General features: G+C 45.5%; 3 protein-coding genes across 3 annotated transcripts; all 3 read right to left on the reverse strand.

The window, feature by feature from the left end:
• Positions 1-23,301: 23,301 nt before the first annotated feature.
• On the reverse strand, positions 23,302-31,558 carry zdhhc18a (zinc finger DHHC-type palmitoyltransferase 18a). Its single transcript, XM_023807571.2, has 9 exons — positions 31,026-31,558; positions 30,574-30,921; positions 30,146-30,306; positions 27,913-28,062; positions 25,938-26,075; positions 24,823-24,874; positions 24,552-24,654; positions 23,627-23,736; positions 23,302-23,522 (listed from the first exon to the last, which is right to left on the reverse strand). The coding sequence occupies exons 2-9, from the start codon at positions 30,783-30,785 to the stop codon at positions 23,441-23,443; spliced, it is 1,008 nt and encodes a 335-aa protein (XP_023663339.1). The 5' UTR covers positions 30,786-30,921; positions 31,026-31,558; the 3' UTR covers positions 23,302-23,440.
• A 9,121-nt stretch (positions 31,559-40,679) lies between these two features.
• pigv (phosphatidylinositol glycan anchor biosynthesis, class V) lies at positions 40,680-43,983 on the reverse strand. Its single transcript, XM_023807570.2, has 3 exons — positions 43,540-43,983; positions 42,048-43,211; positions 40,680-41,579 (listed from the first exon to the last, which is right to left on the reverse strand). The coding sequence occupies exons 1-3, from the start codon at positions 43,600-43,602 to the stop codon at positions 41,274-41,276; spliced, it is 1,533 nt and encodes a 510-aa protein (XP_023663338.2). The 5' UTR covers positions 43,603-43,983; the 3' UTR covers positions 40,680-41,273.
• A 1,877-nt stretch (positions 43,984-45,860) lies between these two features.
• On the reverse strand, positions 45,861-103,827 carry LOC111841680 (AT-rich interactive domain-containing protein 1A). Its single transcript, XM_023807609.2, has 20 exons — positions 102,556-103,827; positions 74,663-74,908; positions 72,157-72,651; positions 70,516-70,635; positions 60,650-60,890; positions 60,403-60,492; positions 60,149-60,316; positions 59,679-60,057; positions 59,101-59,243; positions 58,635-58,738; positions 58,225-58,434; positions 55,186-55,390; positions 53,993-54,125; positions 53,731-53,906; positions 52,999-53,143; positions 52,665-52,787; positions 50,847-50,943; positions 49,743-50,580; positions 49,139-49,269; positions 45,861-48,622 (listed from the first exon to the last, which is right to left on the reverse strand). Exons 1-20 carry the CDS (start codon positions 103,447-103,449, stop codon positions 46,853-46,855), a joined length of 6,708 nt encoding a protein of 2,235 aa, XP_023663377.2. The 5' UTR covers positions 103,450-103,827; the 3' UTR covers positions 45,861-46,852.
• Between the last annotated feature and the right edge of the window lie 19,867 nt (positions 103,828-123,694).

Here is a 123,694-nt window from a genome sequence, read left to right on the forward strand (position 1 = left end):
CTTGAGGCTCAGTTCTAATTATTACAGGGCTGGTACTGTAATCTCACATGCTGGTGGGTTTGATGCACACGCTTGGCTTTGTGTATGTCAAGTTTACACAGTGTCCCGTGTAGCATCGTAGCACTCCAGATAGCGCTCTACTGGATAGTCAAGAAGATACAGAAGACGGATGCATGGATTATTATTACAGTTGAACATCATTGTCTCTTATTAAAGAAAATAATGCCTAAGTAACCAGTGCTGGGTGGATTGAGTGAAGCTTCAAGGGGAAGCGAAGGTGGTCCTGTCATGCTATTGGCCAGCTGGATATCTTAGTGACAAAGCGGTGTCCTTCTGAGAAGTTTCACAAGTGGGGTCCCCTCTGAGGAAGAGTGTAAGGCTACAGTATGACAGTCACTGCTGATGCGAAGGACGTAACCACTGAAGGACATGGCGAGCACATGTAGGTCGGCCTCTCTGTGCAAATCGTCCTGTAGGTGGTTTACTGATTCCAGATGCCAGGCAGCTGGCCAAATTCTACTCCTACACCAATAAAAAGTTTTTTCAAATAAAATCGTGGATTTATTTAAAAAATATAAGAATTAGCACACTGACCAAATGGTGGATAGGGAATACTCAAGTCCTCTCTAGTTTCACACACATTTGTAAATAACTAATCAGGAATTGCAACTTGGTATGGGAAATTGGCATACTTAGTATTGAGCAATTGAACGACTGCTACGACTGGCAATATTGCAGAACCAGGGGTGATATCCAAACATTGAACCGTTTGGGCAGTCTTATGTAAATAAATTAATAAATTAACTCATCTGAGGTAACACACTTTTACTTGGTAAGGGTAACTGGCACCAGATATGTCACTCCAGGCAGAAAGCTACACAGGGGTGTGACTACTTGACTTCAGAAGATGTTCCTGCTGAAAAGAGAGTCTTTTTGGCAGTACCACTGGGTCGACTGTCTGAGTCGACTCCTGACGTTCAAACAAATGACGGCAGGCCGATGGCAACAAAGAGCTGAGTTCGATTCACTGGGGGGAATGGTGGGTAACGGAGCCAACATATATGCCAGCTACTGTAACTGAGCAAGCTATCAGGGAAGATTATTTTAGGAATGGAGATGGGAATAAGAGTGACAGTTTTTCAGATGCTCATGACATGTAACTGTATCACAGAAAACATAATTACAACATGTCTCTGATCACAACTTCATTCAGTTCACATCATCACTCCCTACACCCCTCTCTATCTTGCCCTTCCCTCTCCTGAGAGGTTCTGTTTACTTGATAAAAAATGAAGCCGCATATAGATGCCTCTCTGTCCTGAACTCATACCTCAACACCCTCTGCCCCCTCTCTTCCAGACCAGCATGCCAGTTACTCTCTTACATCTTACATTAGTTCTGTAGAATATGGACAAAGTTCAGGATAACTAGGAGGATATGGCATTAAACTAGGCACCCTAGGAATTGGACTGATTATCAGTCACTTGTATCATTTACCATCTCTGATGCAGAAACTAGTAAGAACATAAGAACATAAGAACTATACAAACGAGAGGAGGCCATTCGGCCCATCGAGCTCGCTTGGGGAGAACTTAACTAATAGCTCAGAGTTGTTAAAATCTTATCTAGCTCTGATTTAAAGGAACCCAAGGATTCAGCTTGCACTACGTTATCAGGAAGACTATTCCATACTCTGACTACACGCTGTGTAAAGAAGTGCTTCCTTAAATCCAGTTTGAAATGTTCTCCCGCTAATTTCCACCTATGGCCACGAGTTCTTGTATTTGAACTAATGCTGAAGTAACTATTCGGTTGAACAGCATCCAAACCTGTTAGAATCTTATAGACCTGGATCATGTCCCCCCTCAGTCTCCTTTGCTTGAGGCTGAACAGATTTAGCTCAACTAACCTTTCCTCGTATGACATTCCTCTAAGACCAGGAATCATTCTTGTGGCCCTACGCTGCACCTTTTCTAAGGCTGCAATGTCCTTTTTAAGATATGGTGACCAAACCTGCACACAATATTCTAGGTGAGGTCTCACCAAGGAATTGTATAAACATTAAATGGATGGCGCACAAGTTACTGTCATGATTAGATATAGTAAAATTATCCTTCACATCCAACACCTACATGGTGGTTAGCACTGTAGCCTCGTACCTCTGGGACCAGGGTTTGAGTTTCGTGGCTCCATGTGTGTGGAGTTTGCATGTTCTCCCCATGTTGTTGAGGAGTTTCTGCTGGGTGCCCAGGTTTCCCCCCACAGTCCAAAAACATATGGAGGTTAATTGGAGCTATCAGACTGCCTGTGTGCCCAGCAGTGGGGTGGCACCTCATTCTGTGGGCCATTAGCACGGCCATTAACCCCCAGCTCCCTGGGCATTGCAAGTTGATGGACCCTTCACTGTGACCCCCCAAGCTTGCTCTCGCAGACATATATGTGTGCATCTCATGGAGACCAATGTGGAGTAAAGCAAAAAGAGAATTTCCCCAAAGGGATTAACAAAGTATCTCTATTATATTCTGCTATCTCCAGCCCCTGGTCCAAGCAATTATTATTTCACAACTAAACTACTGCAGCTCTTTCCTGACAAGGCTGTCAAATTGTGCTGTTAAACCACTGTTTATGATATTCAATCCACCAAAATGATCTCATGTTACACCCCTTGTCAGGTTAATTGGCCCGCAATAGGTGAAGCAGTTGGTGTTGACTTTCAGAGCTATTACTGGAGCAGTACCTATCTCCACTGAGTCCATCATTAACACCTACATCCCACATCACCCTCTTCAGTCAACAAGTCAACATCACCCATAATCCCTCCAACATGTGAAAACAAGCTCTAGACCAGGGGTCACCAACATGGTACCAAGGACCACATGAAAATAGCATAACTCACCAGAGAGCAGTGTCTAAAATTTAATTTTATCCTCTTGGTATTCTTCTTTAATCACATTTGCATTTTTATAGATTTGAAAATGGACAATATCTTTAACAAAAAGCATTTAAAACATGTGTATTATACATGAAGTTTAGATTAGTTTAGGTGGGCATTTCAAACTGGTAGCCCATCGTATGGCTCAGTACCCGTGAAGTAGCTCTCAGTTTCAAAAAGCTTGGTGACCCCTGCTCTAGATGTTAAGGTGACACCTCAATAGTGGAACAAGCTGTCCATCCACGTCCGGTCATCATAGTCCCTCTCAACTTTCAAAAAATGCCTCTATCTTCGAAAACACTTCAGTTAACTCATCCATCCACAGCGCTGCTCTGTCTTTATCCATTGATTTTGGTCTCTTGATGATTTAAATAAGGGGTAGCCAATCTTATCCGCAAAGGGCCGGTGTGTATGCAGGTTTTTGGGATAACCTGTAGGTCAGCTGTACAAACCCAGGTGTGAGGACTCTTCAGCCAATCAGTCCTCTAATTAGTAATCTAATTAGGGAGTTGCAGCGAAAACCCGCATACACACCGGCCCTTTGCGGATAGGATTGGCTACCCCTTATTTAGATGATCTTGTATCTTGCAGTTCGCTTACAGTCCTTGAGGTGTGTTTGATTGCGATTGTCGTTGTCTCACATATTAATTAGGGGTCCAAGTGCTGCCATCCTATTGTATTTGCTAGCATTTTTCTTTTTCTTATTATTCTTCTTCTTCTGGACTAAAATGATATGGGGAGCAGAGGTGGTAAGGTGTAGAAACACCGAATTTGCTGGCGTGATGCAAAATTCCCCCCAAGCAAAACCATACCCATCAGTCTGATGGTGGTGCTATAGTGCGATGTTCTATATTTTGGCCTATATCTCCAGTACCATGAGTCATAGAAATGAAACTCTTTTCCCCCAGAAATTACCTGGCTCATGTGAAGGAAAAATTGCAAATGGCACCATGAAACTCCGCCTACTTAGATTTTTTTGTTAATTTGCATAATAATTTGCAAAAACTTCTCCTAGATGGTTCATCTGATTCACGCAAAATTTGAACTGCAGCATCTTGAGACCATGCAGACAAAAAGTCCTCCATAGGATTTTGATCAGGCAAATTTCTCCGATGCTCGAGACCAATGGATTTCTTAGGCACGGCCTTTTTACACTCAATGACCAATCTCTCATCAACAGAACATCTGATGCTCACCAAACTTGCTATGTGTAGTTGGTATGACATTCTGAAGCCACTCCTCAAATTTTGTAAAAAAAAATCACCTAATAGGAGTGCTACAACAAAAAATAGTTTACAACTCAGAAACCACTGGACACAGAAAGATGACATTGTGTATACTTGTCCTAACTATTTAATAAAAGTTAATCTATTAATCAAACATGGCTGACAACAGGCCATCAAATTTCAGTAGGCTGTGTTTACCCTTGTATATGACCAAGAATCATGAAATTTGGCATCGTGGTGCAACATTCTCTCTACTGTTCAGGACTGTAAAGAGACACTGGTCACCCTAATGGTGGCGCTATAGTGCCATCTTTTACATTTTGGCCCATATTTTTTGAAGAGCGGGTCATAGAAAGTAAATTCTCTTTTCTCCACAATCCTTGACTTCAGACAGGCACATTTTCTAATAATTTGCTAATGTAATAATCAATCTATGTTCCCTCATATCTTTAGCTAGTTAGCAAAATGTGCAAAACTCATCCTAGACTGTTCATCCAATTCACACAAAATTTGAACTGCAACATCTTGAGACTATTTAGACAAAAGATTATCCATAGGATTTTGAACAGAGTAATTATTCCAATGCCTATTTCTCATCAACAGAACATCCAATTCTTACCAAACTTGCTATATCCAGTTGGTATGACATTCCAAGGCAACACTGCAAATTTAATAAAAATTGTCTAATGGAGGCGCTAGAACTCAAAATAGCTTGGAATAACTTGGAAATCATTGCAAATAAAATGTGGGCAGACTACTCACATAATGAACATTTATGTACTCGTCAAACATGGCTGACAGCAGCTAAGCAAATGTCAGCAGGCTATAATTGCCCTTGTATATGACTGAGAATCATGAAATTTGGTGTCATTGTGCAATATTCCTTCTGCTATTCAGGCCAGGTAAAAGACACAGGTTGGGCTTATGGTGGTGCTACAGTGTCCATAGGCCCTTGTAGTAGTAAGGTAGATATTACAAAGCCATACATACACAAAGTGCTTCCATACTCAATACACATTCATCTACAGACATTCTTACGGGACGTTTGATGTTAAATGTGGCCAAAGCTTCTATTCAGGCCATAGTGTTTGGACCCCGTAAATGGCCGCCGGCAGCTATATTTATTTATTTACTTTCTTGCCAATAGTGTGGCACTTTTCTCCTGCTACAGTTTTTCACCTAGAAGCTCTGTTTCACCTTTCAAATGTTCCACCCATTAAGGAGAAGTGTGTTTGTATTTTTCTTTTTGATATTCCATCCGCATCCTTTTTTTTCTTCCCTCTTTCCGTCAGTTTTTTCCCCTAGACTTGTATCAGGAAATTTTTCAAACTGCTCCAGTTCAATCAATCTTCAACATAAAACTTCAAAGCTTACTGAAGACATCCAGTCTGCAGCTCAAAAGTATTCAACCAACTTTCATCTATTTAACCCTACTTCATCCCTTCTTTTTCATCCCTCTGTTTTCCTCCTGTTGACTTTAATTAATTTTCCTTCTAGTTTTTCAGCTAGAAACTCTGTTCCACCTTTCAAATGTTCCACCCATGAAGAAGTGTCCTTGTATTTTTCTTTTTGACATTCTACCCGCATCCCTCTTTTTCTTCCTACTTTCTGTAAAATTTTTCCCAATTAAAAAAAAATCAGAAAATAGAGGGACGAAGGGGAATTAACCGGATGAAAGTTGAATTCTTTTAAGCTTTTACGTGCACAGCAATCACACATTTTCTTCAGGAAATGCCCTTCCTAGTTTGAATTGCTCTTCCTTTTGGCTCTTACAGTGATTTGTAATGTATTATACAGCTTCTAGTTGCTCCACTACTAATTTGCTCTTCATTCATTGGAAACTCAGCCCAGCTGCAGCTATATCCATCTGGCTCCTTGACAGCTTTATGTCTATGGGGTATTATCATCCACGGTTATGCATCGCTCTGAAGAACAGCGTCTGTTAAACAAATGAATGTAAATGTAAATGTGTACAAAGGGCAGGCATAAACCATGCTGATGAACATTCCGCCAGAGCGTGGAAAAGATCAGTAAGTATCATTAAAAGAGTTTGTCACTTTGGGGTCTTTGGGGATCCATTCTTAAAATTATGTTTAATAGGTATTATTATGTATTATATAAGTGTGTTTTATCACTGATGATTTTAGTTACAGTTAGAGCCAATTTCGTCTCACAAAGGGAAAAATGTAATAAGACATTTTAATTACAACTTTAATTACAACTTAAGAGTTACATGCAACATGTATAACTTTTCCACATGCATGTGCTACATTTTCCAGTTTCTAAAAAATGATTTAATTATATGTTTTTACTGCAAAGTCACTTGCTCCTAGCATTCCTGCAGTTCTTACAGTTTAATCAGCAGTATGTTCTCCTTTTCCTCTTGTTGTGTGGTACTTTGCTCATTACTATGCTAATTTCTGCTTCCTGCTTGTGAGGGGAAGTGGAAACAACCTAAAAGGAACAAAACAAGGTATTCAAAGTGTTAACTCTGGCAGGTACTGTAGGAGTGAGCGTTCAGGGAACTGAACGTCTATCTATTCCTAGTCAAATACTATTTGCTTGGAACCCTTTGAAAAGAAAACCACATTTTAGCGGTTGCAGAAATGCAGTACAGACGATCAAAAGGCTTTCGGTAGGTACCATGCTGCTTTAGCACAGACTCCGTAAAATCACTGGCCATGCAGCCAATACTGCACAGAGAACGAGCAGGGTGTGGCCATGGCAACGGCAGCAAGACCACGGCAAAGTCAGGAAAGCACATGGGCTGCAGGTGGCCTGGTAGCTAAGGCCCACAACTGGCGGTATTGTGTTCTCAGTTCCTGCATTTATGCTGAAAAATAAAATTCGATTATGTTTCCCTGCTATATTTTTTAACTAGAATATAAATCTTTGCAGATTTGCCAGAACTTCTCTTATTCGTTGGCCCTGAATCTTGAATTGTTCTGCAAATACATAAATTGGTGAAAATTATCTGAGCAAACAGGCTTTCAAAGCCATAGCGTGTGGGATCATTGCTTGCCATCATTCACCAACTGCTCTTCTGCATGTTCTAACCTAAAGGCCTAATATTCTGGAGCCCCTAGAGTTGGTTGTGGAGAGAAGGATGTTGCATAAGCTGCTCAACATTATGCACAACACTACACACCCCCTACACAACCTACTGGCTGGACAATTGAGTGTTTTTAGTCAGAGATTCTTTCTGTTCCACTGCAATAAGGATCATTACAGGAGGCCATTCCTGCCCATAGCAGCAATCACCTATATCCTCTCTCTGCTGGAAGAGGTGTCTCCTCCGCTGAGGCAATACACAAGGCATGTTTATATTTAATTAGCACAATAAAGGTATACCTCAGTTGCACATATTCCCCTAACCCTAACTGAACGTACTACACGAACCCTAACTGCACATACTACCCTAACCCTAATTGCATGAACTATCCTAAACCTAACTGTACGTACTACACTAACCCTAACTGCTCATACTACTCTAACCCTTAACTGTATGTACTACCCCTACCCCTAACTGCACAATCTACCCTAACCCTAACTGTATGTACTAACCTACACCTATCCATAACTGCACGTGCTACCCAAACCCTAACTGAACGTACTACACTAACCCTAACTGCACAATCTACCCTAACTCTAACTGTATGTACTAACCTACACCTATCCCTAACTGCACGTACTACCCTAACCCTAACTGCATGTGCTACCCAAACCCTAACTGAACGTACTATAGTAACCCTAACTGCACGTACTACCCTAACCCTAACTGCATGTGCTACCCAAACCCTAACTGAACGTACTACAGTAACCCTAACTGCACATACTACCCTATCCCTAATTGCATGTACTGCCCTGAATCTTCTTGCAAGCCAACCTGAAAATTGCGTGTTTCACTGTACTCAGACAAAGTGGCAGGCCACCCAAAGTGAGTAATGCTGACGTGTGATTTTTTTTTTTTTTTGTATGATGAGAGCTTTATTGGAAGCAGAGATTCTCTCTGCAAGACCAGGATAGGGATAGGGAGATCTTATCACAGCATATTACACGAGGTGGGGGGGGGGGGGGGGGGGGGCGTAAAAGGGGCCTCGCGACACATCTGTAGTTCTCGGAAGAGCACAGCTGGACCTTCCCAACCATAGACGGCATTTCTGTTCCAGTCTGTCCTGCCCAGAGCCTTCTTGGAAGTCAGAACCCATTTCCAGCGTATGATATGGGGCCAAAGCTGCTGGGAAAAGGAAAACAGCGGAAGATGAAGCAAGCAACGGCATTGGGTGGAGGATTCTAGGCACCGGTATGCGACTGCTGTGTACCACCGGTGACCGAAAGAGCAAGACAGGTGTGCAGAGTCTCCCAGGAGGTGTGGCCGTTCACCTGGTATGATGGCAGGGATGAAGGACACACCTGGCTTTGCAGATGTTGCTGAGGCTGGAGGCAGAGCTGGGCATCTGTTGCATTGTTAGAACTGAGCTGGGTAAAAGGGCCTTTGTTTTTTCTGCACCCTTTACATGGAATTTGCTGCAGAACAACTTAAAACTTAGTAAATTGATTCCTTTGAGTGTTTTTAAGTCAAAAATGAGATGTTTTGAGTTGGATTCCCTCACATGTCAATGTTTTAACTGAGATTTTCATTGTAAAGAGTTTCATTGTTTCTTTCTTTATTTATTTGTTTTTATTTTGTTTTTGTATGTATATACTGGCATATTGTTGTGATGTAACTTAGCTGCCTATCTTGGCCAGGTCTCCCTTGCAAAAGAGATTTTTAATCTCAATGGGCTTCTCCTGGTTAAATAAAGGATATAAATAAATAAATAAATTTAACCATAAAATGATGCAAAATGTCTAGCACTTGTGCACAGTGTAGCTCTGCAGGGACATACCTAGAAATTCCAGCCCCCTGACACAATTACCAATTACCTTGGAGTCCCTGTCCATTTTTACATCTCATTTTACATATTCAAGAGCCCCTGTCAAATGCTGGCCCCCCTAATCCTGCCAGGGTACCTGTGCCCCTCCAATGCCCCCGCAGGTCGGGCGCATAAGGTCTGTCCATGTGCCCTTGCTTCAATGCACTTACACGTCCCAACTGCCCCTTGCCAATCCAAGCATCCTCTGCACATACATCCAGCCTCCGCACATGCCTTTAATGCACAGTGTCAGTGCCTGACCACTATGTCTCTGTATGCGGCTACCCTGCCACACTGCGAATGCGAATATGAGGACCATTTGTCACTGACAAACTTGTCAGTGTCTATTTACTCTCTGCTTATTTTGTCATTAAATAAGCAGACAGTGCACCTGCATCAAACCCCATGTGTAAAAGTGCTCTGAGGAAGGAGGCCAACTTAGAGCTCATTGGGCTAATGCATCCATCACAATACTGTACTGTACTGTACTGCAACCATAATTCACCTAAAAAAAAATCTGTTTAAATGTTTAATTGAAAAAAAAAAATCAGGTTCTCTTCACAGCTCAGTGCTGAAGAAGGGGTTGGAATAGGTTGTGTCCCTCATGCGCTTCAAGAGGATAGAAATGAGTCACCAGGATAGTGAGGAGCACCAGCCTCCCACCAGTACAGGCATAACGAGACACAGGGTCACTGGGATAGCGGCCTCTAGTGTGAGGAAGACCAGTTTCCTGCCAGCACAGGCATAATGAGATATAGGGTCACAGGGATGGCGCCCTCTAGTGTGAGGAGGACCAGTCTCCTGCCAGCACAGGCATAATGAGATATAGGGTCACAGGGATGGCACCCTCTAGTGTGAGGAGGACCAGTCTCCTGCCAGCACAGGCATAATGAGATACAGGGTCACTGGGATGGCGCCCTCTAGTGTGAGGAGGACCAGTCTCCTGCCAGCACAGGCATAATGAGATACAGGGTCACTGGGATGGCACCCTCTAGGCTGAAGAGCAGCAGTCTCCCACCAGCACGGGCATAAAGAGACACATGGTCACTGTGCCAAACCTGTGCCTCATGGCTCACTATTACAGAAAATTCTACACATTTTGGCAATTTATTTAATGGCATCACATACTTTTGCAGGGTATAGCCTAATTCATTTTCACAACATCAGTTAAAAGCACTGAAACACTGAAATTTTCACAGAAATTCAGATGTTAGTCATTAACTACAGACTTCCCAAGTCCTTAACCAAATCTTTCCATTTGAGTGTCGCTCAAATACTGAATCATAGACCTTTTACACATGATGGCTTAAATGATTTTTTTTTTATTTTATTTTAGCTGAAACTGGAAACTATGTGTCAGGCCATAGGATTGCATTGCACTGATTTCTTCCATCCATCCATCCATTTTCTGAAACCGCTTGTCATATTCAGAGTTGTGGGGGGTCCAGAATCTACAGGCGCAAGGCAGGCATTGAATTCTTATTTTTGCAAATTGTCTAAAGGTTGTTTAGTCTAGGGCTTGGAGATGCTTTCTGGGTCGATGTTTGACCACCATCATCTTTCGATGTGTTATTGCAGCAATAAAATCTACTCTAATTATTTAAAATAAATTACTTCTCTTATTCTCTATATAGACCAGTAAACAAATTGAGAAAATAGATACATTTACTAAATACTATTTTGTACAAATTTCAGTCGTACAAATAAGTAAATTAATAACAGTGTTTAAATATATAGCATGTTATTTTGCAGTGCCAGTGACTGGTAACGATACGTAGATATATCTACATGAGCATCCTGCCGATTAATACCTTTGATTTTGAGTTTGTCGGTACACTGCTCCCCCTTGTGGTTTGAATCGTTCTAGCAATTTCGAAACGCGCATTTTCTATGCCTCGTCGCTGAAAGTGAACAAGAATATGCTTATTTCGCCATCCTGCTCACGGCGCCTTGGATCATTTCTCTTTTAACATTTGAAAGCGTTGGTCAATACTGAGCATATTATCATATCATATTAATGCAAAACTCTGCTGCTAAATTTTATTGAAGATCAAATAATATGACAAAATGTGTGACCTTTTTATCGCTAATTCAGACACAAGAACAGAAAATTTACATGCTGATTTATTGTTGGGTTTTTGAATTTAGCTATCAGCATTACATTTTAAATGACAACAACCACCTGCAGTGTGAAAGGTGCTTTCCGCAGTAACACCTGTTTGACATGTTTTAACAGCGATCACGGCGTTTGCGTGTGGCAGTGATAGGGGTGACCTGCATCAGCAAACCCCGGGCTGGGCTGCATGGCACCATCTGCTTTTCCTGACATTTTCATTACTTTTTCATACATTTACATACATGTGATGGCAAAACTTGGGGAAAACTGGAGGGCATGACTCCCCCCCCCCCCCCCCCCCCCAAAAAAAAAAAGTAATATAAAGAACAGTATCTGCCAAGGGGACCGAAGCTCCTGCATACTATCAGAAATTTTTAAAAGTCAGTTTTTAAAATAGCGTTTGAAAGTGTTCTGCCAATAAAGAAAATAACTGAACACGATTATACTGCAATAGTTTCTTTCACCTGAAAATATCTGCCCGCTCGTCCTCCATCCGCTCACGCATGTCAGAGCTGTCAGATCCTTCAAAAGCCCTTGAAGGTAACCCAGCCAGACTTGCTGAGTTGAGTGCTGACAAAAGCATGCAGCACTACCTCAGTTCTAACACCTTCTAACACAGCATTTCCCAATCCGGTCCTCAGGGACCACTAGACAGTCCAAAGTTTTACTCCCTCTCTGCTCCTAGTCAAGCAATATACATTTTTCTCCCGATAGGGAGCTGGGAGGGAGCAAAAACGTGGACTGGCTGGGAGTCCCAAGTACTGGGTTGGGAAACAATGCTGTAACACTTCTTAATTAAAGTCAGTTCTCCCTTACAGCTTATAAGTGGTTGTAAAGACCAGCTGCCATTAGAACTTTGCTGTCCAGAGACCACTTCAGAAAGGTTTTGGTGTATGGAGTCACTGAGCAGTCTGAGGATGACGTTGGTCTAAGGTGTGGCAGTGGGTGGACAGGAACACACTAAAAATAACACACTGCGCAAAGCTGAACAGAGGTCACTTCCACCCATAATAGTCTTTGCTAAAGAGCATGCTTCCTTAGGGAGAAGGTACTGGTTCCGGAGCTGTTGGCCAGCACAGGCCCACCCAAGCTGTGGGGTTTGCTGGTTTTCATTATTTTGCAAGTTTGAAAGTCACCCCTCAGCGCTTTCCCATCAGTCAGATGTAACAATGAAGCCTATTCTGTGAAACCTTTAAGACTAATTCTTTGAAAACAGCAGACCTCTCTGTTCAACGAATATGCAGTCACTGGCCACTTTATTAGGTACACCTGTTCAGCTGCTTGTTGAAGGAAATAACTAATCAGCCAATCATTTATCAGGAGCACAGTATATAAAATCATACAAATACAGGTCATGAGCTTCAGTTAATGTTCACATCAGATACCAGAATGGGGAAAAAAGGCAGTTTAAGTGACTTTGAATGTGGCATGGTTGTTGGTGCATGACAGGCTAGTATTTCAGAAACTGTCAGTTTACTGGGATTTTCACACACCACCATTTCTAGGGTTTAGAAAGAATGAATAGAAAAAGAACAGGCTGGGATTGCTGGGATTGCTGCGAGAGAGTGGTGTTGAGCTGCAGCGATTGTTTGGGATTGTTTTTTGGAGTGTTTTGAGTGTTTGTGTGCTTTACCTGTTTACGTGGGTGGCTGTTTATTTCTATTTATTGTTCTTATTTCGGTCAGCGTGAGTGCTTGTCTGTCCTGTCTGTTAATTAACAGCGCGATTTTTCTGAGCGGCGTTTTTCTGTCCGCGTTTAAACTCCGTAGCAAACACCCGCGGGGCGATAATAACTAATAATATCTAACGTCGGTATCGCTACCCAGCGTCGGAAAAGGACAGTTGCTCCTGAGCTTTGCTCGGTCACCAGTCAGGGCCGGGAGGACATTTTCCACTTTTTTCCCGCTCCGGCAGTAGCCTGCTGTGAGGGGGTTTTTGTGGTTTTTCGACCTCCCAAGAGCAACTTCGATTTCGCCTTGTTTTTAGTTCATACTTGGTTCAGGCAGAAGTTCTTCTGGTAAGTAGTAGTAAATTTATCAGGTTTAAAATTTTAAATAAAATAATTAAGTTCCGTTTTAACACAAGTAATAACTTATTTTAGTGTACTCCGCACGTTACTGCATTTATTGTTACGCAAATTAATCTTTATAGTTAAATACACTATATAAATTTACTGGGCTGGGAGTACGGGGTCATAGTGAGTTAGTTAATTATGGGGCCGGCTCAGTGTTGCGTTTGCAAGATGTTTGCCCTTCTGGACGTTAGTGTCCAGTCGGACTTCATCTGCGAGCGATGTAAGCTAGTGGACTCACTCATGGTCAAGGTTCGCGACCTTGAGGAGCAACTGGCTCGCATCCAATGCAACAGTGAGTTAGATGAGCTAGTTGATACGCCGTTTAGGGAGATGGTGTGTACGCCACTAGCGGGGGGGAGGGAGAATGAAGAGCAGAGAGGTCGAGAGAGCTGGGTGACCGTAGGTCGTAGACGCAGGAAAAGGTGTACACATGTTACAGAGGCGGCATCACCTGAGGTGTCTGTGTCTAACAGGTTTCAGGTGCTTCCAGCTTTAGAGCCGGAAGGGACTGGGGAAGCAGGTGGGCCCTTGGGCACTGAGGAGCCCCCTCCCCCCAGAAAAAGGGAGGTTGTGGTAGTGGGGGATTCAATTATTAGGGGAGTAGACAGTTGTGTGCACGCGTGATAGAGGGTCCCGTACGGTGTCTTGCCTGCCTGGTGCCCAGGTAGGAAACCTTCCAGATCGTGTGGACAAGCTTTTGGCCCCAGCTGGGGTGGATCCAGTTGTCGTGGTGCATGTTGGCACCAATGACATAGGCAAGGGTAGAAGGGCTGTTCTGCAGGATAAATTTATAGAAGTCGCCAATAAGCTTAGAAGCAGAACGTCCATGGTGGTATTTTCTGAAATACTCCCCGTGCCACGCGCAAGTCAGGCTAAGTTAACTGAAATAAGGAGATTAAATGCGTGGCTAAAAGGATGGTGTAGGAAAGAGGGGTTTACGTTTATGGGGCACTGGAGGACCTTCTGGAACAGGTGGGACCTGTTCAAGCCGGATGGGTTGCATCTGAACCGGAGGGGAACCAGTGTACTGGGAAGGTGTATTTGTAGAGTAGTTGAGGAATGTTTAAACTAGGGACTGGGGGGGCAGGGAGGTTAGTTAAGTATGTAACTGGGGGGAAACGGAAAGCCCCAAAAAATCATATTATAAGTAGGCACTGTAATAGGCCTACCCTTTGTTGTCTGTATTTAAACGCCAGGAGTATTAGGAATAAAATTCATGATTTAGAGGCTCTTATCTCATCAGACTCTTATGATATTATAGCAATAACTGAAACGTGGTTGAGTGATAAGGATGGACAAGAATATAATATGGATGGTTACACATTGTTCCGTAAAGACCGTATAGGTAAGAAGGGAGGTGGTGTTGCAGTATATGTAAAGGAAAACTTGCAGGCAAGGGAGCTTACTGATATAAGTAAAAGTACGGAAGCTATATGGGTAAAATTAGATGCTACAAACTCAAATAGCCTAATTGTCGGTGTTTGTTACAGAGCACCCAATGTAGCTGCTGAGGAAAGCAGATTGTTATACAGTGATATTAGGATTATGAGCAATAAAAATGATGTGGTAGTTATGGGTGATTTTAATCTACCGGGGATGCAGTGGGACATTGTTGCTGGATCTTCTGAAAATGAACTTGACATGGTGGAATTGGTACAGGATTGTTTTTTTACTCAGTTTAACACCCCTACCAGGGGAGATGCCATTCTTGATCTTGTTTTGTCTAATAACCAGGACAGGATTGGTAAATTAGATGTTTTAGAACCACTTGACAGTAGCGATCATAACATGGTTAAATTTGAGGTTAAGTTTAGTGCCCGAAGAGCAAAGTCCAAATCAAAAATATATAATGTTAGGAAGGCTAACTTCAATTGTATGAGATTAAAACTAGAAACTGTGAACTGGATGGAGTTAATTAACAAAACTGTTGAAGAGGCATGGGGATTTTTTAAAAGCACATTATTGCAAGTACAAGAGGACTTCATACCTGTTTCTAGCAAGAATAAATCAAGGAAATTGCAACCTAGGTGGTTTAATAGGGACATAAAGTATAAAGTAAGGAGGAAAAGGGCTTTGTTCCAGAGATGGAAAATAACTGATGATGACATAATAAAGCAAGAGTATCTAAATCTACAGGCTGAATTAAAAAATGACATTAGACAAGCTAAAAGGAATGTCGAAAGGAAGATCGCATTGGAGGCTAAGGATGACGTTAAAAGTTTCTTCCAGTATTTTAACTCTAAAAGAGCTCTAAAAGCTGAAATCACTAATCTGCAGGATAGTAAGGGTCTTATAATTGAAAACGACATTGACATAGTAAATGAGTTCAATGATAGTTTTGCATGGGTATTCACTGTTGAGGACACTAGTAACTTACCAGTTCTTATTACTAATCCAACATCGTCTATAACTAATATATATATAACTGAAGCTGATGTTTTGCAAAGCCTAGCTAAGCTCAAAATAAATAAATCACAGGGCCCTGATGGCATCTTACCTATAGTGTTAAAAGAGATGAGGGATATTATTTGCCAACCCTTAACATTACTGTTTCAAAAATCCTTATCTGAAGGTGTGGTACCTTCTGATTGGAAGCATGCCAACATAACGCCCATTTTCAAAAAAGGGGATAGAAGTAATTTGTCAAACTATAGGCCAATCAGTCTAACTTGTATAACTGGTAAAGTTATGGAGGCTATAATCAAAGAGAAAATGGTAGATTACCTGGACTCAAATAACATTTTGAGGGATAGCCAGCATGGATTTAGGAGAGGTAGATCCTGTTTAACAAATCTGTTGGAGTTTTTTGAGGAAGCTACTCAGGAAGTTGATGATAAGAAGGCCTATGATGTCATCTATTTAGATTTCCAAAAGGCTTTTGATGTTGTTCCCCACAAGAGGCTCTCACTTAAACTCAAAGCGACAGGTATTTTAGGAACTGTAGCGACTTGGATTGATAACTGGTTAACGGATAGGAAGCAGCGAGTAGTTATAAGAGGCTCGATGTCACAGTGGGCCTGCGTTCATAGTGGGGTACCGCAGGGTTCAATTTTAGGACCACTTTTGTTCCTTATTTACATAAATGATATAGACACCAATATATACAGTAAACTGGTGAAATTTGCAGATGACACCAAGGTGGGTGGTGTAGCAGATACTGAACTAGCGGCTCAGCAGCTACAGCGGGATCTTAATTTAATTAGTGACTGGGCTGACACCTGGCAGATGAAATTTAACATAGACAAATGTAAGGTACTCCATGTAGGGAGCAGAAATATAAAGTACAGGTATTTTATGGGACCTACTGAAATAAAGGTAGCTGATTATGAGAAAGACCTTGGTGTGTATGTTGATGCTTCCATGTCTCATTCTCGCCAGTGCGGGGAAGCAATAAAAAAGGCCAATAGGATGTTGGGGTATATCTCCAGGTGTGTGGAGTTTAAGTCAAGGGAGGTAATGCTAAGATTATACAATTCCTTGGTGAGACCTCACCTAGAATATTGTGTACAGGTTTGGTCACCATATCTTAAAAAGGACATAGCGGCCTTAGAAAAGGTGCAGCGTAGGGCCACAAGAATGATTCCTGGTCTTAGAGGAATGTCATACGAGGAAAGGTTATTTGAGCTAAATCTGTTCAGCCTCAAGCAAAGGAGACTGAGGGGGGACATGATCCAGGTCTATAAGATTCTAACAGGTTTGGATGCTGTTCAACCGAATAGTTACTTCAGCATTAGTTCAAATACAAGAACTCGTGGCCATAGGTGGGAATTAGCGGGAGAACATTTCAAACTGGATTTAAGGAAGCACTTCTTTACACAGCGTGTAGTCAGAGTATGGAATAGTCTTCCTGATAACGTAGTGCAAGCTGAATCCTTGGGTTCCTTTAAATCAGAGCTAGATAAGATTTTAACAACTCTGAGCTATTAGTTAAGTTCTCCCCAAGCGAGCTCGATGGGCCGAATGGCCTCCTCTCGTTTGTATATTTCTTATGTTCTTATGTTCTTAAGAAAAAACATCCAGTGAGCAGCGGTTCTCTGGCTGAAAATGCCTTTTTAATGGCAGAGGTCAGAGAAGAATGGCCAGACTAGTTCAACTGATGGAAAGGCAACATTAACTCAAATAATCGCTCATTGCAGGACAGCATCTCTGAACACACAACACATCAACCTGGAAGCAGATGGGCTACAGCAGCAGAAGTTCACGCTGAGTGCCACTCCAGTAGCTAAGAACAAGAAACTGAGGCTACAGTGGACATGGGCTCATTAAAAGTAGACAATGGAAGATTGGAAAAACGTTGCCTGGTCAAATTCTCAGTCTCAAATTCTGCTGCGACATTTAGATGGTAGTCAGAATTTGGCGCAAACAAGAAGCATGGATCCATCGTGCCTCGTATCAATAATCCAGGCTGGCCATGGTGGTGTGATGGTGTGGGGGATGTTTTCTTGGCACAGTTTGAACATTGTTTAAATGCCGCAGCCCACCTGAATATAGTTGCTTGCTGACCATGTCCATCCCTGTATGACCACAGTGTACCCAGATTCTAATGGCTACTTCCAGCAGAAAAACACGCCATGTCACAAAGCTCAAAGCTTGAGCATGAGATCACTGTACTCAAATGGCTTCCACAGCCACCAGTCAATCCAGAAGAGCACCTATGGAATATGGTGGAACGGGAGATTTGCATCATGAAGGTGCAGACAACAAATCTACAGAAACTGCGTGATGCTGTCATGTGAACATGGACCAAAGTCTCTGAGGAATGTTTAAAGCACCTCGTTTGATCTATGCCATGAAGAATTAAGGCAGGTCTGAAGGCAAAAGGGGGTCCAAACCGGTACTAGCAAAGTGTACCTAATAAAGTGGCCAGTGAGTGTAGTTTCAAGGAGATACTCTCCCTACAGTGCCTTGTATACAGTAGCATGTTCTGCTATTTTTTTCTCATTTCAGATACCTACATAAAAGTTACATAGCCTCCCATTCCCTTACTTATTCCATGACCCAGTGACAAAGAACAATATTAGAACAAAGTACAAAACGGCTTCACAAATTCCACAAAAAAAATATGCATTCTTAAAAGTAGAATAGCAGCTACTCCACTCTGTCTTTCAAAGATACTGTAAAGAAGCCTGAGAAATTTACGATTGGTACTAAAATTGTAAATTTAGGTCTTAAGCTGTCACAGAAGTAAATCAGGAGTGCCACAGGTCTGCAATATATTCAGCAATTTGTAGTCCATTTAAGCCTTTCATTAAGTCTTAACTCAGTAAAAAATTAGACATGTGAGCAATTTTCATCTGCTCGTGGCTCCAAGGGCATTCTGATGACAGCAAGTCAGTGTGCTCCCTTCTGAAACTAAAAAAAAACCATGATTCCATTACATACAAGAGGCAAAAAATATACTGCTTCTCTTCGGCTTGCGCAGAGTCGTCTTTGCTGAGCTGCAGGCTGACAGCCCAGAGCTGCCTACATGCTGGATGGATGTAGATACATTGTGACACTCCAACTCCAACTCTACAGGCACACAGCATTCAGATGCAGTGGAGGCTTAAATTCTGCCTTCTTGTTGTGCATGTGTTTATCCTCCTGAGACCCCACCCATTCATTTATGTCCATTGCAGTGGACATTTTGTTTTTGCATCTATCTTTTCACTGATGTAAGGAAACATATTTATTCCTGTTGTACACTAAAGAGGACATGCTGTGAAATTAAAAATAAAAATAAATTTGAAAAAATCTAAATTGTAAGATGTCTTATTTCCTCCAAAGACAAATAACCTAAAATTGAAGGATACTTTTTTCCTTGGGTCTCAGGAGGATATAGTTACACTTAGTTCACCAGTGAATTTATAAAGCACTCCAGCTGCCCCCTACTGACCCTTTACAGAGGAGAACATTGAGGAACTTGAGATACCACCCTTCATTCCCTTGCTTTCAATTCAAAGACAAAAGTCTTGCAGCCCAATTGCTTTGACATTTTAGCATAGAATCAAGACTGCAACCCAGCTCAGACCAATGGGGATACTGCTTCAGTGTGTCCTGGGTTTAATGATTTAATGGCCCTGGGTGGAACTGGGACTGCAGAGTTATATAAAGCCATAGCAGTTATAGTTAAGGAAGAAATATGACCAAATAACACCACCCAGGATGACCAACACTGCTTGGAGTTCACTGGAATGAAGAGTGGTTACAGTGTGGTCAATGTAGGGGGACGAAGCCCACATTTGGGAGACTATGGACTTTTAAAGTGTCTGCAATTCAGTTATTACAGTCACAATTTATTTGTTAGATGTCCAAAATACAAAATGGTTAAAGATATCTGCAATGTAGTTATCAATATAATTTTCTGCAGATATCAACAATTCATTTGTAGAAATTACTAGTAAAAATACAATTGCGGATATATATCGACAATTGAATTCTTACTAGTACAACTGGGCATTTGCTATGTCTAAAATTCAGTTCGTACAAGTACTAATGTAGCTTTAGATATCTATAATTACATTATAGATATCCAAAATGCAAAATGGTTGAAGATATCTAAAATAGACATTCTGAGTAGTAATAATTGAATTGTAGATACTTACACCCCAAAAGAAACTCCTGGTTATTGCATTAGAAAACACTGTTGGGAAGAACCAGACACAGCAGTGATACAGTGCTGGGCTAAGATTCCATGAAGAAAAAGCTAAATCCTGGAAATCAGTTTCTAAAATCCATCCCTGTAACACCGACATAAGAACCCAAAGAGAACAGAAGCAACAGAATAACCTCACAGTGGTTGTCAAGACTTCATTCCCATCCCCACATCACTAAAATTAGATATCCCGTACTCTTGTTCTACTCTTAAAGTATGCACTATGACCTACAGGCAAGGGAGGACATGCAGTGGTTAACAAAGGCTAGGGTAACAAAGGAGAAAAACAAGAAAGGCTTTCATCAACAAGACAGGATGTCATGCTGTACAAAGGGGATACATACTCATCACACTATACACCACAACCTCCCCAAAAGGCTGTAGGGACAGGCAGAGATCCAGGGCGACATTGGAAAATATACAGGTCCTGTGTTGTGTTATCAGTCATTGCACTATAAACCTAGGAGACAAAAATGATGTTTCATTAAGTGCAAGACAGTGTGTGGGGATGCTGGGAAGCTACCGGTGATCTTAATGCCACTGGTATACACTCACCTAAAGGATTATTAGGAACACCTGTTCAATTTCTCATTAATGCAATTATCTAATCAACCAATCACATGGCAGTTGCTTCAATGCATTTAGGGGTGTGGTCCTGGTCAAGACAATCTCCTGAACTCCAAACTGAATGTCAGAATGGGAAAGAAAGGTGATTTAAGCAATTTTGAGCGTGGCATGGTTGTTGGTGCCAGACGGGCCGGTCTGAGTATTTCACAATCTGCTCAGTTACTGGGATTTTCACGCACAATCATTTCTAGGGTTTACAAAGAATGGTGTGCAAAGGGAAAAACATCCAGTATGCGGCAGTCCTGTGGGCGAAAATGCCTTGTTGATGCTAGAGGTCAGAGGAGAATGGGCCGACTGATTCAAGCTGATAGAAGAGCAACTTTGACTGAAATAACCACTCGTTACAACCGAGGTATGCAGCAAAGCATTTGTGAAGCCACAACACGCACAACCTTGAGGCGGATGGGCTACAACAGCAGAAGACCCCACCGGGTACCACTCATCTCCACTACAAATAGGAAAAAGAGGCTACAATTTGCACGAGCTCACCAAAATTGGACAGTTGAAGACTAGAAAAATGTTGCCTGGTCTGATGAGTCTCGATTTCTGTTGAGATATTCAAATGGTAGAGTCAGAATTTGGCGTAAACAGAATGAGAACATGGATCCATCATGCCTTGTTACCACTGTGTAGGCAGCTGGTGGTGGTGTAATGGTGTGGGGGATGTTTTCTTGGCACACTTTAGGCCCCTTAGTGCCAATTGGTCATCGTTTAAATGCCATGGCCTACCTGAGCATTGTTTCTGACCATGTCCATCCCTTTATGACCACCATGTACCCATCTTCTGATGGTTACTTCCAGCAGGATAATGCACCATGTCACAAAGCTCGAATCATTTCAAATTGGTTTCTTGAACATGACAATGAGTTCACTGTACTAAAATGGCCCCCACAGTCATCAGATCTCAACCCAATAGAGCATCTTTGGGATGTGGTGGAACGGGAGCTTCGTGCCCTGGATGTGCAACCCACAAATCTCCATCAACTGCAAGATGCTATCCTATCAATATGGGCCAACATTTCTAAAGAATGCTTTGAGCACCTTGTTGAATCAATGCCACGTAGAATTAAGGCAGTTCTGAAGGCGAAAGGGGATCAAACACCGTATTAGTATGGTGTTCCTGATAATCCTTTAGGTGAGTGTAGATTCAGAGTGATGTCACCATTGGGCCCTTGAACAAGGCCCTCTACCCAGCTGCTCCAGGGACTGGCTGATCCTGTCAAACACCGCTTTGGACAAAAAACATCCACTGGTACCACTTTACAATAAGGCTCCCTTTTGTCACTTGTAAATGGTAGTAACTCATTAATAAAAACTGTTATAACTTGTTTAATATGATCTATTAATGATTTACAAATTGTTACAACCTAATTAATAACCAGATTATAAACCATTCATAAACCCTTTATATGGGTAGACTTATTGTAAAGTGGCACCCATTCACTAAATAAAAGAGCTGGAAGTATGACAGTGAGACATGACGAAGCCAAAAGCAAACTTTATTTGGATGAAAACACACAAAAAGGTTTAATAACATTTATTTTAAAAACATCCATTAATTAAAAAAAAATCCAAAGAAATGCATCACACAATGCAATAAAAATGTAATTAAATATTTTATACTCTTTTAGTAAGACATTCATGCACATACTCTGCAGTGAGCTAACCGGTACCAGGCTAAATAAAGGGACACCATTACAAGTCACTGTGCAGTACAGCTGGATTAGAGGCTTGCGACCTGTACATTCATGGGATGGTGGCTTGTACACTGAAAAGTTACAGCATGTTCTTATCAGCTAGTTTTTACATCCCTACTGCATAAAGTGCCAGAGGAATTAAGAGCTTTCAAGTACGATATATATTATCTGAATTAGGGCGAGTATATGACTGACAAAAAAAAGCTGTGCAATAGGGAATTTGTGGAATCTCTATTTGAATGGAAAACCTCACTGCAAAATGTCTTTAATGGGGACCAGAGGATGCCTGCAAGGACATACCGATTTCAGTAAGAAGGCCATCCTTGCCACTAACACCTGCCCTGAGAATTACAGAAATATTTTTTTTTCTAAGACAAAGACAAAATCCTTCATTCCAATGTAGCAGCCAGTTTGACTGGACAAGCAGAGTCTTGCCCCAATAAACAGAGGTAATTACCGCAATTATGAGCCCAGACATTAAAGGACGACTCCATCTCCCAAAGCTACACTGCCCAGACTTGAGAAGATCCTTCTAGGTTGCAAAGTCATGCCTCATCCAGCATCTTCACACCCAGGAAAACAGGACGGCTTCAAATCCGCAATACAGAAATTTAGCGAGAGAATGGCGAGTTCAGAAGGCCTCTTTGAGAGCCTCAGATACGATTACCGTCCTGAAGGGGCTGGCAGCCACATCCTGCTGACGGATATAAAAAGCAATTATAAATGACGGGTGTTCAGGCCAAAGACGTCATCGTACACGAAAGCCGTCGCTTCTGCTCCCCGAGGCATTCAGCCAATGAGAGAACAGTTTGGGTTCATACTTGACACATAGGACTGGTTTTAATCCTCCTTTTGAAGGAGACAGACAACCATCTGGTCGCAATACATTACGGAAGCTGCTTCTGCACTCGTTGGGTCTCACTTCGGCTTCCATTCCCATATTTCATCAATCACAAAAAGACAAGGGCAAATCGGTTCAGTAGGAAGCTACAAATCATTGTTATTTATAACATAACTAATATCCCAACATACCCGACTGACACCAGTTCCCTGGTGGGATCACCATTAGTCAGCCTAAATCAGCACCAGGCCAAAGCAGGTCTACCAGGACACTTTATGGGTAGACCACACCTACTAGGCCATGATGATGTGGCTGTGGAATCAAGGCATAAGGTGGCGGCTTCACGGCACAAAGTCGAGCCTTCTTCCCTGTTGAGGTCACTTTGAGCGTGAAGGCAGCGGGGAGTGGGGTGGGGGGGGGGCACCCTTCTGTGGAATGAAGCCCCTGCGGTCAATGAGGCTGAAGAGGTGAAAAGCTGTTCAGTTACGGTACATCCACAAAAGCCCCTTAATGACAGATCCCCCATCAGCCAGAAATGCCACCTGGAGACCAGGAGGCCCTACCTGGGGGGCAGGGGTCCACACAGCACCGAGCAGAAGTTGGTGCACATGTTGTTATAGCTGTAGGGATTTGCAGAGTCTGCCAACCTCTTCCCAGACCACAGGCCCTTAGCCTGTGCATGCAGACAGGATGGGAAACAAAAACAGCCACGGCATTACATCAGCTAGGAGAGTAACGTCCATCATCGATACCAAGTTACTACTACTATACTTATGCCCCAGCAGTACAGACAGGAGTACGTTTTCAGTTTTTGAGAATGTACATATAGTTTAAGTTAATAAAAACCAAAGGATGGATCTTTTAAAATAGCAATAACTCCCTTTAAATAAACTAAAGGTCAGATGCTCAAATTAGTGGTTTATCGGGAAAAGAGCCAAAGCACAGGGTTCTAGGACAGAGAAAATCTCCGCAGACTTTCAGCAGAACAAGGAATGGGAAGTCATGAATATATAAGTCTCCATCCATCCATCCAGCTTATGGTCACGGATGCAGTTTATGTGTGAAGTGGTTTCACATATTTCAGACGGTTAAAATAAGCCTGCCATTTAATAAACATTCCTTAATGCTACTACCTAACTCCTTACCACACTATTTATAGAGACATTTAAGTGTTAGCCAAGTGAAACAGTCATTCTTAAAGCTACACTCACTGCAAACTCACCTTAAAAGGCAGTTATTCATATGCGACTGACTAATATTTTCATTTAATACATTTGCACTTATACAAATATTTATAAGGAATTTTGTATATCTATGGCCCTTTCAAATTAAAATGAATTAAACTCAATGAAGCAAATACATTTAATATGGATAACCCTCAAGGCATGCAAAAATGGTTTTCATTGAAACCACACCTATCAGACCGAAAAAAGCAATGCAGAAACAATAATAAAATTTGAAATAAAAATTAAATAGAGCTGTACTCACATCCTCATTGGTGGTGAGGTTAGATGCCACCAGGTAGGTATGGAAGCCTGTGAGGCCCAGAATAGACCAAATAGAGAAGCAGCACACGACCAACTCCAGGACAGTGCAAATGTCAAAGAATTAAACACATGCCAAAACTAGCTAGATTAGGGCAGACAGCACGACAGTCAAGTCTGCTTTCACATACAATCACGACCTCAGGCAAAGGACGACCTCAGGCACCCAGGCCACAGCCAGGGACTGAGGGCATCTTCATGGAAACAAAGGATATCTGGCTGGGCTTTTCTTCAGGGCGAGGAGGAGACCCCTGTCTTCCTGAGAACCTAAGGGAGAAAGGCAAGCCTGAGACCAGCACAGCATAAACCAGCCGAATCACACAGGGTTATGGGGGGAGCTCATGCACAGGCACACACACACACACACACACACACACAAACACACTTTCCATTCAAAATACAGTTAAAGATCATCCCTACACTCCAATATGAGTGACGCCATGTGCCAGATTCTGTGGCTAAGGACAGCAAGAGAAACAGGCATCAAAACAAAGTAGAAAACTATGAAAAATGCTCTTTTAAAACAGTCCCTTAGTCACCTGACAACTGTTATGGTTCCTTTTAAAAGCCTAAGCTTCTACATCTGATGTTTTCTCCCCAGTATTGCTGCATGCTGAATAGATCTTTGTTATATTATGCCAGAGGGCTGCGTGATATTTCGTTGCCTTGTGCAATAGTCACTTATTGTCACCACTGCTTTGGGTCTGCTGACAACTCACAGTAACGTCAATTTATCTGACAGTATTGGTAGATAAACTATAGCCAAATAGTTTATTTCAGGTCATTTCATTTTTTGTTTTATAAATATCGCCGTTTATGTGATAATGCCATGTGATCGTGTGCAGATCCATTATGCAATTAATAATTTTACTAAGTATATATTACATTACCATTCTGCATTTATCCAATCTGCTCTCCAAACCACAGACTGAAATAGCCAAATAGAGCTTACATTTCACATTTCATGCAAATCAGCTTACCCTTAAACAACCTGCAAACTATACCACAGCGTCAACTACCAGCTATGCCGCTCGCTGCCGTTCAGCCAAATCTCTTGCCCACAGATCCCCCCCCCAGCTGCTCCTGCAAGCGTCTGTCTCCCGTGGGGCTACGCCTTTTGGGTTTGGGTGCAGCGTCACGGCCCAGCAGGCTGTGAGGGCGCGGGGTACGGGGACAGGAACACGACAGGAAGCAGCAACCCAAAGCTTCTTCCGGACGAGCACATCGAAGCACAAGCTAGTTTAGCAGAAATGCCAGAAACACGAATATAGCAAAACAAAAAGGATCAGCTATCAACAGCTTAAACACCTTGGGGGGGGGTTATACTTACGCAGTGTAAGGTGAGTGATTACACCACCGAGGATGAAGGCAGTCAAGAAGGACAGAGACACGATAAAGGTGTAGAAGAAGCGGTAGTTTCTCTTGCCCACACAGTTGCCAAGCCAGGGACAGTGATGATCAAACCTTTCTGCAGGAAGACAGGGGAGAGGGAACAAAATCACCAGAGAGGCCTCCCCTCTACGGACTAGTACGCTTTACCATAAGAGAACTGTCTGAAATGAAATGGAGAAAAGTATGGTGCATGCAGGGACTGAATGGGCCACTTTCATACCAACAGACGTGGAGCGTAGAAGCAAGTCTGAGCAAGTCACAAGCTTCACAGAAGTGCTGTCCCACCCCGTTTTGGAGTGCATCTGTCAAGCGAAGACGCAAGCTCTCTGCTGACAGACTTCAGCTTTATAGATTTCTGCCCCAAAAATCTGCCTCAACACAAACTATGGTATGCTGCAGGCTATACAAATCAGCTATTACAGAGCACTTGAAATTTTGTTAGCAGTGCTTATTACCACATACAGTGCACTGTTTCAGCAAACACCAAAATGTAATTCCATTTCCTGTCAATTAAAATAATGACCAACAGCTGCTAACAATTTATATGGAGGAAGAATTTCCTGAGAATAGGAATTTCAGTACTGCAGTACTTACTTATACTGTGCCTGTGTGGGAGGGAATTCTTGTAATTATTTTTAAACATTTCTAAATTCCATTAAATTGTAATCAAGAAAAAGGCCGTAGACTTTCCAAAATTGGGGACTGCAATTATTTCAATTTTATTCGTTTTTTAAACAAAGGAAAAACAGAAACCAGAATCACAGAACGCAAAAGCTGTAATTGCAGCAATTCATGTGACGAGATTCACATGGTCCTGGACAATACTACCGCAAACCAACAATCTGACTATGTTTTTGTAGCACAAGTGGTTTCAATGCAAATATCAGTGACTTATCTGAAGCAATTGCCAAGAGTGTGGAGGCAACGGTAAGTGTCATGTGGCAAATACAGAATTAAATATAGCTGTAAAAATATTTCATTTTAATATTCTGCAGGTTCAGAAGGGAGGGAAAAAAAATCTTGCATCATTCTTTTGAATTTGGAAATTCGCCAATAGCCAGTTAGGAACCCCCCTGTAACTCCGCAGTCTCATAAGCATGATCATTCTTTGAAAACAGATCACAGGCTGGGATTGGTGGCATTTCCAGGATCCTTTTATAACATCACAACTGGCTCTTCTAACAGACCAATGACATTTTAGTTGTTAACTGGAGATTGTCTCCTATGACAATGAATATTCATATGATATTGTCAGAGAAGTTCAGATGAAAGCAGGGCATGAAAAGTCAGCCAGCGATATGTATGCAGTCACCTTGGCAAACTAGATCTATATCTCGAGCTATTTTTGTATTAAGGGGATTTTAAACCAGCCTGAGACCAAAAATAACCCCCCGTTCATTACTATGATTGTATTTACCAATTTTAAAAAATAAAAATTGTACTGAATGCTAGTATGTTTGGGTTTTCTGTTGTGCAGCAGTGAATGCAGCCGGATCTGCAATGGTTAATGACAACCTTACACTGTCAGCTAAAAGTCCAGTTGTCCTCTTCAGCAAGGGACTTAAACTTCTATTAATGGGTCAAAAAAAGTTAAAACATAAAACAAGGCATTATTGTCCTTCTTGATTACAAATTTGTTTTTCTATAAACTGGAAATTTAAAAGTCCAGTCAGTTGCCTCTCCCACACACACACACACACACACACGTTTCAGTTTTTCCAAGCAGAAATGTTCCTGTTCGTCAAACAGCAAAAAAAAAAAACAAAAAAAAAAACACAGCACTAGTGAGACTCCTGTTTTAAAATATTTAAGGTGGTAAGAGAGGACTGCTTCTGACAGCTAGGCCTATGGGGGGAGTCCAAATGGGTCGTGCTGCATAGCAGGGAGATGGGGGCTCTGATGCTCATCCTTACCCACACAGTTGTCACACAGGCCACAGTGGGAGGTGCGTGGCGGCCGGAATATCTTGCAGGTGAAGCAGTACTTGAGCATGACCACCTGATCGTTGATGACGACCTCCCGGGTGCGTGGGGGAGGGTGATACTCAGACGATCCAGACTCCGCTGGGCAGGGGGCAAACGGTCCAGGTTAGTCTGTGCAAACTGCATAGGGGCGGCCAAGGCTACAGTCATTCCATCCCAAATTCCATGAAAATACATACAAAAAAATTTAATACAGCATCAGCCCGTCCACCAATTATTCTAATCACAGATTTTTATATTTGTAATTTAACAAGGTGATACTATATATTTACTTATCAGGGGAGTAAGCAATATGAATCTGATTTTTCTTATCATTAACAGGAATGTCTAACCTAGTGTTTTTAAACACTAACAGTTATAGTTTCCCCATAAAATCAGAGCCACACAGGCTTTAAAATACATACAGAGAGAGACATTAACCCCAAGAAGCACCCGAGCATGTGGCTGGGTGCCATGAGAAGTATAAAGAGCACCTCCCGCCGGGCGCCCGGCCCGCACGCCTGAACACCGCCTCCTCCATTGCCGGGCGCCCGGCCCGCACGCCTGAACACCGCCTCCTCCATTGCCGGGCGCCCGGCCCGCACGCCTGAACACCGCCTCCTCCATTGCCGGGCGCCCGGCCCGCACGCCTGAACACCGCCTCCTCCATTGCCGGGCGCCCGGCCCGCACGCCTGAACACCGCCTCCTCCATTGCCGGGCGCCCGGCCCGCACGCCTGAACACCGCCTCCTCCATTGCCGGGGGCCCGGCCCGCACGCCTGAACACCGCCTCCTCGATTGCCGGGTGCCCAGCCCGCGCACCTGAACACCACCTCCTCTATTGCCGGGCCCGGCCCGTGCACCTGAACACCACCTCACAATCTAATCACAGATTTTTATATTTGTAATTTAACAAGGTGAGACTATATATTTACTTATCAGGGGAGTAAGCAATATGAATCTGATTTTTCTTATCATTAACAGGAATGTCTAACCTAGTGTTTTTAAACACTAACAGTTATAGTTTAGGTCACAGATAGGGCCAAAGGAGTTAAGAACAGATTAACCAAGATATCATACAGGATAGAAGCACTATTACACTTTAGAGCAAAGCACAAACCTCACAACTCCTCCAAATAACTTGAGTTACATAACTGAGCAGCTAAGCTGGAATGCAAACAAACTATGACAGCACATGGAAAGCAGGAATATCCCTTTTAGGCAAATCACTGCTTCTGCTCACACATGTTGGGATATTTCCACTTACATTACAGTTCTACTGGACACTACTGGATACCATGCCTGAGGATCTTTACTGAGTTCCCATAATGGAATGTTAACATTCCCCATAAAATCAGAGCCACACAGGCTTTAAAATACATACAGAGAGAGACATTAACCCCAAGAAGCACCCGAGCATGTGGCTGGGTGCCATGAGAAGTATAAAGAGCACCTCCTCCATTGCCGGGCGCCCGGCCTGCACGCCTGAACACCGCCTCCTCCATTGCTGGGTGCCCAGCCCGTGCACCTAAACACCGCCTCCACTATTGCTGGGTGCCCAGCCCATGCACCTGAACACCGCCTCCTCCATTGCTGGGTGCCAAACCCGTGCACCTGAACACCGCCTCCTCTATTGCCGGGCCCGGCCCGTGCACCTGAACACCACCTCCTCCATTGCTGGGCACCCGGCCTGTGCACCTGAACACCGCCTCCTCCATTACTGGGTGCCCAGCCCGTGCACCTGAACACCACATCTCTGCCTCCTCCTGCAGTCCCACACAACTGGGCTAACCCCCATCACTTTCAGATGACTTGTACTGCTCATTTCCTCACTGATTCAGAGCATCACTTTAGCATCCAAACCATTCAGAGAGGACAAGGACACACTGTTGCACACAGAGTTTTAGAGAAAAGGTATTAACTAAACACTGCTCTTCCTAAATACTGGGCAGAGGCAAATAAAGAGACATGTCAGGTTACTTTTGCATGTACAGACATATTAGGCCAGACGTGACCAACTCCTGTTCATGGCAGCCACAGGATAGCATTTCAGCGCCAAGAACTTTACCTGAAGCGGTTATCTGGAAAATGAGCCACCTGCTGTCAATCCAACGGAATCCTTTAAAAGCCTCTGGACTGTGGCCATCACAACCAGCCGCCTACGTCTGCAAACACATTCCCTTACCGATCTGCTTTTCGATGTCGGCTGCCTCATCTGGCGTCGCCCTGGGCAGAATGCCAGGGTCCGTGAGGCTGGTCTGCAGGAGGGAGACCACCACAAAGATGAAGAGCACTCCCCCAACCATCGGAATGAAGCTGGTCAGGTGCTCCACCAGGAAGGGACAGCTGGAATGAGGAAGGATGCAGATGTGTCATCAACAAGGGAGGGGACTGTAGCCCATTCTATGACTGCAATGGTGTTCAGAGCCTATTAATAAACAGGTGACCCGTTCAGATTTAAATACCAGTCTCTAGAGGAGACAAATCTACATAGTTAATTAAAATGGCCTCGCTGTAAGTGAATCTGTACTTTATATCGATGACGCGCCTTCGCCCGAGATCAATTAAAGTTATGATACAGAAAACCGCAAGTTGTGACGGATGCGCGTTTACTCGAATATAAAGAAGAGGCCGCTGGTGAAGATGATCAGGCCGAGGGTGAAGGGCAGGACGCCGCTTTGTCTTGCGACAATTATCCGTCCATCGCAGAAGAAGCGGTTCTTTCCCGGGAAAACTTCCCACTTCCTACGCGATCGGCGCTGGTTCCCGGCACATGGGCGCTGCTCGGACCGCGGGGGCGTGATCGCGGCCGTCCGGCTATCCATCTGCTTATTTCAACAGCTTTTAATTTTTTTCTTTGATAACTAAATTTGTCGCCCCAGACAATCGACTTTTCTTTTTAATAGTCCCACAATTACAAAAAATATATACAGCGTGTATTCCATCCAGGTCAGACATCCCCTGAAAGTGAACACAATGAATTAATATCGCTTGAGCGGCTGGGTTACCTTCGGCATACAGTCTGCTGTTTTTCTGAGCCCGTTAGACCCCCTTAAAGTACTTACCAGCGCAATCAATGACGAGTGACACAAATACAAACGAGCAGCGTTACCGACGCACTTCCTTCCAATAACAAACCGCACACGGAAATGATGCTACTCAAGCCCACCTTATCCTACGATGCATACCTATTAATACGCGATTTCTGAATGTCAGCGACGTACTGGAATATAATATGAAACCTGTGTTACAGTAGTACTAAGCGCCTTTCTCGCGGTCTAACTGGAAGATCAAGTTGCATGGAGTGCTAAATGTGACAACTCGGAACTCATTCAGTCACCCATCATAGAGAAAATTATTTAGTTGAGCGTTTCTCGTGATATTCTGATAGCGTGTCGCTGATCACGGTAATCAGGTTTGTCCATACATCGGCCGATCGTCAGATGTCCCGACACTCCTCCAAGTATCTTTGCATTAGTTTTTCTGTAGGAGCTGTGCTTAGTTGACTGAGTTTCGCATGGCAGTGAGGGTCGTTTCTGCAATCGATCACTGGGGTACAATGGTGGCGCCCACAACACTGCTAAATATGAATTCTACGTAAATAGATGTTTTTCCCGTTTCGTTATATGAGAATTGTCTTTCAGTACAACCCGCCGAAAGCAATGTCGGCACTGCGCCCCAACATACCCTGGACTTCTGTTTCTTACCGCGCTCACGCATGAAAGACCAGTAACGCAGGACCTAATGGAGTCTAGATAATCGTGATCTGCCAGGATTAGTTCATTCAGGCTAGTCAGAGTATAATCGAGTAATTAACTGAATATCTTAAATGCACATTTCCCTGAGCCTAAACATTCTCCTTATTTAACATATTTTACAAGACCGTGGTATTTGCCTCTTAAAAACAAACGTGCACATTCAAAATGCATTATTTTATTTTTCGAACGTGTATGTTATTAAACACAGGTGACTATATTCTTCAGTTCTATCCATAATGTATTTCTTTTCCATTCAGTTATCTGGAAGTTCTCAGTGCGAAACATGCTATAAAATACTGTTCCTCATTCGATCCTGCTTCCTCTGAAAAGTTGTAATTTTTGACAAGTGAAAAGATATTGTTGCGTGCTATGCTTCCTTGTGTCACTCAGGTTTAACAGAACCGGCGTATTCCACAAAGTGACATTTCTTCATTAGCTAGATAACTTACAGTTTTTCCCGATCTTTTTCACACTTGTCTCAATACCATGTCCACTTTTTCACAACACTTCACACAGTGGGCTGTACCAATAGTCCAATACACACCTGAGCACATCACTTAACCTATGGTGCAAAATGCCCTACAACCACCAAAACGTTTCACAATTCACCCAAAAGTGACTCATGCTGCCATAACCATGATAAATGCTGTCACCCAACAACACTACTGGGGCACTCAATGTTCAATGGGCTAAAAAACACTAACAACTTTCAGCATTGCAAATTACATATATAAAGTGTGGCTGTATCCTCCAGTTTGGCACGAATTACTGTCATATTGCATTGTAAAAATCAAATAAACAAGAGCTACTTTTATGTGTAAAAATTGTAATACCAACCAATTCTGAAATGCTGCAATATATTTCATTAGAAATCATGCAGGTGTTGCCGTTTCTTTTTTGCAGTATGTAAATATTTCATGCCTAGCAGATGGAGAAAGTTTGTTACAGTTGAGTACAGTAAATCTACAGTAAAACTATGCTGAGTGTTTTACTGTAATGTATAAATACATGATAAATAAATGAATCACAAATGCAACAGTGTAATTCAGTGGACTTCATTTTTTTTGTCCACACAGTGCAATATCTACTGTATTACCACCCCCCCAAAAAAATAAAAAATAAATAAAAATATGATCAATTACACCAACAAAAACTACAAGTCCTGTCTATCAATGGCTCAGAATGTAGAACTGCTGGACTGGTCTAGTCCATTCTGTCCTCAGCATTTGGCCATAGATTTTCGTCAACATCACATCAGATGTTGTCCTCTGCCATACACCTAGGAAAGAATCTCTTAGAGTGTCTTATCCAGCCCTGGATGCCCTCTGCAGTTATGTCCATACACCCAGCCACCATTGCCTCTAGTTATGACATATGGTCATGTGGGGGGTGGTCACACACTTTCCATCTCCATGCAGAAAAAAATTCCTAAATTGGGTTGAGGAAAGGTGAGTAGGGTGGCAGGAATAATGGCATCATCCTGGGGTGGTCTGTAAACCATGCAGTGACCTGTCGAGAGGTGAAAGGTCACATTATCCCATACAATCGCATATGTTGGTATATTTTGCCTTTCTTGATCTCTTGGGACAGTAAGTTTTTCCCACAGTTCATCAAGAAAAGTAACCAGGAGGGCTGAGTTGTACATTATGGGCCAGTTACAGCCCTGTGCAGGTGCGGTCCTTCTGCAGATACTGCTGCACACATAGTGATGTTAGCGCCCCTCTGGCCTGGAGCATCAATGGTGGCTCTCCTTCCTGTCACATTTCTTCCACGGCGGCGGGAGTTCAATCCCAGGAGGTGCCACCATTGTGCCCCTGAGCAAGGTGCTTGACCCCAACTTGCTCCAGGGGGACTGTCCCTGTAGTTACAGTACTTCACTGTGAGTCGCTTTGGATAAAAGTGCCTGCTAAATGAATAAATGTAAATGTTGTACTGTAATATATGTGTTGCCATACCCACTGTTTTTGCACAGATTACATTGTGTTGCCTTGCAAAAAGGAAAGGGACACTCCATGGCCTCATTCGTATAGATGATGTAGATGGTAACGAAGCAGCAAACAAAAACAAAAATATGAAATTTCTGCTAAAAGCATAATTATTTGTGTTAGTGCAAGTGCATAGTGTCCTTTATCAGTCAAAATGCAGAATATTTCAATTTATAGTGTTCTAAATTTCATTAGGTTTTGACCTGAAAGTTAACTGTTTTGAACAGATTATCTAAACGTCTGAAAAATCGGCTGTTGTTGTACAAAGTTTTGCTGGTGGCGAACACTGACTGAGAGAAGTATTCATGAAATTTGGGGGAAGTGGTGATTGAATGCATATTGTGTCAAAGCAATGCAAATGTATACATAGTTTAGCTCACATGGTCCAATGGTATGGTGCACGTGTTAAGTGTTGTGAAAAAGTGGACATGGTATTGAGACACGGTTTAAAATGATTGGGAAAAACTGTAAGCCAAATGTAAGGATTGTCCAATAGGAACAACAGGAATGTACCTTACCTGTCTTTCTATTGGTCCGTTTTCATTCCAAGGCCACTGAATGACTGGGGCCCTAAAAAATTATTGAATCGGTCTGGGTTGGGGTCCAATGATATGATATGTTGTCATGGGACCAAGAATCTCTGGCAGTACTCTATGGTGGTTATTATCTGGAGAGTGTTATGAAATACAAACAAAGCTAACCTGCAGTAAATAAATCAGTAGCACTTTACTTCAGGGGGTGATCTCCAGATGAGGATATAGCACAGGGTCAGACTGTGTCTCTGAAGCAATCAGAGCCTATTTGAACAGTAATATGATTACTCTGCCAGCCATGGGGTTCAAACTCACAACATTCTGGACACAGATCCCTAACTGACTGAAATACACTCCATAAAGGATAGATAAAAGTTTTTTAATCCTTCAGTTTTAGAAGTATTATAACCTACATGACTAACTTGCATTCTTGTCCTGGTACATAATTTAGCATTAAATAATGCCATGCTTGTTAATTTCATATGGAGAATGTAAGTAAATTGTTTGAAGTTATCTCATGAGACATAAGCGTTCCTTTTTATGTTAAACATATGAACAATGAGCAACCACATGTAATGTTGTTTAAGATAAATCTGCTACTTACTTAGTAAAGTCTTACCTAATGTTTCACTGGAAAATCGTTCTTCCTGAGCACACAGCTGTGATCAGCACAAAATAATGACCTTGTGTCAAGTTCAGAGACTTTGGTAAGGAGTTCAATGTTTGTTTGACTTTTTCGTCCTCAGGCCATGTATCTAGAATCCTCAGGAATTCTGTCCTGGAGCCCATACCCTATCTGGATCTTGTTCTCTGACAGCCCTAGACGGCACATCCTGCACAGCCTCATCTGGTGGATGACATTCTGGGAAGGGTAAGCAGTGATCCATCACCTTATCTGCAAACTTTTCTGCAGTAGTTTCCAAGAAGAGCCAGAAAGAATGAGAAAGTCCAGCACATTGAGGTTGCCAATGAAAAATTGCAACAGGGCTGAACTGAGCACATCTCGAAGTCTTCCTCCCTGATATGACATGTGTCTGAGAAAATGCACTCTCAAAAACCTGCTTCTTTGGAGGTGAAGATCATTTTGGGCCTGGGATTTCACACCTCCGCTTCAACATGGGGGGGAAACTTGTCATGATGCATCATAGTCGGTCCCTGATTTATGAGTGCCCTCCAGAACATCCAGATCTTCAGTGGCATTTTAACGATTTTAGTTATTTGATCCTCCAAACATCTGCACTGTTGACAAGAAAAGTTCCCCAGCTTAATAGCAACAGTTTTGTGCATGTTTCTCAAGACCATTTTAATATCACATTTGCCTGTATCTAATTTAGAGAATTCTGGAGTTTTCAAAAATACTGTTGTTACAAAATGTATGATTTTCCTTTCACATTCACCGAGAGAGGTAGCAATATCATCACCTGAAGCCACTCAAAATTTGGCTAAGGAAGACAGTAATTTCTGCAACTCATGTCCAAGTTCTTGTGAAGAAAAGTATTTTTCAGTCTCCCTATAATACCTCTGACTTGTTGCACTATTATCTTTTTTTTACATTCAGCGGGTACGTTTTGGTAACTCCTTTGTACTCAAGTCACAATGGTGACAATTTTCCATCTTTGCATTAGGTGTGTGGCTTAGGCCAGTGTGTTGTGTGTAGCAGACATTTTTTTCAGTTCCTCCAGGATAGCTTATAAAAACTTATATGCCAGAAAGCTCTCTGTCCCCATGGCTGCGGCCTCTCTGAGCCATGCTGTCAAGCTGTTCCTTGAACTCACTGAAAATGCCATGGACAATAACTATTTCTTGAGGAATGATTTTCACCCCAGGCATCATAGCAAGGTGAGGACTTGCTTCTGACATCTGAGGCATGTAATTCTTTTGGCCATTTGAAGTCAACTCTACAAGATTCTGAGACTGAATGGCAAGTTCCAGCTATGCTATTGTTCAGGATGGTCCATCCGTGGACAGAAATGCAGCCCTGTTCTCCTCTATCTCCATCCAAAACCCCTAAATGATCATAGAGATTATTTCAGTTTCAGAGAGGCTCACTTCTCCCAGCCACAATTCTTCTGTCAGATCAGAGAAGCAAGAGCGGTGAGTGAATGGTGCGTCCACCTCAAAGCTTAAATCTTGAACTGCTGTCTTATCCAGCCCTTTGGTCATAGTGTTCCTCTCCGCTGGATACACAGCAGAGTGTCTCACTCGAAGAGCAGGAATTTGAGGAAAGTGATTTAGTCTAGATGGTGCATTCACCTGGTCAGCAGTAGACCTTACTTCCTCCAGCATGTTTTCCAAGTGTTCATTTGATAATAGATTCGCTTTGGACAAGCTTATAAGCTGGGGCAATTCTAGGATTTGACCCCCCAGTCCCCCATAAAATTGCAGAGCAACACAAGCACACCAGTGCACAAGTATAAATGGCTGCAACGGCGTAGACCACTTGTGTAGGTCATGGTGTAGGTTCAACGCAGAAGTATAATTCATGCTTAAGGAACTGAGCAGTGTCTGTGCTCTTATCTTGTTGGTTGGGTCATTAAACTGCTGAGGGAGTTGCTAAGCTTTACTAGTTAGCTTGTACTACAATGAGATTGATTCCAAACTCAGTGAACTTCCACAAGTCCTGGATCTTGTGATGACCTTGGACATGGTTCTTACAGAAGGTCCTGGGCGGTTGCATAGCCAATGAATTAGCAGTTACATCTGTGATAGACTGCAGCCTCTTCCAAATGCCCCCTGGCATGGAGACGATCCATCATTTATCGATGATGATGATAATGGAGACTCTATCCACCCCAAGACTCAACCACAGGGCGTTCCCAGCCTGAGGCCACCGTATTGTCATTCGCTCATTCCATTATACCGCAGTATACGGTATTTAAACAGTATTTTAAAAAGCCACATAATTGCAGTATTTCCCGCTAAAATTTGCAGAGCAGGAGAGGGGTTCCTGTAATACTGGCCAAGCCCAGCCAGCACCGGCCACCCTCCGACTGTCCCTCATCTGCCTCCCTGAGATCAAAATGCCAGGGGCCTCATGTATAAATGGTGCGTACGCACAAAAATGTTGCGTACATCCATTTCCACGCTCACGTCGAGATGTATAAAAACGAAACTTGCCGTACCGCTACGCACATTCTCACTGCAGCTCCAGACATGGCGTATGCATGTTTCTGCTTGGTTTTATAAACGGACGGCACTTAGTGGCAAGTCATTGCTACCGTGGTTTCCCTTTTTAAACTCACAATCATGACGCTGACTTTAACCAATACATCAACATTAATTGTATGTTGTTTACAAATGTACGGCACATGATTTTTAATCAATTTGTAACAATAAAACGGTGCATAAAATGACCGAACTATTACAAGTACCATGGCAGCTCTTGCGTTATTGGAAGACATAGCTTATGGAAGAATTAGAAAAGAGCGAGTATTCAGGGATCATAGTGATTTTTTGGCCCATGATGATGACTGGCTTCTAAGTCGATTCAGATTTCCAAGAGCAATCCTTTTGGAGCTGTGTGCTGAACTGGGGCCAGCATTACAAAGGCAGATGATGAGGAATTGCACTATAGGCTACCTGTTCCTTTACAAGTTCTGTCCACTCTCGGGTTCTTAGCCACAGGTGCTTCTCAGCGAGAACTTGCAGACCGACTTGGTATTTCTCAGTCAACACCAAGCTGAATGGGACGGCATAATCCACTTGTCACCCAGATATATAAAGTTTCCTAGAAACTGTGGTTGAACAGGCAAAGATTAAAGCACAATTTGCAGCGATGTCCGATTTTCCACACACATTGCTATAAAGGAACCTTCAGAGAACGAATTTGCTTATGTACATAGAAAGCACTTTCACTCTATTAATATACAAATTATGTGCAATTTGAACATTAGTTTGGATCCCCCCACATTTAACATAAAACGTTAGTTTTATACCAGTGTGCCCCCCCACATTCAAAATGCTTCTGACACCCCTGCATTAATGTTGTGGCTAGATGGCCTGGCTCAACCCATGATTCGTTCATTCTCAGAAACAGTAGTGTTGGAAACAAACTTGAAAATGGGTTGGTACATGATGGCTGGCTGCTCAGTGAGAAGATTTTTCCCATTTTATAATTTGGCCCAATATTGTAAGCTTTGTTTGATTTAACCATTTGACAACTCCTTAGGGGACAGTGGGTACCCACTGAAGTCGTGGCTTCTCACGCCGCTTGAAAACCCACAGAATGAATAGGAGCGGCGTTATAATGATGCCCATTCTCGGGCTCGGCGGCAGTACAGCGCACTGTAGGGCAGCTTAAAGGCCGTTGGCGCTGCCTGGACAAGACCACTGGGGTGCTGCTATACAGTCCGCAGAAAGCGTGTTGCATTGTACACGCATGTAACGTGTTGCATAATCTGGCACAAAATCGTGGCTTCCCGGTATCTGAAGAGCTTATAGGCAAGATGAACCTGACCCCGAGCCACCAAATTTTCCGCCAAATAGAACAGCGTTACAACTTCAATATCACGCAGCGTATCATTCAGATGTTTTAATTCATTGGCAACATCTTACAGCATTCACGATTTCTTTTTGTGACTGCAGCACAGCTTCAGTCAGCACACGGCCGGATGGTTGCCCCCCGGTTTCTGAGGCACGGGAATGTGTGCAGCCAGCGCCCAAAGATGTGCTCGGCACAGCAGCACCATCACCGCCTGTGTCGTCCTCGGCACTGGGAGCACCTCTTGTATTATTGTCTGTAAGAATAAACAAACAGAATAAACAAACGTAACATTGCATCTGCGCCAGACTTGTTATTTATAAACATGCAAGTACAGTGATACCTCAGAATTCGAACTTAATCCGTTCAGAACTCCGGATCGAATCCTAAAAAGTTTGAGTTCTGATCGAATTTTCCACATAAGAAATAATGGAAAACCAATTAACTGGTTCCCGGCCCCAAAAAAATTACACCAAAATGTTTTTTTAGCATTTAAACACAAAATGAACCGGATAAAACAAGTAGAGCATATACTGTACTAAACACATCTAAGCACATTTATCAAAACAATCATTTTTAAAGTAAGAAAATAAATGTATACAAACAATGTGTCCTGCCCCGATTGTCCGCTCCTTCCCTGTGCCATGCCCCCTCGTTAACCCCGTGTGGAATCCCCGTGTGATCAGCTGTTTCTGGCTGTTGTCATTAGTCCTCTGTATTTAGTCCGCGTTTCAGTTTGTTTCCCCAGTCCGGTCATTGGTTTGTCCGTCTGTGTTTCCCTGCCTTACCTGTAATTAAACCCTGTATTCCCCGATACCCTGACGTCTGCGCCTTTGTCTTCTTTCCGTCCCCACTGGGTACGACAATATTACAGTGGTACCTCAGTTCAAGAACTCATTAGAACTCGAACCAACCAGTTCGAAAAAAAATTACCTAGAGCTCGATCTGAATCTCAAAAGTCAAACCGTGAACGCCGACCTAAGATAACTTGTACGTGCAGGGAAATGAGTAACGCGGCACGTCTCTCAGTGGAAACAAAGGGTAACGCTTCAGTCTCAGCCTCGCATTCGCTGTGATAGCATCGTGCATGTTTACACTAGCTGAATACAAATATTTAGACAGTAAAAATACATTTAGACAATGATAGACAGTAACAGTATTATTATATAATAAAATACATAAAAAAAATTAAGATTTCTTATTTTAATATTAATAATAAACCATTAATACATTCAATTATAATAACATTGTCGTGCTGAGCGGGGACGGAACGGAGACAAAGATTTAGTTTTATAAAGGGAATGTGCATAGATCTGTGCTTATGCAGTTTTGTGCATCTGGATTTTTTCTTGCGTACGCACATTCCTAGTTTTGTCCGTACGCCATGTTTTAGTGTGAATTCTATACACGTTGTTATACATGAGGCCCCGGGTCTCTGAATTAGGCACTAAATTTAAGAGCTCATATCTTATAAGTACCCAAGATCTTTCCATTCAATTTACAAGACCAATTTCTACCATAACTTTAAGGTTACTATGTTAAATACCTTAATTTATCCTTTAATTTGACTTAGATACATTAATTTGGATGCAAGATGATGCAGAACTGCAACTTCACTTAGTTAAACTCTTGCAAATCAGGGTGCACTGTAGCACTTTTGAAGAACATTGTATAGCTTAAAGAAACTGCAAAATGCCTGTACATATATAAAACATAATTTCAAAGACACTTGCTGCAGAGATGACAGCCAAAAATGCTCATTTGTAATCATCCGTTTTTTATAAGATCTTCCCAACTTAGGTTTGTTATTAAGCAGATCAATTGAGTACTACTTTTAGTTGTAACAATTAAAACAACCAACCACTAGATGTCAGTAGAACCCAACAATGTACTTCAGGGGTAATCAAAAATGCATTCATGCTCTATACTGCAAAAACGTATCTTATTCAATATAAAAAATAAATTCATTTAAAAAACGCATTTATTCCAGACGATGTATCATAAAAAACCTCATGAGAACAAAATACTTCTCTCAGCTGAGCTGGAAACATCGCACATAATCAGAATGAACAGACCAGTAACGGCAAATGGGAAGGTAGAGACTCTGCTATACTCATCTGTATTCAGTTCACATTGCATCTTACCCATTTACACCACTGGATGCTGACTGTAGCAGTTCCCTGAAAACTGTCATGCCTCCTTTCCCACTCTCCTACACCCAGGATGCTAAATGACACCATAAACAATTTTCCAAAAGGCAAGGCTGCAAAACTCCTGATTTGTAAGCTAGCAGTCAGAGTCAAGCGCTGAAAGAAAGTTCTTTACAGTTATTCTTTTCTAAAACAGAGATGCTGCCTTCAGTTATTCCCTAACTACAGGATTTTCACACCAACACTCCATATTGTTCTAATGGGCAGAAAGCTATTTCATTATTTCCATAATTCCATAGAGCTACCAATGTCTCTGTGACACTGTGCTGGGATGCATTTCTTGACCGCTCTGAAAAAATTGGACATTTCACATGCTTGCTGTTCAACAGTCACCTTCACATCCAGCATCATGTCCATGGTAAAAAGTTACAGTGCAACGCCAATCCTATCAGCCAATAGGAGATGAAGTAGCCAAGCACCCAGCGGGTTATAGGTGAGCAAGTCCTCCCATGAAACAGCAGCCAAGTCAAAGGATTGTGGGGCAGAACTCCAGAGTCTGCTCTCAGGAGGCGTGGGTGGCGGTCCATACGATCCTGCCTCCCACCATCAGGAGAGGGTCCATCTTCCTTCAACAAGGGCTCATAACAAAGCAGAAGATGTGCGCTGAACCAATAGATCACAGGAGATGAAGAGGCAAGAAATCGGGTCAGAACCTGGAGAAGAGGTAGAAATGGGACAACAACTTAAAGGCAGTTAACTATTCAAGCAAGCCATTGAATGTGTCCTAACTTTATTCATTTCTCCAATCCTTATCAGCTGGAATTAAGTAAACCAACCACACTAAGAACAGGACCAATACACAGAACAAGACTCAGATCCAAAACTCACGATCAAGAAACTCATGTGTACTTATGTTTGTATAATTACAAACACCATTATGGAGTAATATGTTTTATTTCATGTTATCCAATATTGCCAAACTGTCTTATTTTCGATACATCCCACACGTTGTGCATAAAACCATGGCAGCATATAAACCTAAATCAAATCTACTCCTACATTATGAGCTAAATCATAATGCAAGTTTTTTTTCCCCAGATTAAAGTGAGTGAAAAAGCCTGGGAAAGGACTAGATTATTACTAACTTTGAGAATGAAAAACATCTTTTTAAGGATCCTTACCTGTACATGCATGCAAAACACGCCAAAGCCCAAGAGGACAGTGAGGTGCACCATGTACACAAAAACCTTTGGGTTGTGGTACCCAGATGGGATGTCTGTCTGCGGTTTTAGCTGATCACCCCAGAGTCCCAGCCTCAAGCACAGGTCCCGGTTGGCTGAAATATAGCTCTTAATTGCAGCCACACCTAGTGTGGCCATAGGTAGCGCCAGTAGAAAGTTGGGTATTTGCTTCAGCTGAAAATAGCGCAGGAATCCCACATCCCAGTACACATCCTGAATGTAGGAGTAGAGCAACGGTGGGCGTGACGTACACCAGCTGGGAAAGAGTCCCTTTGCGTCTGGAATCCTGTAACCTTTAACCCGAGCCAAGTCAAGAAGGGCAGAAGATATGGTGTCTGGGAGGAGAGAGGGTGTGCAGAAGGTCTGGTATCCATAATACTGGAAGGCAGCAAAGGGAATCATGATGATGGCAGAGCCCAAGGTAGCAGTGAACAGGAAACGTAGGGAAATCAAGATATAGTGGTGACTCCGCTTCAGCCCCCCTGCCCCCTTGCTGACAGCAATGGCCTGGACAAGCCCCCACCGCAGTGGCAGATACAGCAGAAACCCAACATTGACCAGGCCGTTGGCCCGAGTAGCAGTAGCCAGGCCAAGGAGCACGCTGGCAGTGAAAGGACACCCACCCTCCAGCATCCATAGACCACTGAAGGTGAGCACAGCAAACAGACTTTCAGAGTAGCCAGCAGCCAGGAAGACATTGGCAGGGGAGAGACAGAAGAGAAGGCTGGAGAGCAAGGCCAGGCGTCGCTCTCCTAGCACCAGGCAGCCCAGTCTATATAGGGCCACAGCAGCAATGACAGAGAACACAAAGTTAGCCAGCACTACAGCCAGGAGGAGCCGTCCACGTGCCGTCAGTATGCCAGCCAGGGGCCAGAGGAGGATGCCGGCCAACGTCCTCAGGGTGACAGGAAACAGGGGGAAGAAGGCAAAATTGTGCTCATACAGGTAGCCACGTTCTGCGATGAAGAGGAAGTGCTCAGCGTCCCACCGGGACAAGCCCCCAAAGAGCATCTCCACCAGACTGTCCAGGAGCAATGGGTCTTCTAGTCGAGGAGGACTAAAGGCATCCGCAGTATGATCAGGGATCACAGCATTAAAAACTGCCTAAAAGAGAAAAAAGCATAAAGACTCCATCACACTTTAGTCTAAATGCAGACATAAATTTTGAGGGGAAAAAAAGCTAGGGCACAGGAAAAAAAAATCTTTTGAGGACCTTCTGAAATGTCTCGGTGTTATTTGTTGTCTTTCCGTTTAAGTTTAGCAGGTATGCAGGCAAAGTGTCGATACACACACACACACACACACACACACACACACACACAAATAAAAGCTCATGTGCTCTTTTACCCATTACAGGAAATTGTTATTCTAGTAAAGGACTAACATTATAGTAAAGGACCTAACATTCGCCGAAAGCAACAGCAGATTCTACCTGTAAAAGCAGAGTAAGGACTCTTGTGAAGGCTGCAAACCGAACCGCAATCTTAATTCCCATTTCGGTTTACTTATTTTGTCCAACGGATACACGAGTACAGAGCAGTATGCTCTCATCCCAACCACCGTAGCTCAACAAGCGGTAACAGAAGCTGCGTTGTCGTTCAAACACAATTCAATATCATGAGATCCTTTGTAAAGGAGGCAACTAATAAAAAATTGCATTGCTAATCCGTTTCCAAATAGTGCGAGACTTAAGGAATTAGTGTTTGTGGAAAACGCTTCGTATTTTAATAAAAGTGGCGTAAATATCCATCAACAGTAAGAAATTTACAAAATATAGTCACGTTAAAATTTTCAACGCAATATCGCTTCTTGTCAAGCTGGAAAAGCGTCTTTTCACTTCCTGAAAGATATGCGCATGCCTCTTACGCGCACGTGGTTGCCTATGAATGTACGTAATATACACGTGCTTGCGCGCAGCAGGAAGTGCGCTCGCGCTACATCAGCAGACCAATGAGTCTTCGGGAAGTAATCGCAGTATATCAGCATATTGTTATGACGGAGCTCCACCATCTGGCGGCGCTCTTAACTTAATACTGAATTTCTATGCTGCGGTTAGTCTTAATTTCATAAAGAACATATTCTATACGTTAGATTATGAACGTTTTAGAAAACGTTTTTTTTTTTTTTTTTTTTTTACTCATCCACAGCAGTGGAAACAGCTTAACAGCAGTGATCAAACGTTTTTCTTAAAAAATAACATTTTGTAATTACACACAACTTCGTGCGTTTAATTAGTATAAATATAGGAATCTTAATTGAATCACTTACTGCAGATGGGTGAGATCTGATAAAACAGATGATGCCGTAAGCCGTATATAAAATGTATGTTTGTAACTGTGCGCACTGTACAAGGGTATCCTAATGTGGTCCTGTACTTAATATTGAGAAGATTAAAATGAATACGTTTACTGGGATCGTCACCCGAGACATGATTCGTCTGTATCCGTGGCAAAATCTTTTGAGGAGGGGGGGCACAAACATATAGGCTATGTTTTAAATGTAATTTTCCTTTGTAAAAATGGAATTAACAAAATGTCAGAATTCTCCATGGCGTTACCCCGATACGTAACTATACTTATATTTATGCTGAAAATCCTTAGAGAATATAAAAATTGTATACAATTTTGGACATCGCGCCAACTGCCTAGTACCAATATATCACTGACTTATCAGACCCTATAAATGTCTTTAAAAAAAAAATAAAAAATACTGTCATTCCTATGAGAGAGGGGGAGACTGGCCTTGGACTTGATTTATCGGCTGCTTCAAAGACGCCTAAGGGCCTAGAGAAAGGGCCGATAAGCTCCCAGGGTCAGCTGCGTGTGAAGCAGGTGGCGGACACAGACACGCCGGCGGAGGCAATCATGGGCCCGCTTCACCATTCATCACCTGCCAGGAAAGCAGAGATGGAGACGTGCTGGAGTGTTACGCTGACTGAAGAAAAAAAAAATAAAAAAGATATGAAAATAAATATCCAAGGAGATGATACTGGAGAGCGAAGCTGACATCTCTTTCAGGAATTACAAAAACCTGCTTCCTCACCCGACGCAGGTCCGTAATATCGGCCCCATTCGTCCATTCATTTACCAATGCGAGCGGCGGTGTCTGCCCCGCAGGCTAATCGCACAGCTCAATGAAAATGCCACTTTTCGGCTTAGATTAATCAACTACAGCAAGTCCGTGTGAGATTCAGCTCTGGAGCAGCTTTAACAGGCTGACCTTTTCACACAGCATGACAATTCCCGGTCCCTACCGACGAGGATAGCACTGCCGGGCCACCACAACGAAAGAACAATAACAAACGTCTTACGAAGATTTAATGTACATTTATTCTTAACACGTGGAACATATAGTATAAAGATTTCATACTGAATAAATGATTCATTAAGCCAAAAAAGGAAAAGGAGGAATTTACATCGAGTTTTTAGCTACATTGTCTGAAATACAAATATGCAGGATCCATCTCACTGAAGGAAAAAAATCTAAAATTTGTTTCTCCATGAGGTTTTTGTTAGGTTGTACAAAGTGAAGCAACCTGGTATGTTTTTTTTTTTTTTTCTTTTTTCCCCTCTGATCTCCACATCTCAACTGGAAAAGTTATCTGCTGTGGTCACAGGAGAAGACAGCAGCTTTTTATTTTTATTTTCCGAGTATGGTTATGTTCAAGCTGTGCATATCCCTATGTAAAAGGGCGGTGTGAGAGCATTAAGGTTTAAATTAGCACACTGTGGGATTTGATGCAAGGAGTTCAACTTGTGTTTAATCTTTTATTCTTCTTAGATAAAAAGGATGAAGAGCATCAGAAGGTGAGAGAGGGAGAGAGAGGAGAAAGTGTAATTATTGTACAACGTCATATATACACAGCAGCCAAGGCTGCGTCTTAAGTTGAAAACGAGTCCTAAGAGGTGATTCTTTTTAAGGGTCAATCCATACAATCAAGGGTTAAAGAGAAGAGGTCAGGGTGTTGTAGGTTCACGAAACTTTGGGGGGAAAGCCTTTTTTCTCTTCAATGTTAACTAAAAACATTTCTTAAAAACTACAGTTCTGCGGCCAAGCCAGCGTTTCTCAGTGTGAAACAGTATTATTACAGTATGTTTACAGTTGTTTTTTAACGTGTACAGTACAGAAAAAAGTCCTACAATCTACTGCACAGACGTCTGTTCACAGCCGATAACCTGGTTCATGTAGGGCAGAATATAGAGTCCAAGTTACAGCAATTATACCACAAGAAAGTCCAAAAGTCTGTTTTAAGCCTCCAAATATGAACCATAAAATTGTACTGGTCGTGCTCCCCCCTGGGGAGAGCTAGGGCACAGTTATCCCCAAACTCACTGTAAACGATACAGCAACTTTGGTTACAGTCTTGTTTTTGTAAATTTTTTTCTCCATCTTTTTCTTTCTTTAAAAAAAAAAAAAAAAAAAAAAAGGGCAGCACACTCCTGGCCAGGGGTTCCCATCCATTTCTGCGGCATTAAATTTCACGGCGCCATTCGCTGAACAGCTGAAACAACGTCCATTCCAGGTTCGTGACGTCCTTCCTTTGATAAGTGTTGGGGGGGGGGGCGGAGACGGGGCAAAGGTGGACTTCAGACAGTGGAATCCGAGGTGTTTTTGCATAAATAAAAATAAAACAAAAACAGTTTCACTCGACGTTTGCTCCACTCACGCTCAGACACACAAGAGAGAAAAAAAATGGGTACAGGGACAGAGGCTGGGGGAGGCAGGGCCACCACACCCCACGACTGTCATGATTGGCCAATCAGATAGAGTACGTCACAGATCACATGAGACACCAGCGAGTTCATGAGTGGGGACACCGAGAGGTCCAGCAGCCGCGACTCGTACAGCGTGAACTCCGAGTGGTTCTCCTCGACCCGCGCCATGGCGTGCAGCGCTCGCGCCGCCCGCCGCATCATGTCCGCACTGCTGGGCTCGAAGGGGGCGCCCTGCATGTGCATCAGGGCACTCTGGCTCTGTTGGAACTGTGCCGCCGCCAGGCTGTCCTCCAGGAAGCCCAGCAGGTTTCCCACGCTGCCCTTCTGCACGGCGATGGCGCGCGCCGCCAAGCTGTCGCCCTGGGCTAGGTTGGCCAGCAGCACCACGGCCATCTCACGGCACACAGGCACCTTGCGCTCGCCCACCAGCCGCACCAGTGAGCCGTAGAGCTTCTCTAGCCGACTGAAGGGTGGCGTGGCCAGAATGAGGTCGACGTTGTTGTCCTGGATGCTGAGCTTGCTGAGGGTCTCGAGGACCAGTCTCTGGGGGGAGAGCGAGCCGTTCATGCCCAGAGAAGGGAAAGGGTCCTGGGCTTCAGCCGACGGGCACACGGCCCAGTGGAGCAGGCCGTCCAGCAGGGGTAAGCAGATGCTCTCCGGGTAGATGGAGAGATCCAACTGGCCAGAGATGTTGGCCAGTGTGACCAGGCAGTTCTCACGCAGCAGCTCCAGGCAGTCCCACCACCACTGGTCCAGCTTGCCTTGGGCCCTGTCCTCGCCGTCCTCGTCCTTCTCGTAGGTGAGTGGCGCCTGCCTGCGCTCGGGGTGCCGGTGGTGCAGTAGCAGCAGGCGGCCCAGCATAAGCAGCAGCCCTGGGTGCCGGGACATCTCCAGGTCGTTGCCGGGCACGAAGGACAGACTGCGCACGATATTGGAGACGCAGATGCAGCGGCGGGCCAGCGAGTCCTGCCAGTCTGCCAGCGTGCTGAGTGGCGTCTCGTCCTTGCTGTGTGGCTCGTCCTCCAAGACCCCAACCCCACGGCGGTCCGGCCGAGGTGGCTCAGCACCTTGGAGCAGCTTGCCATCTTCCTGGCGGCTTTCTGCCGCCCCCGGCGCGTCGTCCGCCTCCGGGCCTGGCTGGAGAGGCGGTACATCTCCAGCTTCCACCGCAGGAAGCCCCTGCGGCTCTGCAGCTGGCGAAGGGGCCCTCTCCTTCTCAGCAGCTTCCTGCGGGGCTGCCGCCCACTTCTGGGATGGAAGCCGGTTCGTTCTGCCCTCAAAGTGGGTCTGGATGTGCTCGGTGGTGTCGCCGCCTCCGATGCTCCAGTGCAGCAGGCCGCTGTCAAAGGCCTGTGGCCGGCGCAGCTTACCGGAGCAGCCGAGCACAAAGGGGTCTTTCCTGCGCACCACCTTGATGGGCAGCTTATCAAACTTGCTTGCCTGCTTTGGTTTGTCCGGCGGTGGCGTGGGCTCCTGGCAAGGCGGGAAGCTCTGGCCCTCCTGTGCCTCCAGCTCCATCTTGTCCCCCTCCGCCCGTTCGCCCTCCTCCTTCACCGGTGCCAAAGGCGCTGCTGCGGGCTGCTGCTCTTCTTCCTCCTCCTCTTCGTCATCCTCATCCTCTTCAGGGTCCTCCACCTCGGGCTCCTCCGCGTCTGAGCCATCCCGGTCGTGGTCCAGGGCGTTGGGGTCCAGCAGAGTCCTCTGACCCAGATCGCCTACCTCGTACTCCTTCAGGATGCCGAAGATCTCTATGAGGCAACGTCGGAAGTATTCCACCACCAGTTCCAAGAATCCAGGCAGCTGAAAGGGGTTTTAAAAGAGAATTAATTATCCACGCAGGCTGAGACGGTGATACACACAGAAGCAGGAAGGGGAACACTGAGCTCCTGTATTCGCTGTGTCAAACTGATTACACCTCTTATGGGAAAGAGATTCACTGTAAATTTGTACAGTCTCAGCAAGGCGTTAATATCATTCTTGGTTTCAATCAAGCTTCCATATAGCTACTTCAAAAAATCGCTAGATAAAGCCACTCTAATGTTATTAGTCATGATTATCATTTTACAGAAACACTTAAAAACAGCTTTAATTATTAAAATTAGTTGCTCAAAGTTCTAATTAAATCATCACTTTTGTTAATATGAAGTGGATACGTACTAAACTGGCAGGAATCAAGTTTTACAGGCAAACTTACTAACAGAAAGCATGTTAGCAGTCTTAGTTGTTCAAAGGGGAGGCTTCTTTTGGTCTAATGAAACTTGCAGACACTGTAGCCCTTTGCCAAGGTGCACCTGCCTGGAGGCGGGTGAGACTCACCTGGCAGAGGCTGAAGGTTGAGATGCTGCTGTCATCATAGAGCAGAATGTTAATGGTGTCCAAGGCCCAAGTGCTCTCCGCTAACAAGCCCGACTTCAGAGACATCATCACCCGCCAGGCCTCGGGAGTTCCTGTCGAGGAAAGACAGGGGAAGAGAGAAATAAGGATTAAAATTACTCGTTTTATGTCAGTTTTAACATCTTTATTCCTGTAAAATTAGGGTAAATCTCAATTACAGTATAAGTGCCCAATTAGTTAAACTGACATCCATCTATCCATCTTCCATAACCACTTATTCCCTACATGGTAGCAGTGAACCGGGGGCCTGTGCCAGGAAGCACAGGGCACACAGACATGGGACGAGATGCCAGCCTGCACACACACTGAAGCACGTACTGTGGCCACTTCACCCAGTTGCGTGTTTTAGGACATTCAGACAGACAAACATATGAAGTTTCACTTATTACACTGATGCTGTAAGAGAGACTTGTCTCTAAGTCCCTGGATAAAGAGCTGCTCTCTCTCTCAGCCCCTCCCGATCAAAGTGAAACAGTGACTCTGCTGCTAAAAGCTACGTATTCTCGGCCACCCGGAGATGCCATACCGATGTCCTTCATGGTTAGCCTCCGGCGGGGCTTCATCACGGGCACCGTGGCCTCCACAGAGCCTGGAGGGAAGCTGACGTCGCGCCGGATGAGCGGGGGCTGCATGGGGGGTTGGGGCACGTGCGAGGCTGGCACAGGGGGGCCGGCTTTCTGCATCTTGATGCCGGCGTGCATGTAGGGCGACTTGCTGGGCGAGGTGCGACTCTCTAGGGGGCGGGGCCCCGGCGCCGGGCTGGACGCTGCAGGGATGTGGTTCTGCATGGACTGTGCCGGCTGATAGTTGGGCTGCAGGGGCCGCGTCATGGGTGGGCCCACCCCTGAGGGCCCGTAGGGCGGGTGGCGTGCACCCACGTGGCCGGGCCACTGGCCCTCGTGATTCATGCGCTGCTCGGATGGCATCACGTCCTCAGAGCGGTTCATGCCATGATAGCCAGGGCCCTGGGCGGCTGCTCCGGGAGCCACACCTTGCCGGTTGGGGAAGGCGGGGTAGCCCATCTCCCCGCGGCCCTGCCACATGCCGCCTTGGGGGCCGTCTGGGCCAGAGGCCATGGGGCTGCCCATCATCTGAGGGGGCATGGGAGCCTGGGGGTTTGGCCCAGCCGGCGCTGGACCCCGATCCCGCCCAAAGGGGAAGGGGAACTGGCCCTGGGGCCCAGGCGGGCGCCGCTCCGCGCCAGGGTAGGTGCTGCCGTACTGGCTGTACATGTCCTGTTGGGGGGTGGGGCCAGATGAGGGTGGAGCCTGCTGCTGCTGGCCACTGAAGGGAACATTGTACATGTCACCCTCATGGCGCTTTGCTGGGGGGCCATAGGCGCCATCCACAGGCCTCTTGTAGTTCTGCAATGGTGGGGAATGCAGGTCAACATTACTAGCCATTATCTGCGGCCATGACAATGAGCAGACCACTCTCTTTAACTTAACCTAACCTGACAATTAGTGCTGCTGAAAGTCACATACAGAAACTAGCAGTAGGCTGTTGCCGGAGATGGAAATATCCCAAGAGGCATTTAACAAAATATTAATACTCCTCTGCTGGAACTGTAATTTAAGAGCATTGTCATATGGACATAGTGAGAAACCACAAGGGATTGTGGGGTACTTACTGCCTGCTGCTGTGGGTACATTCCAGGCTGCTGATTGGGATACGGACCAGCAGGGGGAGCACCTTGGCCAGGGTACTGATTACCATAGGAATCATGCCTGCAGAAATACACCAGCACATGTCAGCATGTGTGTGTGTGTGTGTCAGCGTGCGTGTATGCGTGCGCGTGTGTGTGTGTGTGTGTTCACTCGACCCGATCCCTTCTGGCATGTTGCAGCTTATTTCTCAGGACCTTCTCCTACACATCACACACATAGTCAATAGCTCCTTAATGACTGGCTTTCAAGTCAGCTGTTGTCACCCCATTCTAAAGATACCTTCTTTGGACTGCTCAGATGTTAACCACTACAGACCAGTGTCCCTGCTCATCTTTCTTTCAAAAGTACTGGATCGAGCAGTTTACAACCAACTTAATGCCTTTCTCTCTGAAAATGCACTTCACGACCCTCACCAGTCTGGATTCAAAGCTGCGCATTCCAGAGACTGCACTTCTTGCCGTCTCTGAAAAACTTCATGCAGCCAAATCCTCCAACCTATCCTCGGTTCTGATTCTCTTGAATCTGTTTGCAGCCTTTCACGGGATCAACCACAAGATCCTCCTGGATACTCTCTCCAGCCTTGGGATCTCAGGTACAGTCAGGCAATGGTTTGCATCTTACCTTGATAACCGGTCATTTCAAGTGGCATGGCAAGGCTCCCAATCAGCCCCAAGAAGGCTGGCCACTGGTGTTCCTCAGGGCTCAGTCCTAGGACCCCTTCTCTTCTCCTTATTCACGGGTTCTCTTGGGAAGGTCATATCTGCACATGGGCTCTCCTACCACTGTTATGCAGGTGACACCCAACTCTTTCTTTCCTTTCCACCCGATGACCATCAGGTCTCAACTCGACTCTGACTGCCTGACTGATATCTCCTTTTGGATGACATCCCACCACCTCAAGCTAAACCGCAGTAAGACTGAGCTGCTGTACATCAAAGCCAATTCATCACCGGTTCTTGACCTTACTGTTTCCTTTGGAAACTCTCTTATTGTCCCCTCAAAAACAATAAGAAGTCTCGGTGTCATTCTTGATGATGGATTGTCATTCTCGCCACACATTAACAACCTGTCCAGGTCCTGCAGATTCCTTCTTTGCAACATTAGAAGAATTTATCCCTTTCTCACGACAGACGCTATTCAGCTACTCGTCCAAGGCAACAAGGTCACTTTAGCTGATCCAGAATTCAGCTGCAAGACTCATCTTTAATGTTCCTAGATTCTCGCACATAATACCTCTTCTTCGGAACCTGCACTGGCTGCCTGTGGCTGCCTGCATCAGGTTCAAATCCCTAACACTTGCCGTTAAGGCCAAGACTGGAACAGCCCTTCCTTATTTGGCAACACTGATCAAGAATCGTGTCACTTCCCGTCCTCTCAAGGGCATCAAGCGCTGCTTGTCTCGAACCACCAACACTTAAGAGGACGACATGCATCAAGACTTTTTGCAATGTTGGCTCCTCAGTGGTGGAATTAACTTCCTCTTGCCATAAGAATGGCCGAGTCCCTTCCTGTCTTCAAGTGTCGTCTGAAGTCACACCTCTTCAAGGAGTACCCTGGAGACTAATACCACCCTTACTGTCCGCTCTCTCCATTAAAAAAAAAATTAAAATTCACTAACAATCTTTGCCTTTGCACTCTTTTTTTAACAAGGTTCTTTATACAATGTTCTTAGCGGTAATTTGATCTTGACAATTTTAGGTCTAGCTTATAGATCGAAGTCGCTCTGGAAAAGAGCGTCTGCTAAATGCTGTAAATATAAATGCAGTGGTGGGATTACTGACCGCTGCTGCTGTGGGGGGTACCGGTTGGGAGAGTACATCCCAGCATCGGCGTTGGGGGGCATCAAGCTGGGCTGCGGTGCCGTGGGCCCCATGGCACCATCGGGGCCCATGCCAGGCTCCTGTCTGTGGGACGAGGATATGACCACTGAGAAGCATTCTTCTCCAATCACATCCCGATACAGCACTGAATTTCCACCTGAGAATTTCAGTTTCCAGCATCCCAAAATATTAAGTAGCTTGACGTAGCAAAAGTACTCAATTCCACACTTGGTACAGGTCTTCACAAGGTCTTTCAAGGCTTGTCTCTTCTTCATTCAGGTCTGCCATTTCCTACCTCCTGTCATATCCGGGGCCGTAGGGGTACTGCTGCCTCTGCCCCATCGGCATGTTGCCCATGGACCCTGGGGGCGGTCCCCGGCTGTACTGCTCCCCCATGCCTCCCGTGGGGCCCTGTCCCGGGGGCATAAACTGCTCTCCCACTGTCGGGACAAACATGCCGACAACATGACATTAGAATGCGTGCAATACTGAACAGGTGACCGACATACAGAACAGACAGCTATCCAGCCCATGTGCATCTTCATTGTTCACAACTTACTAGACAGCTTAAGCCAGCGATTCTCAAACCCTGGGTCACAACCCAAATTCTGAAGTTCTGAAAGGGTCGCGATGCAGAGTTGGAAATAAGGATTTTAGAACCAGCAAGCTCCTATACTGATCCACGATCAGATTTCCCAGCCCCAATCCTACAATTAACCTATATAAATGGGTCTTGGGTCTAAATCCTTAGCGCAAAACTAGTGAACACTCAACCACTCCAGGAAGCCAAACCACAAGTGTTTAATTTAAAATCACTGCCACATCCAATCAGATTTCTGCAATAGGCATTGATCGGCATAAATTCCAGAGCACACTGCGTGCTTGATCATAGTGTTAATTTAGACCTGCCATGGTAAAAATTGGGTCATGGTGCAAAAAAGGGTAAGAAGTCAAGGTGGCTATTTGGAATGTCAGCCAGACGTTCTGATCCAACACACTTTGATCAGGGATTTCGGTTGGCTCTCACCTTTCCGCATGGCACCAAACGGGTCCTTGTTGGGCTCATATGGGCCCATGCGGCCCATCATGTCCGAAGTATTCATGCCAGGCTGGTACCCTGGGTTAGGCGTCATGGGTGCCCGCCTAGGGAAGGCAGGGTCATTGCCATCGGCGAAGGGATCCTGCAAGCTTACCACATTGCTCCTGCAGAGGGAAGAAAGTTGAGGGCATCAGAAGGATAGTGGGTATTGGAGGGCAAGGCCAGGAGGGGGGCTGGGGGTTGAACGTGCCTGACTCCGGGCATGGGGGGCATCTGGTTGAGCGGGGTGGAGGCTGGAGTTGGGGGCTTGAGGTCTCCTCCCTCTGCCATAGAGCTGCTGGTGGACTGGGGGGTCTGGGGGCCCTGCAGGGAGCCGGATCCCGCTGCAAGACACATGGCATCACACTCATTGGAGAGTCTCTGCAGGACATGCAGCCATCTGCCTGCCCTCAGCACGGCCACAACCGAGCCGTACAACGTGGAGATGTACGGAGTTCACTGAAAGCCCAGATATCAAGCAGAGCTAGCTTCATTTACCGTCCAACTGTACTCTGCTTCCACATGGAGAATGAGGTTATGATTCAGCTGCAGCACCCTGAGGGCTCTCTGCACTGCATGTGTGTGTGTGTGTATGTGTGTGAACGCGTCCGTGTGTGTGTACGTGCACGTGTCCCCACCTGCCCTCACCACCAAGCGTGACTTCACTATTAGCGGGCAATGTCTGATGACTCATGCCTCCTATTCATTAACTGGCAGGGTCGTTGGCAGGGCACATTTATTTACATACTAGCGCCGGGTGCACATCAATGCCCCCCCACCCCCGCTCTCCCCAGGCAGGGATCTCCCTCTGAGGAAGGGGGGGGCGGGGGGGGGGGGGGGGGGGGGGGTTGGGATGTTGAGAGGGAGTGACACACACACAAACACCCATTCATCATTCTCTGGCTCTACACAATTCTCTGGGGGGGCCCCTTAGGAAAGCCCCCCAACCCCCACCCCCCCATGCCTCGACATGGCTTCTGGCAGGGACTCCCTCTTACAAACGACACTTACATAACCAGAGGAATCCCGTTACAATCCCAACCACGCAGCCCCTCCCATCCCCACAGCACATGGCCAGCACCCCACCAGCACCCCCTCCCCATCAGGAACAGCAGTGCAGAACCTGCTGTGGCCAGGACTGACGGGGAAAAGCCAGAGGCATGCCATCACAAGGATTTAACGGCACATGGGAACAAATTCACACAGTGGGAGCCTGCGGGAATGCGCAGCCCCTGTCACCTATCCTGTGTGCTACTGCTGCACGTTTAATGCAGAATAACCTGGTCTAGCAAACAGAAATGCTTCCTTCAGGCCTCAATCAAGCTGCGACTGAAGACAGACACAGAGCACATATGGCAAATGAGTTTCCAACTCCCAGAGAGGCAAGGTGACCACAGCACCAACCTGGGGAAGGGGGCTGGATCTTAGCCTGGTTCTTCTTGGTGTCAGTGGTAAAGATGTCCGGGGGCGGGTCCTCGCCACGCTCCACCTTGCACTCGAAGGCATACAGACACTGGATGTACTGCTTCTTCAGCGAGCTGGCGGCGCTGCTGGACGTACCCACACTCAGGTTGGTGGCCAGCTCTCGCCACTTCTTGTTTTTATTGACCTGGGACCAGAGACAGGATGTGATTCAGGATACAGCTGGACGAGGCGACCTTGAAAACACAAAGCTGCACGTGCCTTTACAAAGCGAACGTTTTAAGGGATGAAACCACAATATTCCAGTATTTCATTTAGGCTCCCAAAATCAGCCTCGGTACTCAGCAAAAGCAAATTTGATGCTATCACAGACAAGAGGCAATACAGACCGAACTGAGCAATGCTGTAGCCACAGACCCTTTTGTACAATAATTATCAGCCCATCTTATATTTTTCATGCTTAAATGTAACATTGTCCCAAAACACTGAATTTCAGCAAGACTGTCAGAGATGCCATGAGAATCTCCATCAGTTCAGAAGCACTGATGGGCAGAAACACTTCTGGCAAACAAGCAACATTTCCTGCAGGATGACAGACAGCCGTGTTGAAACGACCTTTTATTGTAGGAGTTCAACCTTTTTGCACCCCCCCACCACCAAGGAAACATCAGAGCAAGCCCCCAGGCTGCTTTCATTCTGAAGTGGAGTTAGAGGGGCAACCCCACCAAAAGTGACATTAGCTGAAAGCCACACACACACACACACCATGGCAAAACGCTTCCTTAGTTCTCTACAATAATCCAGTTTCTATTCCTCTGCCAGAGACACACTTTATAAATGAGACCAGGGCAAAGCGGAGTCCTACAGCCAGCCAGCCAATAACCATAATACTCAGAGGCATCACACCCATTTGGAAGATTGATTTTTTTTTTCCCATTGTATTGATAATTAAATAGTATCACGCAATCAAGTCGCAAATACAGCACAGCTCATTTTCATGTCATTTCTTAAATGCTTGCCTAAATCAAATGTCTCGTATTTTCCCTCTCACTACCTATGTGCTGCAAGCATCTGTTGTTTAATTTCAGTTGCGTCGTCTTTGAAATGGCACCTGACCCATTGTTTTTATTCATTTGGTTGAATTTTTTTGAAGGATCTGTTAACTGTATATTCATTGTGTATGAAAGTGTTCCTGTATCGAAGTATACATAAAGGAAGGGCTTATAAACCACAAATTAGAAATGCAACATCAGCATGTGAAAGCAAATATACAACTAGTTCCCAGAAATTCCATGATGTCCCAAAACATGGAAATGAATGCAACATATTACTCATGGTATGCAACGTGAACTATCGGGACACCTTCGCGGAACTCAAGTTTAAAAGCATGCAATGCGTCGCAAAAAAACTGCCACTGAATAAACAAAAATCCAGCCGCAAGAACAGAGATGCAGGGATACAGTAGAAAGGTCCCATACAGGCTGATCGCACAAGTGCACACAGCTCTGTCCAATGACACAACTCAACTCTTACAATTACGTGTTCTTACCACCACATAACCTGCAAGATGTGAAGCCTGCTCTTTCAGAAACACACAGCATGCTCACTAACATATGGGGGAATCTTTAAGCAGCTCTGCCTTGAAGAAAAATCTGCTTAGTACTGCAAGTTGACTTTTCATTGTTAAAATTAAATAAATAAATACATTTGCATCCATTGCAGTCTCTGCCTGAAGGAAGGAAGAATGTGGAAACACACACAGAAAAGGTGCTGAAAGGTCTGGGTGTAGACCTTATATGAGCTGTAGAAGGCATGTCACAATAACTCCTTCTGTTGGACGATATACTGTGTCCCAGAAATAGTTGCAATAAACAATACTGTCATTTTGAGATAATTTCATGCCACTGATATGATAATGTAATAGCATAATTCAGCAAGTACACCCTTACAAAAAGCAATGAACTTTCCAATTCTGTCTGAATGTTCTTATGAATTAAATGTCAAAAATGCGTTTAAGAATCCTAAATAAAGAGAAAATGGACTCAGGCTCCATTAACAAAATGCATTATATATTAAACATTTGGCACAGAGGCATCATTTGTTTCTTTAAAGGCAATATATTGCCAAACCATTTTTCCGGAGGCTTCGCTCAGTGACCCAAACAAACCTCGATAAGACCTTTTCTACCCTCTACAATCAGAACAACAAAAACGTATTTGAAGAATGACTGACGGAGAAAGTCCGGAATATATATGATTACTCACTACAAGATTATAAAGACTCCAAGATGGCTACGAACTAAACCTCAATACGTTTGTACTGCAGCACCATATACCCGTGTATGTTTTTGCATCACTGTTGTTATCGTCGTTTTTTGAAAATGTTTGTGTTTATACTGTTTCAGGCCGAAAGATGAATCATTACTTTAGCTATAAAGTACTTGAAAACCGTGATGAGAATCTGACAAGTATTTGACATTTGGTTTTTATTTGGTTTTGGAACCAATATTTGTACTTGTCATTTAGTTGTTAAATTTTATTTCAGTTTATGGAAACATTTTTTGTTAACGATTATAACCCTGTCTTGCATATTATATATATATAATGCATGGATAGTTTTAGTAAAATTCTTACTTATTCTTATAGCACATACATACCACACTTAATAAACGTGACTGAGAGCAGCTGGAAGTATGAACATTCAGGACCGCGGACGGTCCGACACTGAGTCTCATGCGCCGCGGCGCAATCGCTTTCACATCAAGTATGAATCAGCCATGAGTCACGCTTGCAACAGAAAGCAGACAAGGGGGCAAGAAAGAGTATGATTGGCTAAACGGCACTCATATAAACACAATGTGACAATGCCGAGGTCAGGAAAGTTAATGGAGGTTATGTTCATATGTCGTGTGAGAAATCGATAATGTAATGATAGTGACAAGACATTCACATTAAAACTCAAGCAGGTATTAGGTCCTGTCAAGGTGCCACTGCGACCGCAGTGTTCACAGCCGGGACCTACCTGTGTAAGGCCACCGATCTCCTTGACTGACACGTAAAGACGGAAGAGGTCCAGCGGTTTGCGGCCCACGGCAGGCAGGTTGTTCATGCCCATGGCCTTCTCCTCGATGAAGGCCAGGTAACGGTCCACCCACACTTTCCGCTCGGGTTCCGGGCCCAACTCATACAGCTTGGTGATCTTTTCATTGGTGGTAGTGGAGGAGCTGGACTTCTGTGTAGGTGGAGAATGGAGCAGAACAGCAGTGAAGTGAAATTCAGGCACAACTGAGGGGCTGGATTTGCAGCCCCAAGAAGCACTGCTCACGACATTAAGCTCACGACCCGCTGGACTAAAGGCACTTGGGAAGAAACACTCTCCACACACAGTGTTAACTTAGCGACCCGCTGAGTTGAAGGTATTACAGTAACTACCTTGGATTTTGTTTCCGGCTTTGAAGTCCCGTCTGCTTTGTTGTTCATCTTCTGGGTCTGGTTTAATTTCACGTCAAGGCCAAACTCCGGGCTGGGAGCCATGCCTGTTGTGGGGTGAGGAAAATTGCTCAGAACCCATTAGATAGAAAGTCGCTCATGCCCCCCCTCCCCCCAATATATCACAATAAAACTTTTAATGATATTGCAGGCAGGGCCACCGACAGTCAAGCCTCAAACACTTCAGGCCACTTTCCAAAAAAATCTGCCTGTTCTTTAGAATTTGTATCAAATAGGCTTGTCTGAAGTTTCCGTAGATTAGCAAACTCCGATACCATGTGCAAAACGGCAGCGGTAACCAGCGCTCCGCTCCGGCCCGCGGGCTGTCCAGCAGGCGCTCGGCATAGCTACTGGCTGACGGACCAGCGGGTGAAGCAAAGGCGGCATCAGCTTCGCAGACAGGACTCACCCACAGAGTTGTTGGGCATACTGCTGCCCATGGGATAGGGGGCTCCCTGCGGGTTCATCATGCCTCCCATGCTGTTCATAGGGGGGGCGTAGGGGGAGCCTGTACCCATCATGCCCGGTGACATGTTGGGGTAGCCAGGAGGCCTGTGGGAAGGAGGTGCTGTGCATTAGATCGGCTCCAGGGACTTGTCATGAGGGCAAGGTGGGAAGGAGAGCAACTTATAGATGGATTCCTGCTTTTTCCACGATAAAGCAGCCATGCCCAGCAGCCCCCTGCCCCGACACAGCCAGACGCTTAAATGGGCCGATTCAGATGGAGGGTCCCAGGGCCCAGACCATAGAGATACTTCCCCAAACAGAATAGCCCATTTGACCCTTAGCGCACGGCAATTCCTGAAATCCTCCCATTGAGACTGGGGATTAGAGCACAAGGCTGGTCCCCAGTCAGCAATCGTGTCCTTCTGCTTGCAGGTACATGGGATGGCTCCCTAGCAGCCATCCCTGAGTTTCGTATTTTGATGTTCAAACGGCTGTAAACACACAGGTGTTGTGTGTCACACGTAGGAACAAAGGGCTCACCTGTTGTGGATGGAGTTGCTGGATGGATGCTGCATGGCCACAGCAGCTGACTCCGGGGGCTTCCTGTTGAGGCCGCCTGAGGGAGGGCACATCCCAGAGCCCACCTGAGGTGACATGGTGCCCATGCCAGGCCCCATGTTGGGGGCCATGTTAGGCCCCATGTTGGGCCCATAGGGACGTGCACCCATCTGTCCGGGCCCCATCTGCCCCGGCCCCATCTGCGTGGGCCCCATCTGTGTGGGCCCCATGCGTCCCGGGGGCATGCCTGTATAGGGCGCCCCCCCTCCCTGGCCAGACATGGGGTTCATGGAGCCACCCATGCCAGGGCCGGGGTAGCTGGCGTTGGGCATGCCACCATAGCCCGGCTGCCGGGGGTAACCTGTGAGGAGGAGGAGCCAAGTTAGCTGGCTGCCTGCAGATTGCCACTGATAAGGGGCTCGCTCTGGCCATCAGCCTGCATGGGACATCACCTTGAGGCCCATACTGGCCGCCCTGAGGACCATAGCTGCCCATGGAGTTCTGCTGGTACGACCCCATCGCAGGATGCATCTGGCCTCCTGAAGACTGGCGAGGAGATAAGGCTGAGCCAGACTGGGGCGACCCGTAAGGAGGTATTTGGGGGTTCCTCTGCATAAAACCTGCATGGAGGGGGGGAGCATTTAGCAGCATGTCACCCAAAGCTCCCCCAAACACAACCAAAGAGCCCAGCTGAGATGTTTCTCACCTCTGTCCTGGCCCATGGTCGATTGGCTCATGGAAGGGTGCAGAATTCCATCCGACTGGACGCTCGGCGGTCTCGGGGGCATCTGGTTCCCTAGGTGACAGAAGCACTCAGAGTTAGGGGGAGCTGCGGGCCCGTTCCCAGTCTCCAAGAGGTGCCGTTTCTGCTTGGTTTATTACTCCAGGTAGTGGGGGAGCTGTCCAGCAGCGGCGCTCCGAAGGCCATGTTCAGGACGATCTCGCAGACCCACCTGGGACAGCAGCAGGGGACAGAGGCCCCGAGCGAGGCTGCGACACGCTGGCAGGGGAGCCCACGGGAGACGGCGAGGGTCCGCGGATCCCGGGCAGGTGGGGGGACGTGTGGGGGGAGAAGGGTGACTGGGCTGGGTTGCTCTGCTCGCCTTGACTGCTCGACACGCCTGAGGTACTGACACCAGGGCTGAGCGCGCCCTCCGTGCCCGTGGGCAGGTCGTCGATGGAGCCCGAAAGGTCCTGAAAAGAGAGGGGGCAGTCAGGCCTGCTACCAGACAGGACAGAAAACACCAAAAAAATACCCCCCCCTTCCTGGTGACCAAAGCCTGCAGCCCCTCTAAATGTCCACCGCAGGACAGAGCAGCAAGTGAATCCAGTGAAGCTTCTCACTCAGAATTACAACAAATTTTAAAAATAATCATAATGAAGAAAATGTTCTCCTGTGTTCTCGGCTATCGTGTATGGCTGCATGTGTGTAGGGATGAACACCCCTTTAGCCTTGTTTGTTTGTCTGTTCAGCCTGTTCAGAAGCACCTTGCTCCTGTCGTACACACAACCGGATGATATCGTCTCGAATTAATAAGTTGGATGTGTCTCCAGCAACACATCAAAGTCTGGTATAACTGAGCCGACAGTCTTGATCTTATGAACTACTCTCTCCCCTGTGCTGTTGCACTTTATTGGGAAACCAAAATGTTCCCAAATTGCCGATTACGACTGACTGTAACCAGAATTTCCAATAATCATCTCACCGCCACAATTAGCATAATGTTCTCTGTGTTGAGCATCTACTTGTAAATTTAGGCTCTGCTTATATTCTATGTTCACAACGAATATGAGTGCCATTATGCTCCATAATAAAATTACAATATTACAGCCAAATCTACCATTACTCCAGAGACAAAACAGCAATAAAAGCAGTAATATGTATAATACATATGGAATTAAACATTTAAAGTTCAGATGGGTTTTTCAGAATGGGGTGTGAAGCTTAGCCGAGTAACGTGCGAGAAGTGCTACATCCTCAGGCCAGGCCGACGGCAGCTCACATGCCCTGCCAGCAGGGTTGGGCATGGGGGGGGGGGGGGGGGGGGGGCATAGTCTGAGACCATGTACGCCCCCGCCCCCCCCAGTGAGCAGCTCATGTGCCAGTCAGAGCAGAGCATGACTAGAGGAGTGTTGGAGGGAAAAAATACATTTAAAGGAGAAAAAAAACCTGGAAGGGGGCCAAGTGCTTCCCACAGAAAGCTGCGATGTGGCAGCTGGCCACGGCCCCAAAGCCGCGCTCCCCCCCACCCCCCCCCCCCTTTTTCCCACGCTCCAAACAGAGCCTGTTGCTATTTTTGGGCTGTGACCTGACGCGGGAACCCCGGGAGGAAGGGCCAGGAAGAAGGGCCGCCAATCAGGGCGGGAGCGCAGACAGGCCCCCTCCTGCTGCCAGCCTGACTCTGCCACCGCCACAGCACGCGCCCGCCCGCCAGGGCCCCAAGCGGGGGGGGGGGGAGGGGGAGGGGGGTCCTCGCCGACCTACAACAACGCCCAAGGGGCACTCAGGGGACAGGGGAGGGGTTTCCCCGGCACAGCAGGGAAACTCCAGCGTGGGGCTCCCTCTTTAAGGTGTGCTATGCGCGCCTTCCAATATCCCGCAGCCTGAAACAACATCTAGCTGCGTCCAGAGGGCGCCAAGAGCCGCAGGCCACCAGGCCATGAGCAGGCCTTCTATCCAGCAAGCAGTCCTCACATTCCCCAGCTGTAACACGGCCGCTTCCGTAGCCCCATCAGGCTAGAAATCAGCAGCTTCCAGGGAGGCAGAGCCTGCCGTACTCCCAGATCATTCACCCCCATTGCGGTTCCTTACTAAAATCACGCTGCCTTCGTCGCACTGCGGCGCACATGATGGTCTAATTTCAGCACAGATCACAGTACGGAGCAGCTACTCTTAAAACTGGTGCATATGGTCCCATTTCTTGAACACATCGGTGTGCCTCCTTGCCTTTCAGTCATAAGGAACCAGCTACAGTCTAACCAGGCAGCAGACAGCCACCCCAGGCCCAAGTCAAGACGTCCCAAGACCGTCATGCCATGGTGAAGGTGAACAGGGCTGGCGGAGTGGCGGAAACGGGCAGGGTGGGGCAGGGTGCATCATGAAGCGGCACATTTTTGTTTACATGGCTGACCCATTTAAACCTGCTGCCCATTATTAAGGACAGTATTTTGACAGAGGAGGGGACTCACAAATAACCAACAAACCAACCAGTGTCTTTTAAAGGCTTAACGCAGCAATCTCACTCATAAGCTTGACTTTGACAGCAGGCATTTTAGGGACCACAGACATACTGGAATAAAAGTGTGCCACAAGATTGATAAACAGAACTTCAGAGGGGCAAAGCAGTAATGGCTGTGCCTCCGGAATGAGCATGCTAGCTGCACAACGCGCCTCTACAGCCGATAATAGCCGGGGCTGACAAGAACAGGCATGAAGGGACTATGGTTCATAGCACTTACACACACATGCATGCAGGCGCAGGATTGGTAGCAGGGTGTGCAGAACAGCAGCAGCATCTCTACCTTAAAGCCGAAAAGACCACAGCAGCTTTTGACACTCATCAGGTGGCGTACGACTCGAGCCGGTGAGTCCCACCCATCCGCAGGCAAACTGAAACTGACACTGATAGTACGAGAGCAGACACTTTACCCCCCCCCCAGCTTTAGTGACAGTGTAGTGGTGGGGGTCGTACCATTTCAGTGCTGTCACCTCTGCCATCTGAGTTTTAGAGGCATTATTGAGCGAATACTCCCCATTAATGTTTGTCCTCATCAGACCCCACTGAGTGTATCAACAGACCCTCGTTTGTCGTCACCATCCCCCCCCCCCCCCACCCCACCCCTACTACTGGCCCCAAACGCAGGGAGGGCCTCCCAAAACAGATTCTGCAAATCCAATAGCTGCAGTTCCTCCTTTTCCAGGACAAGGGGCATGACAGAAAATTTAACCAGCTCCGCTCACTGGGTAGGAGCTGCTGAGAGGGTAGGAAGGCAGACGCATGTGGACAAAAACACGCAGACACAGCTGCAGTCAGGCCTTGAGCAGCTCGGCCAGTGCTAGGCGCTGATTTCCAAACAGCTCAGGGTTGCTCTGGCTTCTGCTGACTGGCCTTGCCAAGCGCATCCCAGAAATTTAATTACAGTTTCACCAGCTGGGCCACTGCACAGAAACTGGCCACTTTCCACCTCGCTTTCAATCAGGGAGCCAATCAGATGTGGTAGATGAGCCAATCAGGTGACACGAAGCCATGCCACGCCCCTTTCTATCTCCACAGTCAGAGTGGCCCTCTGTTCCTCCGAGGGGCTCCTACGTGCGTGCAGATCAGCGCAGGGTAAGCAGCTCACTCCCTCACTGCGCAGGCAGCAGCCTGACTCTCAGCCGCTCATTCTGGGAGCTCTCAGTTTGGCACAGGGACACAGCGCAGCCTAAAAATAAATTACTGCGAGATGCATTTAGCTAATAGAGGAATAGAGGGGAGGAGGGAGAAAAAAAAAAAAGTCAGCCCCCCATCCCCCACCACAGAATGCTGAATCACCACTTCACCGCATCAATGTCGTATGAGAGGACTTCAACCTTGGAAAAGCAGAAGGGAACCAGTGGTGAAAGGGGATAGCCTCGGGAGGGGCAGATCCGCGGCATCTCTGCATGGGGGTGACCCCACTCGTCTGCCCTCCGCCCCAACCCCCCCACCGCCACTGAACACCTTAACTGGCCTGGCTGGACACAGGCAGACTCACAGACATACACATAGATACTCAGAGGCCACCACGCTTGCTCTGTGCAAAGCAGGGGCAGCCTGATGAATGCATCCTCGGCTGCCATGGTGGGGGGGTGGGGCTGGGTGGGCCGTTAAGCAGACGCACATGCCAGCTGAACAGGGCCCCCCAGGGCCTCGACCTGCTTCACTCCATCTGAGGGCGTCACATAAAATATAAGGAATACCTGGGCCACACAGACATGCACATCCCTCCCCCCCCCCACCACAAAATGACAAACGTCCCGTGTCTCTGTAGAGACCCACTGTCGTGAAGGAAATTGGTCCAATTTTACAAACAGCATTCAGACGCTACATGAGGCATTATTTTGCGCAGAACAGCAGAAGCTTAAGAGTTTCCACAAAACATTTCAGTCTCCGAGTCCCATCTGGGGCTCCCCTGCCCCCAAAATGACAGGATGAGGCCTACAGAAGGGGAGAAGCCAGTGGTGCTTTTTAAAGGACTACATCATACACATACATTAACGCCACTCCCCAACACAGACCCATGTCAAGGCCCACCTGGCCTGCCACCCCTGCCACGGTGTGCTTTCAGTGCCTCTGAGGAACTTATATTGCTGGCCCAGTGCCCGTTTATACCCTGGATGGCATGGCCGCGCGTGGGGGGGGCGCAGAGCATCCTGGAGGCAGCTGTCTCTCAGAGTGCCGCATGGGAAGGTGGTCTCCCCGGAAACAGGCGTCTGCCAGAGCAGCTGCCCCCCCCACCCCCCAGCATGTCTCCGCAGGCATCCTGAGCTGGAGCGCCGGACTGTAGATACCAACATCGACCTGAGTCGTGTGCATGACTCGCACCCCTCAGGTCTGCTACAACTGCCAAGGCATCCGCTGGTCCTGCAGGGCCCATCCTGACCATCAGAGGGCGCTCCCGTTCCACCACAGGCTCCAGCAGAGGGGCAAGCCCATGTAGCAGAGCACTGGCACTGCAGCTAGTGGGGAGGAGCCCTTGCAGGCGCAGAGTGCAGTCGGTGCGTGTGCAAAGGGCCGCCTGGCAGGCCACACGGTCCTCTGCTGCACAGCGTCAACATCTACTCTGTGTGGCAGCTATATGGTCCTTGTCAATCACCACCAATCCTATCACAGAGAACCTCCAGGATGACTAGTGATTAGATGATGGGTGTGGAGGCAGGGATAAGACTGCCCCCAGTGGCTTTAGTGGGTCTGAGCCGAGCCTGAGCTCCATAACTACTCGCCGCTCCAGCTTAAATCAGCCAGACGACCACACAGACCGAGGCCCTGGGACAGGCTCGTTAGGGGTGGAAGAGGAAACCAATCACAGCACATGCAGCTGTGAGATTAGGCATACCATTAAAGGAATCTTAAAATCAGAGAGAAATGTAAAAAAAAAAAATTGTCAAAGAGCCAGGAGGGACCCCTCGTTAGGCCTAATTGGATGATTGATACGTCTACGGAGAGCGTGGAAATCGATGGAGGCCCAGCAGGCAACGGCCAGTATAGACGGGCGTGCCAGAGCGCCCCCTCAGATGGCAAGCGGGGGACAGACCAGGGGCTGCAGGGGGCCTATTGTCAGAGATAAGGGGTGGGGGGAGGGGCTGTCAGGCCTTTGTACGGCTTACAAAGGGCCGTCCGAGGGGGCGGGGGATCCCCAAGATTGGCACAGATGCCCCAGTGCCTCACACAGCCTCCCCAGGGGTAGGCGTGTGCGTGCGTATGTCCGCTTCCGAGCCCCGGACAAGCAGAAATTTATGAGGGAACCCGGAGAGCCTGGACATCTGCCATGGAGAGAGCCAGTAAAAAGGGTGGGGGGGGGGCAACTAACACGTAACGAAAATGTTAATGAAGAACACAGAAAGGAAGCTTTCGTGCAAATTAAAAAATCAATTGCAGACTTCACTTCAAATCTATCAAGGAATGATGAAGTGAGGCAGGCGAGGAAAGAGGGCAGTTTCCATGGCGAGAGGCTAGCCGGTGGGTGAAGAGGTCCATTTCCACAGCGAGAAACAGGCAGTCAGATGGACAGCCAAGAAGGGCCATTTCCACAGCTAGAGGTAGGTGGGAGAGTGAGGAAGGCCATTTCCACAGCAAGAGGCAGGACGAGGCAGGCGAGATAGAGCCTCCTCATGCTGCAGTCAGCTGCTGCCTTTGTGCAGCGCAACCAGCTCGGCAGAGCAAAAAGGGAGGGGGGGGGAGGGGGTGTGGAGAAATCTTTATGGAGCCCCAAATGGAAATGGGGCTTCAACTCAAAACATCCTCGCCCTCTAAAAAGCAGCCTCTGACGAAGCTCTCACTTTCCAAACAGGACTCGGTGCCATTTTTAGACTTAAAAAGCCCCATTCGGAGAGACGGGAGAGCAAGAGACACTGAAGGCTGGGATGGAAAGTGGCAGGCGGGCGGGCCCTGGAACCTGAATGAGACGTTCGCTCAGGAAGCAGTGGCTCATGAGCCTCGGGACCAGAATAGAAACAGGAAGCATGCCCCGGACACTGAATGCTGCAATAGCGCAGCTCCGCAAAACAAGGTCGAGTAGAGGAGCGCCGTTAGGAGAAGCTGATTTACAGGGTAAGGCGCTGGCTGGTGGGGGAATCGAGAGCGACGGCAGCAGCAGAAGACCCAAGCAGCCAAGGGAACATACAAACAAATAATGAGCTAACAAACACTCAGTGCTGGTCCCCCGCCCTTAACCTGGTTGCAAAGCTGGGTTTTCCCACTAACAAATCAGCACCCTCAATCACAAAAAAAGGATTTCCTGATCTGATTGAGTTTCTTAAAATCCAAACCAGACATGATACTAAAAATCACAGCATCAATTTTAGTACTTTTTACTGATACTTTTAATCATCCCCAAAGCCCAAGCTGACTGGTCTATGAAATAAGGTCACTGCTGGCTTTTTATAAAGCATTTTTGCTTGCAGGAGCTGCACAGCACAACAGAAAAAAACATATGCTACTTATAGGAACTGTGTTCAGCTTTCACTCAAGTCAAGTCCCAGTCATGGGGAAGTCACCCAATCAAAGGCAATTAAAGCATGAAGCCCTTTGAAGCCCCTGGGAAGCGAAGTCAGACAAATAATGACCAAGCGGTAACCTTATCTGGACTTTGAGACTGCTCTCTGCTCGAGTGTGTGTGTGGTCAAGACTGGGAAAAATCACAGCAGCAGAGCTAGAGGGGCATGGGGAGGGGGGGGGGGGGGATTATTCCAAAACAGGCCCATCCTACTCCTCCAGAAGAAGGAACAAGCCTGCTACAACACTCAGAAACAAGGGAACAATGCGTGTAGCAGCCAGGCACTAGCAGTTACACAATATGAGAACAAAAGTTTGAAAAAAGTACAAGGACACGGAAGGGGGGTGGGGGTCAGCAGGTATTGTCCTGCAGCTTGGTCTGGTTACTTAACCACTAGGATGCCAGTGGGCCACATAAACTGGAGTGGCCCGTGGACAACCCACCCCCCGCACCCAGCTGAATGTCGTAGCTGTTTGGTACATGATGGGACCCACACATGGTGCTCTCACTGATAATTCCTCACTTAATCCCCTGCCCACTTTCTCTCTGTTGGTAAAGGCTTAACCTGCCTCAAAATTCAGACACCCACCCCTTCACCACCCCCAGCCTTACAAATAACTTCCTGTGGCCAAAGTTCAGGCAGCGATAGAACGAGAGAGGGGGACGGAGTGGCCCTCAGTGTTCTTGAAAACCATTCCTGCAGGGAATGCTGTCCCCTGGCTATAACTGACTGACATACAAGCATCACCTAGATGAAAAGTAGTGGACCACAACGTACAGGGATTACTCCTCATCCAGACCGTCTGCATGCATTACAGGTATTCCAGAGCACATCTATTATGGACAAGGGGCAAGCAGTAGTTCTGCTTAGGATCATGAGACGCCAAGGCGTCCAGCGAGACATGTGGCTGGAGCCACAAAGCATTCTGGGAGGTGCCGCAGTGTCCAGTGAGACACGCGGCCAGGAGACGCACAGCATCCTGAGAGACTCCATGGTGTCCAGTGAGACAGGCGGCCAGGAGACGCACAGCATCCTGAGAGACTATGTGTCCAGTGAGACAGGCGGCCAGGAGACGCACAGCATCCTGAGAGACACCACAGTGTCCAGTGAGACAGGCGGCCAGGAGAGACACAGCTTCCTGAGAGACTATGTCCAGTGAGACAGGCGGCCAGGAGACACACAGCATCCTGAGAGACTATGTCCAGTGAGACAGGCGGCCAGGAGACGCACAGCATCCTGAGAGACTATGTGTCCAGTGAGACAGGCGGCCAGGAGACGCACAGCATCCTGAGAGACTGTGTGTCCAGTGAGACAGGCGGCCAGGAGACACACAGCTTCCTGAGAGAAACCACAGTGTCCAGTGAGACAGGCGGCCAGGAGACACACAGCATCCTGAGAGAAACCACAGTGTCCAGTGAGACAGGCAGCCAGGAGACACACAGCATCCTGAGAGACTATGTGTCCAGTGAGACAGGCGGCCAAGAGACACACAGCATCCTGAGAGACTATGTGTCCAGTGAGACAGGCGGCCAAGAGACACACAGCATCCTGAGAGACTATGTGTCCAGTGAGACAGGCGGCCAAGAGACACACAGCATCCTGAGAGACACCAGTGTCCAGCAACACACACAGCTGGACAACACAGCAAGCCAATGGCTCAGTATGGGGGCTGCCCATCATGCTGCTGCTGAATGCGAAGGAACCCTTTGGCTCTACAGCCAACCTCAGCCAAAAAAGGCAGTAATTTTAAGCCCCACCTTGGTACCATAGCCTCACTATCATAAAATGGGAAGCACTCTGAACCGTGCAAGGCCTTCTGGATAAAGGAACTCAGCCCAACAAAACAAATAGCCGCTACCCATCCGTGAGAGCAAAGCTGCTGAATGAGAGCCGCCAGGCAGGTTTCGCCATCAGAGAGGGGGCTGGCACAGGCTCCCGCAGGGGGGCCAGAGTGACCTCAGATCCCAGCCAACAGGCCGATTAATCCCCTCACAGCCAGCGCACACACCAGGAAGCTGGGGATTCCCCGTACGGAGGTGACTTCCTGAACAACGACCAATTAAAAGGGATTTATTTCTCCTTAAAATTTAAAGTCATTATCAAGAAGGATGGAGGCGCTGTGAGTAGGCCTGCAGAATAAAGGTCAAGTACGCAGCGTTTGACCAAAAAGTTTGGGGGGCAGGGATGACGATGGGTTGAGAAATGTCAGCACTCACTCCCCCACACCCCCCATGTGTCTCCATGCCAGCCTGCCCTCCAGGACTGGCACAGCATTACTTACAGTGCGGGGGGCAGGGGTCCTGGCACACGGGGTTTCAATAAGACACACATCTAGTCAACACCTCACACTTCTGGAACTTACTCGGCGACGGCTGGGCCCACTTTTGAGGGGCTGTAACAGACACTGTGCCATGCATGTGTGCCTATTGCACCGATCGCCAAACCAGGGCTGCGATTTCTATTCAGTCTTTGCGCTGTGGCCATAATTACACACGTGACTGAGGCTGAGCTTGAGAAGCAGCACCCGCCTCAAGCTCCGGCTTTTTAATCAGGCAGTTCACAAACCAGCTGTGTTGTGCTCCATCCTGCCACATTCAAACCCTGTCCATTTCAAGGCTCCCAAGCTACTAATGTCTCCTGCGATATATTAAGAAGAATCATTAGGGCAGACTTCAGCCCATTTGCAAACCATTAATAGTTCATCTTGTTACTCAAACTGCTCAGAAAAGACTGGAAATAAAAGCAAAATGCCAGTAAAGCTCACTTTTAATGGCGATATTATATTGAAAGTGTTTCCTTACAGAAGTACAGCGTACTTTCAGACTTAGAGAAATGTAAAAGAAAAGGTTCACCCTGATCTAGCAGAGTGGGATTGAGCAGAGCTTGAAATCGGGCGGAAGCAGCGGCGAGATCAACCAGCAATGGCGGCAGGAACCGGCCAGAAGGAGGGCTGAGTTTCACTTTGGGGCCCGCGGGCTGCACACTAATTAATCTGAACCGCTTTTCAGCACGGCGGCACTGAGCGCTGGAGCAGCCGAGTAGCGAGGTCATGGCCATGGGGTGGGGGGGGTGGGCACTCACCGGGAGGCTCGAGGGTCGGCCCTGCATGGAGATTTCCTCTGTGCCGCTCTTACTGGAAGCCATGGGTGGGTTGGAAGGAGGGGCGCTAGACTGGGAGCTGAAGGAGTCCTGGGACAGCTCCTGGGGGGCAAGATGGAGTACAGATGTGAGACAGTGCTTCAGAGGGCGTCACTGACCCTCGGGGCAAACACACAATCAGCATCAGCAGCAGGAATGGAAACAAACACTCCAGATAACGTCAGCCAAGTTCATGTAGCAGAGATGAAGCCCTATTCTCTGTTTACTCTGCCTTTAACTGTGTTGCCACAGCTGTGTGATGAAGCCAAGCTTCACATTCATCTCCCTCCCATAAAACAGCAGATATACCTCCGATGACATCATACAATGCACCCTGATTTGTGCAGTTAACTTTCAATTCGGCTGCATTGTTAGTGTCTCCCAACAATGGCTGCAGCATCTGAAATGAAGGTAAGCTCATTCACCTTCTACCTCAGCAGTCACGCTCACTTTCAGAGCCAAATGTGACCCACTGCTGCCCAGAAAAGGCCTTCTTCAGCTAGCATCAAGCCAGCTACACATTACTGGTATTTTTAAAGTAGCTCTGGGAGATAAACTGGCTACTGTAGCTCCATAAACTAGCCTGTTAACTGCATACAAAGCAGAAACAGTTATCTACAAAACTGAAACAGTTCATCGTATTTGCACGTTCAGTGTTTTTTTCACCAAGCAGGTCAATAGTAGAGACAGTGAATTTGTGCCATTAAAATGGCAGCAGAATGCTAATTGAGTGTGTATGGTCCGGTCAGCACATAAAATGAAACATTTCCTGGGGACAGATTCGTAAGAAAATCCGTGAAGATATAGAAGACAATTGGGGGAAAATGACATAGACACATTCAAGATACCGTGTGGTCCTGTCTTGTATGACGGCCACACTGATCAGAACTCTGTATAATCACACCCAGACCTCCTCCTTAGAGATCTACAGATATTTAGAGAAAACATCTGTCAGGGCCGAGCAGCTGCACCTCCAGGGGACCCTGGTCCGTGTTAGCGGCTGAATTCATGCTTGGTACTGGGAACTGAGCCCCTGTATGGATGGCAGGGCGTGGCCAATGGGAGGTGGCGGTGAAACGGAGGGCTGTGCTGAAAATTACAACTTCATATGTTGCCTCGACAGCCCAAACTCAGCAGCCAGAACACCCAGCAAAGGATGAGTGCTTCCAGCCGAAATGAGGGAGCGGGAAGGGGAGGCGGGTTCGCTCGCGGACACTGCAGACTGCGCACATAAAACTGTGCTGTGTTAAAGGTTGTGACATGCACAGCGGTGTCAGGTGCAGGCAGCGTTTTGACTGTCCAAGGGTCAAAGGTCAATCGCGCTCCAAGGCATGACGTCGTGCGCGCCAGTGCAGATTCACAGCACCTGTTGTCATCACCGAGCAGCCCAGCTGACCCACCCACCCACACATACCCCCCCAGGTGGCTGCCCTTGATTCTCCGTTTTTACTGCACTCGCCGACCACCCCCACCCTGATCACACCAACCGAGAAGCTGTTTCCAGTCTCCTCCTGGATGAACCCTTTCATTAGAATCACTCCAGATGAACAGCAGGAGGCAGTAGTGAGCGCAGCAGGGTTTTACCTGAGCAGGAGGGGGGAAGCGCTGGTAGGGTGACTGCTGCTGCTGCTGCTGCTGCTGCTGCTGAGGGGGGGTCTGTGAATACGGCATTGGCGGGGCCTGAGGCGACGGCCCGTGTCCTTGGGGCTGCTGGGACGGGGCCGCAGAGGTCGGAGGCGGTTGCTGCTGCTGCGTGGCTTGCGATTGCTGCTGCGGGGGCGTTTGCTGCTGCTGTGGGGGGGCTCCCTGGCTCTGGGGGTAGCCGGGCTGGCCCTGAGTGCCCTGTGGAGCCTGGCCACCAGGTTGCGTTGGCGGCTGAGCCGGGGCCACCTGCGGCTGGGGGTAGGGCGGCTGGCCGGGCGGCGGGTAGCTGGGCTGCTGGGAGTAGGCGGCCTGAGGGCCAGGCTGGCCCTGCGGTGGCGGCTGAGAGTACGAGGACTGTGGCTGGGCCTGCTGGCTGTAGTAGGCTCCCTGGCTGGGCTGGCCGTAGTTACCAGGGCCCTGCTGCCCGTAACCCATCTGAGAGAGACAGGGCAGCACAGCATTAGCGAGACATTGCCAAGTACACAGACACACACACACACAGACACACACACACACACAGAGACACACACACACAGAGACACACACACACAGAGACACACACACAGACAGACACACACACAGACAGACACACACACAGACAGACACACAGACAGACAGACACACAGACAGACAGACACACAGACAGACAGACACACACACACACACACACACACACACACACACTTCCTGTGAAAACTGTGGTCTTATGGTGCTTGAGAAATAAAAACCCAAAGAAAATTTTAAATCAAGAGAATAACAAAAGAAACTGATCAGAGGGTACAAGCAAAAACACAAAGAGACGCCTTTTCTTGCCTCTCTGGTGCCAGGGAGACTACAGGCAGGACTCAAGGACTCAGCCAAAACAGGGACACCAGACAGCACCCCCCCCCCCCTCCCCACACGGGTGCCAGCGTCACCGGGTGTACCCAGCACCACTCAGCAGGCTAAGCCACCGCGAGACTTAACAGCTGCTTCTGTCAGTCACATGCAGGCTCTTTAGACGGTGCTCACTGGACACTCTTCTGTGACACACAGCCTCCTAACTGATAGGCATGTGCCAAGTCATACGGAACCCTACAATTAATACCCAGCCAGCGACGGGAAGGAAACCACCCCAGTGGCCAGCGAAAGAACCACCAGGGCTGGAAGTGTGGTCATTTCTCCACTTAATTTAGCCAGTGACAAATAGCTTACATGCTTTGATTCAGCTACATAGTGAGAACACATTCAATATCAAACACACCACGAATGGACTCACACCCACAAACCAAGCAATTCTGTGGGAAGCAGTGATCAGTGACATTTCCAGAGAGCAGCTGTATCAGGGCTGACCCAGGGATCAGCGAGCACGATTCAGTAGAGAGTGTGCGGCACCAGGACAGCATCCTTCTCCAAATGTACAGGCATTTACAAGTGCATTTTATAAAAAACCTCACGGAAACATAATCCTCCGGACGACAACACGGATCTGTGGCTTTTCTGTGAGCAGCATGTGTGGTGGGTAAGTACTTTGTTAGACGTGCTCCCTAAGACGGGCTATGTAATGAATGTGAGCAGGCCACACAATATTCTAATCCACGGTATTACATGCTGCTGATGGCATAGATAACATTCACTACAGCAGCAAGCTTGAGCATTCTGTTCACACCCTTGGATGCAGGAGTCTGTCGCCTTCCTACCAGCACAGAGTGCCAGCTAACCAATATGGCCGGCGCTGGACTTATTTCAATGCAACTCCGCCATCCTCAGCTACACGTTGGGAAAACGGGTCGACGTCAAACCAGAGCCTGGAGCACTCAGAGCCAGTCCTGCTCACGGTTGCCGCACCAGCATCCGGAAATCACATGCAGCTATGGGACATTTTTTTTTTAATTAATAAAAAATAAAAAACAACTATTTCAGCACCTAAAATAAGCTATTAAAATCCCATCGATTCTCAGGCCAAGAACAGAACCCCACAGGAGGCTACATATTTAAATCCCGAATTCCTTCATGGCCCATGGTCTGTCTCTCTCGCTTACTTCCCTGTAGATCTTTGAACGGATTGTTTTTCTTGGTTTTAAAAATGACAACATTGCTGACACCACTTATATAAGGAGCAGCACAGCCAAACAGCTGCTGCGATTTCGTCAGAACAGATTCTCACCTGCGTATTTCTCATCCGTAAGGGAAATGTACATGTGCGGGTTAGTCCGTGCAGGCAGGGAGAGATTAAGCTAGACATCTGCACGCCGACTTTCATATTGTAATTGCATAGTGGATCTGGCACTAAAGCACTGCAGCCATGTGTCATTTTTGCATGATGTGAGAAATGTCAAGCAGCTACACAAGCACGTCCCGGCTCTCCGCATGACAACCTGAGACATTTGCACTCCAAAATGTGGAAGAACGATCAACTGACCCCCTAGATCTCCCCAAAGAGCAGCAGGAAGGCGGCGGGGCTCACCTGCTGGCCGTACTGCATGCCCCCCATGCTGCCCTGGGCACGGCCTTGCATACCCATGGGGTACCTCTGCGAAGGGGGAGGCCCATACCCTTGGTTCGGGTACGAGGCCCCCTGTTGGGCCCCAGGAGGAGGCCCCTGCTGCTGCTGCTGCTGTTGCTGCTGCTGCTGCTGCTGATGTGAGTAAGGGTTGGCGCCACCGTAAGGCTGGGGCCTCATCTTCCCCATCTGGTCCATCGGGCTAGAGGGCTGGAGGTCAGGGAGAGAGGGAAAGCATAGAGAACCTTCAGCACAGCCTCAGGTACACAGGCGGTAGCTACAAGAGCAACAATGAGCAGCAACCTCAAAGTGAGTGGAAGAGAAAATGCCCCCCACGAAAGGCTGAAACTGGCCAGAATTATGCCAGCGCATCCCTGATTTCATCCATCCAGCCATCCATCCATTTTCTGAAACCGCTTAATCCCAACTGCGGTCACAGCGATCCCTGATTTCATCACATTTAATATGTGGAAATCCAAGCGCTTGTGTCAGCGGCCGGGGGGGACGGCCCACACGCTGCAAGCCCGCCAACTTGTCATGTCATCCCCAGGTTTGCGGAAGCTGCTGTATTTGACTCTGCCTTCAGTAAACAAGCAGCAGTTCTGTGCTGCGAGGGGGAGCCAATTAGACACCTCTGATGTCAAAGCTGGAATAGACAGGCAGCGGGAAAGACGCCTTATTAATGGCGATCAGACAGGCGCTGTGACAAGGCAGCTGAAACCCTGGCAGGTCTCTCGGCAAAGCCGCGGGATCGCAAGACACCCTTGGGCCTGGTGCATCTACCCTGGAGCGCGCTCTGGTGACGATGATGATGCCCGGATGGCTTGACGGACAAGCGTCTGTCACACACTCGTGCGTCAGGGGAAATGCAGGCAGTCAAAGGGTGCTGAGTGACAGGAAGGGGACCCACGGCAGGAGTGGCCAGAGTGTGTTTGTGTGGGCAGGTGTATGACATTTAGGGTGCCCACTGCTCCCAGAATGTGATAAAAACCTGTTGGGTAAAAAAATAATAATTGTCTTTTTTTAAATCTGTAATTAAAAAAAAAAAAAAAAACTAAAAAGATTAAGTCTTGTATTTTGTTTGATTACTTATGGTTAAGGTTAGGGCTGGGTAGGGGTTAAGGTCGTCATTGTTGGGATTAGGGTTTTGCCCATAGCAATGAATGGTGAGTCCTCAAAGAGATGACTACAAACACGTGCGTGTGTTTGAGCTGCCTTCTCCACACTCAGGGCTCCACCCAGGTTAATTCCCACGGGGAGGGGGGGCAGAGATTCCCACGCTCGTTAAAATGAATTTCACCTCAGTCGGCCTTAGTTAAGGAAGTCGACAACAGAGCTATTTATAACTCATCTGGAATAGAGGGCAGTCTGCCGAAAATGTAACACGTCCCAGCTGTACTCCTGTTTGAACCGCGGCCAGGCCGGTCCTTTCTGGCACTGAATGAATGACACCGGTGGTTGGGGGGGGGGGAGCCGACCCGAGGGCAGCTTCCTGTCTCGCAGGCCGAGCCATCACACGCGCGTGCACTTCCGGAAGCCCCTTCGGGACTTGGCGCGCCCCCGAGGCTGACGGCGAGCCAAGGGCCGTAAAGGAAGCCGTGAGTGTGCCACAAACAGCGCCGCCAAAACCCCCCGCCCCCTCCACCACAGTGCCGTGATGGGGCTCAGCCGCTACAGACATACAGACAAGCATTTATTCAATATTAAACGCTCTGGATCAAGGACGTAAAGGGAAGGGCCTCAGGGTGTCACCGACTGCACTGGACATGTACAGTGACAGACACCGAGGTCGACCATAGCTCAGGACGTCGAGCCCTGGGGAGAGACAGCACAAGCCATCCACTAGATCTGATGTAATCCTTTATTTTAATAAACTTGAAAGACATTATACACGATCTATTTACTTCCCTTAAGTCATAAGCTTTGACACCAACACAAAAGGAGTGATTTCGATTACGTGACAATCACGGTACACCTGGCTATCACTGCGTTACTACAGAAGTCTGACTTATACTGACCACATGGACAAGAGAGGCAGAACTGGCATAATAACCCACCCAGCTGTCATTACCACAAAAGGGCAGAAATGTGCCCAGATACCCTGAACGGTGTCGCTGTCCACCTTTTATATAGAGCCCCAATTCCCACCCACCTACCCAATCAGACTATTCACTGGACGGCTCGACAAATCGATGGACCATAAACTACAACTCAAAGACCACGGTGGCCAACGCCTCCTTCCAAACACCAGGACGTTTATTGGGCTTGAGGGGGAAGGGCCTCGAGCATCTCATATTCCCACCAGAGGTCCTCAGATATTCAGTATCTGTCGTACATCACTAAATCCGAGCGCTGTAACTGGAGTCACACTAAGGCAAAGGAGATCTGGAGCAAGAATATATTCCAAAATTACTCAAGTATACTGGGTCCAATTCAAATAGAACACAAAACATAGCATCACTCTGAAGACACAGAAGTGACAGCTTTACCCCCCGCTGGGGTGACGTCACACAAGGCCGGCAATAAAATAAAGTTACGACGGTCTAAAAATAAGTATGATTCACTGATTATACAGTGAGCAAGACAGGAAGCGACCAGCTGTGAAATTCATTTAAATTCATCTGAAGCCATTTGTCACATTGCCGTTTTGGTTGCGATTTTCAAACTAAAAACCATGCAGCACTTACATATAGATCACAATAAATGATTGGTAAAATGTCAAAAAGCAGTACTACCAATATCCCTCGGACGCTGCCATGTGCTTCCAGGGAGAGACACCAGGCTCACTCTGACCCTGTACTGCATATGTGATCACGCAAGACGGATGGAACTTTAATATATCCTGAGTGCACAAGCCATCGGAAAGAGTACATGATGTTCACTTAAATACGGAATAAGGCCATACAAAGCACAGTGACTGTGTGCCAGCAAAGGCTACGATATGAATGGCGACACAGCCACCAGACCCCTAAATCACCCCAACAAAACACTTACTGCTCAATGAAGCCCTGAACCAAAAGGCCAAATGAAGCTGTTAAAATAAAAAAAAAAGAATAATTAAAAAACACACATCTTCCACGTGTAAGAGCACAGAGGATCCCGTCGTGTGTGTTTAAATGGGGCACGTGAGGCCACAGCAGGGAGCGGCATCATTACGCTGCTCGCAGCCGTCCAACGCCAACACTTCCCTGGAAAGATGAGGATCACAGCAGCGGGAAGGACACACTAACAGAACCTGTCCAGGGCCTCATGCAGCCAAACTGCAGCCACAAGGTCGGGACCTATATCATTCAGCTGCAAACCAGTGTCTCGGAGCACAGAAAGCACCCAAACTAATGATAATATCCCTCCACAGTTTTTCCTGTGTTACATTAAACATGTCTTGATGTATTCAGTTCTGCAGCCATAAATGCCAGTGGTTCACAGCTCCTATACAGTGAACACCAAGCCTCACGTCACAGCCACTACGGCAAGGCTGCATATCAGCACTTCAAAGAGGATCAGAAACCAACTGAGCTATATGTGGGAGAATAAAGGCTCCGAAAGAGAGCAGCGCCCTAAATTCACAGGCAACAAAAAAAAAAAAAAGCTCTGCTGGGTGATTATGAGGTTATTTGTTTCTCACACTGAATGTTACAGCTTATACCTTGACAGACATCCATCAAAGGTCTTCTCTGAACAGCCTGCATCTTAATGCATCTGTGTGCGATAAAGAGAGAGATAGAAGTGCAAGGAGAGAGAAAGAGAGCGAGAGGAGAGCAAGCAGAGAGAAAAAGAGCGAGAGGAGAGCAAGGAGAGAAAAAAAGAGCGAGAGGAGAGCAAGCAGAGAAAGAGAACGAGAGGAGAGCAAGCAGAGAAAGAGCGAGAGGAGAGCAAGCAGAGAAAGAGCGAGAGGAGAGCAAGCAGAGAAAAAGAGCGAGAGGAGAGCAAGCAGAGAAAGAGAGCGAGAGGAGAGCAAGGAGAGAAAGAGAGCGAGAGGAGAGCAAGCAGAGAAAGAGAGCGAGAGGAGAGCAAGGAGAGAGAGCGCGAGAGGAGAGCAAGCAGAGAAAAAGAGCGAGAGGAGAGCAAGCAGAGAAAAAGAGCGCGAGAGGAGAGCAAGCAGAGAAAAAGAGCGCGAGAGGAGAGCAAGCAGAGAAAAAGAGCGCGAGAGGAGAGCAAGGAGAGAGAGCGCGAGAGGAGAGCAAGGAGAGAGAGCGCGAGAGGAGAGCAAGGAGAGAGAGCGAGAGGAGAGCAAGGAGAGAGAGAGCAAGAGGAGAGCGAGAGGAGAGCAGGGAGAGCGGAGAGCGAGAGGAGGGAGAGCGGAGAGCGAGAGGAGAGCAAGGAGAGAGAGCGAGCGGAGAGCAAGGAGAGAGAGCGAGTGAGAGAGCAAGGAGAGAGAGCGAGTGAGAGAGCAAGGAGAGAGAGCGAGCGGAGAGCAAGGAGAGAGAGCGAGTGAGAGAGCAAGGAGAGAGAGTGAGTGAGAGAGAGGAGAGAACATGAGAGAGAGAGATGCACACTCCCTCACAGGCACAGAATCACTCCCCGGAGGAAAAGCTTTCCTGTCCTTTTTCCCCTCCTCCCTCACCAAATAAATAAATAAAAGTGGCACATGGCTAATCTGCATAAAAGAAAGCCAGAGCACTTGGCAGAGCGGCCAGGCCGGCTGGAATGTGCGACTGCGGCTGGTGGGGGGGGGGGGGGAGGCAGGCACAGATAGTGGGGTCAGAACAGACGGCCCCGGGACAGGCGATAAAAAGGCGGGCGCTTTTCATGCCTCGCCACAGTGTGTGTGTGTGTGTGTGTGTGTGTGTGTGTGTGTGTGTGTGGGGGGGGGGGGGGGGGGGGGGCACATCGCTGCCACAGATCTGCAGTCACGCATGAGCACATGGGGAACTTCAAACAGCTAATGCTGCTAATGCACTAACACTACACTATGCATTACTGGCACTGCTGCAGCCATAGCATTAAAGGAGGTAGGGCTTTGGGATCAAATACAGGAAAGACCTCAAGCAGACACTTCTGGCTGCTTTCGGGGGGGGGGGGGGGGGGGTCACAGGAGGCCGTATCATACGAACCTGCCCACCATTGCTGCATGTAAACGATCATGGGACACAAGTGTTAGAAGCAGTGAAGTGGAAAGGTGTGGAGCAGGTGTCAGCAGCAAGATTGGGGGGGGGGGGGGGGGGGGGGAATAACAATAAATAAATGTCATTTGGTAATGGCAGAGAATTTCACCTGGCAGAAGTTGTTCAGATACAAAAGCCAAACAAACATTTTCTGCAGGTACCAGAACATGAGAAACACAGGGCAGGTGGCGTACGTCTCAAGGTGAGGATGTTAATACACAAGTTCATATCTAACCTGGAAGTGGCAACCCACCCAGGAGCAATTATATCCTCCCGAGACCCCACCCATTCATTTATGTCCATTGCAGTGGACATTTTGTTTTTACATATATCTTTTCACTGATGTAAGGAAACATTTGTTCCTGTTGTACACTAATGAGGACATGCTGTGAAATTAAAAATTAAAATAAATTTGAAAAAAGATGTCTTATTTCCTCCAAAGATATAGAAAATCACAATTAACCTAAAACTGAAGGACACTTTTTTCCTTGGGTCTCAGGAGGATATTTCTCTCTATCAAAAGGCAATGCCTTGGCTACCTAAGGCAGAATACACGTGCATGCACACCACCATGTGAACTTACTGTACGATTAACAAATTCTCACCTATTGAGATTAACCACCCTAAATATGAACCACATGTGAGATTGAGATACCCGCCTGAAAAGTACAATCCCAGTCACTTGTAAGTCTCTCAGGGATTCATACCCCTGTGTGGAGCAGCCTGCCTACATTTTGGATACAGTACCACAAGCACTTAACAGTCAGAGAACAGCACACATTTATGCAACCTGACTGCAATATGGCACAACAATACATTAGTGCCCATTAGCCATTATGCAAATGCACTGAATGTAAACAGACAATAAAACCCATCAATAGGGCACACGCTCACGGTGTGGCCCATACACAGCATGAAAGTCATGGGCAAGGCCAAGCTGCAGGTTCAGCAGGGGGCTTACAGACTCGGCACACAATCCCCAAAGGCAAAGCTCAACCACATTAGTGACTGCAAAATGTATATCAATAAGGGGGGAGGAATCTCCTCAAGTCTATCTTTAAACTCAAAAGTACTGCACTTGTGTTGACAGGTTTCTCCGTGTCAATCTGGGAAGCCTGTCCCATTAAACACCTTTGCTCTGCTCCCCCCCTCTCTCTCACACACACGGTAACCAATGAAGCAACATTTTAATTTGACTGCAAAAAAAAAATAAAAAATGTTCACGAACCAAGCCCTGTCTGCTCCGCAAAACTGACAACAGAATCTCATAAAATACAACAGGCACATTCTGCTCTGCATCATAAAGGCAAAGAAAGCAACAATGCTGCATTACTATCAAAACAGGATCACACTCACGCAGAACCAGGTACAGCTATTCTGCAGAAAAAACATGCAAGTATAACAGCTGGAACTGAAACGTTTCTGAAGTGTGCCCATTCGTTAAGCCCTCCTAACTGCTGCATATTTACAAAATAATTGAAAAGAAAGGCTAATTATTTCTGTAAAATCCTGTTGATTCCTGAAGACCACCTAACCTGGAAATGGTCAAGTTGTCCCACCACTTAATTTACTTGTAAGAGTTTAAAACGCATCCTACTTATTCAAACCTTTTCTGAACAATTAGCATGTCCTGAATTAACTCTTTAAATCACAATGTTCACTCACAAAAAGGTGAGCTAATGTTCCAGCTCATTTCAGTGCAGAAATCCATGGCTTCATTTGGATTTTACAATCAACAGGATTATCAGAAAATGTGCAAGGCGGCATGGCCCTCAATCCTGTCGTACAAATGCACCCTCATCACTGGTTCAGGCGTGTCTTAGACCAGGGTCAAATTAGCAAAGATGACCACCTGCCATCACCCAGGCCGTCTTGCAACACAAACCTGGGCCAAAACAGAGCCCAATGTCTGTCCCAGCACCGCAGTTTCATATATCCATACATTAATTCTTTTACAAAAAAAAATTCAAGGGCATAAAACACTAACTTACGTACAGTACAGCTACATTTTGAATGACGGAGAAATAGTACAAAAAGTAACCAGCTAATTTATATGCAGTCAGCTCTGAAAAGGCCTAGACTTAACAGCAGAATCAGACAGGAGAGAGAGATAAAGTTACAGTATCTCACAAACTCATGCGAGTTACAAGAAAGCAAAAGGTATGGAGGAACAAAAAAAGATCACACACATGGGGGGGGGGGGGGGGGGGGGGGCATCTGCAGCACTGCCAAAGTTCCCAGATTCCTTTCAAGTTGGATCTGCACGCCTAAGGTGTGAATTCATTTTAAATTACATTATCTCACACGCTTAGTGTAACAATCGCAACTGAAGCGGCACACAGCCTGAAATTTTACAGTGTGATGCCATACCAAAGTGATTCGGATCAAGCAGCACAAAACAGAGACGGCTCCCCCCACACCAGCAGTGCACCCTCCATCCACAACTGCAACCTCTTCTCAGCCTCCCGTGCACGGTCAATGGGTCTCTTGAAGAGACCACAGAATTTTACAGGAGGGCGGCTATCAAAAAGAATATGAGGAAGACTGTCTACTTCTAGAGGCGCTACTGTTGAACATTAATGTCCGCAGTAGAAATACTCAAATATGAGCAGAGCCTACAATTACAGAAAAGGCTTCAAATGAGGGTTAAACACAGAGTAAACAGCACATTTTAAGGGCTGCAATAAACAGGTTCTCAGATTCATTCCCAGTATAATTCCCCACCACCACCACCAAGCACCAAAGCTGAAATCCTTCAGAATCCTATGCTGCTACATGCACCAGTAAGTCGCAGGGACATAATTCTGGTGCTGAAGAGTACGACATGGCCACGCGCAGACAGGACACGCACACGCAGCGTTTTGGCCAGCCTATCGCAAGCAGAGCGAGAATCCCTGCGTGCAGCCTTTGGATCGGCACTCTAGCACACACCCAGGGCCACTGCGAGTGGCGGGGGAAGCTGCCAATCAGGAGAAGCGCCCGCCGCAGCATGGTCAGACAAAGCCGTCTCCTCCTAGGGCTGGCTTCCCCTCGGCCGCCCATGGACAGGCTTCGCTGTCATTTCATTATTTTTCTGCGCTAAATCCAAGACATCCTCTCTGCGGCGCAGGACTGGCGATGGCTGTCAGGAAAGGCAGTGCGCCACCTCCGGCCCCAACTCCCACACCCTTTAATGAAGGCTCGAGGGATATCTGGCTCAACCACGAGACGTGCGGCTATTTTGCAGACACAGACTTCCGGGGAGGTTCAGAACAACTTAGCTGGTGATACAGAACGGGAAAGGCTGACTGCTTAGGAGCCATTAAAATGTGGGCGTGAATCTGCCCTACACATGCGCTTCTGGAGAGGTTTGGGTGTTTTGTAACAAAGGGAGCATACGCACACGCCGCCTCAGTGTAAATAAAGGATTCAGGTCCATTTCCGAAAGAAGCATGATGAGAGGCCCGCCCACTCGTTCCGGGCACGACTCGACTGCTAGCAGCCACAGGTGGCCTGGGCTGAGCCTTCCATCAAGCTGCTCATCCTGCGATGAGGGCAAAGGTAGAGGATTAAAAATAAATAAATAACCTGGCACACAAGCTTCAGGACAATGAAGAACAGCGAAGCCGACTACAGGAGCCAAACGGCAGCATTTAACCGCTGCATAAGAATCCTACTGGGGCTTTAACTCGAGTCATAACATGCAGAGGCTGCTGCCAGATAAACTTCTTAATCATCATTACTAAATATTGACTAACTATGAGCAGACAAAATAGCCCACACCAAATAGGTCTGGATTTAGACGTTTTGTGTGATGTGCACAAACATCTTAAAGCACAGGCAGGGTTCAGTGCTGAGACCAGCAACAAGACTTGGCCAGAATTCCCAATGGACCCAGCCACGCAACTACATTCAGACCAAGCACACTTTCTGCCTGGGAACTGCGAGAAACCACTAACATAACTATTTAAACGGGAATTAGTAACAGAATAAGAGATCAGCCACACTTGATACACAAATATGGCCAATATAAGAGCACAAAGATGCTGAAAAACATTAATTCAGCTCGAGGTGGAGATACTCAGCAGGGCAAAGGGAATCAAAAAGCTGCACAAGTTGAAAAGGAAAGTGTACACACACACTCAGTAACTGCTATTCTGAAGGAAACATGCTCTTAAGGTGGAACAAGAGAGCTCCTCAAGTACAGTAGGTCTTTTCAGGGCAAAACAATCCCATTCTCCCCAGCACTCCAGTGAGTGCCGACTGGCACATACAAAACAGATGGAGCCATAAAGGTTACAGAGCAGAGCAGTGCGGTCTGAGCAAATAAAACATCTCACTAGCCTTTAGCACTTAAGTATGGCAAGGTCAAGCGGAGCCAGGAATCGTGGAGGGAAATAAAAAGGGGACTCATACAGCACAGCTAAAGGCTTCTGCGTCCGGCGCTAAGGGAGGCCCGAGCGCGAGGATGACGGCCATCACCCCAAATGCTATTCCAGCTAAAGCCCACGGTGCCTCTCAACATCCGGCACAAAGGGAGACCCGAGCCCGAGGACAACAGTAATCACAGGGCTCCAGAATAAAACAGAAAAGAAAAAAATATTTAGGAGCCAAATGCTTTTTCTAGGAGCCATATTCTCTGTCAAATGCCAAATGTGAAATAAAAAATACTTACATGGCACATTTTGTCTGCAGTCCTTTTTCTTTCTCCTATGCGAGCTGTCTGATCTGCCTACTATCTCCTTCCGCATTCTTATACATGATAACATAGCACAGAAATATGCAATATGTAAGCAAGACAGCTGGGCTACTGAATGTGAAATTCACACACAAACACTGAAATATTAAAATTCGCCCGTAAAGAAATCTGAAAACCAAGGGGTGTTGCTTACCTTTGTTGAAAGATATTTCAGCCGGAAAACTGAATATAAAGCTAACTTTACCGTGGTGCCGTAGTTAAGGTTTAAACCCAAAACCACTTGTGTGTGTGTGGGGGGGGGGGGTACCTCCCTGGTATTCTCACTTGATGATGTATGTGGAAATATGCGGATCTATACTGAAATATTCCAGAAACTGGGTTCGAGTTTAAACCTTAACACCAACCCCACAGTAAAGTTAGCTTTATTTATATACCTGTAATATCTTCCACTGTTTGTCATATATCTCAATGTTTGTATGTGTACTTCACATTCAATAGTACAGCTGTCTTGCTTAGTCACAGCTGGTGAATGGACAATAATTAATAAATACATATAAAAACTCATATATTCAAGTTGCATGGTGCAAATTGTCCCCCACAGTTTGATGATTAAATCACACTTAACTGAACATGTCTATATCGCTTAGGTTTATACTTATTAGTCTGCAAATAAATTCCATCTTTTGTACTTTAAATAGACACAGGGCAGTCATTAAAGGTAACGGAGGAGTATTGTGGGATTCCACTTTTTCCCCTCCATACCCTCTCCGGGGCTCCACACACTCGGCAACAGGTTGCCAGATAGCGTGAAGAGTTTCCAACACTATGATTTGACAACACCTGCCCAATCTGTCAACACTGCTCTGGATCAATCCACGCTTTACTCGCGTTATAATGTACCAGGAAAGGCAGACATGGGTTAAGAGTGCACATAACTAAAAGCTGCCACTTCTCTTGCATTTTTACTTTTAATTCTTGGAGTCAGACAATGGAATGAAAAAGCTACTCACAAAATGAAAAAATCTAGTCACATTAGCAGCCATTTTAGTTGCTGTCTGGAGCCCAGCATCACCCCAACCGCTATTCCAGCTAAAGCCCACAGCAGATCTCAGCATCCGGCACTATGAGGGTCTCAAGCCTGAGGACGAGGGCCGTCGCCCCAAACATCATTCCCGCTAAAACCCACAGTGCCGGATGCTGAGAGGCACTGTGGAAGGCCCTAGCCCGAGGACGGGTGTCGTCGCCCCAAACATCATTCCCGCTAAAACCCGTAGAGCCTCTCAGCATCCGGCACTATGGGAGGCCCGAGCCCAAGGACAACTGTCGTCCCCCCAAGCGCTATTCCGGCTAAAGGCCATGGCACCTGTGCACGAAGGAAAACTAAGTTGTTACGCAAAGATTCTCATGCGGTGGTGGGGGGGGGGGGGGGGGGGGGGGGTGGGGGATGTGATGACAGTGCTTTGATGTCTCAGAAATACCCAGATGCATAAATAAATTTTTGGAATCGCAAATGCTACATCTCAGCCCCTTGCGAGATGAACCAACAGCCTCCAGGCTACAGCTACAAGAGTCTAACCTCTGTGCCCCCGACTGGCTTAATGCATTTACGGTGCTGCCATGCTGCCATGTGGTTTTAACAGTTAGCCTGCTACTGGGTACTCCCACAATCCCCGGCTCGACCAGTAAAAGCTCAACACTATGCCTACAGAGCGGTTACCACTCACTCACTCTGGTCTTTTTTATACGTCGCCCTTCTCATAGCAGGCGGGTTAGGGCAGCTTGCTGAAACACCTTTCATTCGAAGCTGGGCTCACATTTCACTCCTTTCAGTCAGATGGATATCGCCTGGAGCAGCTGGGGCACCTCGCCACAGAGACAAGGGTTCAAGTGAACAGTTCTGGACCACCATCTAACCTGCTGTTACAGGTTACAGACGAGACTTACCAACATGCCAGGAAAGCGGCAGTACGTTTCCTAATTAGGAGTCCAAAGGACCGCATTTTTAACTCTCCAGTGATGTGGGCTTTGATGCCTTGTAATTGGCTTCCTCATGAGAATCAGTTTTCTGTCCGTCTCCAGTAGCACACATTTAAGCCTTCAGACGCATTTAAGTGGATGACACCTCATTTCAGTGACCTTTAATACAGTAAAGCCTATGTGCACAATTACAGGACTGGGCAATGAAAGCTCAGATCAACCTAAACTACATAAGTTCTGTATTTCATCCTTCTGTAATACTTAACACTAACTCGAGGAAATACATTTTCCATATGATTTTATAATAGATTTCACTGGCAGCACCTACATTTCATTCAGATTGCTCAAAATTCTTTCAAATAAAAGAGAATAATCTAGTGTTTGAGGCCTAGGGAATGGAAAACATTCATTTTTATGTTTTATGAAGCACCAACATTGTGAAAATCATACATACACATACATGTGTGTATATATATTTACACAGAGACACATGAAATGTCTTTCAGCGGAGGGAACAATAATAAAAAAAAAAGAGGCTGATGGCATTGTACTGTGACAATATACTATCTACATTTACTGCTGGAAAGACACCTCTGGTATCAATGACACACTTTCATTCTATTTTTCTCTAAAAGTTAAATGCAAATTCTCATACAACTGAAAACAGTTTATTCTTAGCCAGGTCCATTGTAAATTTTTCAGCCCTCTCTCAACCTAGGGAGGGGGAAAATGCACAGCTAGCATGCAGTCAAAGATCAAGCAAGCAGTGAGACATCATTACATGTATGAAAGAGCCTCCATTACAGCAGAACGCAGAAGCCATTTATAATTACAGTGCAGATTCTCCATCCATCCATCAATAGGCACAGGCAGCCTAAATGATCAAAGCTGTGCAGCACAGCATCTCCCATGTACACTGACAAAGACCGTGCTGGCAGCAAGAGAACGAGCGAACTAGAGCTTCCTCTCCAAAACCACAAAAAAAAAAAAACAGCGGCAGAAGAGACTTCAAACATCCAACCGGTGCCTCACAAACATGCTGAACAGTCAGGAATGGCTTCTGACTTAATCAGGCAGGTGAGAAATAAGATTACAACGTTTAGGAAGTTTGAGCCTCTTTAGATAAACAACTTCAACCTTAAAACTTTAACCAAAAAAAAAAATGTGAAATGAAAATTACTAGAGGGTCTTCTGGAAGGATGAATGAAAGAAGCTCCCCTAAATGAAAAGGCTTCTGAAGTCTAAACCGCAGCAATAAGAGGACCGTGCGGAGCCCAGATGGTAGCAAAAGCCATGGAAAGCCTCTAGGTACCAATCCTAACTAAGGTCTTTGAACCTCTGGCTTTGGATCCTTGGGCAAATGACATACAAACAAGGCAATGTACTTCCTTGTCGACAGAGACTGGCTGAACACCCAGAATTTGCTTCACAGAGCTCCAGAATTTGGCAGAAATCCTCATGAAGTTCCCTATATTACACATACACACAGAGACATTTTTAAGAACCAGGTTCTAAGTATGCAGAAAACTCACCAGATTAACTCTTCCCATCTTGAGCATGAGCAAGAGGACCAACCACATGCTTGTAGGCCACACCACACTACACCACAACTAAGCCTCTGCACGAGTTGGATAAATACCAAAATTTGGACTTCAATGCGATACCAGCATACTGACTTGCATGCCTGTTACGGTACATGTATATGAATGGTATTCAATGAATACATAATTTTCGTTTCAGTATACACAATGAAATGAATGAATACATTTACTAACACAGATAACCCAAACTCACAAGTAACGTTAGGCTAATCGCAGTTCTGAGTTGATTACAGCTAATTCTGGTTACAGTCAGTCATAAAATCGGCAGTTTGGGAACATTTTGGTTTCCCAGTAAGTTATATCAACGCTGGAGTGCGTAGTTGATAACGAGACTGGCTGTCGGCTTGCTCATACTGAACTCTGATAGGTTGCTGGAAACATATCTTGCCAACTCAGGAGACATCACCTGATTGCGTCTATGCCTGGAGCAAGAGACAGTAACAGCTTCTGCAAGTTAGTCTCCTCGTGGCATTTAAGGGACTTTTGGAAGGAAATTCAGACCAGGCTAAAAAATAACTACAGCTATAGGGGTCTTTACTGCTACAGGTTTGTAACCATACTCTGTAGTAGGGAAGATGGGATTTAGTTCATTATGATTGTCATTTTTTGTTTATATTTTACAAATTTATTTTTACGAAGTGTAAAATTAAGCATTTCTTACATTTTGTTAAACACATCGACAGGCACATTGCTTTTGCTTTATAATTGTTACTAACTTGTTTTGCTTGTGATTGTTTTATTAAAATTAATTCTATTTTCCCTGCTATACAGAAACTGCACCAAACCAAAAACCCAAACCATGAATTTTGTGTACCGTTACACCTCTAGTACCTTGATATCAACACCAAAATCAATACTAAATCAATACCATAAAACGTTCCATTTAAACATTATACTAAGTGTATTTGTGAAATAAACCAAAAGCATTAGCCTGTAACGGCTTTAATATCATCAGTGAAATAGGCAACAATTAAACTCCCTTCAATACATAGATTCTGATATTAATGTGGCATCAGCTTGATAATACACTGACATTAAGTCTATATTCGTGTTTGATCCGTTCGTCATTTAGTCTAGCCTACTTTTCATCCCAGGGGAAAGGGATATGAATGAATTTGCATGTAGGTTAAACATGACTTGAAACAGAAACACAAAACGTAATAACCGCTAAATGACATCACTATCTTACATCTGTTCTCACATACACCTGACCATCTTTAAACTCGTATACAAATCAGGGCAGGGAAGAGACAGATGCTTCACCAGGTTAGATATGTCACCCCCTACTTATCAACTAGAGGCGGATTGTGGGCATCAGCGGTTTGCATCGTCCTTGACTGTAGCCTCTCCATACAAGAGACACGTGGAATGAAAACAACTATGGGTGCATCCAAAATCACATACTAATAGCAATTTCACTGCCACCAGGAACCGAGCAATACCCAACCTTTACCGTGAACCAACGGTTTTCCATTGTAAATTATCCAACCCCATACCCATGCTGAACATGGCCCTGCTTGCTAGCAGGACCAAAAGCATGCCTCGACTGAGCTGCGTCAAAATGCATGGAGATACCAGTGATCTGTGCAGAAATGCATGGATTATCTGAAGGAAAAAGGCATGATATTAATCATAATAATATTATTCATTATTAGGAGTATATCACAATGTAATGATGCATTACCAGTAACTCAGAACTTGAAAACTTCCAGCCTCCTACTTAAAGCACTACAAAACAGCTGAACAGAATGGACTTGTAATGCAAATTTACACAAGTGAATTCTGCTAGCATTTGATGCTAACATGGCGATTCTCAGACGTACTAGCAGAGTTTAGCACATAGTGAATCTACACCGTGTGAACAATAAGCAAGCATCTTTTCAGGTGTATGCGTGTCGACAATGCCATTACCAAAACGACCCCTATGAAGTGGAAAATCAAAGCCAGCTGGAACTAGTCTCAGTTTATGGTAAGGGTTGGGCACAGCTTGGTTCCTATAGGCCAGTAGAAAAGCACCATTAAAAACAGTAGGTACTGAATTTCATCAGAAGCGTACTACTCGACCATTAATGCAGTAAATACTGTGTGCATGAAATAGGCCATTATCTTCCAAATTACTTGCCCCGGATGTTTACCAATGACGTAGTCTGATTCCTATGAAAAAGTTAAATGCCATCAAAGAAGAAGAAGAAGAAAAAGTGTGAGTCAACTTACGTGACTGGGGTCTTGTTTTCTACTTTATACAAAATTGATACTTTTTCCGCCATCGACACAAATTTCTGAGCAAGAAATGTTCATCTCTGGTTGCAGCTCCAGTGGCCTTGTGACATACTGTAGCGTCCATCGGATGTACACAACACTCTGCTAATTTTTGTTACGGTTTGCCTACCGTCTCATTCAAGCTATATTCTGCCTACTACATAGCAAACAAGTATGCGATTTTGGATGCGCCCTGCATCTCCTCCCATAGCGCAGATTCGTCATGTCCACGTTCTCCTCAAGACAACACAAACAACTAAAAACTATATGCTGGAAACTAAGACATTCACAAGGTAACTCCATGAAAAACTCTGTAAAAGTAGAAATGTGTTTTATGATAAGATAACGTGAGCCAACTGGCTAGTAGTTGCCTTTTAACTGAAAAAATTCACTCCAGTCAGAGAAAAAAGTTACTAATGCACTACATCAAAACATTTACATTGCAATAATGTATGGCATGAAATAAATTTGTAACTACACTCACCTAAAGGATTATTAGGAACACCATACTAATACGGTGTTTGACCCCCTTTCGCCTTCAGAACTGCCTTAATTCTACGTGGCATTGATTCAACAAGGTGCTGAAAGCATTCTTTAGAAATGTTGGCCCATATTGATAGGACATCATCTTGCAGTTGATGGAGATTTGTGGGATGCACATCCAGGGCACGAAGCTCCCGTTCCACCACATCCCAAAGATGCTCTATTGGGTTGAGATCTGGTGACTGTGGGGGCCATTTTAGTACAGTGAACTCATTGTCATGTTCAAGAAACCAATTTGAAATGATTCGAGCTTTGTGACATGGTTATCCTGCTGGAAGTAGCCATCAGAGAATGGGTACATGATGGTCATAAAGGGATGGACATGGTCAGAAACAATGCTCAGGTAGGCCGTGGCATTTAAACGATGCCCAATTGGCACTAAGGGGCCTAAAGTGTGCCAAGAAAACATCCCCCACACCATTACACCACCACCACCAGCCTGCACAGTGGTAACAAGGCATGATGGATCCATGTTCTCATTCTGTTTACGCCAAATTCTGACTCTACCATTTGAATGTCTCAACAGAAATCGAGACTCATCAGACCTGGCAACATTTTCCCAGTCTTCAACTGTCCAATTTTGGTGAGCTCGTGCAAATTGTAGCCTCTTTTTCCTATTTGTAGTGGAGATGAGTGGTACCCGGTGGGGTCTTCTGCTGTTGTAGCCCATCCGCCTCAAGGTTGTGCGTGTTGTGGCTTCACAAATGCTTTGCTGCATACCTCGGTTGTAACGAGTGGTTATTTCAGTCAAAGTTGCTCTTCCATCAGCTTGAATCAGTCGGCCCATTCTCCTCTGACCTCTAGCATCAACAAGGCATTTTCGCCCACAGGACTGCCGCATACTGGATGTTTTTCTCTTTGCACACCATTCTTTCTAAACCCTAGAAATGGTTGTGCGTGAAAATCCCAGTAACTGAGCAGATTGTGAAATACTCAGACCGGCCCGTCTGGCACCAACAACCATGCCACGCTCAAAATTGCTTAAATCACCTTCCTTTCCCATTCTGACATTCAGTTTGGAGTTCAGGAGATTGTCTTGACCAGGACCACACCCCTAAATGCATTGAAGCAACTGCCATGTGATTGGTTGATTAGATAATTGCATTAATGAGAAATTGAACAGGTGTTCCTAATACTCCTTTAGGTGAGTGTATATCATTCAGTAATACAAATAAAACATACCGTTCACATTGGCCTCAAGAACTAAGTTAGCGCTTGATTCCCCTGCACTTCCTGTTGTGGCTGAGCATGCACCTGACGTCAGTGGCTAAAAGTGCACATCCTCCAGCCAGACCCTTCTCAAACTGTTTGTTTGCCTAGCTGCAGTGATCACGCAATGGGATTTGTAGTTTTATTACCACGCAGACACCGGTGCAGACCAGAAAACACAACCAACGGATTTGTTTTACAGCGTTTTACCATTTTATTTTCTGCGGACAATGCTTTTTGGGAATGAACGGAGGTAAGAATTTTAAGACTTGGGTAAATTAAATTTAAGACCTAGGATGAAAAAATGTCTTAAAAATGCCCAGATTAAGGCCTTAAAAAGTCTAAAATTCAGAAAGTTAAAATTTAAGACCCCGCGGGAACCCTGTGAAATACACCTGTATTTTACATCAAACACGTCAATCAAAACTATGGGCAGCCTGTCCAGCTCTATCAAGGGATTACAGGCTTTTTAATTCCATACTGTGAACACCTTGACAAGTCAACATGGCTTTATGGAAGCAGCATGAAGCAGGCATTGGGAGGCAGGGCAGCAAAGCTCCACGCTTCACCTTTGTACCCGAGAACAGCTGTACGGCACCTCAATCCCAGCACGGCCATTTAGGGTTAAGCACCTCCCTATAAGATGTGTGTGTGCGCGCGCACACACACACACACACACACACACACACACACACACACACACACACACACACACACACACACAATGTAAATTAAGGTTGCAGGCTTGTCACAATATTCAGCGGGAAATGGCCATGCTAATCTGGAATGTTCTAAAAGTAAATGTCAAATGAAATGAGTTGCCTTCACATTTGGTTGAAACCTGATGTAGTAAGCCAGAATTTGACATTTGTCTTGGAGGAGGGCATGTTTGACAGTTTTAAATCTGAATGGCTGGGCACAGAAATGTTACTGAGGCTGCGTCGTGGCACAGAGTGCTGCAGAGAGCAGGAGCGAGCAGCATGCCTGCGAGTGACCAGCCCAGTGCCACGTACGGCGGAGAAAGCGCGAGCATGTGCCGTGCAAGGAAGGTCAGAGTGCTTCCTATGGTGAGATCGTCGTCACGCCATCAGACGGGGACACCCCCCGAGCAAACATGCAAACATACGCAAAGGCCGTCAGGTGGCTACTCCTCCACGTCGCCAGAAAACATTACTAAGCACTGCACTGAGCCAACAGGCAGTTCTGGGGGCCACATTTGCATTGCCATATGATTCACCCAGCAGCATCCCTCCCCCCCCCCCAAAAAAATCTACCTTTCCCACCCACATATGCAGGACCAAACCATTGCTCACCTGTAAGGACAACAGGCCCATTTCTAAACGGGCAATTGGAAGTGTGTGCCCCGTGGCCCTGGGGTGCTACTTGGATGGAGGAGCGGGTGGGACAAAAAAAAACAAACAGGCTCAAACTAAAAGGCATAACAAGAATGTTTCACAGAGGTGCAGGAATTCATATGCTTCACGTCTGCAGAAAAACAGGCCCTAAGCGCTACACCAAGAACACCAACATGAAATTGGAGCAACGGGGGAAATCTGATTAGTGTACAAACAAAGTTTATAATCAGAGATGAGTTGCATAGTTTCAGGGCCATTATGGATATTTTAAGGCATTCTATTTATACGTGAACTTGCACGTTTTGGTGATATAGTGACGGTCCTGACAGAAACGAGCGAACGGCAGCTTGTCACTGATGTAACTGCTGTCCCTGCGTGGGGCTTGCGTGGCAGGCTAATGACATCCCAGGCTGGCTGAACTTGATTTGGCCGAGCGCTGACCGCTGGTTTATGTAGCTGAACAGGGTCCTTGAAGGCCAGGTACAGCATGGGGCAGCTCTCGTTACAAACAGGCAATTACAGCGGTTGCTATATTAGAGGTCATTTCATTAGGCAACCTAATTACCACAAAATAAGCCACAATTTGTAGGAGAAACCATGAGCCCTAGCCTGCACGCTTCAGCATACAGTGCAGGGCCACGAAGCAGCCAGCTCCTCCTCCTCCAGGCTCCCAGGGACAAACGCGGCGGTGATCCCTGGACTTCAGTCCCACGGCTGTCAGATAAACATTCTGCGAGCTGAGAGCCAAGCCCCATGGCAGCAGGAGGTGGTGTGGGAGGAGGTCCACCTGCAGGCCAACATTCTAACCTAAACACTAGGGGTGTAACAATACATCGATTTGTATCGATATATCAATTCAACGGCAAACGATCCGACGCATCGATGTGACCGCATAAATATCAGCGTGTGGCTCAGTGGGCTAAGCCGTGTGCCTGTAATCACAAGGTCGCCGGTTCAAGCCCAGCCTCAGCACGCATGCGGGTCCTTGAGCAAGACCCTCAACCCCCAGCTCCCTGGGCGCCGCTACAGGTGGCTGCCCTTCGCAGACAAGAGAAGGGGAGTAGGGGAGTAGGGCAGTTGAGGGAGGCGTAAAAAGAATTTCCTCACGGGGATTAATAAGTGTCAATTATTATAATTATTATAATTATTATTATATCGATACATGCGTTTTTATTTTCTGGCCTGTTCCAGTATTGTTTTCACTCCAACGTATACATGGTCTACACCAGGGCTGCCCAATACGTCGATCGCGATCTACCAGTCGATCGCAAAGGTAGTGTGGGTAGATCGTATGGCATAAAAAATAGAGGATGGATGACGCGTTCAACCGCGCCAGCTGCTGCAAGCTACCGAGTCGCCTAGTTAGCCTCCAATTTTATTTCTACTAAACTTAAGAAAGGGTATAAAAATGAATGGGGGAGCTGGACCAAGCAAGAAGCCTCTAGCACAGGAGAGGGTCATACGAGCAGGTCATGACAGTTATGGACTTTTTGTTACACTTTTGTATTTGTCTGGAGAAGACTTGATTCAAAATAAAAATTATTCACCATTTTTTTTTAGAATTAGAATTTAGTGATCAGTGGTCATTGTCAACACACCACAGCACACAGTGTGCAACAACGAAATGTGACCTCTGCATTTGACCCATATGTGACTTTCGTGACATAGCAGGGGGCAGCTAATTAAGCGCCCGGGGAGCAGTGCTTGGGGACGGTACCTTGCTCAGGGTATCTCAGTGGTGACTTGCTGGTGGGGGATTCGAACCTGCAATCTTTCAATTACAAGTGCGCTACCCTAACCATCAAGCCACCACTGCCCACAATGTTAGTCTACATCCATCCAAAGTTTTTATTTTTACCTTATTGCACTTTATTTTGCTTGATTTATGGGACAACATTTTTTTTTTTTTAACAGTTCCCAATAAAATATGATAAAATGCTAATTATATTTGCCTTTTTTAATCCATTGAAATGTAGAGGATTGTGTGAAATTTCATCATTTCGACTACTAACCCCAGTACCGAACTGAAACAAATCGTATCGTATCGCATTGTATCGTGGGAATTTCTGAGGTATCAAAAAAAAAAAAATCGAACCGTTGGCTTAAGGAATTGATAGTGTATCGTATTGCGAGGAAAGCTGTGATTTACACCCCTACTAAACACAGGATTCACTCTCCCCCAAAATGCTGCTTATTAGGAGGCTCCCCAAAGCTGGCACAACAGCAAACAAAAGCAACCAAATTAACAGGAGACAGAACAACTTCAGTGAAGCTGGAGCCTCATTGTGCTTCAAGTTAGAAACTCCAGCTTTAAAGCCCACATGACTACGAAATATCCAGCAAGCAAAGAAGAGCCACCCTTCGTTATGCAGCCTGGCAAAAACACAGCTGGAACTCAGACGCCCGGCACAGAGAGGCATGCCGCCATATGCCGGATGATGCCTTTCTGTGTGAAATCGTGACTTCTGGCTGCAAAGCGCCAAGAGCCGTCAAGGGCATTGATCGCAATTCTCTGTCGCATTTACTGAGTAGGCGAGTGCTTGTTCAGCACGGAGCAGCGAAAATTAATTTAGTTTCAACTCAGGCACAGAGCCCTGGTTTCCATGTTATTCAAGTGCTGCTTGCCATCGAACCCACCGCGCCATAACAGCTTGCAACTAGCACAAACTATGGTCAAATCATAGAGTTCAAAAGCGTAACGGCTGAAATGCGAAGGGGCTATAGAAGGTGCCAATGCTTCAGGATTTGACCAGAGTCCTAGGATACTTCATTTTCATTAGACAGGCTGAATAAACCTGTTCTTTTCAATCTACAAATGTGATCCATCAAATCAACAAAAAAAAAAAAAAAAAAAAAAGCAGAAAGACGAGTCATTCAGTTCATTTATTGACAGCTGCTAGACTTTTACTGATCAGTACAGGCAGCACACAAATTCAAAGAAAGGCATGAAGTGTCAACTTCTTGGCCAAAAGTCCTCAACAACCATCCTGTTGCTCCGAGGGCACCACAAACTAGTCACACTCAAGCCCGTCTACAGACCAATCACAAGAAAATGGCCGCCCTATAAAAAAAGCAAGGCAATCAACTACCCCTGCGGCTGGCGGGACTGGGTCAATCTCACTCATGCACAGACAGGAGGTTGATTCTCTCAAGAGCAGAATACGCGATGGGCGTATTCCAACGCCACTAAATTTCACCACCATGACACTTCCCTGTGAACCCGGCATTGCCGGTACTGTAATGTGACAAACCCACACTATCCTCCTGCACTGTGAATGCAGCTAAATGTTATTTATTCACACGCTCAAAGATAAGAGCGATGAAAGTGCAGCTTTAATATGCCAAGCAACTCCACTGCCGCCCGCTGCCTTCTCCGACAGAGGACACCTCCAATTACACCCCCTGCTGGGTTATACGGCCATCCGCTGTTGGGCTCATTGGTTTAAACTTTTCATGACTCAAGGGAGAGAGGGAAATAAAGAAAGAAATCACAGTGTAAAAATCAGCAAGCGCTTGGTCAGTGTGGTTATTACTTAAAAAAAAAAAAAAAGTTAAAGCCAGCAAGCATATACATGTCATATACATGTCATATACGTGTCATTAAGAAGCAATGTTTAGATGGGACTCTCCCATCTCAGGGTATTGATGTTTTATTTCATAAAGGCCACAGCCATTCAATTGAGCATAGCCAGAAAAAAACAGCACCTTGCTTGACATCATTTGACAAAATGAAGTACAAACAACATTCAATAAATGTGTGTATTTCCCTGGATCAAAGTCCCCAAGGAGTAAATTTACAAATAAGTGAACATCATTTAATTGTCAGACAATTATTTTGAAACTTAATTAAACTTGAAACTTAACCTAGTGTTCAGAGGTTTGGAAAATGAACTCAATCAATCACTTACTAAATGATGCATCAAAGTTTTCTACAACAATCACTGATGCACTTTACACTCAATTAGGCAAAAGATCTGCAATTTCATTTTTTTTTTTCATAATTTGTAAAAGAATGACCAGAAAAATACTTTATCTATGCAAGTCTGATATTTTATATTTTTCTCCAGTTACATTACTATGATATTTGTAAAAAGGTAAACAGCAAAAATGTACAAAAAGTGATACGCAAGAACAAAAGTTAAATTGATTTGAACAAATTAAATGTATGCAATGAAATGTGCGCCACTCAAATATTGAAGCAGCGTTTGAACACACTTTAAAAGGTATTAGAATGACTGTCCAAAACATCAAATTCCAAACTCACTGGCTGATTTTATACAGTTGAAAATATTCTGTTTCGCATTTTAACATCCAGCAGTACACTAATCAAAAAACAAGGACTTCAAGCACCAAAGCACTGGGACAGTCCTACAAATAGGCCCTCAGGTGAGACCGAAGATTACTGAAATCAAATCACTGTCTCTTAGTATAAGGGTAAAAAAACAGCCTTACAAACACATAAACCAAAAGGTCATTACCTGGATTGAGGAACATACTTGTTTTTCCTGGGGAGTCAAAAACAGACATCCCTTTTGACTGATTTGTACATCCTCACACACACACACACACACACACACACACACACACACACACACACACAATACCAGCAATGTGCAAAATATAGTACACTAGTTATTATTATTACTAAATTGCCTGTTGCGCGAGCACGTTCATGCGTGCACTCTGCGATGGCCTGGCATCCCATCCAGGGTGTTACCCCTGCCTGCCTAGCATAGGCTCTGGAGCTTCGTGCCCAGAATAATCAGTTGGAACACTGATAGATAACACAAATGGCTAAAATGCAATTGAAGTGCTCTTCTGGGTAAAATGGCATGAACTTCAACCTCCAGCTTTGTGTCACGATTCTGAGTTCTTGATGGCCAGCTTGGATGGAATCAGGGGCCGGTTGCAAATAAGCGGCGTTCAATGAGAGTGAAAACAATGCAAAGTCCCAATTCAGAAGCTATATCTATATATCAGAAGCCACATTGAAAGCCTGGTTTGCATATGGTTCTCAACTTTACATTTGCTACACTTTTTAAGTGCTAGACGCACTGGGATTACACCGCATTGTCAAAACAGCAAACAGAATTGCAGTTACAACCTGTTACATATAGGACCAAAACTGATGTATGCGGTTTCTACAATTCCCAACAAACAAAACTGACAATCATGTGAAATCTCATTAACAACAAATTTGATCCCCAGCTTAATGTTGGTTTACACTAAACGCTTGGAGATCTTACACTAACAGTGCAAACTGGGTAGGAGGAGCAATAAACAGAAGCATGGAAAAGTAAACCAGCACATCATTTTATCATCCAGAATATCTTCAACTGTGGGTTTGTGACACCAAACCTCACACTCATTTAGAGAGCACAGACTGATGATGGCTTGGGGGGGGGGGGGGGGGGTGTGGCCTTTACATCATCACTCCAAGCGAAGTGGACATGCTACCTGTTGCGACACCCAGAACAAACAGCCTGGAAGGGGCTGACAGGCCTTACAGCGGGGGTGGGGGGAGGGGAATTACACTGCACCGATACATCGATATGATACATCGGGAAGGCTTCAAAATACAGCACAAAATCGATATGACAGTGTGATCATATTTAAAAGGAAACCGAGGGAGTTTCTCTTACAAACGACATGACAATCAAAGTGCCTGTGATATAACAAAGCTGCCACAAATAAGCGACTCGCAGATAAGACCCCACTCACCCACTTCTATCCACTCAAAACACTGACAACATCGACTGAGTCCCTGTATTAGCAGAGATGACCCATCAAGTGCCTCAGCATAAAATAAATCAATAAATTTTAGCCATATAACTTCTGGCATTATTTATAATATCCAACGTGGCGCTACTGGCTTACAGAGACCGACTGCTATGTCAGATTGGCTCGCTATGAGCACATGAGCTTTGATGGAAGAGGCACCGCAGTAGAGAGATCACAAAGAGAGACCTTCACATACATGTTTCTGCCTGTTCTGGGGGAAAAGGCTGGCTCATTGAAGATTCTAGATGGACATAGGCATCCATGAAGATGCTGGGGGGAATTGTAAGCGGCATCAGGACAATTTCATGTGAGGAGGAAGAGAGAAAGGTGCAGGCATTTTGGCCATGACACACCATGCACTCAGCACAAGGTCTCGGCTGTGCCCCGGCTAACAGATGCAACCCAAGGCATTTTCCTGGCTGACACAGGAGTAGGAATTAAGAGAAGCACAGAAACTGAATTTGAATGTATGGATTTGCCCTCGAGAGGCAAATTAATGCTTGTCATTTAAAGTTGCAAACAGGACTGTTAATGCATATGCACACAAATCCAGACAAATGTCTTAAAAATCCCATCTAAAACCCTTGTGATTATTGCACATGTGGCATACAATCGCGATATCGAGATCTGATATCTTGCAGCCCTACACACAATCATAGAAAGTGGACAAAAGATGCAAAAGTAACATCCCAAGGAACCTCCAGGGGCCTCTACCCTAGTGTCCTGACTATTCTACCCATCAAATAATAAGACTAAACAACAATGTGCTTTCAGCATAGGTGCACTTTGTTATATGCCCGAGTCACTAAAACAGCATGAAAATTCCTAGACACACCTCCAAATCGATTTCCTAAAATACTGGACAAATTCTCAAAATGAAATTTCTTGGTGAATCACTGGTCATAGCAAATGTTTAAAAGCAATAGTCAGGAATGCGTGTTGCGGACACATTCAGCAAGACACAAATGTACAAATTAAGGATGGGCAGCAGCCCTGAGCGACTAAAGTGCCTTATTAAATATCAAGAGCGAGAAGCCCAAATCAGCCACACTGCACATCAGCCACACTGCACCAGAACTGAAACATTACAAGGAGACCAATAAGATTCCATAAGTAGGTAGAATGTGCAGGCAGTAGACAGATTACAACAAGCCATGGTCAAACCCCTGAAAGGTCAACCTCTGATGAAGACGAAAGGAACTGGTCCAGGCACTGCCAGTTCTACCCCTGAATACAGCACTGTTGGCAGTTAGTGCTGCCAACCCACAGATTTCACTCTGATCACAAAACCTTTGTACCGAGCTACCAGAAACTGCACAGACCTCTTTAAAATACATTGGTCATTCCATATAACTCCTGCCATTCCTGCATCACAAATAAACTGATATACACTTTTGTAAAATGAATTAAGTTCATTACCACCATTATTGTTCTCATTTTCTATAAACTTGTGCTTATAGCAATACTTCGATATAATGCAGCAATAAGGGCTCATACTGCCTAAGAACCATCCTAAAACTCATGTCCTGTCCCTGAATTATATTTCATGACAAGTCAACTTTCAATGCATAAATTACAAAGACGGTTATCAAAAGTAAAAATACTTTGAATGATAATTGCGAAACCAATCGAAGGTGCCAGGCCAATATTAAACTTTAACTGCACACCTAAAAGGGGTCTGAATTACACTCTGCGTGTGTGAAATTTCCTGCAAGCACTCTGGCTTCCTCTTGCAATCCAAAGACATGTAATTAGGCTAATCAGAAACTCTGAATTGATGGTAATACTTGCATGCATGTGCCCTGTAATAAACTGGCACCCCTTGCAGGGTATACGCCAGCCCTGTGTCTTGTACTGCCTGGGATAGATTCCAGGTCCTACCATTACCCTGACCAGGATAAGTGCATGGAAGATGGATAGTTACACACCAGTAAATTCACCAGAAGTAATCAATTTAGCGTTCATGTAGAGCACTCTATGGGTATTCTATATCAGAGCGTATTTCTACTAAAACAGCAACTTCACAAAAGACAAATACTTGCATTTATTATTCCAATTAAATGACAAAGACCCAGAAAGCAACAAAATATCACATTCCCACATTTCAAATAAATATTGTTACTACTATGTACAAGGCCTAAGAGTTTGCAAAAACACTAAAATCGAATGATAAATGTGTGGTATTTCTTAGAAGAGTCACATTTGAAATATTAAATATTCATTATGATAGAATTGCATGCTCCTTTGCCTTAATATTGCCCGGATAGCGACCGTGGCTTTCTCTGGTTAATAAATGACACTGATTCTAGAATTAGTCTGCCACTTTAGTATTTATTCACACTGCGATTTAACTTCAATTAACGATTTGTCTGTTTATTTCTGTTATGTTCACAGAGTAAACGCACGCGAGCTAATCGCGGATCGTTGCTGCATTACATCAGATGCAGTTATAAATGGCCAGAAGCGGAGGATGGCGAGCCAATCAGCTTTCAGCTAGCATGTCAACCTAAGACCAACTGTCTCCTGCCTTTGACAGGAGCATTTTACCTCCATAATTCAAATCCCAAAGCAAAGCTATCTGCACATACTCAAATCGCTGGCCAATGTTTACTGGCAGCGACGGCGAGGTTCCACGGCATCGGGGCACACAGGAATCAAATCACAGACCTCTGTTCCGACACACGCCGGCCGGGATTAAATGAAAAAAGGCACGATTCGCTATTTGTGTGATAAAACTAGTTGCACGGACGCACTTGGAATTAAAGTGAGCACATCTGAAAGTCTACGGAGATCCTTCACACTTGAATAGGCCTCGCAAACCTCCCTGGAACTTTCCCCCCCACCCCCCACAAATAATGCAAATGGGCAATTAAATTAAAAACAAACCTGTCAACACGTAATCTCAGACTGAACGATCTTCTCGTGATTAAAACTTAACTAGTGAATAACTAGCGTGGTGGTCGGTGAAAAAAGAATCTCTATTTCGTTCAAGTAAGACGTTTTAATGCGCCCGTACCCGCAGATCTACGAATTACACCGCGGTATTATTTTACACCTTTTTTTTTTAAAGTACACGCGGCTGCACCCCTAACCACCCACCGCTCGCACGGCTACAGCAGCCCTAGAAAACACAGCTCACTGGAAAAGAAAAATAAGCTATTTTACTCGATAAATGCAGTTAAAACGAAGAGGTACGGGTTAAAAAAAAAAACACACACACGGGCAGCCATTTTAGAGAGTCTGGGATAGACAATGGCTGGTCTGCTGCAATGTTACACTTCGTTACGAGGACTCGGTGTGCAAAATGCACGGAAAGTTCAGCGGGACCGAGGTGTAGATGAAAGTTTACCTGATTTCTGCTTAAGGGCTGCCCGGTGCTTCCCGGGCTTACCGGCGGCGGGTGATGGCTCCTTTGTTGCCAGCTCTGGTGGCCCCCGCCGTACTGGCCCCCGCTGCCCATGTCACCCGGTCCCTTGCTCGCCCCTTCCTGGTTGCTGTAGTCGCCGCTGGGGTAGTTCTGGTAGCCCCGGTTGGAGCTGGGAGAGGTCAGCAGCTGGTTGAGGGTCGGAGTGGCGTTGTATCGCTGAGTGTTGTACGAAGCGGCCATGGCTGTAGTTCCTCCCGCTGGCTGCTGCTTGGCTGGCTGCCCCCCAGCCGCCGGAGGCTGGCCGTGTCGCGGCGAGTTCATGGCGTAGCCCGGGCCCGGGTACGGAGTCCGGTTTGGGAACGGGCTGTAGTTGTTGAACTGGTGGTTGGTGAAGGCGTGCTCCTGTGAGTTGGGCTGATACGAGTCCATCATGCCGCCCGGCTGCACGGCCGACCCCGCTGCCGCTGCCATGCCAGGGCTTTGTTGTCCGCCATGTTGATGAAAAGGGAGCCGGCCGTAATGCTGACTGTAACCGTAAGAAGGTGGAGGAAACGCCGACGAGTGCTGATGTGCCATCCCCGGGTGGTTATTCCCGTCCGGTGCCCCTGAATCATTCTGATTATTGTTGTTATTCACCCTGGACGGATTCCCGTTGCCGTTCTTCATCTCAGGATCCCCTCCTCCCCCCGCATTTCCAGCATCGGCCCCGTCCTGCAGGTCCTTCTGACCCGGGGATCCGCTCTCGGATCCCGGTTCCTTATTTTCCTGTTGCTTCTCCCCCGGTACCGGCTCCTCCTGCGGGTCCCGATCCGGTTTTTTCAGCTCGGAAGGCGGACTGGTGTTGAGAGTGGCGGCGCTAGCGACCTGAGCGGCCATGATATCCCCCTCTCTCTCTCTCTTTCACGGCGACTCAGTCACAATCACACACTGAATAGCATTGAATATAAATACAATTTTATAACAATTTACCCGCTTCTCGGCTCATTCCCCCAAGAACCGGACAGAATCCGGTTCCCGCTCTCCTTTCCGCGTGAAATTGTTGGCTACGGAAAAATATAAATACAATCCCGGGGACGATTTCCACCGACACGGAATTTGAAGGGGGTTCTGTTACAGCGCGAGACTGAGAGCGAGGAACTGATCAAACCAGCACGAGGCTCCGTGAGATACAGCCATTTTACCGAGGCGCGTGGTGAGACGCAAAACACGGTGCGTACGCCGGGAGGGCAGGGAGCCGGACTGCAGGAGCGCTCCAAAGGCACCAGTGACTTTTATCGCTTGTGAAAGCAGCGACGGTGCCTTTTTCAGACTGATCAGGAAGTCTTTAAATAAATACACCTCGTGACTTATATTAAATAAATATAATAAGACGAAAAACGACAATTGGAAATGTTTTGTTATCAAATAAAAAAAATAAATATATATATATTGTATAATGTATCCTAGCATTTATATTAACTGTTATTTTTTTTCAACTATTTCTAATGACTTCGTGCATTTGCAGGGGGATTTGTGAACCATTCATCAACACAAGTGGGAGGGAAACCGTCTCTGGGCGGCAGCGCATTTCCATGCTTGTGCTGTGAGGAAATGAAAGGCATGAGCGTGTCAGCAGAAGGCTAGAAGCTGTGGAGGGCAAAAAAGAATGGAATTACAGGCAGAGCGAGCAAGGAAAAGAGAGAAAAGGGAAGGGGGTGGACTTAACCAGTCAGCAAGCAGGAAGTGAGAACGAAAAAAGACAGAAGGAAGGAGAGGGGAAAAAATGAACCGAATAAGCTATAGAGACAGCTAGAATTAACAACGCAAATTCTGCTGAGGATGGTCTAAAATGTTCTAATTGTGATTTGAATGCGAGGCCAGAACACTTTAAGTCATTTTATGAAACTGTAAAAGAAATAAGTACACCAGAATAAACCACCTTCAGCGCTCCTCCCACCCTCGCTCCCTCCCATCTCGCGTTCCTCTCTCCCCATCCCCCTCTACCCATTCTCGCCGCTCGCCCGCCCCGCTCTAACAGCAGCTTCACCGGTTGCAGAAGCACCACAACTTCTGAGCGTGGGGGATGGGCGGCGCCAGAGCAGCCTGCTCACAATGCAGGGCGACGCTAGCCGGCCCGACCTTGCCTGGTGCGAGAAAGGGGATCCCCCTTCAGCTTAACTGTACGCCGAGTACATGCTCGCAGGGGTACCGTGAAAAGACTCTGGAATAGGGACTGATTGTTCCTGTTCAAAAGGTTGTAGCTGCTGCTCTGTAGTGCATGTGCAGTGTGCTATTTAAGCAGAATGAGGGAGTTGCTTTCGCTATCAGTACAAGTGTTCCTGTTCTTTTTGTATTACCTCCTCTAATGATAATTATAACAATAAATAATTTCTCAGATCTTGGCTACTTAGCTATCTGTCTCATATTGCATTTTATACAATCTGTACATTTTAAGAGTGATTAGGTGCAGATATTTTAGTGTATTTGGCAGGAAAAAAACACAGGAAATGAGAATGAAAGCAATCGGAAAATTATTGGGCAGAAATAGGAAATATTTTATTGAGTCATTTTCATATTAAAAACATGAATTTTGTGTAGTATCGCACCTCACGGCACTGCAATCTGCGACCTCCAGGGATGTGGGTTGGGCTCCTGTCTTTGGTCTGTATGTGTTTGGAGTTTACATGTTCTCACCATGTTTGTGTGGGTTTCATCTGGTGCCCTGTCTTCTTCCCACTGTCCAAAAACACACTGCTTAAGTGAATTGTGAGGTATGCGGCTTGTAGCCCACACCTCTTGGGATAGCCTCAGCAATCCTGCACCAGATTAGTGGTTAGGCCTATGGAAAATCGATGGATGGCAAGGTTTATATTTTCACCTTACAAATGTTGCAGTCAGCTACTTATCAAACTTTTCATTCAAGTGAGCTTAATTTGTGTCGATTTGATTTGGGTCAGGTGACTGTCAGTCTTGTGACGGCAATTACAGGGTGCTTAGCTCGTTCGCTACGGCCCGCCTCCTCATGCATCGGCGGTGATGCAGAACCTTGGCTTGAAAGTTGATTGCGCCACAGTTTCCATGGTGGCAGCCCTGAAACATTACCAAAAAATAAAACAATAGATACTTTCCGATACAAACACTAAACATTTTCTGAAAGCAATTCCAGCATTTCTGCGATGGTAAACATTAATAAACTGTCTATAAACTCATGAACACCCAACCAAAATCTCAAACCCAAATTGTACAATGGAAAAAATACATATAAGCCATGTTTTTGAAAAATCTGAACTACAGATATGATAAATAAATAACGCGTAGGGAGTTCCCAAACCGTTCCTAATACTTGATGCTTCTTTGAAAAGTTCACAGATTTTAATCTTTTTTTTTTTAGGTCATACTCTATCCTTTTTTCATTCAGAGCCCTAATAAAAGGGCACTTACTTTGAGCACTGAGTCACCTTCAAGGTACAGATCATTTCTTCCCCTACAAATCATAGCTTTCATTGACAAAAACACTGTGCAGCAGAGAAATGCAAAAAAAAGGTGAATTAATCTTCATTTATTTGATGTTTGGCCTACACTTGGTGGGAAATTCTTGAGATGCACCCTCTAGTCTATATATGTGGAGAGTGGGGGGAGGCCCCAGTAATCTCTGAACACTGATAATAAGCAGGAGAACCATGTCAATGGAGAGGAAATATAAATGATAGCAGGTTAATATCCATAAAGTGATAGGATGCTAGCTAATGTGGAGTTAATCCTCCTTGTCAAGGGCGTAGGCTGGGTTTCAACAGCCCCAAAGTCCTCATCCTCAAACACATACAGTACTCCCACAACATTGGTTAGGACATGTCCCTACTGTCCATACCCAAATGTACACCTTTGTCTCCTGTTAGTGTTCACAGAGTGGTATGTTAAACTAGCCCCACTCTATATCATATTTTGGCCTCAAATTAAGAAAACCTTAATGGAAGCCTCCAGTAATCATTTTTGTTTACCTGGCTTGTCCAGTCAAAAAAAAAGTTGTTTGCTTTTACTGAGCTCTACTACAGTCCTCCAAAAATGATTGCAGCATTTGAATTTTATTTTATGTTTGATTTGTGTTTGATTTTTTTATATATTGTTGCAGAAAAAATAAGACCTCAGGAAATTATTTCCCCAGTAAAAAACATCCTACAATAATGTGTGCTTTATAAAAGCCAAGAGAACATAATGGAGTGTAAACGCGAAAGCATTGCAGAGTGCATGGAGAGGCAAGGAAGCTTTTTCCTTAAGTCAAAACAGCAGTTTAATGCGAGGCGACCTAAAGGATCAATCTTGGGGAAACTTCAAAACGTTTGAAAATTGGCTTCTGAAGTCAAGCTTTTGCTGCAATTGTGACAAGGATGCTGGTGATCCTTTGTTACTGGTGCCTTTTATTGGCATTCAGATGAAGGAAAGGACACATAAGGTATGCTGTATTTTTTTTAAATTCTTCTTTTTCCATTTTCAGTTCTAAGCTTCACAGGACATCAATGAATTGTAAAGGCACTTTCATTAATCATTGACACAAAATGCTGGGCTATATGTGAAATGTGATTTTGTACACAGCATATAATATCACTTATACCTGAAACATTTTATTAGTCACAAGCTTCACAAAAATAGTTAAAACACAACATAGGGAGCTGAACAGACTTGCTTTGAAATTAACCAGGACTGTAATTATAATTTCAAAGAAGTAACTAATGCATAGATAATCCATTCATGCTGGCAGCTTCAATCAACTGTTTGTTTTCATGCAGAGCCTGTGGATTTAGGAGGTAGGGGGGACGCTGGGATGTTTGAGGCTGATCGGCCGTCACACCAGGTGTCAATAGTAAAATCAGCAGCACCTAGTCAGGACGTGTCTGAAAAACGTTGAAATACGATTCTCCCATGTATAAGTGTAAAAATAACTGAAAATGCCCTTGAGTGCTGGTCAATATATAACGAACAATGCTTGGTCAGTCTGACATTTGGGGGACAGGCTGGTCCCCCTCTGCTGTTATTTACATTTTTGGACACCCCCTCTCTTTCAGCCTAACCACACTTACATTCTCCACCATGTTCACAGAAAAACAAATTCAACAATCAGAATTTGGAGCAAAGTAGTCTCATTACCTCTGTAAAATTAATGCAGTACTATGGAGTTTTCTCCTGTGAAGAAAAGATAGATTTTTTTAGAAATGTTAATTACAATGTTAATTATTTACATGTTAAAATTATGAGTAATTAAAAATATATAAAGAGAAAATGATCTCAAATCTCGCAGCCACCTTTAGAATAATCCAACCTATTTGGAGAGGCAGAAAGTTAATTATCTATTGGAATTATCCATTATTAAGTCCAAGAAGGAAGACGTTTGATGCTAAAAGAGCCAGGGATGGGGATCTGCCCAAAGAGGCGAATCACTGCTTGATAGCCTTACTGATAGCCTTGTCTTCACATACAAACAGAGACACACAACCAGAGGCACTGTAAAGGGGGGGAGGGGGAGGTGGACGATTCACAGGGCTTCCGAGTGCCAGGGGCCCTAAAAATCCATCCATCCATTTTCTGTAACTGCTTATCCTAGTCAGGGTTGTGAGGGTCTGGAGCCTGTCCTGACAAAATGGAGGGAACGATCCAGGCCGGGGTTCCAGCGCACTCTCACACACCATTCACTCACAAAAGCACGCACACCAATGGACAATTTGGTAAGTCCAATTAACCTCATCATGTTTTGGGCTGTGGGGGGGGGGGGGGGGGGTGACCCGGGTACCTGGAGAAAACCCTATGATGACATGGGGAGAACATGTAAACTCCACACATGGAACCATGGTGGAGACTGGAACCTTGGTACCAGAGATGTGAGATGACAATGCTAGACACTGCACCGCCATGCCACCCCCAGCCCAAAGAATTCAGAATATAATTTGATTGGTCCTTTTTGGGGGCCCAATATAATATGCTGTCATTGGACCAAAAATCTCTAGCAGCACCTCTGCACACAAAGGGCCACACAGGCTCGGATCAGTCCTTCTATGTCCAGCAGCTTGACAGCCAGCTCTGGAGCACATGCACACACACACACACACACACAGCATTTCTAGGGGCAAAACCCTAATCCCAACAATGACAAACTCACAGATTTTTATAAAACTGAATTTCTCCGAAAAACGGTCCCCACAACATCAGAATTACAGGTTCTTATGACATTGTGGGGACATTGGTCCCGACAATGTAATGTATACCTGGACCACACCCTAATCCCAACAATGACAACCCTAACCCCTACTCAGCCCTAACCTTAACTATAAGTAACCAAACAAAATACAAGTTTTTTGGAATTCGTAGTTTTTGATTTCACACACACACACACACACACGCACACACACACACACACACACACACACACAGAGGAAGTAGTGCTCTGGGCACTCTGGTGAAAGTCCCACCAGTCAAAACCGATAATAAAACAATGTATCAAAAATGTCAGCATCTGCAATATATTGGAAAGTAATAGTTTGTGGCAATCACCCAGTGTTTCCGAAGACAAGGAATGCTTACGAAGAGGACCATTCTGTGGCCTGGGTGTTGTGACCCTGAAGTGGCTGATAAGTGTGGCCAGGCAACAGATACTAACAAAGGTTTTTAATGCCCAGCCTTTGTTACTCTGACAAGCAGGCCCTTGAGGTGTGAGTAGTTTGAGGTATAAAACACTGCAGAGGTAACATAGCCAGCGCAGCCCAAAGCTGGATCAACATTCGCTTGATGTGTAAGCATATATTTCTTTCCACTAGCATACTGAGCAAGATCCAGGCCATAGGTAGCTGGTTACTACTTTTGCGTGTATGCTGAGAAGAAGTGAACTGTTACGGATTCAGCCCTATGTGTGATTGGCAGAATTTGTCCTGGTGAAACTGACAGCTATGTCTGGATTAGGAATACTTTGTCTGAACTACACATCTGAATCAGAAGTGACCGCTTATTCATGGGTGAGACAAAGGCAGACATCACCGTGACTCCTTCCTTTATTTTCATTGGTTATGGAGACACAACGATAAATAGTTTGTGAACGCACTCTTTGAGCAAACAGCGCGGCAAGCCTGAGCGTCACAGACAAGTCAAGTTGGTCATGCACTTTCAGACTGAGCCGCAGGGACACTGGGACACAGCTCTGACGAGAGAGAGGGAGATTGAGAGAGAGAGGGGGAGAAAGAGAGAGAGAGAGAGAGATACTTGCTACCTCGGAGAAGCTGCTTGCCGTTCCCATGAATAGTTCCTGTCGGCAGGTTACATGGGGTCACTGAGTACTTTGTTCCTCTGTTGACAGACATTTCAACCTGGAAAAAGGAGGAAAAAAAATGACAGGGGCTGCTGCTGTTTCCAGATTTCACAGTCTGGGGTAGGACTGAGGTGGAAACGCCAGATCGACAGAGGAGGTCAAGGCCAAATCCACTTCCGTATTAAAACCACGATGAAACACATAGATTAGGCAGCTGGACCCAAACTCTTCACATTTACATATTTCTCACCACCTATGACCAGCCAAAACCTAAATGGACATAAAGTCATAAAGGACATCAAATGCTATTGTTGTTCATATTCTTACCAGATACATTTTATTCAAAAATGCCCATTCGTAACATTTTTACCCAGTTATGCGGCTGTATACTTACTGAGGTAATGTGGCAACTGAGCCCTTCTCAGCAGCTTCATAGCTAAAAACTGCAGCATTTTGCTCCAATAACTGCTGCCCTATAAAGTACCTCTGAATTGCACTCGTGTGTGACTGACTCTTAGCACCAAGCCCATCACACTCTCCATGGCTTACAAAAGCCAGGAAAACGTTCGTCCTCATTACAAACAGTCTACTAGTGTGCTGCGGAATTAAAGATGCACTTTTTATTAAAGACACTCCCAGCCATGGGAGAACATCCTCCCCATCTTTGTTATCACCTTGTAATCAATAGTTGTGGTCGGACAGATCAGCCTCTTGGTGGACTGGCTGGAGAGTGCGGCGGTGAGGGAGAGGTCCTGGCCGCATGCTTATCGAGACCACGCTCCATCTGTGATTGAGCTGACGCCTTCGGGGACCAGCCCTCGCGTATCAGCCTGCACTATATCGGCCCATTGCCATTGGGTAGATCTGACCAGACAAGATGACAGTGATAGGTGGGACCATCACGCTGGGAACGACCATAGGAGGAAAAACGGCGAGGTCGTGTGACAGCTTCTCGTGCACACTCAGGTCAGTGTCGAAAAGCTAAGAGGCTGTGATAACACTTTCGTTTTTATTTAGAGTTTTAACTTTTAAAGAGCCAGTGGTTTTAATATAAGCCTCTGTGTTGGCTGAATGACAGCTTTTTGCATCCTCTTCGTTCTGGGTGTGCATGTTTGCACAGTTCAGCCAGTGACAAAGCCATGCGTGCCGTGAAAGAGCAGCCAGGCAGGTTGGGCCCTCTAGGAATGCTTCTTATTCAACCAGAATCAGTTACTCGCAGCTGCAATGGGACGCCCGTAAGCCTGAGAGGATTCGGCAGAGGATGTGTACACGCTGGCCAGGCAGATGAATGAGCCTGGGACGGTCCACTGCCATCGGCCTGCTCCCATAATGAAGAACGGAGCCGGTGCATGAGCGTGTGACCGCGTGAGATCGTGTGTGTGTGCGTGTGCATGAACCTGAGTGGGGGATGCTGCAATTCAAGCCAGGCACATAAACTGATGGTTTAGTGGTGGCCGAAAGGCAGCTGGTTCATATCCCAAAGGGGGAACCGACTGAAACATTCATTAAATAGATTTTGAAGAGTGTGAAAAAAGTTTAAGCATGGGAATAAATAGTAGTATAGGCTCCAAGACTCCATGGAACCCTGGGATGAATGTTTAGAAAAAGGATGGATGAATGGATGGATAAAGGATAAACTGAATTATATGAATAAGGGAAGAGGTGCAGATCAGCATATGTGTGTGACTGTCAGCCAGACGAAGGACAGTGCAGCCGGTAGCCGCCTCGCGCCCTACACTCTGCCCCCCCCCTCCCCCCCCCCCCGTGACGCAGGCTGTCCTGGAACGCGCCCCATGGCAAGATCGCACACTTTGGGCAGGAAACCTCTACAAAGCCCCCCACCCCACGACTCCTTCCCCCACCTCACAGCAGCTGACTGCAAAAACAAACCTGGGGTTTAGCATTGTGATACCTCTCTGGGGGAGGGGGGGGGTGCTGGGGGGCGTGTACGGAGCTCAGTGTTGTTGGGATCTGGGGCTATTGTCCCGCATTGCCCGAAGCAGATTACTGGACAAGAGGTTTACAAGGTCTGGGGGCCACTTTTGAAGACGGCTTTCAAATATGTTCCATTAAAGTAGCAGAGAAAGAAATCGGCGCTGGCCTCTTGACAGTAAGTAGTGGTGCCACCCAGGACTCGCAGCCTTTGCAAAGCACCAGCTTTAGGCTGTGATATCGTCACTCTTTAGCCGCTGCCCTTTGTTAGCCATTCAAGGGGACTTCAGCCAAACACGAAGGACCTTCCCACTCTGTAAGCACTCCCACAGGGGCTAAGCTGCAGCTCGTACTGCAGGTAAATAAAAGGGCCGTTTAAGTCAAACTTAAAGTGTAAATGTCCTGTGGGTATTTCTTGTTGGATTTCGTTGTATTTATGGAAGCATCATCTATGCTTGATTGCTTGTGAATAGTTGCTTGCTTTGTCTTGTGATTCTTTATTGCGGTAAACACAACAAAGACAACTTCCTGCCAGCTTCTTGATAAAATGGCATTAATGTCCAATGTTTAAGGTTGAGTATGTCGGTTTAGATGGCAAATAATTCCCGCCTTTGGTGTTTGTGCACAGTAAGACTCTTGCCAGCTGGGGAGTTTGTGTCTGGGATCTGCGGATACCACCGCACAGATTTCTGCTGTTCTACTGTAACATTCGCCATGTGACCCTGCTGTAAACCTTACTTGTGATGATCAGCTCCAAGCTGTTTCTGTTTAGTGGAGCCCTACAGCAGGAAAATGTTTCTGTATATTGAGGTGGAATGGTGCCCTTGCATGCCTGACAACCCACTGGGTGTTTGCATCTTGCACGGGTGACCCCTGTGCTGGGGATGCCACTCTGCTTCAGCACCCGTGACGCCACCACCGCCGCTGGCATAGCTCTGTCAGGGTGGGCACTCTTGCTTTTTCAGCAGGATGGCGTTCAGTCCCTGGCACTCGAGTGCGTGGCGATTAATGCCGCGGGCAGTCAGCACCAGCAGCGTAGCCAGTCTGGTTCTGCCCTGGCACTGAGAAAAGAGAGCTTGGCACGGACCCCACAGCCCCAAACCGGGCGGGGGGCCACCAGCAGACAGCGTGTGGCCAGGGCTTCCCCATCCACTCGAGATTTCCCAGAATCCTTCTTGAAAGAGGCATGAGCATAAGCCTAGCTGGTTCGGGAGCCTCCATGTGCTCCTGGGTGCGTTTTCATCCTCCGATGTCAGCGTGACACACAGAGAAGAGAAGCTCACATACTGCTGTAGAGAACACTTATACCTTAGAATGTTCCCCAGGGAATTATAATTAAAAAAACAAATTGCCCTTTTCTGAATCAATGTCTCATAAAACAGCTTTTTATAGCCTGATAATATTAAGAATATTAGGAATGACCTAAAAGGATTTGAGAACAAACCAGTAGGCTGTTATGGCACGACGTGAACATTAGGAAGTAACATTATATACACCAACCCATAAGTCACTTTGAAGAAAAGCTTATATCAAATAAACGAATAAATGATTATTAATAGAGCAATTACACCAATTCAGCAGGATCTTTGCTGCAGAAATGGGGAATTTCTAGCCATTTCTAGTTCATGTTGTGTTTGGTAATGGGAACACAATGATAAGCTTTCTAAGTGAAATTTCTTAATTTTATGAGGGGGAAGAGAGAGACAGAGAGAGAGACTCAGGATGCCTGTATAAGGTGCTTCCACTGACAGAGAGGGAGAAGGAGAGAGCGGGAGGGAGAGCGACAGACTGGGAGAGAGAGCGAGAGAGGCCCAGCAGCCTAGAAAACACAGGAGGCCAGTTATGCAGAAACAGAATTAATGCAAGGCTTGGCTCCCTCTCCCTGCCTCCACACATTTTCCAGTGGAGTCAGAGAGAAAAGCTGGTGTGGATCAGGCAGAGAACGGAATGGAAAGTGGCTACTTGGCACCCTCATCCCACACCACCGTCCCTAAGCTGGGGAAGGGCGAATACACACAGTTTGCTCTTACTTGTTACAGTCTCCTGGACCTATTTGTCCTTTGCAATCAAATTACTTTGCGTTGAATCACATGAAAAATGATTATCTTATATATTATGGAAATTTATGTATATATGTTTCTTTGTGTATATCTCTTTGGGCTAGACATTTAGAATATTAATCACATACTGTAAAGGCAAGCAAGAAAAAAATATATATAAATACATATATATATACATATGTTTATACATATATATTTATACATCTGTATAAATATATATATATATTAAAAAAAAAAATATATATATATATATATATATATATATATATATATATATATATATAAACACATTGTTGTCTTTTTAGTGGTACATGACTTAAATATGGACATAACCCAATAACATATAGCATTTTATCAAATTTGTTAAAAATTCAATTCAAGTTAAAAATGATTTGTAGAGGTTATTTGTATATCTCCATCATAACAAGTGGATGTGTTAGATAGATACACATCATGCAACCAGGCTCTGCAAAAAATAAACAGATATATAAGAAATTAAGAGGGGTGCAGATGCAATATTCATAGTCATATAAAATTTGCTAAAGCCCATTTGCTGGATTCTTCTGCTTGGAAGTCGGTTACATAAGAACGCGGCTGTTTGTCAAAGGCATCAGCAGCACTCTGAGCGCCCTGGCGGGGATCCCTGCTTGATAAAAGTGGGTGTTGTTCACATGCGTAGTGTGGTAACGAAGTCCCTTCTCATGCATGGGGCTTTTAAAGCACAGGGAAATCTTGGTCTGCCGGCAAAAAATACCAGGCTACTCCAACTATCTCACTCAGGAGGACAGGACACATTACACTCAACCCAATTCCAGCTGTAAAATAACAAATTAAGCCTTTTGCTCTGGGTAAAATTGCGGGCTAGGTATGTAAACAAAATAGTTCCATAAGGTCAGTCTGGTGCGAGGTAAGTGGGCATTAAGGACAACAGAAATGTGCGTGGTGCAGGGAGTAAGTAGGGGGCCTTCCCCTGTGTGAAAAGGCTTGTTATTCCACCAACAAAACAGCATCGTCATCGGGCCCACGTGCGAGTTACACGCGGCTTGCATGAGCCAGCAGAAAGCATCTCCCCACTGTGGCGTACTTGGTGTCCACAAAACAACGGTGCGCAGCGTTAGCTGGCAAGAGCAGGGGAGCATAGTAGTTTGGGTAAGACAATGGAGATGAAGGGGATGAGAAGAGATGAAAGCGAGATCAACCAAAACCAAAGGATAGGAGGAAGTAAAAGCAGTGAACGAATAAGCTGCAGGGGAAGAGGTGGCCGTTCACAGTACGAAATAAAGGTTTGTATACTTCTGTGAATGTTATGTTGCTATACTATTATATACTATCCAACAATGTTATTGCTACAGATAACTTCAGCTGTGGCACGGTGGCTCACCTGCCTCCTGGGTTGGGGGTTCGACACTTGCCTCTGTTATGGATGTGTAGAGTCTCAATGTTCTCCCAGTGTCATGTGGATTTCCACCAGATATTCTGTTTTCCTCCCTCAGTCTGAAGACATGCAGTTAGGCTGATTGGTGACTCTAAATAGCCTGCAGTATGTGTGTATATATGATGCAGCTGAGCCTAACCAGGATAAGATGTTTGAAAAACGGTGTAAAACACATCTAAGAACATGCAGATATGTATTACCAAAATATATGCCTCTAAAACTTTCTTTCTAGAATTTTCCACATTCACAAGGAGGTCTTTGGAACTGGAGAGAATTGAAAAACCCAGTTTGTGCCCTACTGACACAGACTACATAAACTGGGCGGTGAATGGGCCTGATCATTGCCAAGTGCGGTAAGGAGCAGCGAGGGAATTAAGTCGGGTTTGTGGCTTTGGCCGTCTTTAATGTGGCTGATTCCTCCCGCCTGCTTGTGAATGAAAACCTAGTGCTGAAGCCTTGACCAGACGCTCAATCTACACCACAATCAGTGACATGCCCATAAACCTGTCCTGCATTATATAACCACAAACAGCTGGGATCTTCCTGGGGCCATTGCACTGTGTCAGACTGCAGGTGACGTAGTGATAAAGAAACTGGACTGGAGATCAATACTTACCTTAATTTTTTAAATTAAAAACTATGATGTGGCAACGAGATAGGCATCACTATAAGGTATTCTGTAAAACATATAGTTACGCAAATTGTTAATGTTGATGGCTGATTTTTAGAAACGATCTCAAAAACTGACACGGTATTGTTTAGTCACCTTACCACTGCTGTCCCTGTGGTGTAGCGAAACCCACTTCATAAAAACTGTTGTAGCGGCATGATAGCGAGGAATGATCACAGGCTTCTTTGAGAACTGAAAGGTCAGACATGAAGGTCCCATGATTCCTACTCTTCATATCCCTCCACTGTGAAGGCGGGGCCATCAAGGGACTGCCCCCCCCCCCCAGTGGAGCTGGGATGGGTACAATACAGTCCACATATTTTTCACGGTAATCATTCTTACATTATGCACAATCCATCGATCCATCATTCTGTTAGACAATAAGGATGATTATGCATATTCAATGTCCAAAACAATGGGGTATTCATTAAGTAACTGATCAGCTCTGTGAAACTGATATATATTTGTAGGATTACTTAAAATTACATTTAAGTAATAATACGGTGTATGAGGGCATCACGGTGAGTATACATCCGAAACACAAGAAACAGGTAAAAGTTACTGGAAAAACACTATTATTGGAAGCGAATCATTAAGGGATAAACTTTTAAAACAGCTTATTGATTTACAGAGTTGAGATACCCTACTCAGCATTTAACATACTTTGCTACCTGTATACCATTTGCCCATGTGAATCATACTTTACATTCTATGTGTTGTTATATATTGTACAAGATACCTGCATATTCAAAATCCCTGGCATGCATTAATTAGATTTTATAAGACTAATAACTGGCAGGTCTTCCCATAATGTTTTTTTGGTTATGAAATGTATAAAGTTTATTTTATGTATATAAAGTGTTATTAGTGATATTCGCTCACATCACGATAACTGGCTTCCTGGGACATAACTGGGCAATGTAGCATGATACAGTGAGACAGTCACGCCATTAAAACCAATTTAAACCATCGAGTAAACCCACAGACTTATTAGCATGCGAGCAGGAGGATTTTATGGCTGGTACATTTTAAGGGGATGACAGGACTGGCGGTATGTAGTCTATTTTTTGTTTAGGATTTGGACTTGCTGAGGAATAGACAGGATGCTCTGTGGGCTGCCAGATACGGTAGTATGGGATTACAGTAATCCAGCCTTGAAGAGACAAAAGCAGCATTGAAATTTTTTGGCACTCTTGCTGAAGAAAAAGCATTGTAATTCAGAAATATTTTGGAAGAGATGCCAGCTCAAGAGATATTTATTGTGCATTGGAAGACAACAGTGCCAAGAAATACACAAAGATCTGTAAGCTTGAATTTGATATTTACCCTGCTTGGTTTGTTCTGTGAAGTAATCTATATTAAGAAGAAATTATGTTCAACAAACTGTTTTGCAACTATGGTCTTTCATCCTGATGAACAGAAAACTGGCTGTCTTCCTACTCCTAAAATCTTGGCATAAGTGCATAACAATAATAAAAAGCAGAAACAGAAGTATGTAAATAGAAATGCTGTGAAAAAAAAATACAATTCTACTGACAGTAAGAATTTATATTACTTTACATTGTCAGGAGGACCTCAAAGCTGTCGTCTTTGATCCCCCTGTGCGATATGAGAATCTTGTAGTTTGACAGAGCTTTGCATATAGTGGCTCTTCACAGTTATGACAAAGCGTTTGAACCTCTCTACAGGTGGCTGAAAATCACAGGATGGACAGATCAATTGTATTGGGGGAAAAAAAACAGGCAAAACCTTGTGAGAGTGCAGAGAGAATATGAGTCAACTGCTTGTCCTGAACATATGTTCCAAATGAAGCTCCAGAAAGAAAGAAAGAAAAAAAATAAAATGTAAAATATTGATACGGAAACATCTATGCAAGAATCTTACCTTGTGAAGAACGGAGATGATGACTCAACTGATTATGTTTAGAGAACATCTCCTAGTTTTGCTCTACAGGTTAATTTATAATTTTCAATAAAGTTCAAAAACTGGTTCCAGTTTCCAGTGTGGAATGCTAGCAAAGCAGCCTTTTACTGTACAGTGTCACCACTGGCTGCAGGCCTTGCAACATGATTTGAGACTGACATGCAAGAAGAGAAGGTTAGGAACAGAAATCCAAAGACGGACAGACAATGCTGTACAACAGAGCAGTTGTCTGCAAAGCGCAAAACACATTTCAAAGACCATCTTTAATCACTCATTGAGCCAAATCTCCACACCAACTTCCTAACTGGTATCTCCCTTAAAGTGGGATAAGGGGCACTACATATTTCCCTCTGCAAACTCTAAGGGGTATTTCACATGTGCCAAATCATCTCAAATCTAAACATACTTACAGAAAAACCGCAAGATACCCCAGCGTTTGATTAACCCCTGGTCTTACAATTCTTGTTAGCAACCATTCATATTCTTTCCTGCACCGCAGGCTAACAACGGCAGAATGACCTCCATGCATTTTCCCAGTAGCTATTAAAAGTGGAATGGCCGAAGAAATTCCACAATTTGGGTTGCCAGAGAAAAGAATCCTAGGGGCTTGTACTGGTAGCGCAGCGGAAACTGCGCCAAGCTCGTGGGAAGGCGACCGTCTGCAAGCTATCAGGGCTATTCGCCTCGAGGTGGTCCAAGATGCCAAGAGCAACCTGCTAACTGTAACCATGCAAAGGAAGATTAATTAACCTGGGAAGACACCAAAAACGCTGTTGGCTGTCTGTTCAAAAAGGATACATCTCATAGCTTCTGATCACCTTCTGCCACATATGTACTTAATAAATTATTGCTGAATTTTGAAAAGACAGAAAAGGCTTGTGGCAAAGCTTATAAAACAAATGCCTACCTTCAGATTATCTGTCTTTGGTGGTATGTCTTCAGGGAATACCACAGTGATTGTTGCAACCTGTCCTGTTTTCTGTGTGCAATTTCCTAAGATTAATCTACCTATCATGTACCACCTCTTCTGACAAGAGGTACAAGAGGGGGGAATTAAATGTCAAAACTTTTTTGATAGGTGGGGTGTCATGGCTGATGTTAGATATGACAGCTCAATTGTCTCTAGTGTACTGAACAGAGGCTTAGTTTTTCAGACAGGAAGAGAGGAGATAAAGCATGAGACGACATGGTGTGGTGATTCTCCATCAAAAACCCAGACTGGGTTAACAGGAAAAAAAACCTTGTGACCACAAGAGGAGCTAGGTATTCTCATTCCATCTACCAAACATTCTAAAGATAGTCTAGACCAAAAATACCCTTAAAAATCTCCTGTTCTTATATTTCTACCTGACTATAGGCAAGAATTCATAAACTCTACAGAATTTCTATAAAATACGCAGAGTGTAGATCCTGAGTAAGTAACCTGCATGCCCCATCGCTGTAGTTCACCGGCCAAACATTGCAGTAAAACGCCGCATCTTGTTATAAAACTTTACTTATACGGACTGGGTTGAAACGTTTTGCGTATTAAAACGCAACGCGCCTTTAATTATACAGTTAAGTATAGCATGTCAGTAGTGGTGTTTGAAACGTTTTTTATTACTATTATTTTACTCGTAAGTATAAAACTCTGGTCCGGGTTTTGGTGGCGGCCGGCGCTCCAATATTCTCGCTGTGTTTTCACAGACGCAGCACAAATGCACAACCTCACTTATTCATCCACAGTAGTGCGCGCGTGTGTGTGTGTGAATGCGAATTAAGTCCTTTCTGTACGAAACTGCGGCCCAGCTTTACACTATTAACGGCGCCTCGAAACGCCGAGAAGCCCACGGGCGCCGGCGTAGCTCCCCTGCCCGGTTAAGCTAAAGGGCGCCTGCGCACTAGTTTGCGCGGCCGCGCAGCCTTTTCTCTCGGCGTACAATGCATTCCTGTGTCGCTCCGCGTGTGATGGGGCCGCTGCGCTCGCTGTTCCTGGAAACTCCCGCCTGCCTGTGCCCGAACCAACTTAAAGGGAGAGAGAAAGGCGCATTAAAATCCAACTTCCACTTTAAATCCCCACAGCCACTTTTCCAAAGAATGCCAAACCTTAACGGCGTATAAGAATATATGCGTCTGTCCGACCAGTTCTACATAATATGTATTTACTATCTTGACCTTCAGTGTTAAAAAAACCCTGCCCTTATGGAAATTACACTAGAATTTTGAAATTGTTTTTGGCCTGCTAGACTGAACTGCATAACCACTTTATCTACTGGTTTGGATTAGAAATAGAAGCTTTACTACTGCTAAGAATAATAATATTTTCAAAAATGCAATGGATAGAATAAAAATAAAATAATCACAAGTTTCATGAAATACATTTAAAAAGAAGCTGAATTTACCCATTTTGTCTTAGTTGAAGGCCATTGACCTTCTCTTCTAACTCAAAATAACCTTTAAAATTCTGTCAGATGAATTTTCAGCACCTCTGTCACCTAGTCATATAGGGCTAGAAATCACAGTATGAATGTTTTTCACATGACCAAACATTTGTGGAATATTAAAAATAAAAAGGTGTGAATAGGCAGGTAGGTTTGGTCTTTCTAGTACAATTCTGGAAGCTGTATCTGTAGATATTTTGGGAGGTGGTGCATGCTTTGTTCTTGCATTGTTTATAGTGCTTAATATATGACTGGAGCAATTTATAATGAGTACCACAATAAAATCTATTGAGTCCTGTTGAGACCAACATCTTGACAATTACAGGTCAATGTGTTTTATGTGACCCCACATGCCCTATATGTACCTGAAGAAATTCTCCCAGTAAGGTTAGATTTAGTTAAAGAAACATCCCAGCATGAATGTTAAATAATATGGCAGATATTTATGCTTGTTACAACAGCAAGGGCCTTGCTATATTAAGGTTTGTCCAGTAAATATGTATACGCCGGAAAAATGATTTTCCCCACAGACTTTTGTTAATAAGTGGCCCATGTGTTTCAGTATTAGTGCATAGAGTCTCTAAAAATATTTATCCTCTTTTGTATTTTAAAATGGGGGCTCCTAAGCATAATAATATAAGCTGTTAATTTATTTTTGTGGAAATTTTGTTTTGCATGAAGGAGAGGGGTGCCTGCAGACACAGAGCCATTTATCTGGCAGGAATGACTTACCCAGAGGCTCCCGGAAACAAGATTCTGCTACCCTTAAGTGACAGTTTATGGTCTCTGATTTGGTTTGGGGAGTGGCACGCCTCTGTTGCCTGGCAACAAAAGTATGCCAAGCCAGAATAAAATAGCCATCTGTTGTGAGGTACTGTAAGACTGAATTATTTTGAGATAATCCTGGAATTCCACAGTAAATAGCATTTAAGAGGTGAAAACAACTACAGCAGTTTTTCCCAAATGCTCCATGTCCCACGAGCTTCTTTTAAATTCCACTTTAATTTCTTTTGTCCTTAATTTCTTTTTATAGTCTGCCTGAATGTTGATCACAGATACAGATCATGAATTGTAGGTGTGTATGTGCTCATGTATGCATCTAGTTGCCCCCATTCAATCAAATTTAAAAGGTTTCCGGACATTTCTACCTGCGGAAGGGACCAGGAACCCAGCTAGTGAGCGGCATGGTAAAACCTGGGTGAAAATGCTGTCCCTGGAGACGCTGTCCCCTCGCCACTGCTTGCGTCAAACCCATGGAGAGCGCAACGCAAACAATCGAGTGGCCCCATCAATCTGCATTGTAATGAGGTCTGCGATACAGCGATGCCTCATTGCCGGTTCTGTTGCATGGAGCACAACACCAAAACATGGCCGATGCCGTGCGACGGCTCACGTTTGGGGATGATCTGGGACCCACTGACATTGTAGCCCCAGTCAACATGCATCACTATTTGTGGAGTTTGAAAGAGTCTCTTTGGTGATCCTTGGGATGGGGGAGAAAGTCAGGTCTTAAATAGTCAGAAAGTGGTGGTGTGTGTTGTTGTTGATCTACTAGTTAAGAACGTTTGAAAACCAGGCCACATAAGGCAGAGATTCCCGTTATAGAACAAGGAACATTTAATAGACTTACTCACTTACTTGAAATACTCCTTTATATAAACTGTCTCATGATAATGGACTTGCACTATATTTCCTGTATGGACTGTCCAGCTTGATGTCCTGTTGCTGGCTTTCCCTTCCTCAGCCCACTGCACAGACAGTTAATTCCCACTTTGCAGTGATTTCCACCTGCCTGGCACTTGACATGCAGTGACCTTTGACGTGGTCATCTGTACAGTGCTGCCACCTGCCTGTTCACTGAGGTATCAATCAGGGAACCCAGAGAAGGAACATTGTAACTAATTAATTAGTTGCTGCACTGATAAATAGAGACTTACTGTGGATGGAAACTTTTACATCAGTTGGCTGTTTTGATAATTTCATTTGACATTAACCAGAAGACTAAAACAGTATATTCACTTTCTGAGTGCATTCGCCATGTGTGCTTGTAAAGATTATATTACATCAACCAATTTATAAAAATTTGCAAAGTCAGCATACAACGAAGGAAATGTAATTTCAATATCCTTACATTCCAGGCTATTAACTTTCCTTGAATTTCACGTGTACTTGACACTAGTGCTGATTCCCCCCCCCCCCCCCCCCCCCCACTAATTAATTGACAAAGTTATAGATCACCAAGAATTTTCTAAATCTTTAAAAAGAGATGAGACCACCGTTCAGAATGAAAATACCACTGACGATCCGTTTAAATTTTAATTATTTCCACTGTATATGTATATTCTATGCAGACTTGATGGAAATTAACTTGGGGGTGAAATGTATTCTTGTTTCGTTTCACTACATTTCATTTAACTGACAGGGAAATATTGTTATATATGACACCAAAAACAGCAAATGTGTTCCAACCAGACATTTTTTCCCTCAGTGTCACTTAATTAAGAATTATTGCATACGTAATAATATGTGTCTCTGTATTGCCATCTCGTGGCTCAAATGTGGAAGGGCAACTGAAAAGTCACATGATTGATCATGGCAAAACTGACACAATTCCTCTTTTTGCAGCGAAGTATCAAATCAACACACACGAAATCACAAAAAACTAAAAAAGAATATGTTTATGTTTATAAAAGCTCTCACTTTAAGATTGGAACCAAGGCAAGCACAGATTACTAAGGGAAATTAAAAATAAGGTAATTTTACTGAAGGAAAAGTGAATGAGTGCAAGTGGCAGGGGTTAGCCTAGTGAAGCGCTCGGGTCATCACAAGTTCGCTGTTTCAAGGTAAATAATAATAATAATAATAATAATAATAATAATAATAATAATAAACAGAACAACCACAACGGGCGTGTGAATCAAACTTTCAGTACATGCCCTCGACAATTCTCGCAGGAAATGTGTTACATCTGTAAAAAGGCACTATTTTCATTGAACCGTTTTTTTGTAACTAGTCTGTAATTAATATAATTATTTTAAAATATGTGCAAATAAGTTTTACATTTAGCTGTAATATTAGCGCGGTACTGCGTTACATTTGAACCAACGGCCTGTTCAGGGAGACACGTCTCGTGCTCACCGAGGCACTGCATGAATGGATGGATGGATGAGATAAACAAATAAGTAAAAATTATACCCGTCTGAGTTATATTCATGGCCCGGTTATGTGCGTGAAGGTTTAACTTGAAGGGATATTTCAGCCTTTAAAAAAAGTGAAACGTGTAGAGTAAACATTATTCTACATTTCCCTATCCATTATTTCTTAATGTATTTTCTTTAACGGATAGGGCTGTGAGTATTCTTAGGACAAAAGCACTGAGTAACTGGCAAAAATCACCCCCTTTTTGTTTATAAA

The sequence above is a fragment of the Paramormyrops kingsleyae genome, chromosome 9, assembly GCF_048594095.1.
Source record: "Paramormyrops kingsleyae isolate MSU_618 chromosome 9, PKINGS_0.4, whole genome shotgun sequence".
Taxonomy (NCBI): Eukaryota; Metazoa; Chordata; class Actinopteri; order Osteoglossiformes; family Mormyridae; genus Paramormyrops; species Paramormyrops kingsleyae.

Excerpts from the sequence above, each read along its gene's own strand:
- zdhhc18a (XM_023807571.2), bottom strand. The coding sequence starts at position 30,785 with ATGGATAGCCGGACGGCCGCGATCACGCCCCCGCGGTCCGAGCAGCGC. Across the intron at positions 24,875-25,937 it reads AATCACTCACCTTACACTGC|GTTCTCAGGAAGACAGGGGT; the intron begins GTAAGTATAACC and ends TTTCTCCCTTAG. Across the intron at positions 23,523-23,626 it reads TGTGGACCCCTGCCCCCCAG|CCTCATTGACCGCAGGGGCT; the intron begins GTAGGGCCTCCT and ends TCACCTCTTCAG.
- pigv (XM_023807570.2), bottom strand. The coding sequence starts at position 43,602 with ATGGGAATTAAGATTGCGGTTCGGTTTGCAGCCTTCACAAGAGTCCTT. Across the intron at positions 43,212-43,539 it reads TCCTTACTCTGCTTTTACAG|GCAGTTTTTAATGCTGTGAT; the intron begins GTAGAATCTGCT and ends TTTCTCTTTTAG. Across the intron at positions 41,580-42,047 it reads TGTTTTGCATGCATGTACAG|GTTCTGACCCGATTTCTTGC; the intron begins GTAAGGATCCTT and ends CCTCTTCTCCAG.
- LOC111841680 (XM_023807609.2), bottom strand. The coding sequence starts at position 103,449 with ATGGCCGCTCAGGTCGCTAGCGCCGCCACTCTCAACACCAGTCCGCCT. Across the intron at positions 53,144-53,730 it reads GTTTGGTGCCATGCGGAAAG|TGGGAGAGCAGTTTATGCCC; the intron begins GTGAGAGCCAAC and ends TTGTCCCGACAG. Across the intron at positions 52,788-52,998 it reads GGCCCCGGATATGACAGGAG|ACAGGAGCCTGGCATGGGCC; the intron begins GTAGGAAATGGC and ends CTCGTCCCACAG.